The sequence below is a fragment of the Crinia signifera genome, chromosome 9, assembly GCF_055691185.1.
Source record: "Crinia signifera chromosome 9, ASM5569118v1, whole genome shotgun sequence".
In the NCBI taxonomy this organism is placed as follows: Eukaryota; Metazoa; Chordata; class Amphibia; order Anura; family Myobatrachidae; genus Crinia; species Crinia signifera.
The window spans coordinates 72,081,729-72,225,907 of record NC_139225.1 but is presented as its reverse complement, the minus strand read 5'-3'; the positions used below and the strand labels follow the sequence as shown (position 1 = coordinate 72,225,907).

Genomic DNA, 144,179 nt, shown 5'->3' with positions numbered 1-144,179 from the left:
ATTGCCTAATTTGTGGCTTTTTTACTATGCCCATATGAAACACCAGACCCCAAAACGTCATCATCTCTACTGCATCTACAGGGGTCCACCTAGCAAATGATGACGTGGGGTTTTGAGCAATAAACTGCTGGGCATATAAATTAGTTTGGTCCACCATTAAATTTATAAAATCATCAGAGAAAAATAATTTGAAAAAGTCAATTTCTCTGAGACCTGTGGAATCAAATTGGATTCCTGGGATGGCCAAAAACTCAGGAACCTGGGGCTCAAAATTGTCTGGTGGTGGGGTCCATACGAGATCAATTATTGGGGGGGGGGGTCTCAGCTGCTCTACGGGGGCGTCTTTGAGGGGGTCCCTCATCACCAGAGGAGGAAGAGGAGCTTAAGACGAATCCTTCAAATTCCCCGCTTGCCTCACTGGCTGTGTCAGAATCAGAAGCAAGCATGGCATATGCCTCCTCCACTGAATACATTCTTCTGGATGACTGGGATGACATTTGGGATGACATTTTTATTTTTGTGTTACTGGTAGTGAAATGTTTCAACACGTGTATAGTGTAGGGGGGGGGTACAAACTTTATTTCAACCCGGGGGGTATGTAGTGTGTAGTGTGTATGTAGTGCAGAAAAAAAAAATACTTTATACAAAAAAAAAAAAATTGAAGGGGTTAAAAAAAAAAAAAATTGAAGGGGTTAAAAAAAAAAAAATTGAAGGGGTTAAAAAAAACAAAAAAAAAGGTCCTGCGCCAAAAATTGAGCACAGATGTTGGTCAGTAACGTCCGTCACTGAACAGCGCTCAAAGGCAACAGGAATTTGATCAAAAAAAAAAAAAAAAATAGATCAACCCTGTGCCGAAAAAGCTGATCAGTGATGTACGTCACTGATCAGCGCACAGTGGCCACAGGACACCCACAAAATCACAATGTGTGTAAAAAAAAAATTAAAAAAAGACCACACAGCACTGATTACCAGTGAGGGGCAGCAGGTGCACAACCTTTGGTGCAACTGGCAGCAACTGACAGGTATATATATAAAAAAAAAAAACCTCTGCGCCCCCAAAAAGTTGCTGATCACCTCAGATATAGTGATCAGCACAAAAGGCGGGGGTTGCAGACACAAAATATACACTCTCTATCACTCTCTGTCACTATCTCTCTCTATCTCTCACTATCTATCACACTGCAGCAGCAGCACTGACAGTTATATGTATAAAAAAAAACCTGCACCCCCAAAAAGGGGGGGTAGCAGACACAAAATATACACTCTCTATCACTCTATGTCACTATCTCTCTCTATCTATCACTATCTATCACTATGACACTGCAGCAGCAGCACTGACAGTTATATATATAAAAAAAAAACCTGCACCCCCAAAAAGGGGGGGTAGCAGACACAAATCTCTCTATCTCTCACTATCTATCACTATCTCTCACTATCTATCACTATGACACTGCAGCAGCAGCAGTGACAGTTATTTATATATAAAAAAACCCTGCACCCCCAAAAAGGGGGGGTAGCAGACACACAATATAGCTCTCTCTGTCACTATCTCTCTATCTCTCTCTATCACACTGCAGCAGCAGCAGGAAGTCTCAGGAAGTCAGATCCAGGAAGCGTCCAGCACGCTACAAGCAGTGATCAAGTGATCAGGTAAGGTATTTGCAAGGATCAGGTAAGTATTAGCAAGGATCAGGTCAGTATCACGGCAGATAGGCACGGTGACCGCTCTGCACGCTATTCCAGACCGGAATGGCGTCTGCAGCGCAGTCACCGTTAGTTTAAATGTCGCGCCTTGGCTGTGATTGGTCCGTGGGTCCCACGGACCAATCACAGCCTTGGGGGCAGGTGGGGTGAGGTGTCATAGTCACCGATGACCCCCTCATGCCCCCTGACGCCCGGCGGTGATTGACACCTGTGTTACCAAGCGTCTGATTCGCTGGTAACACAGGAAAACGCTGTGAATGGCTGTTCACACTGAACAGCCAATCACAGCGATCGCCGACGGGGGGGCGACATCGCAGCCCCCCCTGGGCATGCAGGGACATGTCTGCTGTCAGGGACAGCAGACATCGTCCCTCTGTCACTGCGTCTCGAGACGCAGTGACAGTTTAAAGTCATGACGTATATATACGTCATGTGTCGGGAAGTACTTCCCAGCCATGACGTATATATACGTCAAATGTCGTGAAGGGGTTAAGGTGTTTGGCATAACAAGTAATGGACATTACGGTGTGTGGCATCATGTATAATGGGCACTACTATGAGGAGGAAAAATGACTTAATGTAACGGGCAGGAAACAAGGTTTTTCTTGTGGTGGCCAATTCTCGGCGTGCAGGTTGCAAAACATATTCTCCACTTTGCTACTGGGGATTGATATGTTACTGGCACTGTTGGGAGGAATTGGGAAGAGCTCTTTCTACATTTTATTACAATACCTGAATAATCTTCCTCCCTCTAGTTTCAGTGCATGTCCTCGTGTTCTATTGCTCCTCTTCCTGTGAAGAATGTCTCCCACCTGTACCTTGTTAAAGCCCTTGACATATTTGAAAGTTTCTATCATGTCCCCCCTTTCCCTTCTCTGCTCCAAAGTATACATATTAAGATCTTTTAGTCTTTCCTGGTACGTTTTGTGACGTAGGCCATGCACCATTTTATTCAGTTTTCTTTTGGTCCCTGCGCACTGATCCACGCTGTGCGGGGTTAGCTGCTTCACTCTCCTGGTGACTGGTCTAGTTTGGGGTTTGAGCAAGTATTTATTTGGTTAAGTGCAGCGCTCTACCTCTTTTTGATTGAGTGCTTGGTGGGTTGTTGAATGAAAGTAAAAGTTTATTTACAATAAAATTTGCCCATTAATTTATTCAACAACCCACCAAGCACACAGACACAGTTTCAATCAAAAAGAGGTAGAGCGCTGCACTCAACCAAATAAATACATGCACCATTTTAGTTGCCCTTCTTTGTACAGTCTAATGTATTTATAGCCTTCTGGAGATATGGCCTCCAGAACTGAACACAGTACTCTAGATGAGGTTGTACCAATGACCTATACAGTGGCATTATTATTTCTTTCTTTCTACTGCTGATCCCTCTCCCTATGCAACCAAGCATCTGACTTGCCTTCTTCATTGCTTTGTTACATTGCCTATCTGCCTTAAGTCCTCTGAAATATTGACACCTGGATTTCGCTCTTCCTCAGTAGTTTCCATTATAGTGCCATTTATACTATATTTAGTCTTTGGATTTCTGAGACCCAAGTGCATGATTTTGCATTTTTTGGCATTAAACTGTAGTTGCCATGCTCTTGACCATTCCTCTAATCTACCTAGATCATCAATCATTTGTTACCCCTCCTGGTGTGTCTATCCTGTTGCATACCTTTGTGTCATCTGCAAAAAGGCACATTTTACCCTCAATTCCATTTGCAATATCACCAATGAAGATATTAAAATGCACTGGCCCAAGTACAGATACCTGGGGTACTCCACTTGTAACCTTTCTCTCCTTTGACTTTAGAGTCATCTTCTTTACAATAAGGCCCATCACAAAGGCTGCTCCATCCTTCTGTCTCTCCTGCAATATTCAGCCCCAGCAAAGCATGTTGAGAAGCTGAACAGTCTTTAACAAATCGAATTAGGTTTATTTCATTTTAGACCCAATGAATATTATACCAATAGGTGAAATAAAATAATGCCAGACGCTAGAGACAGTATCCAAAGTACCATTTATTATGAGTCCTTTAAATAAATATAAATGTTAATTGAATTTAACTAAAAGATATGCATTGAATTAGAAATTTAGTTCTTAGCACAAAAATATACATTCCTGATATTTTGCCAGGCTTAGATAAGCAGAGAAAACACTATCTTTCCACAGTCTTAGAATGTCCTTCAAATTATTAGGATTCCATTTCTTGGAACCATTTTCTCAGTGACACAAAGTGTTTTTTCAAAGCTTCATTTTACAGAGAGTCTGTTTCTTCAGCGGTTACAACTGTCTCTTGTGGCACTACCCCACATTTTTATTTTAGAGAAACAGATAGGGTATTTTTGCGGTTATGATCTACGAAAGGCTTGGGAGACCCGTAGCTGCCCGCTGTTATGGACTTAGGACCTCATGCCAGAGGCTGATAGCGCATGCTGGAACTGCAAGTTCCACAACAGTTAGAGATTAATTTTATTCTAAGGGGTACATTTACTAAAGTGTGAGTATTTAGAAGAGATGATGCCCATCGTATCCAGTGTCTGCTTTTCTAGCACCTTTTAGAGCATACTGTAATAGATAGAATCTCTTACTTCTAAAAATATACACTTTAGTAAATGTATCCCTAACAGGTTTTTTTTTACATTTAAACAGCTTTAAAAGCCAACTGGTATTTGCAGTACAACAGGAGCCTAAGATATTTTTGTTTCTCAAGCAGTAGGTCTAAGATTTACGGGTTGCTCTTTGGTAATAAACAGATGTAACATTTGCAAGTACCATTATTACACAATATAAAAAGAATTTACAGGATACATCATTTTTGTAACATACATAAAAGGATTTCACAGCTGCTTTGCCCGGCTGTATTTATTTAGCTACAAAATTAAACTCACGTACAAAGTTCTCATAACCAATAGGAGAGGCACTTTATATATGATCTAGATCTGCTTCCTTGGTAAGCGATGGTAAAGCTTACAGTGAATGTCTATATAATGCTGTCCCATTACAATCAATCATATACAATGGCTTCATAATTAATAGTAGCCCCACCTGTTTTTGCTAATTATTTCATTGTAATCCTGTGCAGCCTGAGCGCTAGTAAAAGGAAATCTATATTCATATAAGAGAAGTGTGATATATATATTTTGTAGATAAACCTGATCATGAGGAGCACTGACAACCATGTTTTTAATAGAGACAGGAGATTCCCCAACAAGGTCATCGAGGCACCCAAATGGTCCTCAGTCAATTTGATGTAGCCATCTGTGATGAGCCATGGAGATTTTTAAAACAAGGTCCGTCAGGGTGCTTTGAGGACCAGGTTAAGGAACCTCTGGGCTTGGAGAACACAGTTTTGAAATTCACTACAAGTCAGCGATACAGGGTACCCCATGATTAATATTTAATAGAAAAACCAATATAGTTGAAGCATAAGTCCCTAGCGAATAGGCGAGGCTTCATTTTCTGGGAGGTTGGTTAACAAAAATATTGGCACTGAAAGCAATTGTGTATGAGTAGTGTGGTCTAAGTAGGGAAGTGACCAATGTAAATATAAGATTTCTAATTGGCCATGGCATGGATATGGTCTAAACAACATGGATGAGATCGAAGGAGCATGCAGTGGGATAGATGAGACCTAGACAGCAGGGATGAGGTCTAAGCAGAGGATCTCACAAGCAAGACAGGCCTACAATGGAAATAGCTATCCACAATAATATTTGTAGTACAATGTATTCAGTTTGGCTCCTCTATCAACTTGTTCTTAAAAAACAAGGAATATATGGATCTGTGACAAATTCAAAAGCTTTAGAGCTCATTAAATATTAATGGTACAATTCCACCCCCTCCCCCCATAAGCTACTGCCCTATATTAATTTACAATTTGTAAAGATGATTGGAAACTGCACAGTTCATCCAACGAACCGGTGTGAAAACTGTACAGATACTCCCAATCCCGAATTACAGTGACTAGGAACAGTTTTAAAAAACATTGGCAAGCATTAATGCTGGAGTTCTCCCTTAAAGTCAAATCCACAGTTTTAATACTTTAGACCCAATCATTGGCACACTTACAGGCACAGCACTGTCTGCACCGTTCAAGCAAAAAGAACATGCAAAGCTTATAAAATGAACTAAATGCCGACGTGTACTGCTAGTACGATGGGAGATCCCTTGCTATGAAGAAACACATCAATTTGAATACACAAGACGAAGTACACAATGCAGCCATTAATAAAGCAACCCAGAGATAAGAACGCTGTGAGCAAGATAGTGTTTTTCTAATGTTTCAGCACCTGCCTCATTCTGTATTTTCTCTAGCACTAGAACAAACAAGTGGACAACATTACCATAGAACAGCATGTTGTGCTTGAGCGACTGGCCGACATGACAGAACTGCGAATGCACGTTTCTCTTGGAAGCGTATGGACTGCAATCTGCATTATACAGAACTTTGTAAGCCGCTTTACTGGAACACACTTTTCTCATTTTTGCTTATAGATTCCCTTAGACCATTAACAAAGTATTTTGCACATGGATATCAGTTTCGTAACCATTAATAAACCCTGAGTTACATGGAAAGAAAGGAGGGGTTCGTCCTGTGCTACAGAATTATTTGGAACATGTAATAAAATGCCTTCCTTTTGGTGAGGAAGGTTACAGTGTTTTACCAGAATTCAGTGGGGTCTGTCGTTTTGTTCCAGCACACAGTACACGGGTTTTCAAGTCCAAATTACTTTTTTAGTCAGATGAAAGCAAACGGCCTTTTAAGTATTGCTCTGCAAGTAAAGGAAATTGCACTGTGAAGCTTTAATAGCGGCAAAGTAAGAAAGTAGTAGAAAATATTTTTTTTTCTTTCAAAAAGCAGAATTTCAGTCTGTGGTAGCAAGACGATGTGTAGAAAACATTTCACCCATGACAGTCCAAAGTGCAAGGCTGGCATGCGAAAGCGCTCAGAGATACGTTCTCCAAGTACATGACATATTGCGTTGCTTTGCATAAACCACTGCCTTGCTTGTGGCATTTTTCATTCACTCAGAAAAGCTATAAAGCGCCATGAATCTACTCTCACAACCCACATAATGAGCTGTTAGTGCAAGCTGAGGATAAAAGGAATATCATACAAGATGATATGCTAAAAACCCATTCATTTTTTTCCCGTAATCAGCATTTGTATGGTTAGCATTCACCCCTATAGTAGGATGCACTTCTTGGGGTTTTTCTTTGTCACAGGATTTAAAACAGCACGAACAGCTTCCGCAAATACATCTCGCACTCCCTCCTGGTGTAAAGCAGAGCATTCGAGGTACTTCACCGCCCCAATCTGCTTAGCAAGTGACGATCCCTGCTGAGGCGTGGTGGGCGAAAGACTTTGCTCCTTTAACTTTTTAATAGTCTCCGCATCATTTCGAAGATCTCTTTTAGTACCAACAAGTAAGATTGGCACGTTAGGACAGTGGTGGGAAACTTCCGGGTGCCACTTATGCCTTACATTGGCATGGGAAGATGGGCTCCCAATTGAGAAGCATATAATAAAAACATTGGTCTGAGGATAAGACAGGGTGCGCAGACGGTCATATTCTTCCTGACCAGCAGTGTCCCACAGGTTAAGGCTAACTGTTCTACCATCCACTGTCATCTGAGCACTGTAATTGTCAAATACTGTGGGGATATACTCTTCCGGAAAGGCATTGGTGGTGTAACTGATAAGAAGGCATGTCTTTCCAACTGCTCCATCACCAACGACTACACACTTTATAGTCTGCATTCTTCATGAAGTCAATCTGTTTCTGATGACAAAATGAGAACAGTAAATTAGTCTGAAGTTTAGTAATTTATGCATATATGTTAAGAACCATATCACTTGTAAAGAATTAGAGCATCTTCACGATTTAACCCCTTAAGTGGTGGGTTTTTCAGGCAGGATATACCTACTGGGGCAGGTTTTTCCTGCCCCAGAAATACCCACCACAGATGGGGCAGACCACTCCCCCCCCCTCCCCCCGCCCATCGTATGCCGGAGTTCCCCTGCCGTCATTTACAGCAGTAACCAGGCGGCAGGCTTGGGGATGTTCAGGGCGGCTCTGAGTGACTATGGCGCCTAAACTCTTGAACAAGGCCTGCCGCTGGCGCATGGTTGATGCAGCGAATGGTGGCGGAGGCAGCAGCAGGGGACTTCCAGCATTTGATCGCTGGAGCGGAGGGATGCGACAGGAGGGGAGAGCGACATACCCCGAGAGGTGATGTGCCAGTGGTACACAGCTGCATATTGGTAGAATGCCTGGAATTTTTTTTTCGGGACAGCCCGCTGCGGAAGCAGAGCTGACCCCGGAAAATTTCCGGCCATACCCCTGAATAGGTTAAACTACTTAGTAAATATGCCCCTACATCAGGTATATGGCATGTAAATAAAAAAGGCAAGTAGATGAAGGTGCATGTTACACTTAAAATAATTTTTTTAAAGATAAATGATTAGAACCTAAAAATTGTACATAGCACATTTATCCACAAAACAGACTACCAACATATAAGATAACATTGTTACTATAACTACATCCTTTATAAGTTGTGTTCACACAGCACGATTTTGCTTGCAATTCCATTGGAATCAATTCGGGAAGCAAAACACATTCGATTTGGAGTATATAGTCTAGACTGCAGTCTACCGTTTGATTTACACTTAATGGGAATGCACATCCGTACAATGTCCATTTGATTTTGACTATATAAATCTCACTGGGCCTACAAAGAAAAACAATTAAATTGTCAGACAATTGATACACAATACCTTCATCCACTTGCCTAGTCAAATGACAATGAGAGGGTGCAACAATCCCACTAGGCGTAAGGCAGTGGTTCCCAAATTTTCATGAATTACGGTGCCCTAAAGTATCAACATTTTTTACACGGCAACCCTAGGCCAAAAGATTCCAATTGAGAAATTTAGAAACCAGTATTAAATTAAGGTTATATGTCATGCTTAGGGGCCATTATGTGGTTTGGGATTCACTTCTGTTTGTCCATATAGCTTAAGCCACAAGCACTGGTTTTGCCTAATACATTGCCATTAGATAATTTTGAATTTGTCCTGGAACACTAACCAAGGGCACCCCTACTAGGGTGCCACGGCACACAGTTTGGGAACCACTGGCATAAGGCAAAGCACAAGAAAAAATTAATACCTGCTGAGTGAACCACAGCATAAACTAGAATCTTCCTTATTACGTTTGAACGGTATATAGATAAGCAATACCCACTAAACTTGTATCCCAAACTGAGCTAGCCGAATGCCTAACCAATTGAATTGATGAATATTTCTGGTATGCATTTACTGCAACAATCTTCCTGTATCAAGGACATAACATCACCTACTGCATGAAGGTTAATGTCCCTGTGTTATGCAGAAATGTCCTCATAAAAGCCATCACATGCGTGGACAGGTCACTACCTCCCACAAGATCACCGCAATGTTATTTATTTCAGGGAACATTCCTATGATCTTAGTAGCTACAGGTTGTTTTTCCCTGCCCACTAACACAAAGGACATTAAGCACAGGTAACAGCTGAAGACTGTACTGTAAAATACACACTATTGCATATACTGTACAACAGTGGGAAAAGTTAGAGATGTATATAGGCACCATGCATAATTAGTTGAAATGTAATTACAAAGTTGCAAAATTATGAACAGTTCGTAAACTAGCACAGGAAATACCATAGTGCTTTACAAATGGAAACATTGATACAGCAAACTAGGAGGGCCCTGCGTGCAATCGTTTTTAATTCAATAAATAAAACAATTGCGGGTATCAGCAACAGCAATAACAATATACTGTATGTGCGGATATCAGAACTTCCTTGTTACATGACATTTAAACTTCTGTGAAACCTTTCTTATAAAAAAAAAAAAAAAAAGGAAGTATGATAACGTAATAGGAGATGCTGCCAGGACACAACAACCTTGAAGTGAACAAAAACTGATAATGAAAAAAAAATAAAAAAGTTTCACCCGACAGTGTCACGGAACACACAGGCACTAGTGTGTAATGTATATTACCCGGTAAACGGATTACTGCCCCGTGGTGGGGGGATTGCAGCGCCCCCTGCAGAGGACAGAGTAGAGTAGCCGCCGCCCTTCGGCCAGGTGCTCGGAGAAGCTATCGGCATCACCCACCTGACACCACGGGCCCCCAACACCTACCCGATGCCGGTCCGCCCCCCGGACACTCCCACCATGGCACTGGGTGCTCCCGGCGTACCCGCGCCCGGTATACGTCCCAGTAACTCACCCAGCGTCTACCACCCGCCCTGCTCTTTGTCAGCTAGTATGTGCCAACCGCAGCAGCCCAGATCCGCCCAATTCGGGGCCTCTCACCGTCTCTCCCGGCCACTTCCTGGTCTTTCACCCGCGCCACTTCGCTTCCTGCACCGGCCCTGGGCGGCTACTATGCCCTTACATCCGGGTCCTGCGGTCCGGACACACCCTCCGCCTTGTGTTCTGGGAAATGTAGTTCTGTGCTGCTTGCGGTGCATGCTGGGAAGAAGCATGTGAGGTGTGAACGCAAGGTGGCGCTGTGTACACACGTATGCCTGTGTAGGTTAGGTTAGGGACAAGCTGCACCACAGTTATGCCCCTTTCCCACTGCAGGTCTTAAACGGTATATTGCCGTTTTTTCCCCTTCCTAAACGTTTAAGGCTGCAGTGGGAAAGTGCCAGAGTTGATTTACCGGTTAAAGTTAACCGGTATTTCAACACGTTTAAAAAGCAGAGTCCTACACGTTTCAGAGCCGTTTTTTAGGCAGTGGGAAGTAAAACAAAAAAATCGGCGTGGGGTCCCCCCCACTGCCGTAACCAGCACCAGGCTGAAAGAGCCGGGGCTGGTATTAAAAAATCAGGAAACCAAATAGGGCTTCGCTGATTTTTTAAAACCAGGCTCAAGGGCCGGGGCTGGTTCCCAAAAAACGGGGGACAAAATGAGTAGGGGTCCCCCATATTTTGAGAACCAGCCCCAGGCACAACCAGCCAGCAGGGTAATGCCACAGCCGGGGGACACTTATTATATAAGGTCCCGCGGCCAAAGCATTAACCCTACCGACCAGTCAGCCTGGCCAGGGGTCCTGGGGGAGTGGGGACCCCCCCAATAAAGGGGTCCCCCCCTCCAGAACTTACCTGACCAGGCTGAAGCCTGGTGCTGTCCTCGATGCCCCTGGGCATCGAGCTGATCTTTGTGTAAAAAAATAGATTAAAAACTATTGTCTTATACTGTGGAACTATGAGTCCCAGAAAGCCTCCCCCGCATGCTGGGACTTGGAGAACCACAAGTCCCAGCATGCGGGGCATTAAAGGGCCCGCTGGGTCTTGTAGTTCCACAGTACAAGAAATAGCTAAATAAACACACTGACAAGCCAGAAAAATAAAATTTTAATACATACATTACACAAACACACTGATACTTACCTATCTTGAGCCCATCGGTAGGTCCCTGGGTCCGGTCCGGTGGCTTGGTTCCAGGGCCTTGGTTCCGGGTCTGGTCCGGGTCCGGGGCTCCAGGGCTGAAGAGTCCGGGGTCCAGGATCTGTAGTAATCCAAAGGAGTACCTGTGGAAGGAAATCCTACCCACCTGGTCCTCTGTGGCGACCATCCCTGCATCTTCTCTTCAAGTCGCGCTTCTCCCAGCTGCTGGTACCCGCTCCGCTCGGACACTGGAGAGATGCAGAGATATTCATCTTTCTCTGCCTCTACTCATAATGATTTCTATTGGCCGCCTAGCGGCCAATCAGGAGCCGACTTTCTCCTATAGAGGGGGAATAGAATAGGTGGCTCGCGTAGCGAGACACCGTACCCGCAGCGAGCATGCAAGGGGCTTAGTTACGCTCACCATGCTGTCTGGGTCCGGCCGGTCGGGATCCCGACGTCAGGATAATGACTGTCGGGATCCCGACTGTTGGACCCCTATACCACACCTCCTGCCACAGAGGCGGCTGTGGGGCTATAGTTACGCCACTGACTATAGGAGATGCCAACTGCAGTGGTCATTGGGTAACCACCAAGTGGGTCGACAAGCATTAGGTTGACAACCACTAGGTTGACATGCAGGTAGGTCAACATGACTTTAACTTTAGGGTTTATGTTGACTGTGTCGACATTGGGGTGAAATTTTTTAAAACAAAACCATGTTGGCTGTCGACCTTACCCATGTTGACCAATGACCCTGTTGACCTAATGACCCTGTCGACCTTACCCATGTTGACCTATGACCCTGTCAACCTAATGACCCTGTCGACCTTATGACCCTGGTGGCCTAACCCATGTTGACCTTTCTGCATGTCGACCTTAAGCCATGTCGACCTAGTAGTGTCAACCTAATATTTGTCGACCTACTTGCTGGTGACCTAATGATCCATACCCGCTGCAGAACGGGCAGTACGGATGGTGTAATGGTTAGCATTACTGCCTCACAGCACTGAGGTCATGGGATTGATTCCCACCATGGCACGAACCATGCAGAGTTTGTATATTTGCCCCGAACTTGCGTGGGTTTCCTCCGGTTACTCCAGTTTCCTCCCACAATCCGAAAATATGCTGGTAGGCTAATTGGCTCCCAACAAAATTAACCTTAGAATGTCAGTTTGCCTGTACATGTGGCAGGGAATATAGATATTAAGCTCCCCTGGGGCAGGGACTGATGTGAATGGTCAACTATTCTCTAAAGCGCTGCAGAATATGTGTGCGCTATATAAGAAACTGTTAATAATAAAGAAAAGTGGCTTTTGACACCCCAATGACTGTGAGTTCACAGACTGAGTGGAGCCTGTGGCAAAGAAGTGGAGGGCATACATTAATTATTGCAGCCCAGACACCGCATAGTTGGCAGCCCCAAATTGTTCCACATCATTTCTCACCTGCTCATTGCAGTTCTGCCAAAACATCCCCATCACCTGTTGATCAGAAGGGGAGTCCAGGTACACCCTAGCACTATACCTACGTGAAGCACTAAGTATGTGAAGCAGATGACCTGGATCTGGTGCGCAGCTTGCTCCCTCCTCCTGCACAGCTCCTCCAAACAGGCAGATTGCAGCTGTTTAGCACGGGGGTGTGGGCGCCGCAGGCGGGCTCCGGGGAGGGTGTGTGTGTGTGTGTGTGCGGCATTGCTACGGCTCACCTGTTGCTGCTGGTAGTTGAAGTTGGCAGCTGTTTCTTCTCTCCTCAGGCGGGAGCGCTGCTGCTGCTACTGTACAGCTCAGTACCGCCCTCCTAAGCAAATGCATGAAGCTGAAGGTGGATACTGCGCTCACTGAATGTGACCTAGTACTTTTCATACCATTTTTGCTCCTACGCTATTATTAACCTGAATATCATTAATTTCCACTAATTTCCAGTCTATTCTGAACACCTCACAATATTGTTTTTAGGGCAAAAGGTTGCACTGAGGTAGCTGGATAACTATGCTAAGCCACAAAAGTGTGCGGCTTTTTCTGAGCGTCTCTCCTTCTCCAAAAAGCACTGCACCCACTCCATTGTAAAGACATGGAGCAGTTTATCTTTGAATAATTGTAAAGTCGGGGGTTTCGCATCAATCCATGCCTGTAATATAGTCTTTCTGGCCACAGCACTGACTATTAGAAGCAGTTTTTTACAACCTTTGTCCACCCTTTGACCTTCTGGAAGCATGCCGAAAATTGCCCAAGTTCCCCAAATGGGACATAGTTTACTAAATGATTTAAAGTGAATGTTCTAACCTTCAGCCAAAATGTCCTAATCAAGGGACAACCAAAGAAATAATGATAGAGGTCAGCAACCGCTGCTTCACATCTAGGGCATGTGGCTGAATCTATCATCCCTGCCAGGTATTGGGGCAGATGTACTAATCTGCCTATAACGTTTTGAGAATAACGAGTCCCGCTTCTCCAGCATAATGTGGAGAAGCGGGCAAACGTTATAGGCAGATGTATTAACCCCCCCAAAGCCGATAAGGAGAGCCGTTATCCCCAGCGTTAACGGCTCTCCTTATCGGCTCCCTCGCCGCCCCGCACATGCGCAGTCGCCGTCGCCCCCCCTGCCCGGCTTACTGGGCATGCGCAACATCTCGCTAAAACCGCGAGATCTCCAGCGCAACCCAAGCCAGACGCAGGGCTAGCGTTGTCCCCATAGTGGGGGATAGGACAACGCTAGCCCTGAGCTGGCGAAGCGGCCAGGGTGAATTAACGCCTTGAAGGCTGTTAATACATCACCCCGGCCGTTAATCCCTGGGGGGGATTGCAGGGACAGCCCCGCCGAGCGTAACTCGGCGGGCTGTCACTAGCGCACGTTAGGTGCGCTAGTAATACATTAGGACAGACGTAATCCCCCCCAGTTAACCAGCGTTAAGTGCATTTTTGCACTTAACGCTGGTTAATACATCTGCCCCATTGTCGCTTGGGAGAAAAGTAAGCCTTATGATATATATTTAAAAACATTTCTTGATACTGCATAGCCGGCATTAGTTTCCTAGAAGTCTGTAGGGAGCGTAATATCTTGTCATGTGTTAAAGTAGGCATGGCCTTGATCGAGGCACCCAGACCTGTCTGTTGTTGTTCATGTTTAAGTGCAGGTCTCAAAAATAAATAATGGGTAGAAATGGCTTTTTTCTCCGTTTGTTTTGATAAAAGCATATTGTCCAAGTCGTTACGCCAATCCCTCTCCGTGAACCCCCAGATTATAGAACTGACATAGTGTTTGGCCTGGATATACACAATAGGGAATCGGCCCAATGTAGGAAAATTCTGAGATGCTTGTGTGTATGATAATGGCAATTTGGAGTTCATGTCCTTAGAGATGAGCGGGTTCGGATTCTAGAGATCCGAACCCCCACGGACTTACCTGATCCGAGGCGGATCCAGGGAGTTCGGTGGTCGCCGCCATTTTCCCGGGTCCAAAACGAGGGTTAAACGTCATCACCCTGCGCCGGATTCGGATCTCTATATAAGATCCAGCTCCGGCGCCATCTTCATTCGGAATGTAGAAGTCAGACAGCACGGATGTGTCCGTGCTGTCTGTGCGCACAGGGAAAAAAAAGCTATGGGGGACATAATGTAATACCATAACATAATACCACTGCGGAGGACATTCTAAGGGGGGAACTAATAGAAGCTATAAATTTATGGGGGCTGCATAAGGGGGACAAATATATATCGGGAAGCAACAAAAGATACATTTACTAAGGGGGAACTACATGTGCAGGAACTGTTGTACATCTACTAAGGGGGAACTACTGAGGGGGAACTACTGAGGGGGAAACATATTCAGGTAACAGCTACTAAGGGGGCATTACTAAGGCTACTACTGTGTTAAATGGGACCACTGTGGGGGACATCTAAAGGGATCTCTGAATTTTTTTTTTTTACTACAGGGCTGCCCCGAATTAGTCCAGCTGTGCTGCCCAGTGTCCCATCCCAGTCCAGGGGAGCTGCCCCCATTTTTTAATTGAAATAAAAAAAGGTGTTTTTTTTTTTAATCTGCAAGGGGTGTTAAGTGTGCCATATCAGTCCAGCTGCTCTGCCCAGTGTCCCGTATCAGTCCAGGGGTGCCCGCATGTGTGCTGTATCCATCCAGGGGTGCCCACATGTGTGCTGTATTTGTCCAGGGGTGCCCACATGTGTGCTGTATCAGTCCAGGGGTGCCCGCATGTGTGCCATATAATTCCATGGGTGCCCCCATGTGTCCTGTATCAGTCCTGGGGTGCCCGCATGTGTGCTGTATAATTCCAGGGGTGCCCCATGTGTCCCATATCAGACCAGGGGAGCTGCCCTTTTTTTTAATGAAAATAAAATGAAGGTTGTTTTTTTTTTTTTTTTACTGCAAGGGCTGTTAAATGCGCTGTAGTCCAGGGGTGAGCCAAGAGTGCTGTATAATTCATGGGGTGTTGCTAAGTAAGGTGTGCTGCTCTTTTTTATAATTAAAAGAATACAAATCTTTATTTTTACTGCAGGAATTTGTCTGCCGTATAATTCCATGGCTGCCTGCCGCCATGTGTGCCGTAACAGTCCAGGGGTGCCGCCATCTGTGCCGTATAATTCCATGTGTGCTGTATCAGGTCAGGGGTGCCACCATCTGTGCCGTATAATTCCTGGGGTAAGCCAAGTCTGCCGTATAATTCATGGGGTGCTGACAAGTGTGCTGTATTAGTCCAGGGGTGATGCTAAGCGTGCCATATCAGTCCAGGGGTAATATTGTGTTGATTTTGTAAAATTTAGATTGTAATAAATATCCTATATTACCCATATCACTCTATATTCTATACCCACAGTACACACAATCCTTAATAGGGTACAGAAGACTGTATATACTTTGCATACACATTTGTTGTTATGGTTTTGTCGGGAGTGAACCCGTAGCCGGGACTGCTTTTTAGAACAGCCACAGCGAGACCCTACTCTGTCTCTGTTGGCCCCCAAAGTTAGGTAACCGGTTCCTGCTGAACTAGGCTTCGCCTTTAGCCGCCACGTTTGGAAGGGCGAGTTAAGCCCGCCCTAACTCCGGTGCAGCCAGGAGTTATGAGGTGACAAAGAACCGGGACCTCCTGAGGGTACAGCCAAGAGGAGAACTAGCTAAGGGATCTGACTGGATTTTAACAAAGGGCAGCTTGCCCAACTGACTATGCTGCTAAGCGCCAGCGACCTAGTCGCCAACCACCGGCGACAGAGTCGCATACACAGGAAAAATACACCACGCAAAAGCACACCACAAACTGTACAAAGAAATACTAAACACTGAAAGAAGTGCCCAGGGCACGGCCTCTGAACTAGGCAAACAGATAAACAGCGACCGGCCGAAGATACTTGCCAGCAAGCCGCTGGACAAGGTCAGAAAACTATACGAACTCCAGAACGGGTAGTAATACAAGAAACAGAACAGCCCCTAACAGGGGTACTCACAGATACCAGGGAGAAGCTGGACGCAAGAGCCCGCAGAGCACTCCAACAAGATATTCCCTGGAGTCGGGACAGAGAACAGACAGGAACCACTGTCACAGGAACTATCACCGGCGGGGCTGTGAGGGGCAGGAGCCCTTAAATAGGAAGTGGGCGTCCATCCCTACTTCTGTTGTCCAATAAGGGACTGGGCGCAATGGATTCCCCTGCTGCCGGCCTAGTTGCGCCGGCGTCCGTTGCTAAGCAACGGCGACGCCGTACGCAGCTTCCGGGTGCCGAGTCTTGCTGACCTCCGGCCAACCCCGGGCGTGACGCCGTGGAGGGCGAGAGCTGCGCCTGGCCGTGGCGTCCCCTGGCGTCCCTGGTTGCCGAGCAACCGGACGGCGTGACGTCGGGACGCGCGGCCGGGATGCGCCGCAGACCCCTTCCATACGCCGCCGGCGCTCGGCGCCTAACATTTGTAAGAAATGCAATTTCCTCTTGCATACAAGGGATCTTAAATTTAACCTTCTAGAACTCAGTGACCTTTAACCAATCTATTGCAATGTATGTGCACCAATGTCCCACTGTAATGGGCCTATTATATCCTCCTTAACAGCAAAACTGACATTTACTAAAGATATAAATATAGAAAATAATATTTTTTTCATGCAAGTTCTATATTACTATACCTCAAGATAAATTTGACTTGATAAAGTCTAAACCAGAACGAAATGTGTAGGACAGACACTGCCAGTGGCGTAACTATAGCACCGCAGCCCCCGCGGTCATTGGGGGCGCTGTGCATATGGGCGCGCTGGGGGGGCTGCGGTGCTATAGTAATCCCCCCGCCCCCCCATCCCCTGCATGCTTACCTGTCCGCGCGTCCCGGCTCCCCTCCTGGCTTCAATCAATGCTATGGAGACGGACCACGATAAAATGGCCGCCCCACAAAGGAGACTGTTCTCTGAAACTGGCAGAAAAAAGGTTGTTGGTCACAAAAGTGGCCCAGGGGCGCCTGAGTGGAGTTGCTTTGCTGGAGCTGCGGTCTCTGGATTTGGGAAGTCAAGCCCAAAAAAGATACATAGAAGAAAGGGGGATTTGAGACCGCGCTCGCTAAAAGAAGTGTGCAACAGGTATACTTAAAACATTTATTATGAAAATTGGGTACATGTAAATATAAAAATGCAATAAAAAGATTGGGGGGTATCACAAGTAAAATAATAAGAGCAGGGATATTCACCCACAGTCCAGTCGTGGTAATGTCCTGTATCCGTTCCTATAGTACCTCCAGATGAATGTTTTAAAAAATGCCAATTGCAATAGGATAACTGTTGGTCTCCAAACCAGGGAGCTCCCGATGTTGGGGGGTGCTCTACCTGGTGGGCTTGGTGTTGTTGCCACTTGGTTTCCTTGATGGGAGTGATGATAATCTCCTAACCAGGGAGCTCCTGATGGTGGGTGGTGCTCTACCTGGTGGGCCTGATGGTATTGCCGCTTGATTCAAGGATGGAGACAGTTCTGAAGGTTGGTCCGGTTTCAGGATGAAGATGAAGAGAATATCTGTAAATAGGGGTGTCCCTGCTCCCCTTCACCAACGCGTTTCGCTATGAGCTTTAACAAGGTGATCAGGATGAAGATGAAGAGAATATCTGTAAATAGGGGTGTCCCTGCTCCCCTTCACCAACGCGTTTCGCTATGAGCTTTATCATACTTGTGATACCCCCCAATCTTTTTATTGCATTTTTATATTTACATGTACCCAATTTTCATAATAAATGTTTTAAGTATACCTGTTGCACACTTCTTTTAGCGAGCGCGGTGTCAAATCCCCCTTTCTTCTATGTTCTCTGAAACTGTCTGCGGTATGGGGGCGGCCATTTTATCGTGGTCTGTCTGCATAGAATTTATTGAAGCCAGGAGGGGAGCCGGGACGCGCGGACAGGTAAGCATGCGGCAATGGGGGGAGGGGGGCCGACCGGGCGGGGGGGGGGGGGCACCCCCCCATTAATGGCGGGGGGGCACCCCAAACAAAGCTACGCCGCTGGACACTGCGACTGTTCTCCATGCAGGGCCGGCGCCACCACTAGGCAAGGTTAGGCATTTGCCTAGGGCGCCGGCCACTGGAGGGTGGTAGTGAGCTGCAGCCTGCAGGAGGAAGAAGCAGCAGCAGGAAGCTACACTACTGCAGAGGAGAACCCGGCCGGAGGAACTTTGAAAAAGAAGCTGCAGCCAGCGTAGCAGCTATTAGGTGAGTTGATTCGGATCCTCCTCCTCCCTCCTCCCCCCCCCCCCCCCAACCTCCGCTCCAGGCAGTGTGATATTGCGCTCTGCTCTGGAACGCCGGGTTCCTTAATGATGGACAGCCTGAGCCACCAGCGCCTAGGATAGGACAGCTGAGGCGAAGGTCCTGGTCCCCTCCCCTCCTCCTCCCTACCGGGCAGCAGCATGAGCTCTCACACTGTCAGTGTGTTACAGCGTGAGAGCTCATGCTCTGCCTGTCAGCGGCACAGCACAATCAAACTAGAGTGTGCTGTCACTCACCCCTGAGCTGTTTTAAAAGATTTTAAAATTGTTCCCGGTAAGGGGGCGTGGCCACGTTGCCCGCGATTTAGCCACGCCCCCAACACTTCAACAGTGTGCCTGTCCATGTCCAGTGTCCGCCTGATAGCTCCTCCTGCCCTCTGATCAGGTACTGTTTAATCACCTTAGCCCCTGCCCTGCTCCCTTACTATGCACTGTATAGGCATCCCCATTTTTCTCCTTGTCCTCAGTGTGACTGTCTCCACAGTACTGGGCACACAGCTAGTCCCCCAGGTGGGTGCATGATTATACTGTATAATCATGCACCCACCTGGGGGACTAGCTGTGTGCCCACTGCCCAGTACAGTATAATCATGCACCCACCTGGGGGACTAGCTGTGTGCCCACTGCCCAGTACAGTATAATCATGCACCCACCTGGGGGACTAGCTGTGTGCCCAGTACAATATATATAAAATATATAAATATACAATATAGCTAATAAAAATGATAAAAGTCAATTGTGTATGTGAGAAGTTGGGGGGGGGGGGGGGGGGGCGGTATCCTGTAGGTTTGCCTAGATGCCTTGCACCGGCCCTGTCTCCATGGTGCTAGCAAAACACTATATTTTGGATTACATAGGCATTTTTTAATCTTCAGCATGTACTTTCACTTGAACTTGTATTATGTAATATAAGCACCTTCCTCATAATGGAATAATCAGTGCAGGTTTGCATTGTGAACAAGCCTTTAGTGAAACGGACGTCTGTAACTATGGCAGTGCACAGCCTGGACCACATTCCCTACTTTCTGTACATTGGAACTCTAAATGGAGTCCAGATATATGACCTCAACACTAGTTCCCATTTTTATCAGGGGATCGATTTTACATGTCCTCCCAAAACCCATTCCAGTTCTATTGCTTCCTTCTGTTTGGACATATATAATTAGTAACTAGTGCGGTCAACCACATTCCCAATTCCCCTTTCCCATTTACTGCATATATAATTAGTAGACAGGAAGTTTTTCAGAATATTGTGACTCAATATGCTATAGAATTATGGGTACTTATGTATTATCTGGGCTCCCATGTTAAATGCACCCCATTTTTTCATACCCCTACTATCCAACTTCGCATGGAGTTGATTTTATATAGTGTGGCGAGCGCAGCGAGCCACCGTGCCCGAAGCATGGCAAGCGCAGCGAGCCCCGCGAGGGGACGCGGTCTCATAAGAAAAACGGGAGCCCAGATATTGCATAAGTACCGAATTATGATTGGAGATGTATAAACTATTTATAGGATTATTGGCTATTTTATGGGATTGTGAATAGAGGTTGTTATCCTACACTGTCAATTTAATACAAATATTGTCATATTTTTTATCTGTAATCCAGTGTTACACAGTATATTTATATATAGAAACTGGTAACCCATTGTCCTTTAAAAGGGTTATAATCACACTGATTAAGAGAGTAGTTTGCTACTCATTAAGCTTGTGAGTCATTCTGGAATGATAGTGAGTTAAACACCATAATTTTGCTGTGATATGTTTTTATATTTACATCCTATAGCTTAGCCTAGATGTGGACGTGCTGTAACATATTTTTAACCTGAGTAATAAAAGTTAAATTTTAAATGTTAATGTAATATACGTAAGAAGAGTGCTCCAGCACAAAATCTTTCTTTTTCTTCTATTTGTAAGGTGCCGGGTTACCTCCAGTCGGGATTCCAACGGTCAGTACACTGACATCAGAATCCAAACTTTAAAATGACAGGGGCTATTCTCCCTTGTGGGGGTCCACAACCCCCATAGAGGGAGAATAGAACCTGTGGCAAGTGCAGCGAGCTGAGCCCACAGCATGGTGAGCGCAGCGAGCCCACAAGGGGCTTTGATGCGCTCCCCCCCCCCCTGTTGGAATGCCAACAGTCAGGATTCCAATGTTGGTATAATGACCATTGGAATCCCAACTGTCGGAGCCACATACCACACCCCTCTTTGTATTATCCTTACTACTTTCCCTACTTTGGAAACACGACAACAAATTAATTGACAAAGAATTATGTGGTTATGTTGTATTTTATTGATGGTCCATGATAATGATCTAAATAGATGAACATTAACATTTTAATCCTGTGTGGACCAAAACTTATTTTTCTGTTACCGGTTAAAAAACACAGATAGGCCTTTTTCTTAAAGTGTCTCAAACCACTGGACCATGAGAGGCTCCTCTTTAGCCTTCTGCAGTGTTCTCCAAACCATGGCCCACTCTTACTGGGCCTGGGAGCAGCAGCTAGCTAAATATTTCATGCTCCAACACCACAGCATTCCTTGGGCAGCCTATTAAAGCCGGTCCTGAACATTTCCTTTTTGCATCAATAGTTTTTATTGAGAGTTTTGTTCCGTTAACCACGGAAGGGGAAGGGTACAGAAAATAAAATTGGAGGTGGTGGGGGTGAGGGGTGGGGGGAGAGTCCAAACATAGTCAACAAAATAATAGTATGTAATTTATACAATTTTGCCAAATATACGCATATACATCTCAAGTGGGTGATCCTGTCGTACCACAATATTATTTATATCTATGATCAAGAAAGCTAACTCCCTCTGTCATCAATATTCGACTGTTCTAGAGCATACTGTCAAGGCCTTCGCCGGAGTTTGAGTATTGATGCCAGCTGGTCCATTTAGATGTGGGTGATCTAAGGCTGGTAGGGGGAGGTACACCTACTGCTTCCATCTGGTATGCAAAGTGGACTTTTCGGATAATCTTTTCAATGGGAGGGGGATCTGGGCATTTCCAGTTTTGCGCTATCGCTGCTCTAGTAGCTATTAGTATATGTCCAAGGACATAGTGGGCCAAGGTAGGGATGGCCTCCGGATAGACGTGGAGTAGGGCTAGTGATGGCGACATTGGAATAGATATCTGTAGGACCTTAGAGGCTAATGCGAATACGTCCTGAACATTTCCTGATTGCCTTCATCTCTCCAGGGTTGCTGCTGGCAGCTCTTGGTGGTAGTTCTGCTGCTCTCTGAAGATGTTCCTGGCATTCTTCCTACAATTTTCTGTATTATAGCCTGCCCTAAAAGAGTCTCTCTAGTATGTGGCATTATACACTGCCTGAGCAGTACTGTATCTCTTCAACAAGCAACATACACTTCCCAGCGATATATCATGTGGTACCTCTTATGTACTTCCTGGGAATGCTAACATCTTGCTTGGGATTCCCAATATTTTGGACATATTATACTATTAAGTGCATTTTTATCCATTAGGAGAGGTGTACCAGAGGTTCTGCACTGTGGGCCTTATTCTAGTTCAGTCTTTCTGACAAAATCCTTCTTAGATGGACAAAACCATGTGCACTGCAGGGGGTCAGATATAACATGTGCAGAGAGAATTAGATTTGGGTGAGTTATTTTGTTTCTGTGCAGGGTAAATACTGGCTGCTTTATTTTTACACTGCAATATAAATCTCACTTTGAAGTAAAACCCCACCCAAATCTAATTCTCTCTGCACATTTTACATCTGCCCCCTGCAGTGCACATGGTTTTGTCCATCTAAGAAGGATTTTGGCAGAAAGAGTGAACTAGAATAACCCCCTGTGTCTCAATCTTTTTACCTTAAATATAGATATTAATACATTTTCACCTGCTCAGGGTTGGTGCAAACAAGTATATATTATAAAATATAACTCATATGTTGTGTTTTGAGATTGAATTAAAAATAACATTTTCAGTACTCATTTGCTGTAAACATGGCAGCTTGCAGGACAACTATGTTGAACCTTATAACCTTATTGAATTGACCCTTTAGAATCATATTTTGGAATATACTTGTATGATATACTGCATAATGTTTTACATGGTCTCTCTGCAATAAATCAATACAAGGTAAGGGGAGAGGGGAGGTTAAGGGTCCGCACACACTGAATAATAATGGATAGGTATTCCTATTATAGAGTTCGTCGCCTTGGTTTTGTGTTCAGGCGATGGGTGCTATCCGGGCAATATAATGTACATGGAGAATAAAGAAAGGAAAAGAATTGCGCTATGGATGCACACCAAAGAATAGTCTGTGTCTGGAGACAGGCAATGGCCCCAAATACAGGAGAGGGGGTTGTTATTAAAATATAACTTTTATTAGTATTATCATTTAAGAAGAAGAGAGACCCACAGCCTGTGATGGTTTTTTAATATATAGAACTTCACAGGATGGTCTCCTTCTGAGACTTGTGAAAATTTTAAGGGGTTAAAATGGACTTATAACGTACATACATATAACATACATGTGACGTGCTGGTTGCACGAAAGATAGGAAATTGTGATTTGGATAGGGATAAAAGGTTTCCCTTTGGCTGGCTACAAGTTTGCTGCAATTGGGTACTGTAGTGAATCTTTATACGGATGTTTGAATTCAATTCTCCGTCTGAGAGGTGTTATGTCTTGTCCGCCTCTGTGGTAATTAATTCCCACTCTGGAGAGATTTATAGTATATACATATATATCCGGGTTTTAATTCCCAGTTCTGAGTGTGATCTATCTCTCAGGGTCCCTTTATTTTGGGGGGTTTTAAATTCCCACTTTGACAGGGTTTGGTGTCTCAAGATATTCAGCACTTGTTATCAAATTGTGGGTTTTAATTCCCACTTTCCATATAACAATAGTGGGTATATCTCAGTATTTGAGGTTTTTAGATCTCATTTCATGGGGACAGTGCGAATAAATATCGGTACCTCGTATCCTTCTTAGGGTTTTAATTCCCAGTCTAGAAGGATTTCATCTGTATAGATGTCAGCATTTTTGTGTTATCTTAGTCCGATTGAGTGGAGTCTATTGTGTGAGTCTTTTAACTCTCTCTCATAGAGTTAAAGATATTAATATTGATAGGATACTTTAGTCTTTGTTCCTATAAAATATACAGGCCGCCTCGTATCTTTGACCTTTTCAGTTCCCTCTCACGGAACTGTAAGACATTACTGGCAGAGTGTTTTTCCAGGTTTAATTATTTTTGCCACCTTATATGTTCGTACCGTTTGACAGGAGATTTCTTAAGAGTGTAGTTTTAATTAGGATAACTCTGTCACCCAGTAACTCATATGGTCACTTCTGAATAGATATGCTCCGTTAGGGCAGGGTTAATCCTTATAAACAGTAAATAATTCACATTTGTTTCAAACTTTGAACTTGGTATAATTCAGGTGCTAGTTTACCTGTGTAATATTAATTATACATTGATGTCTTATCAGTCGAGATGAATTTGCTTTTGCTCTCTCTCACAGAGCTACAAAGCCTTATTCGTGGGATATTTCCCCAATTTTTATATATTCAGTACAGGGGCCGTCTGAGTATTTTGGTTCTCTCACACAGATCTACAACACATTATTGGCTGAGTACAGATGTCACCTCTAAATACCTGTGCCGTCTGGCAGATAATTTACCAATCACCCTGTTATTCCATAACCCATATAATTTCTTTTAAATAAATGTTGGCGTATTGCCTAGATAAGGACACGGTTAGGACAGGGTTAATTTATTATGGGTGGCAGACGGTTAGGATTTATATCAGAGTTGAATTTATTAAATGGGTGTACTAAATTCCCTGTAAAAATTGGCTGGATTATTGCCAGCTGAGATAGGGTTAAATAGTATCACACTGTCACAGAGTTAATGAGATAAAATGCTGATAGGTTACAAGTGATATTTCCCTGCATAGGGCTTGAGACCCATAGATCATATTCACTGACTCAATTCTCTACAAGTACGTTTTTACAGCAACATTGTTTCATTATATCAACATTCAAATATGCTTGGAAACATTTGTAGCCAGCCAAGGCTAACACGCGTTTCACAAGCTTTTGCTTCCTCAGAGCTCTGAGGAAGCAAAAGCTTGTGAAACGCGTGTTAGCCTTGGCTGGCTACAAATGTTTCCAAGCATATTTGAATGTTGATATAATGAAACAATGTTGCTGTAAAAACGTACTTGTAGAGAATTGAGTCAGTGAATATGATCTATGGGTCTCAAGCCCTATGCAGGGAAATATCACTTGTAACCTATCAGCATTTTATCTCATTAACTCTGTGACAGTGTGATACTATTTAACCCTATCTCAGCTGGCAATAATCCAGCCAATTTTTACAGGGAATTTAGTACACCCATTTAATAAATTCAACTCTGATATAAATCCTAACCGTCTGCCACCCATAATAAATTAACCCTGTCCTAACCGTGTCCTTATCTAGGCAATACGCCAACATTTATTTAAAAGGAATTATATGGGTTATGGAATAACAGGGTGATTGGTAAATTATCTGCCAGACGGCACAGGTATTTAGAGGTGACATCTGTACTCAGCCAATAATGTGTTGTAGATCTGTGTGAGAGAACCAAAATACTCAGACGGCCCCTGTACTGAATATATAAAAATTGGGGAAATATCCCACGAATAAGGCTTTGTAGCTCTGTGAGAGAGAGCAAAAGCAAATTCATCTCGACTGATAAGACATCAATGTATAATTAATATTACACAGGTAAACTAGCACCTGAATTATACCAAGTTCAAAGTTTGAAACAAATGTGAATTATTTACTGTTTATAAGGATTAACCCTGCCCTAACGGAGCATATCTATTCAGAAGTGACCATATGAGTTACTGGGTGACAGAGTTATCCTAATTAAAACTACACTCTTAAGAAATCTCCTGTCAAACGGTACGAACATATAAGGTGGCAAAAATAATTAAACCTGGAAAAACACTCTGCCAGTAATGTCTTACAGTTCCGTGAGAGGGAACTGAAAAGGTCAAAGATACGAGGCGGCCTGTATATTTTATAGGAACAAAGACTAAAGTATCCTATCAATATTAATATCTTTAACTCTATGAGAGAGAGTTAAAAGACTCACACAATAGACTCCACTCAATCGGACTAAGATAACACAAAAATGCTGACATCTATACAGATGAAATCCTTCTAGACTGGGAATTAAAACCCTAAGAAGGATACGAGGTACCGATATTTATTCGCACTGTCCCCATGAAATGAGATCTAAAAACCTCAAATACTGAGATATACCCACTATTGTTATATGGAAAGTGGGAATTAAAACCCACAATTTGATAACAAGTGCTGAATATCTTGAGACACCAAACCCTGTCAAAGTGGGAATTTAAAACCCCCCAAAATAAAGGGACCCTGAGAGATAGATCACACTCAGAACTGGGAATTAAAACCCGGATATATATGTATATACTATAAATCTCTCCAGAGTGGGAATTAATTACCACAGAGGCGGACAAGACATAACACCTCTCAGACGGAGAATTGAATTCAAACATCCGTATAAAGATTCACTACAGTACCCAATTGCAGCAAACTTGTAGCCAGCCAAAGGGAAACCTTTTATCCCTATCCAAATCACAATTTCCTATCTTTCGTGCAACCAGCACGTCACATGTATGTTATATGTATGTACGTTATAAGTCCATTTTAACCCCTTAAAATTTTCACAAGTCTCAGAAGGAGACCATCCTGTGAAGTTCTATATATTAAAAAACCATCACAGGCTGTGGGTCTCTCTTCTTCTTAAATGATAATACTAATAAAAGTTATATTTTAATAACAACCCCCTCTCCTGTATTTGGGGCCATTGCCTGTCTCCAGACACAGACTATTCTTTGGTGTGCATCCATAGCGCAATTCTTTTCCTTTCTTTATTCTCTCTCTGCAATAAACAATTGTAATGGTTTCAAAGTATTTGTAACACATTCAGGGTTACATTCAAAAGTGATTGGACTGGGCCAAATTCGTCCCTGTTCCGATTTGGGGGGGGGGGGGGGGGGGTTGTTCATGTGCGTATTTCGCATGTGCAGACCCCTTGTGGGAACTTCTTCGCCGATGCCTTTGCATGGGTAGGGGAGGGTGGGGGCTTGGTGGGGTGGACAGTGGCCCGGAGCAGGGGAATGCCCTGCATCAATGGGTGTCCGAATGAAAAAGCTGGGCATTCCCCTGGGTGCGCAGGAGGGGTTGATGCCTGCTTGAGGTGGGCAGCTGATGTCACATGATGCCAGTGCCCGCCCCGTCTTTGGTGATCTGCAGAGTTTAGAATGACTTTATTTCTTAAGGCAGCCGTTCTACCATTGCTTAGCGACCCAACCTGTATTAGGCCCTCAATGCAATCCTGTAATTAATGTATGTGTTTTTTCTATTTTCAATGACCAAGTAATTTGTGGTAAAAATTATTAATTACTTCATGAGAAGTTTTGGCATTGTAAGATACATAGCTTTTACATAGACTTTAGGAGGCATTCCCCTTAAAGCACAGCACACACTGTGCAATTTTGGCTTAATTTTCCTTCCGAGTTTGACTGTATAGTAAAAATTGTCATGCAAGTTAGCCAAAATCGCACAGTGTTTCCCCTGCTTGCAATATTGATGCATGGCCCAGTGTATTTGGTATTGCAAGGGAAAATAATCTGTGCAGGCAAGCCAATTTTGACTGTGCGGCCATAGTCAGAATCGGCCATGGCCATAGTCAAAATCAGCATAGTCAAAATCGACCCCGTCTGGAGTATCTTTCTTCTGGGGTGTGCAATTTGCAAATTTAGCAAAAATGAATGGTCAATCATATTAGCAAAACTCTAAAGATTTCATCTTCAAGTTTATTGCACAAAGATACGTTCGAACAAAGAATGCCAGTGTTCTTAAAAAATTATGCATATGATTGAAATGTCACATGACTACCTTCTCAATCCAAGATGGCCAAATTCAAGATGGACCCCATATCCTAAAAATGTTACCACATTCCCATATAATATATGTAGACACTGGATTTGTATTTACTTACTTGTTTCATTTTTATAAGGTGTTTCCACACTTATGTTTTAAATATTATTTGTAATCAGTGTCTATTGCAATACTATTTCAATCTATGTTTGTGCCCATTTGATCAAATGCACCTGGAATTTAAATTTTGATACATTGAGCAGGACTTAAATCAGTATTTTAAGTTGTGCTCCTAATACGGCCTACACACATGCCGATATTAAAGCATTTTCTAAGCGACTTTGCTTAGTTTGGCAAAGTCGCTTAGAAAATGCCCCCACATCGGTGTGTGTGTGGGGGCTATATTGACAGCAATGCGCGTCGCTGGCGCTGGCGCTGGCTGAGATTGATGAACAGTGTCCATCAATATCGGCATCGGCAGGGTTCTCCACCGGCTGTCCGCTCGCTTAGCACACAGAGCTGACAGCTCGCTCTGTGTGTGGGCTGTCAGCTCTGTGTGCTGAGCGACTCGGAGCAGAACGGCCCGATATAGCACAGCTAGGTCGCCCTACACACATCGGCATGTGTGTAGGGCCCATTACTCTAAAAGCATACCTGTGTTTTGAGTGCACTTTTAGATTTTTGTGTATTCTGCAGAACTCCATCATAACTAATCAAGAATTGGTAACAGTTAAAATAAGTATCAGAAAACACTTTGGGCCTTATTCAGGTTATAAGTTAAAGGGTGGTTATTGCGCTCAACCTATGGTTTGAGGCGCTGCCAAATGAAGGGGGATTCCCCAGCCCCCTGGATATACTGAAATACTGTGCAATTTGGCGCTGCCTGCCTGGAAGGTAATGCTAGTCAATATACAAATGATCGTAGGTGGGTTGCCTAGCGCTCACCTCTTATATAACACATTGATGCGTAAGGTAGATGTATGGAAAGAAAGTATATAGAAACGTGTTAATCCTTTAAGAGGTTTATTGGTATACAAGGTAAAAATGTGCAGTATAACACCGTTTGTCAACCAAGGAGCTGCTGCAAGCAGATAATGTTTAGCAGACTGGATGGCAAGGGGGGATGAGATGTTACTGCGGGGGTGGTGGGGGGTATAGCTCCTGTGATACTGTCTCACAGGGAACTGGGAGGGTGAGGGGTAGAAGGCAGTATGTAAGCCGTACAAGTAAACAAAGTACTTGGATGGTAAGTTCAGGCTATAACTATCCGTGGGAAGATGTAAGCATAAGTCAATGAAAACAATGTTCCGTGAAAGCAGTCAGTTGGTGAGGTCAAGGTGAGAGGGTGAGTGTCGCCGGGTGTTGGCGTCCCAAACCACCCGGTGATACACTTATTCAGGTTAGCTCTAATGGGCAAAAGCATGTGCAGGAGGGGCAGATGTAACATGTGCAGAGAGAGTTACATTTGGGTGGGGTGAGTTCAAATTAAAATCTAAATTGCAGTGTAAAAATAAAGCAGCCAGTATTTACCCTGCACAAAAACAAAAAAACTCACCAAAATGTAACACTCTCTGCCCATGTTACATTAGCCCCACCTGCAGTGCACATGGGCACTTATTCTAGTTGAATTGGACAGATGCGTTTTTCAGACAGGAACCCAGTGTTCTTAGCCCCACCTACGTACGGTTTGCTCACACCATCCAAATGCGGTAAAACACCGACCGAATGGAGAGCGAGTGGATGTTTCATGTGGGCACCTCTTCATTTCGGGGTCTCCACTCCCCTAGGTACCGGGTCCATGTCTAACCATGGTCATCATGTTTCGTCTGGGGGACCTTGTGTAAAAAGTGTCCCACGGCTGTGGCATGACACAGCTGGCTGTTGGAGCCTGGTGCTAGTTCCAAAATATGGGGGACCCCCAAGTTTTTTGGCCCCTGTATTTCTGGAATTAGAACCGGTTCAAGAGCCCAGTGCTGGTTCTTAAATACGAGGAAACCACGCAACCCCCCCCCCCCTCCACCAGGACTGTCTCAATGAGCCTGGGGTTGGTTATGCTCGGGAGGTGGGGGGGGGGGGGTGTTGCAATTTTTTATTGTTACAGAAATCTGCACGCTTCCATTACAAAAAAAAACGCACTTGTCTAAACAAAACCGCACATTTTCATTACTAAAAATTCACCAGGTTTACAATCAAATTCTGACTTTGTCAAAAAAAAATACAAAATCTGGTCTCTGGATTCATGCCTATGACAGGTTGCATTTGTCACTGATTTATTATAGTCAATTTGTTTTTATTAAAAAGAAGGTTAATTTCCATTAATTATACCAACTTCATTAACTCTGTAGATTACTGCTATGTTGTCATGTTCCACATTCCAAAATATTTTAAGGTGTCCCCATGTGGAATCTACTAAATTTACATGACTTTAGAGTTCCAGTCGCCCGCAAATTACTGTCTGGGTTTATATAAAACTTTGTAATATGAGCATACTATAGTATGTAGTTATGTTTTTAATGAAAGTGCATTTTATATTATATATTTTCCTACTTAACCCCTTCCCGACATTTGACGTATATATACGTCATGGCCGGGATGTACTTCATATATACGTCATAGACGCGGTGACAGTTTAAACATGTCTGCTGTCCCTGACAGCAGACATGTCCCTGCATGCCCAGGGGGGGCGGCGATGCCTCCCCCCCGTCGGCGATCGCTGTGATTGGCTGTTCAATGTGAACAGCCAGTCGCAGCGTTTTCCTGTGTTACCGGCGAATCAGACGCTCGGTAACACAGGTGTCAATCACCGTCGGGTGTGAGGGGGCATGAGGGGGTCACCGGTGATGACCACACCTCACCCCACCTCACCCCACCTGCCCCCAAGGCTGTGATTGGTCCGTCGGACCGACGGACCAATCACAGCCAAGGCGCGTCATTTAAACTAACGGTGACTGCGCTGCAGATGCCATTCCGGTCTGGAATTGCGTGCAGAGCGGTCACCGGCCAATCTGTCGTAATATACTGACCTGATCCTTGCCTGATACTTACCTGATCACCGCTGGTAGCGTGCTGCCAGCAGCTGGATGCTTCCTGGATCTTGTGACTTCCTGTGTGCTGCTGCTGCAGTGTCATAGAGTCACAGATCGTGAGAGATAGTGAGAGATAGTGACAGAGAGTGACAGAGAGTGATAGAGAGTGATAGAGAGTGCTATATTTTGTGTCTGCTGCACCCCTTTTGTGTATATCTGTGCTGATCAGCAACTTTTTTTTTTTTTTTATATATATACCTGTCAGTTGCACCAAAGGTTGTGCTGCCTGTGCAACTGACTGCTGCCCCCCCTTTTGTGCTGATCAGTTTAAATTAATTTAGATCAGCAACTTTTTGGGGGTCCAGGGTTTTTTTTTTTATATATATACCCTGTCAGGTTGCACCCACAGTTGTGTGCCTGCTGCCCCTCACTGCTAATCAGTGTTGCATCACTGCATCACTGATCTGCAGTTTTTTTAAATTGTTTTGTTTTTTGGAGAGTGCTGTGGTTTATTACACCCACGTTGCTTTTGTGGGTGTCCTGTGGCCGCTGATCAGTGACGTACATCACTGAACAGAATTTTAGGCACAGGGTTGATATAATTTTTTTTCTGCAGTTTTTTTTAATTGTTTTTTTTTTTGGAGAGTGCTGTGGGTTTTTTTTTTTTAAATTGTTTTTACACCCACGTTGCTTTTGTGGGTGTCCTGTTGCCTTTGAGCGCTGTTCAGTGACGGACGTTACTGACCAACATCTGTGCTCAATTTTTGGCGCAGGACCTTTTTTTTTTTTTTTAACCCCTTCAATTTTTTATTTTTTTTTATTGGGATCAAATTCCTGTATAAAGTATTTTTTTTTCTGCACTACATACACACTACACACTACATACCCCCCGTGTTGAAATAAAGTTTGTACCCCCCCTACACTATACACGTGTTGAAACATTACACTTACTGAAACACAAAAATAAAAATGGCACCCCAAATGTCATCCCAAATGTCATCCCAGTCATCCAGAAGAATGTATTCAGCGGAGGAGGCATATGCCATGCTTGCCTCTGACTCTGACACAGCCAGTGATGCAAGCGGGGAATTTGAAGGATTCGTCTTAAGCTCCTCTTCCTCCTCTAGTGATGAGGGACCCCCTCAAAGACGCCCCCGTAGAGCAGCTGAGACCCCCCCCCAAATGATTGATCCCGTATGGACCCCACCACCAGACAATTTTGAGCCCCAGGTTCCTGAGTTTTTGGCCATCCCAGGAATCCAATTTGATTCAACAGGTCTCAGAGAAATTGACTTTTTCAAATTATTTTTCTCTGATGATTTTATAAATTTAATGGTGGACCAAAGTAATTTATATGCCCAGCAGTTTATTGCTCAAAACCCCACGTCATCATTTGCTAGGTGGACCCCTGTAGATGCAGTAGAGATGATGACGTTTTGGGGTCTGGTGTTACATATGGGCATAGTAAAAAAGCCAGAAATTAGGCAATATTGGAGTACAGATGTTCTGTACAGCACCCCATTTTACCGTATGGCCATGACTCGGACTCGTTTTGAGACAATCCTTAAATTTTTACATTACACCGATAATGCACAGTGCCCACCCAGAGATGATCCCACCTTTGACCGGCTATTCAAAGGGGGGTATTCAATGTTCGGGTCACGGCAGACGAGCTTGCTCGCCTGCCGTGACCCAGTCCCGTTCTCGGTCAGCTCGACCGAGAACATGCAGGCGGGATTCAATGTCCCGCCTGCAGCGGGGCGAGAAGGGGGCGTGGCCGCGAGTTGCGGCCGGGAAGTGACGAGCTGCAGCCGGCAGCTTGTCACTTCCCGGCTGTTCTCGGCAGAACGAGCCCGACAGCTAGAGATGTCGGGCTCGTTCTGACAGGAAACCCTGTTCAATGCTGTCGGGCAAGACAGCATTGAATAGGGCCCGTCGAGCATCTCCCCCACGGGAGATGCTCGACGGCGATTGAATCTCCCCCAAAGTCAGGCCGGTCATTGATCATTTCAGTGCCAAATTTGCAGAGATGTACATCCCTGAAAAATTTATTTGTATCGACGAGTCCCTTATACATTTTAAAGGAAGGGTTAAATTCCGCCAGTACCTTCCCAGTAAGAGGGCAAGGTATGGCATAAAAATGTATAAACTGTGTGAAAGCACCTCAGGGTACACCCACAGGTTTAGGGTATATGAAGGGAAGGATTCAAGAATTGAACCGCCAGAATGCCCCCCCTCCCTCGTAGGTGTTAGTGGAAAAATTGTCTGGGATTTAGTGCACCCCTTCCTGGATAAAGGTTATCACCTCTATGTGGATAACTTTTACACTAGCATCCCCCTGTTTAAGGCCCTTGGTTCAAGAGGTACAGCAGCTTGCGGTACTGTGCGCAAGAACCAAAGAGGCCTCCCAAAAACGCACATTGCCCAAGTACTGAGAAGGGGTGAAAGCAGGGCACAATCCACCGAAAATATGTTGTTGGTCAAATATAAGGACAAGAGGGATGTCCTTATACTGACAACAATTCATGGAGACAGTACCACCTCCATCCCTGTACGAGGTACCAGTACCCACACCTCAAAACCTAATTGTATCCTAGATTACAATAAGTACATGGGCGGAGTGGATCTTTCAGATCAGGTACTGAAGCCGTACAGTCCCCTGCGGAAAACAAAAATCTGGTACAAGAAGCTGGCCGTGTATATCATCCAGATGGCACTGTATAACGCTTACGTGCTATTCCGTTCTACCAGCCAGAGGGGGACATTTATGCACTTTCAAGAGGAAGTCATAAAGGGCCTAATATTTGGGAACCAGCAGGCAGAGGGCCCCAGTACTTCTAGTACTGGCCCCCATATTGTACCAGGGCAGCATTTTCCTAACGAAATCCCCTCCACTGCAAAAAAGGGCAGGACACAAAAAAGGTGCAAAGTTTGCTATAAAAAGGGAATAAGAAAGGATACTATTTTCCACTGTGAAACTTGCCCCGACAAACCCGGCCTATGTATAAAGGAGTGTTTTAAAATATACCACACATCTATGGATTATTAGGTTCATCATTTCACCGTGCTTCGGGGGTCTTGCTAATGCCACATAGCACCCACCATTCATTCCACCAGAATCTGAGCTGCAAAATCCAAAAATCACTCCTTCCCTTCTGAGTCCTGCCATGCACCCAACTGGTATTTTTTGGTCACATATGAGGCATTGCCATACTCGGGAGAAATTGGGGCACAGATTTTGGGGTGCTTTTTCTCCTTCATACCTTATGAAAATGAAAAATTTTGAGCCAGAACTGCATTTTTGTGTAAAAAAATGTAATTTTTCATTTGCACAGCCCAGTTGTATCAAAATTGGTGAAACCCCTGGGGGTTTGAAATGTACACTATACCCCTAGATGAATTCCCTGAGGGGTGTAGTTTGCAAAATGGGGTCACTTGTGGGGGGGTTCCACTGTATTGGTGCTTTGGGGGTCTTGCTAATGCGACATAGCACCCACCAACATTCCACCAGAATCTGTGCTGCAAAATCCAAATATCACTCCTTCCCTTCTGAGTCCTGCCATTTTTTGGTCACACATGAGGCATTGCCGTACTCGGGAGAAATTGGAGCACAGATTTTGGGGTGCTTTGTCTCCTTCATTCCTTGTGAAAATGAAAAATTTTGAGCCAGAACTGCATTTTTGTGTAAAAAATTTAATTTTTCATTTTCACTGCCCAGTTGTACCACAATTGGTGAAACCCCTGGGGGTTTGAAATGTACACTATACCCCTAGATGAATTCCCTGAGGGGTGTAGTTTGCAAAATGGGGTCACTTGTGGGGGGGTTCCACTGTATTGGTGCTTCGGGGGTCTTGCTAATGCGACATAGCACCCACCAACATTCCACCAGAATCTGAGCTGCAAAATCCAAAAATCACTCCTTCCCTTCTGAGTCCTGCCATGCACCCAAATGGTATTTTTTGGTCACATGTGAGGCATTGCTGTACTCGGGAGAAATTGGGGCACAGATTTTGGGGTGCTTTGTCTCCTTCATTCCTTGTGAAAATGAAAAATTTTGAGCCAGAACTGCATTTTTGTGTAAAAAATTTAATTTTTCATTTTCACTGCCCAGTTGTACCACAATTGGTGAAACCCCTGGGGGTTTGAAATGTACACTATACCCCTAGATGAATTCCCTGAGGGGTGTAGTTTGCAAAATGGGGTCACTTGTGGGGGGGTTCCACTGTATTGGTGCTTCGGGGGTCTTGCTAATGCGACATAGCACCCACCAACATTCCACCAGAATCTGAGCTGCAAAATCCAAAAATCACTCCTTCCCTTCTGAGTCCTGCCATGCACCCAAATGGTATTTTTTGGTCACATGTGAGGCATTGCCGTACTCGGGAGAAATTGGGGCACAGATTTTGGGGTGCTTTGTCTCCTTCATTCCTTGTGAAAATGAAAAATTTTGAGCCAGAACTGCATTTTTGTGTAAAAAATTTAATTTTTAATTTTCACAGCCCAGTTGTACCACAATTGGTGAAACCCCTGGGGGTTTGAAATGTACACTATACCCCTAGATGAATTCCCTGAGGGGTGTAGTTTGCAAAATGGGGTCACTTGTGGGGGGGTTCCACTGTATTGGTGCTTCGGGGGTCTTGCTAATGCGACATAGCACCCACCAACATTCCACCAGAATCTGAGCTGCAAAATCCAAAAATCACTCCTTCCCTTCTGAGTCCTGCCATGCACCCAACTGGTATATTTTGGTCACATGTGAGGCATTGCCGTACTCGGGAGAAATTGGGGCACAGATGTTGGGGTGCTTTTTCTCCTTCATACCTTAGGAAAATGAAAAATTTTGAGCCAGAACTGCATTTTTGTGTAAAAAAATGTAATTTTTCATTTGCACAGCCCAGTTGTATCAAAATTGGTGAAACCCCTGGGGGTTTGAAATGTACACTATACCCCTAGATGAATTCCCTGAGGGGTGTAGTTTGCAAAATGGGATCACTTATGGGGGGGTTCCACTGTATTGGTGCTTCGGGGGTCTTGCTAATGCGACATAGCACCCACCAACATTCCACCAGAATCTGAGCTGCAAAATCTAAAAATCACTCCTTCCCTTCTGAGTCCTGCCATGCACCCAAATTGTATTTTTTGGTCACATGTGAGGCATTGCCGTACTCGGGAGAAATTGGGGCACAGATTTTGGGGTGCTTTGTCTCCTTCATTCCTTGTGAAAATGAAAAATGTTGAGCCAGAACTGCATTTGTGTGTAAAAAATTTAATTTTTCATTTTCACTGCCCAGTTGTACCACAATTGGTGAAACCCTTTGGGGTTTGAAATGTACACTATACCCCTAGATGAATTCCCTGAGGGGTGTAGTTTGCAAAATGGGGTCACTTGTGGGGGGGTTCCACTGTATTGGTGCTTCGGGGGTCTTGCTAATGCGACATAGCACCCACCAACATTCCACCAGAATCTGAGCTGCAAAATCCAAAAATCACTCCTTCCCTTCTGAGTCCTGCCATGCACCCAAATGGTATTTTTTGGTCACATGTGAGGCATTGCCGTACTCGGGAGAAATTGGGGCACAGATTTTGGGGTGCTTTGTCTCCTTCATTCCTTGTGAAAATGAAAAATTTTGAGCCAGAACTGCATTTTTGTGTAAAAAATTTAATTTTTAATTTTCACAGCCCAGTTGTACCACAATTGGTGAAACCCCTGGGGGTTTGAAATGTACACTATACCCCTAGATGAATTCCCTGAGGGGTGTAGTTTGCAAAATGGGGTCACTTGTGGGGGGGTTCCACTGTATTGGTGCTTCGGGGGTCTTGCTAATGCGACATAGCACCCACCAACATTCCACCAGAATCTGAGCTGCAAAATCCAAAAATCACTCCTTCCCTTCTGAGTCCTGCCATGCACCCAACTGGTATATTTTGGTCACATGTGAGGCATTGCCGTACTCGGGAGAAATTGGGGCACAGATGTTGGGGTGCTTTTTCTCCTTCATACCTTAGGAAAATGAAAAATTTTGAGCCAGAACTGCATTTTTGTGTAAAAAAATGTAATTTTTCATTTGCACAGCCCAGTTGTATCAAAATTGGTGAAACCCCTGGGGGTTTGAAATGTACACTATACCCCTAGATGAATTCCCTGAGGGGTGTAGTTTGCAAAATGGGATCACTTATGGGGGGGTTCCACTGTATTGGTGCTTCGGGGGTCTTGCTAATGCGACATAGCACCCACCAACATTCCACCAGAATCTGAGCTGCAAAATCTAAAAATCACTCCTTCCCTTCTGAGTCCTGCCATGCACCCAAATTGTATTTTTTGGTCACATGTGAGGCATTGCCGTACTCGGGAGAAATTGGGGCACAGATTTTGGGGTGCTTTGTCTCCTTCATTCCTTGTGAAAATGAAAAATTTTGAGCCAGAACTGCATTTGTGTGTAAAAAATTTAATTTTTCATTTTCACTGCCCAGTTGTACCACAATTGGTGAAACCCTTTGGGGTTTGAAATGTACACTATACCCCTAGATGAATTCCCTGAGGGGTGTAGTTTGCAAAATGGGGTCACTTGTGGGGGGGTTCCACTGTATTGGTGCTTCGGGGGTCTTGCTAATGCGACATAGCACCCACCAACATTCCACCAGAATCTGAGCTGCAAAATCCAAAAATCACTCCTTCCCTTCTGAGTCCTGCCATGCACCCAAATGGTATTTTTTGGTCACATGTGAGGCATTGCCGTACTCGGGAGAAATAGGGGCACAGATTTTGGGGTGTTTTGTCTCCATCATTCCTTGTGAAAATGAAAAATTTCGAGCCAGAACTGCATTTTTGTGTAAAAAAATTTAATTTTTCATTTTCACGGCCCAGTTGTACCACAATTGGTGAAACCCCTGGGGGTTTGAAATGTACACTATACCCCTAGATGAATTCCCTGAGGGGTGTAGTTTGCAAAATGGGGTCACTTGTGGGGGGTTCCTAACTTTTAGCATCTCATGGTGCCTAGAAACCTACATGGTGCCTAAAAAATAATCTCATAAAAAGGAGGCTCCAAAATCAAGTAGGTGCTCCTTCTATTATGAAGCCTGTGGTTTGGTCAACGTGCACACTAGGGCCACATATAGGATATTTATGAAAACAAAAGAATTGGGGGAATCAATTTTTAGTCACATTTCTCTAGTAAAATCTACTGTGTTCCTTAGAAAAATTTATTAAAATTGAAAATCTGCAAAAAAAATGAAATTTTGAAATTTCACCTACACTTTGTTTTAATTCCTGTGAAACACCTAAAGGGTTAACAAACTTCCAAAATGCTGTTTTGAATACTGTGAGGGGTGCAGTTTTTGAAATGGCATCATTTATGGGGGTGTCTCACATACAAGTCCCTCAAAGTCACATCAGAACTGAACTGGTCCCTAAAAAAATCAGTGTTTGAAATTTTCTTGAAAATTTGAGAATTTGCTATTCATATTTTAAGCCTCCTAGTGTCCAAAAAAATTAAAAGGAGGTTGAAATAGTGATGGAAACATAAAGTAGACATATGGTCTATGTTAGTTATTAACTATTTTGAGTGGTATGATTATTTGTCTCACAAGCAGAAAATTTAACATTTTGAAAATTGCTAAATTTTCCATTTTTTTACGACATTTTGGTATTTTTCACAAAAAAACACAGACTGTATCGACCCAAATTTACCACTAATTTGAAGTACAATGTGTCACGAGAAAACAATCTCAAAATCACTGGGATAAGTAAAAGCAAAAAAAAGTTATCCCCACTTAAGTGATACATGTCAGATTTGAAAAAAAGGGCTCTGTCAGGAAGGCAAAAACATGCTGTGTCAGGAAGGGGTTCAAATGTATAGTACTTTGAATGTTTTTCCATCAATGAAGCTACTTAAAAGAACTAGGTATACTGGGAGTTTAGGACCCTAACAGCTACTTAAACCTTTGAGTGCCAACATCTCTGTGAGAAATATTCGCTAAAAATGCCAGCGTCGCTCACATTTGTTATATAAGTTCAAATAAAAAATGTTGTGTAAAAGGTAAACATTACAGGTCATTATGATGAATAAAAATGTTTGCTTGGCATTTTTTACACCTATTTTGACAATTTCACTTTGCACTCAAAAGGTTAAGCACCTATAATACTATGCTAATAGAACTGAAGAGGAAAAGTGACTGAGTTACTAAATTTTCCAGAGTTTGGGGCAAGTAATGTAGACAGGGCTACCACTAGAAATTTTGGGCCCCGGGACTAAATTTCCAGTGCCCTCCGCCCCCCCCCCCCCATCTCCCCCCCTCCCTTCACTTAGCGCCTGACTCCTTCGACAGGTCCCGAAGCAAAGTCATCTTCAATGACGGTGGCCAATTAAAATGCAGCACTGGCTGGTGAGCCAATCAGAGCTTGTGTACTGGCAGCCACTTTGATTGGCTAACGGTACACTTGCAGAAGCAGGCAGGACAACGGAGGCAGTTGGGGGGGTTTGCAGTGGCCAAAATGAGCTGCCCGGGCCCTTCCAGAGGCCGGGGCCTGGGACAGCTGTACCCATAGCACCCCCGTTGGCGGCCCTGAATGTAGAATATATACTATATATTTTTAAGCAATCTCCAGCACCCATACAAGAGCAATAAGAAAGTATAATTATCGATCCTCTGCCCAGATAATAAATGATTATTCCCCCCTCTGATTATGCCTGAACACTGTGTAAATTTGACAGGTGCACTGCGCATTCATTCACTAAAAGAGAAGACCAACAGACTTTCTTTTACTGCAAGACAACAAAGGCAGATTGAAAAACAAATATTGGACACAACATAAAGATGCTGGTCTCAGGTCATTTTAGTCGTGGATGGAATTTTGTTCTTTCACACTAACATTCCCAAACCTCTCTGCCTCAGTACACAGTTGTTTGTGGTCATATAAAGGATTAGGCTCCTGTTATTGGGACAGGTTAAAGATGTGTGTGCTGGGCGATGAGGAGTGAGATAAGGGAGTAATGCAGGATGTGTGATGCTTGAAGGGTATACAATTATTCTGTGTTTTCTTGTTTTATGCACCTGGGCTATTTCATGTGTTTATTTCCAGACAAGTATGTGCCCTGCTTCAGAAAGAAACAATTGATCCTGGATCTCTGTTAATACGGACAGAAAGACTCAAGGCATAGTTTAATGGTGGATCTGTAATTTTGCATACAAATCCCTTAACCAAGGTAAACATATAAGGTGAGGTCGCAAACAAAACTTTAAATAGTTATTCTTACGCAGGCAATTAAGGCTTTTTGAAAGAATAAAATAGAGGTCTGTCACCAAGAGACAGGAATAAAGACTTGTAAGTAACACAGGACTGTTTACGTAAAAGGGAGACATCGCAGTTTGCACAGTGAGCTTTTCATATAAAGAAAAAAATATTTTTCTCAAGATGTGTTTTTTCCCTCTTTGTGCTAAACAGACAGAAACATCCCCAGATGGCTGCATATAAACAATGTCCGCGATCGCACCTTCCTTTGCACATTCACTCTCCAACAACTTTACGATAGATGAAACATGTCATTGTTAAAGATTATTGAGTACTTGGTATTATGGGCCTAATTCAGTATGGATCGCTAACCAGAGGAAATGCAGTTGACTGCGGGCCAAAATCCGCCACCCATAAAGAAAGAATATACACCCATTGCAAATGTTGGTGCATTCACAGATCGATTTGCAAATCCTGGAACATTGAAGAGGTCTTTCCCAAAAGAGAATGGCTGGAAGAGGTCAGTGCTGCCATCACAGACCCACCATAAAAATGCCTTGGCACGCCTGCTTTTTTTCAAACACTTTTAAGCTCATAAACACTGGCTTCCTGTCAGTCAAACTGCGACTACTATGGGATTGCTAACCACTCACATATTCATTTGTACAGACGGACAATAATCTATTTATGTTTTCTCTAGTGATCCATGCTGAATAGGGCCCTATATGTGCAGTCTAACTGTTCTGTGATTATTTAGAATAATCAGTTAGAATAGTAATGTTTAATATCTAAAACAACAGATTAAAGTAATTCATTCTACAATGTTATAATTGTTTGAAACTGTATGTTTGTCTACATCAAGGCTGAGATGATGAGAAGAGAACTGTAACCTATGGAATCTTTCCCATTAAAGTTCATAACAATATTTGGAGAAATTAGGCCACATTACTGATCCCGCCAAATAAAGCCAGTCTGTTCATGTCAGGCCATTTGAAGAGAGGACACAACCTACAAGGCCATACTCCCTTGCAGATCCTGATGCTGCTAGGAAAGTTTTGCATTACAATAAATACAGCCTCTGGCACTTGCCAACAAGGGTAGAGGGTAAACTGCACTTAAAATGACAATTGATCATATCCACGGGAAGGCTCCTGGGGGGTGGGTGCGGGCGCACACGAGCAGTAGGGTGGGGGGCAGTGGGTGCCACCAGCGGATTATTGCTGATCCACGGGCGGGCTCCAGGGGGGTGGTGGCGGGAGTACGCTCACCTGCTCCCTGTGGAGATTAATAGCTGCGGGCCCGATACTTGGCAGCTGCTATCTTCCTGCTCTTCCCGGGCAGTAGCTTTCCAGATGCTCCTCAAAAACGTCATATTGCATATTTGTAGATTTCTACAAAGAATGATCTGGGGAACATCCTAACAAGAAGGACAAATTTACCAGTGCGGTGAAACATTGCTGAAGCTTCTGCACCTCGTACACTACTGTCTCAAATAGGACAAATACCAAAATATTTTAATACACAAAGTTTATATTTAACAAAACCAATTAAATGAGGCCCAGAAGTATCTTATATTCCTGAGATAAACTACAGTAAATATAGTGAAAAGCAATATGTTAGATAAAATGGGAACAAGAAAATGAAGGAGGAGACTGCTCTTATGGTGTGTACACACAGTGAGATTCCCTTGATATTCGACTTAAGATTCGAGTGCTATGCAATCTTTACGATCTCTGTACTATTTACATACAATTCATACAATCTGCATTAGATTTGCAATATATAGTCATTGCTGCCCTATCTATCTGGTGTCTATTTGTGCTGTCACAGGAGCGCGCAAGGTAAACAAGCTGTGCGATCTGCATGCGATTTTGACTATATAGTCAAAATCTAATGTCAAATCTCACCGTGTGTACATAGCATTAGAGCGATATCTAGGGATTCTGGTACTAGGATCTATGGTCTCTGTTATCTTTGATCCCCGATAAATAATATATATAAAACAATAAACATTAAATCCCAGGTATTATGGGACTCAAAACATAAGTGGGGCCTGGGAATCCAGTTGGAGGGTGGTTGAAATGTCTCCTGGGCTGAGCCAGATTAAGGTGATCAGGCACTACAGTTCATTGGCCTGTCCAAGAGTACTAGAAGAGCTGAAGACCAGGAGGACTATGTGATTTGGCAGCTCTCAGTCGCTGACAGGCTGGGAGTGAGCTGAGTGATCATGTGATCCAGCCCTTCTACTGCAAATACATGTGGGAGAGGACCAAACAATGCACCCACCAACGATGATGGGATAGATTCGGGGAAGCTTCAGGAATAGGATTTCTTCTGACCACCGCTCTCACTACATAATTAAGGGGTTTATTCTAGTTCATTCTTTCTGACAAAATCCTTCTTAGATAGACAAAACCATGTGCACTGCAGGGGGGCAGATGTAACATGTGCAGATAGAATTAGATTTGGGTGAGTTATTTTGTTTCTGTGCAGGGAAAATACTGACTGCTTTATTTTTACACTGCAATATAGATGTCACTTTGAAGAAAAACCCCACCCAAATCTAATTCTCTCTGCACATGTCACATCTGCCCCACCCGCAGTGCACATGGTTTTGTCCATCTAAGAAGGATTTTGTCAGAAAGAATGAACTAGAATAACCCCCTAAGTCAATAGGGAAAAGAGGTAGGGCTATTGGAATGAGATGTGGTAAATTGTACTTGGAAAAAGAGTAAAAGCATATAACCAACTTATTATAGAATTGCACTACTATTTTGTTATGAACAATTAAATATATATTTGCAAATCTAATGCTTTCTTAAAATCCCTTCCTTTGCAAACAATCATGGAATCATGAGATTAAATTCTCATGATTAATCCGAGAATCTGAAGATTTTCAAAATGATTCTGGAATTGGAGACCCTAGTGACAGCAGACAATACTGGAGAATGACTCCTATACAAGATCCTGTTTTATTGGATCATTTCTTATCACACTTTTCAGGCACTATTCTCAGAGTTGAATCTTTATTGAAGAAAATTTCACAAACTTCATATTTATATTCCACAAACTGAACGAAAATATCCACTTTCATAAATAAATCCCTTGACACATGACAGAGTACCGTACAATACAGATATCTTCCAAACACCAGGAAGTATTGCAATTATGATTTTGAAGACTAGACACATACATTGGTGAAAGGTAAACTCTGGTGCAACTCTAGAAAAATATTCAGTACTTTGTTAAAATCTTCCATTAATATTGAGGAACACATTTGTCCCAAAGATACAGGTGAAAATTTACCCAAATTTGTATAAAACAGAATCAACATGTCTGGTTAATCCAGAAAATTGTACATTGGATAATAAAGGTACACAAAAAAAATTTGTAGCTTGTTCTATTTGCAGTAATTACAGGTACAAATGTAGAAAAGTATTTCAGGCATTTTACAGAGTACCTTTGACCACAGTCTTGTCCAGGAGTTCATATTGCTTTGCAGTGCTACATTGCTTAGGAATAATAGAAAATCATTATCTCTTCCTTGTAGTAAGTTCCTCTTATGCTGTAGTATAGAGCACACTGGAAATGTGCACTACTACATGTAGCCTGTCATTATCTGCTACACCACATTTTACACTACTTCCTCAAAAGGTGATGCTTCACTCCCTGGAGCTTTGCACATACAGTAACTTATGTTGAGCGGCTTTCTCTCTGCTTCTGCTAGGTGCTCTAACACCACAACAAGCTGTGCGCTTTGTTGTGTACCGTAATACATATTTCAGATGTTTATTTCTCAATCTGCTTCTCACCTCCATATTGGGTGAGTGTCTAAGTATGGGCTTCTTGACCCCCGAGTAAGAGTTGAGTTGACCTCACAATGTTTAATAACATGAATGGCCACTCTAGCTACAGTACTGGATTTCTTATTTGACATCTTTGACGTCCAGACTGGCTCTTTTGTGTGCTCTTTACTATGCCTGGTGCTATCTGGAGAGGCAATACAATGTTTAGAAGTGATCAAGGGGCTACATTTGCTTTCAGATTTACTCAATTCACTACTATTAGAATTGGAACTCTCCCTTTTCTCCTTGAAACCCCCTACTGCTTTGCTTGAGGATGGTTTACTTGACCCAGCACTGTGCGCACTTCCTTTCTGAGGGATCTTGGTGTCTCGGATATCTTTTTGTATCTGTCTGCTGGTGGAAATAGGTTGTTTTATAACAGATGGACTTGTGGATCTGGGGCCTATATCTTTGGATAGCGAGACTCTCCTATTTCCCATTTCATTATTTTTTGGTTTCTTTGGGATGCTGCTTCCATTTCTACCAATCATAGCATTCTTCTGTTCTCCACTCTTGTGCTCAGTACTGTTCCTATCATTTCTGACACTGCTATTTTCTATCTTTGCCTCTAACCTACCACTTTCTCCTCTCTCTGAAGTGTTTTCTAACTCCCTCTTCCACTTAGAGCAAGGATTAAGAGTTTCCCTTTGTACCACAGCATGCACATCTCTAGGGCTCTTTACAGATAAATTGTATGTCGCATTTCGTGGTTGTAACCCTCTTGATGTTTCGATCAATGGGTCTACACACTTCTCTTGTGCTGGTGGACTCAGACCATTTATTTCTTTAACTGTAATTTGTTGTTTGACGGCAATAGGTTCCACAAATTTTATCCTAGACATAAAACATCCAGACTGGGAAGGTGAAAGCCTAGGAGTTTCAGATCTAGAAAGACTTTGATTTTGGTTAGATGTATCAGACCTTGACTGGATTAATGATGGACTAGGCATCTGACCCCCGGACAAAGCTAGTGACTGTCTGTTGTTCTTCACCATAGGTTTTATAAGTGTTTGCTTAAATGTCTTAGTGGTAGAATGGGAGAATGAGTGTTTAGGATTCTTAGCAGTGGACTGGGAAAAGGATTGTCCAGACTGTCTGAGAGTTTCAGGATGAGGGTGGATCAATGGATTTGACACAGTCTCAGGTTCTGTTGGAGCTAATTTCTGGGAGAAAGATATAGGTTCAGTTGGGACTAATGACTGCTGAGAGTTTTCTAGTTCCTCTGGCTGTATATTCTCTATGGATATTTCAGGTCTATGCTGGTCTACAGAAAGGAGTGCAGGCTGCGCTAGAATCTCTGGTTCAGTTTGTGCTAATAACTGTGTAGAATTTTCAGATCCAGAGAGTGTCTGCTTATTAGTCTTATGTAAATGAGTCTCAGATCCAGTAGGTTGTTCTTTTATATTATCATCTTTGAGATTTCTAGATAATTGTTTAGAAGCCTGATCTTTAGAATGTTCTAACGGCTTAGTTAATATCGTTGTTTCTGCCTGGCATTGTGATTCATGTTGTGATGTAAGTGACGACTGAGGATCGGATTGAGTTAGTTCCTCAGAATCAGAATGTGCTGGTATTGGTTTATCAGTCACTGATCCAGGTTGATACAGTGAATTCTGAGTAAACTTAGACTGAGCCTCTGGTACTTGGCTCCGAGTTTCAAGTCCATATTTGGCTGTTAAGTCTTGTGAGTTTACATAGCTTGATTCAGAAGGGATCTGTCTAAACATATTATGTCTAGGCCCTGTTAGCAATAAATGTTTGACTGGTATCGCAGCAGATGGTAATGGCATAATAAAAGGTATTTCAGCTTCAGTTTGATATATTAACTGACTAATAGCTTTTGGTCCAGGCTGAGATAGTGATTTCTTGGGAAACTGACATGTACATTGAGGAGCTGACTCTCCATGGATCTCGCCTCCATCTAATGATTTTAACGTCTCAGGCATTAGATAGTCTAGTGCATGACTGGACATTGATCGTCTGGGCATTTCTTTAACGTACAATACTTTGGAATGTCCTAAAGTTTCCGTTTCTAGTTGGTCTAATAACTGATTCAATAAGAGAGGAGGTTCACTTGCTTGAGAGGGTGTATCTACTTTAGTCTTGGTGAATGGGTCTGTACAACACTTTGCATCAGACTCTTGTAATGAACGATCATGTAACTCAGGTATATATTGCCACTGGTCTTCTAAATACACAGGTTGAGTTAGTACTTGTTCAGATACATAAGATCCAGGTATTCCAAGTGACAATGGGGCAATCTGCCTCCCATTCATGGGTGTTTGAGACGGTGCTTGAAAATTGGCTTTGGATACTGGCTGACAAGGGGTACTTGTGTGTGTTACAGACACTGGATAAAGGCTACTTTTATAACCAGTGTAAATGTTACAATTTTTATATTCCATCTGCTGCCTTAGAACACGCTCGGACACCTCTCTCATCTCGTCAGCATTTTTCTGGTCACAATATTCTTGGATTTTCTTCCTCTGGACTCTGCAAGGTATTGAGGAGGTGGTATTATTTGTCCCCAAAGATCTCATCCTACACAGACGGACACCAAATGGCCTGCGTGTATTACGTAGGTTCTTCTCCAAAGTCATTTCAAGTTCATCCTTTGTCTGGTAAGCTTCTAGAGCACCGCATGTGGCCATAGAATGTCTCTTCTGTAAACGTCTCTTCTCAAATTCTTGTCGTCGCTGCTCTTCCACTTCCCTATCTTTATTCTCCTGGAGGAAGATTGAGACACCATTATGCAATATTGTATTACATTCTGGTTTCTAACAATAACCTAACTCATTTTAACAGTTAATGTTAGGATGATTTTATTAGGGTTAGGCTGCAATAGGTTTTAGGATTAGCAATACTCACCACTGATGCGTGCCGCCTGTCAAAATTCACAATGTCAACATGATGTTAATGTTGACACTGTGGATAGCAACATGTGGCATGTCAACCTCTCTTACCAATAATTCCTATGCTTGCACATTAATAGGTAACTGAGTGCGATATTGCATGTTGTTTATGGGTTACTGGGCCTGATTCAGAGAAGGACACAGTTGTCTTTGGACACAGCTGCTTTATGAAAATATGCTAAAGCAGCCAGAGACATCTTGAGTAAACAGACACTTCCCTGCAAGCTTGTGTGATCTGCTGCTGTGCCCAAAGATGCAGCATTGGATCCCTTTTGTGAACATGAGCTATCTGGGAAGTTCTCAGGCTGAGCAGTGTGGCAAGCTGTTTGTGCTGCTGGGGAAGGATGTCTGCGAGCAAAGATACAGACCCAGGTCTCACCTATCCCATGAAAAAAATAACGACCCCTCATACATTTTCGGAAAGGATACTCAGCCCCACCCTCACATCCTGTCATTGATTGGATATGAAAGTAAACCATTGGGGTTACTTACATCTCTGTATTTTTATTTATTATCAGTTATTTATATAGCGCCAAAATATTCTGCAGCGCTTTACTGAGAATATTTGAACATTCACATCCCTGCCCCAGTGGAGGTAACAATCTATATTCCCTACCACATGTACACGCACACACACATACATTCTAGGGTTAATTATGTTGGGAGCCAATTAACCTACCAGTATACAGTATTTTGGATTGAGGGAGAAAACCGCACAGTTAGGGCCATGTTGGGTATCGAACCCATGACTTCAGTGCTGTAAGGCAGTAATGCTAACCATTACACAGTGCGTGCTGCCCCATTTCAGTCCCATTGATAGGTACTTATAGTAGGGGACAAGCCATCTTTGTGAAGAGCATACTCCTGTGACTCACCTTTATAGCCAGCTGAAATTTCTGACAAAAGCAGCTGAATATTTTACAGCATTCCTCTAAGCGAAAAGTATCTTCATCTTCACACAGAAATTCAAGCAGGTGTTGCCTGGAACTTTGCAAAGCATCAATCTCTTTCTGTACTTCTTGTAGTTTTACATTGGCATACTGTAGGGAAAATAACTTTATTTTAATATTTTCTACATTTTATGTACAGATTCTTATTATACATGGAAAAGAGCCAGTGACAGAGATTTCAGTTCATGGGTCCATTCAAGATGCCAGGCAGGTACTGTGTAACATTTAATCTGATTCACCACCCGAGTGAATTTAATTTCCAGGCAGACAGGACCTTGTATTACTGTAAAAGCTCTGAGGAACTATTTAATTTTTCATTTATATGTGGTATAGGAAAATATTTTTAAGGCCCCCATACATTAGGCCGACTTGTCCTAAGGACAAGTCGGACCCAATTCTCCTCCGAGCCGCCTGGCAGCTCCCCGGGAGGCTCAAATACAATTGAGGACTTGATGTGCCATTTTTTACATGTGATAAATCGCATGCGATTTATCACATGTAAAAAAATAAAAATAAATGGGGAGCTGCAGGGCGGTGCGGAGCAGTGGTGGCGGGCGGCAGCAGCTCTCAAACGAGTGGTCGTCGGGGGTGCCGGTGAAGAAGCAGTGCCAGTGGTAAAACAGTGGGGCGGGCTGTCACTGTGCAGCGGGCGGGCAGCGGTAATAAGTGTCCACAGCACCGCAGCGGGCGGGCAGCAGCGGCAATTACAACGTAAAAAAAAAAATTACAATGTCAAATGACTCTCCGGCTCTTGATTGGCTGAGATAGAGCACTCTCAGCCAATCAGCAGCCACGGAAGGAGACCGCTGATTGGCTGAGAGTGCTCTATCTCAGCCAATCAATAGCCGGGCAGTCATTTGACACTTTATTTTAAAGTTATAATTGCCGCTGTTGTCCGCCCGCTGCGGTGCTGTGGACAATGATCACCGCTGCCCGCCCGCTGCACAGTGACAGCCCGCTGATGATCCCCACCGCGGCTGCACTGCTTCCTCACAAGTACTTGGGGTACCCCCTTCACTCATTCAAGAGCCGCAGTTGCCCGCCCGCTGCAGGAGGTCGGACGTGATCGTACATGCTGCACATCCAACCTCCTGATCCGGTTCAATGCACACCGTCTAGTGCCTCGGATCTGATCAAATGTCAAACACATGCGATTTTGGTCCGCTTTCACGCCATTTATCGGCCCAAGTGCCGAAATCGCGTGGAATCGATCCAAAATCGCATAGTGTATGGGGGCCTTTACTTTAGCAATAGCAATGTTAACGTTTTATATTATAAAAGCAGAGGCGTTTTAATAGTGGAGTTGGACCGTGTGCAGCCTCCTCATTTTGGGCCCCTTCCTCTCTGCCGGCTGCAGCATTATGCTGCACAGCACAGTAGAGCCTATGCACTACGTGGCCTTCATCGCATTTCTGTATTTGTGTATGCACCAATGTTTGATCCTTGTCCTGTTTTTGATCTCCTCCCTGTATTGTCAGTGTGGCTTATACATAGCCTCAAATGTACCAGATCTCAGCTTGTTGAATAGTCTTTGTGTTTATTGCTTAACTTAGAGACCAGTGTAGGTGTAAAGTAAGAATCCTCTATTCTGCTGCTGATTTTTGAAAGGTGCATAGTTAAAATGCCTATGGCCCCCCATGCAAAGCAAACAACAGGTACGAATATAGAATTTCCCCATTAACCTTGAAAACTGAATAGGAGTGAATTTGATTCCAATTAATAAGGCATGTTGTTACCATAGAATACCAAGTGATTTTCCTGCTACCACAACACATCAAATAGATAGGTTATAGGGCGTACACACAATTCGATTTTGTCTATGCTTCTATTCGATTTTGCTTATATATGCAAAATCAAATTGAATGGAAAATGAACGCATTTCATCCCGATGCGCAACCCTGCTGGACTTTTTTTTTTATAGCAGCTGGGTCACAGCTCATTTTAATTGTTTCATTTACTTATTTTTCCATATTCCTTATGACAGGCCACACATAATGAGATCACTGGGTGAGACAATGGGTTGTGCAGTGTGTATAAATTCTGGACTAAAGGTGAATCATTTTCCAAGTATCCCAGGGGAAAATTTTAGGAAAAATGATTAAAGGTAGTGGACAAATGGAATAGCCTCCCATCAGAGGTAGAGCAATTTAAACATTCTTTGGATAGACAGGACAGCATGCTGGTGTTCACCAGGGGCAGAATCCCAGCACTTATCAGAACAATTGTGCTGGAATCCAGACACCACTCAGAATCCCGACCACAGAATTCCAACAGCCGCAATGCCAAATGTAAGTATGCCGGGGAAGGTTAGGGTTAGGCTGCAGAAAGGGAGGGTTAGGCAGAGGGTGAGAAGGGATACCATACATACATTGGTAAGCGTGAAATAACAGCTCAGTAGACCTTACCATGGTCAGCATAAATACACTGCCGATGTGTTTTTTTCGGTGACTTAACAATACTATCAGACCACTGTTGCTGACCTTACTAAGTTTTGCAATGTTATTATTAAAAACAATGGGGAAGATGTATTAATCTGCCTATAACGTTTGGCGAATAATGAGTCCCGCTTCTCCAGCATAACGTGGAGAAGCGGGCAAACGTTATAGGCAGATGTATTAAGCAGATAAGGAGAGCCGTTATCCCCAGCGTGAACGGCTCTCCTGATTCGCTCCTTCGCCGCCCCACACATGCGCACTCGCAGTCCCCCCCCCCGGCCGGCTTTCTGGGCATGCGCAAGATCTCGCTAAAACCGCAAGTTCTCCAGCGCAGCCCAAGCCAGATGCAGGGTTAGCGTTGTCCCCACAGTGGGGGATAGGACAACGCTAGCCCTGAGCTGGCGAAGCGGCCGGGGTGAATTAATGCCTTGAAGACTGTTAATACATCGCCCTGGGGGGATTGCAGGGGACAGCCCCGCCGAGCGTAACTCGGCGGGCTGTCACTAGCGCATATTAGGTGAAATCGTAATCCCCCCCCAGTTAACCAGCGTTAAGTGCATTTTTGCACTTAACGCTGGTTCATACATCTGCCCCAATATGTGAAAATTACTATATGTGGCCATTTTTCCATGTGGACCTCTTTCCATTTTGGCATCTTCCTTGTGGTTTATTTTCCATGTCAACATTTATGAAATTGAAGTTTTGTGTGCAATTTTCCTGTGGGTTTTTATTTCATGTGGGCTTTTTTCTGGTCACCATCACTGCTGTTTCAAAGGAAGCAGCAATGACCATAACTCCAACCACATCTGATTAAGGCCCAATATCTGCACAAATGTAATAAGGTAAAAACACAGGGCTGTAACTAGGGTGGTGCAACATGTGCCACTGCACAGGATATCACAAGGCAGTAGTGCTGCAGCATCTGTCAATTTTTGGCTTTTCTGATTCACTTGCAACTTCCTCCTCTTTAAACCATGGAATCACCTGGATGCTCTCATCTTCCTTTCCCATCCCTAAGCACCTCCTCATACACTCCTATATTTAAGGAGTACATTTCAAAATACTCTCTTGCTGTGCTTTCATTCAGGAGCAAATTGCTCCATGAGTATGGTGTCTGAATGCAATATTGAAGGACACTGGTTTGAATCCTGGGTATAACAGTATTTTGAAATATATATACAAATGAGGAAGTGACTGAAAGTCCTGGGCATGACTGCTAAGAAATATGTGATTTAAAATGATGGATAATGTGACTAAATGATTAATAGCTCTAAGTAAATGTATAAAATGATGGTATAACAGGATTAGTGTCCAAATCCACTGCGTATATGTAGGATGTGGGAATAGCCATCACAGCAAGTGCTCTTTCACTCAGCACCAGTTTGAAAAATATGGGTGTGTGTGTTAATGCCAGGGCACCAAAATACTTAGTTATGGCTCTGTAAGAATGTACCACTGTGTGACAGGAAGAAAATGAAGAATAGGTACCATAAACAGAGATCTGTGTCCAAGTGGCATTATTAGACATTTTGCGCCCCCTTGTCAAAAAAAGCTTCTGCCACCTCCATAAATTTATTAAATATTTTTTTATCTACATGCTCATTGTCTGTGGTTTCTTGCTTATTGCTTATTGGTGCTTCGATGATTGCAGACGCACAAGAGTTCCCAGAATCGTAACACTTTATGCACTGTGCTCCCCTGACAGACACTAGAAGTGCCATTAGGACCGCTAGCATCAGTCTCCTTCAAGGCAGCGGCCATTTTTGGAGGGCCATTTTCAGTAAATTCCATACTGATGGCCATAGTGCATGGAATCAGCAGAGCCCCTGTACCCCTGCAGTGACGGCTCCCCAAAGCCATCACTTACACTGCAGTAGTCTCTCCTAATGGTGAAGTATATGTACATCTAGTTTAATCTTTACAACAAATTATATATGAAATCATATGAATAATACACAGGCACAATTTTGATTTTTATAGAAATCTCTTAGCACTAAGTGTATGTTTACCTCCAGAAATTCATCCATGTGTTGCCTAAGCTTTTGCTGCTGTGGTGCAGCCAGAGTTTGATGCATTGCTGTTACCCGAGACTGTAGCCTGTATAACTCCTCCACCAAGCCATCTTCAGACAGTCTAGAAGGAAATAAGTGATCTAATCAGACACATAAATAATGTGTTATCCATGGGAAAGCTTGTGCGTCTGATGCCAATTTTAGCAGAGGAATAAATTTGCTGTGGTCAAGCTCTATCAAACTCGATAAGGGTGCAAAGGGATCTAAGTATCAACATGAAGCTTTTGTTTTGCAGACTAGATATGCAACAACAGTGTGTGACTCGTTTCAGTATATCATGGACAAAGCAGACATGGAAATTCCCTTGGAATTGTTCCTAATCTGCAGTTAAGTTTTCTGGTTATTGTCCATAATGCCTGAATAAATTATCCAGCTAGTGGAGTTAAGTGCTAATAAATTTAGGAAATGTATTTACATTACTTTGGAGGGAGTTAAATTCATTTGGGAATTTCTTTTCCAAATAGTAAATGGAAAGAAACCCATTGGTTTTGCAATATTTGGACCATGACATTGAGGGATAACTAGATACTTGTATGGTAAATGCTAAACAATTTGAAGTAAAGTTTTAAAATTCATCAAGGGTTAATATGAAGAACCAATGGTTGATATGTATTTAAATGGCATAAAATTCATTTATTGGCCTCATATCAGTCTGTAATGTTTATGAGTGCATTTAAATGTTAATTATCTTTAATTGTAGGAAAGTAATAAGTGTATTCCCTGCACATCACTGCTACATTTGTGACCCAATATAAATAACCATTGCTAATGATATGGGATCAAGGAGGATATTCCATCCAATGGGATTACCCCCACGGACAGCACTGTTCTGTTTTTTTGTACAATCAAGCACCATACCCATAAAATGGCTACAGTATGTTCTTCGTACCTGAATTATGTATTTCATGAACTCACACTTACCTGCTGGCGCTGTGCACGTGCTGTAATCTGTCAGAGAATAGGAGAAATCTTGGATCCTTTTTTTCCACTTCCTTTAAAAACAGAGAACATTGAGGTAAAAATATCATCTGATAACGCAACCTGGTGCACTGCTGTTAGACATATTATAAGTGGTGTGATGTGTGATCACCCCCACTTGGCCTATACCCTCCTCACCTCATCTTCCTTGGAAGCCTTTTATGCAAAACAGGCAACTCATCTTATATCTGATCCTTAACAGAGAGGCTCTTGGGATCCTATCATTTACAATGTTCTACTTAATTCAAAGTTTGAATAATCAACCCCCATATGTTCTCGGTCATCCATTAATAGGTGCACAATGGTTCTGTAGTGCCATACAAGGGACTTAAGGTGAAACGGTTCCTAACTCTGTAGTGCATACTGCAGTACTGAAGAAAGTATTCAGTCCCTCCACCTCTTATTATGGGGTACATACGGATGATGGTCGGCCAGGATGCCGGCGGTCAGAATACTGAGCGGCATCCTGAAGGAGGAAGTTCAGACAGGGGTCAGGTAAGTACAGTATACTTACCCCCCTTAGCACTCCCAACCATAACCCTCCCTTCTAGCTGACTAAACCCACCCTGCCCCACCCCACTGCCTAACCCTAATTGCCTAAATCCTAATTCCAGTACGCCACTGCCCTAAATCTATATCCCCCTATCCACAGCCTAACCCTAACTACCCCCTTCCCCACTGCCTAACTGCAATACTGCCTTTCCACCAAAATCCTGTGTCATACATGCGAATTTGTAACCTGGGATTTTGGCTGGTCTCCACTGACATGTCCCTATTTCCACTTATGTTTTCCCAGGTATTTTGTGGATTGATACAGTGTCCACCAGCTGGTGGTTAGTGGTGGGCAGGCAGTCGTCGATGGGTTGGCAGTGGTGGGCAGGCAGGTAAACGGTGAATAGGCAGCAGGAGGTGGCTGCGCAATGGCCAGCATGTCCTGCCCGGGTCAAAAATCCTGGGTAAGAGCTATTTCCAAAAGAACGGAGCAGACACTATATTATAGTGTCACAATTGGGGCGCTTGTAAACAATTGAAGTAAAATAATTGTATTTAATAAAATTGTACTGTTTATATAGATTTCATCTGCAGCTTTCAAAGTGTAAAAGTGTGTGTACAAAACAACTGACCTCCCTCTGGACACACAAATTGTATGTCCAGATGAGGGACAGAAGAATTGTAAGACCAAAGAAAAGAGAAGATTGGAAGGCTGCGCTATTTTTCTATTTCAGGCACCATGGATAAACACACTTTCACAAAGAAATTGTTTTTGTAATGATCAATTATGTATCATCGGATTTATGAAATAAACTTAGTAAAAAAGTTTTTAGGTGGCCACTTACTCACAATAAGCAAGATTACAATATAAATAATATACACAATAAAAAGTTTTTCATACAATATACCGTGGTGTATTTCACTTTAAAATAGTAAATGTGCACCTTGGATAATAAATTTCCTTAAAGCTATTGGCATTCAGATTAAATAAAGTCTTTGCTGACTGAATCGCAAAACCCCTTTTGCAGCCAATATACTGGCTGTAGTGCTGCTTTTGAAGAGTAAGATTTAAATGAGTGTAAGCGGACGCGTGGTGGCCGCGCCTGTTCCTAGTACACCCAGGGCCAGTGCTACCACTAGGCAGCTGCCTAGGGCGCCGGTCACTGGAGGGCGCCTCTTCAGCCCAACAATTAAATCAAATATAATTGTGGCAGGTGCTGGGAATAGCTATCTCTATTTTCCCAGAACCATTCTAAAAACCGTCCCTGCTGCTGGCGATGGCTGCCTAGCGCTGCTACCGCTGGTGGTGAGACACTGGTCCCAGAAGATGCCACCCGCCCCTCACCATTGGCGTCAGTGGGGAACAGTGCCTCCGTAGCAGCAGCGCTAGGCAGTCAGCGGCTGCAGCAGGGACTAGGGACGGGTCTCCCCACCAGCTGAGCTGCAGAAGAAGGAACCGTGAGCACCAGCGAGGTGAGTGTCACCAGCGTCCTCCGATAACCCTCGCCAACCCCGGGAAATGACACGGCAGCCTGCCACCGCTTCACACCGGGCATCACCCCCCTCGCCCCGGAACGCCGCGGAGGGCTGCCGGTGCAATCACCAGGACACCCCCTGTACAGCAGCCGGGGGAGGGTGAGCATCTCAGCCTCCCCCCCAGCGTCGCGGCGGCCTGCCACCGCATTCACCAGCACCCCCCCTCCTGTACAGCGGCCTGGGGGCGGGTGAGCACCGGAGCGCCCCCCCCCCCCCCCCCCCGCCTGAGGCGCTCCAGTGCCTCCCACCAGCACTGAGTACACCTCACCACATGCCGCAACTGTACTTGTGCTTTTAAGATGTGGCATCTCTTTGAAGTGGCTTTTTGGAGGGGTGATCTATCCTCCTACTGGTTATAGCCAATGTGCTGGAAAAAGGGTCCACTGGGGAAGGTGTATGATCCTGGATTCACTTTGAAAAAGCTGTGTACACAGCGAAACGCTTTGATGGCTTCTGAAAGTGGCATATTACAGCCTGCATTCTGCAAGATTTCATCTTTCCAACTGAGTGACTGGACCAGCCTCTGAAAACCTTTGCCGTCAAACCGGGATCATGCACCTTTCCCAGTGGGCCCTCTTTCCAGCACATTGGCTATAACCAGCAGGAGGATAGCACCCTCCATAAAGCCTCTGCAGAGAGACGCCACATCTCAAAAGCACAAGTACAGTTGCAGCATACCATCTGGTGAGGTGTACAAGGAACGGACACGGACTGTAAATATTGTCCAATTGGCCACACAAACTAAAATACGGTACCGACTGCATCCCCTCATTACAAGCCTATGATAGAACCAGTCTGTCATTCAACATAAGATGAGAAATACTGTACCAATCATCTCTTTATCACTCAGTGAAGTCAGAACTTTAACAGATTGGAGTGTAAGATATCACTGTGGCTCTCCTAAACACCGATTTCATCACTGCTGCAGGTACAGCAGCTTTATCTCACTGCAAAGTTGGCTCAAATGAACCCTCTCCCACTTTCCAATGCTAATCCATGCAATTAAGGATTTAGCAAAGGTTTTAGGGGAGATCTAATTAGAGCCACAAAAGGGGCAGCAGTGTCTGGGGAGCTGGGCTGCATCCATGGCTTCTGGACTCTAAAAGTAAGAGAGACCCATGACATTGCCTTGGCATGTCTTAGTACTTTGTGCCCAGTTCTGTACCATGTGACTGAGGCAGTGCAGAGAGCTGCTTTCCCTACAGCACTGACCAACGCGTAACCAATGTTTTTGTTAGTTTGTTGTTGTTTTGTTTTTATATTTTTTTTATTTTAGGGGGGGGGGGGGGGAGGCGGGTGCATCTGCCCCTTGCTCCCAATCATCACCTATTTCTGAGTACCGATGAGTTACTGTACATACAATAGCAACTTAAAGGTCACAGAATGAATCATCTGCATGTTGCACTGGAGCCTCTGTCCTACTCACAGCTTTTCTCCATGTTGCTGCGTTATTATGCATACTGTGTCCTGCTCTATTGCATAGTGATATGCTCCGATAACATACAGGCCCATTGTCAGCAATAAGAGGACTCAACTAAATTACTGTCGAATAGACAATATCTATATATTTTACAGAAAAACCTAACAGATAGACATCTTTGTAAGAATAGGTTACACTACAGTATATGTCTCCTCTAAATATGCAAATAACTTTAACAACTCTTCATATCTATCTGGCCATCACTTTTCTGTATATCTCATTACCATACCAAGTTTTAGTTTAGGGGGTTATTCAGACCTGATCGCACAACTATGAATTTGCAGGCCAGGAAATAATCAAATGAGTGCGCATGCATACAGCTTATAGTACGCATGCACGGGGCCATCCTGCAATAAAATCATGCTACTTTTTTTATTACTGCCTTTTGCACATTGATTGACAGAAAGCCGCCATTTGTGGGCGGTAATGACTTTTTCTGGGAGTGTCAGGGAAAACACAGGCGTGCACAGGCGTTTAAAGGGAAGTTGTGTAACATGGGCTCTGGCCCCGATCAGCCTGTTGGTATCACAGTGGGTTATGCACAGATTGCGCACACTGGAAAAATCATTTGATGGTGAGTGAGTTTATGGCAGGGCTGTGATATTTCTGCAAGCCATTCACATCAAATTGCATGCTTGTACAATATTTCACTGGACGGCAATTATCTGATCGCAGAGCTCTGAAAATTAGCAGCCCAGCGATCAGGTCTGAATAACCCCCTTAGTTAGGTGCACATGTAGTAAGATGTTCTACAAATCTGTTGCAGTACTCAGACTTTCTTGTCTTCATTCATTCATTCAATTACACACCATCACGACAAAGTGTAAGAGATTCATCCCAGGTTTGTTGGCTTTTGTGTCAGCAAGTTTGTTTAGAGATGACATACGAAAACCAGCTGCATTCCCAGCATAGCCGCCCTGCAAAAACAAAACATAACACACAATGAAGAAAGGGAACATAAACGGCAGAGAGATGCTTTATGGGTGGCAATATTGCAGGGTAAGAAGCTCATGTATACAAATAAGGAAGTTTCTAGATGCTCGGTGGCAGTCTGCTGACACTTGTGCTGTTGTAGGGAGATGGTAAATGAGTATAAGAGGAACTTTTCTCTTATCCACCAAAGCACAGGCTGCTAGAAATACATAAGAAACCCATGGCGTGAATAGGTAAGATCTCCTTGATATACAGTGCATCCGGAAAGTATTCACAGCGCTTCACTTTTCCCACATTTTGTTATGTTACAGCCTTATTCCAAGAAGAAATATATTAATTTTCCCCTCAAAATTCTACACACAATACCCCATAATGACAACGTGAAAAAAAATTGGGATATTTTTGCAAATGTATGAAAAAAAAAATGTAAAAAAACCCCAAGAAATCACATGTATATAAGTATTCACAGCCTTTCCTATGAAGCCCAAACGTGAGCTCAGGTGCATCCTGTTTTCACTGATCAACCTTGAGATGTTCCTACAGCTTAATTGGGGTCCCCCTGTGGTAAATTTAGTTGATTGGACATGTTTTGGATCGGCACACACCTGCCTACATAACGACCTACAATTGACGGGATCAGTATGAAACCCCGGCGGTCGGAATCCTGATGGTCGATATACCAACGCCGAAATCCCAACTGACGCAATGCTGACAAGGGAAAGCTGTGGATCACCCCCGCTTGCAGGCTCGCTGCGCTCGCCACGCAGCAGGCCCGGTGCCTCTCTACACTATTTTATTCTCCCTCTATGGGTGTCGTGGACACCTATAGAGAGACAAAGTGCCGGCATTGTGGTGGTCGGGATTCCGGCGTCGGTATTTTCGACCATCGGGATTATGACCGCCGGGAATTCAACCGCATCCCCAATTGACAGTGCATGTCAGAGCACAAAGCAAGCATGATGTCAAAGGAATGGTCTGTAGACCTCAGAGACAGGATTGGCTACAGACTATCTTCTGCTTTGACGGTCCCAATGAGCAAAGTGGCCTCCATTATCTGTAAATGGAAGAAGTTCAGAACCACCAGGATTCTTCCTAGAGTTGTCCGGCCATTTAAACTGAGCGACTGGCGGAGAAGAGCCCAAGTCAGGGTGGTGACCAAGAACCAGATGGTCACTCTGTCAGAGCTACAGCATTCCTCTGTGGAGAGAGAGAAGACCTTTCAGAACATCTATGCAGCAATCCACCAATCAGGCCTGATTAGTAGAGTGGCCAGATGGAAGCCATTAAAAAAGCATATGGCAGCCTGGAGTTTGCCAAATTGCACCTGGAGGACTCTCAGACCATGAGAAACAAAATTCTCTGGTCGGATGAAACAAAGTTTGAACTCTTTGGTGTGAATGTCAGACATCATGTTTGGAGGAAACCAGGCACCGCTCATCACCAGGCCAATACCATCCCTACAGTGAAGAATGGTGGTGGCAGCATCATGTTTAGTTGTATGTGGTATGTTCAGAAATAATTTTAATGCATACCTCCCAACTATCAGAGGAAGAGTCCTGATTTCAGCGGACAATTATCAAACTTTGAAAAGATTGTGTCATATGGAGAAATAGGCTAAGCTTCACCAGTGGTAGTGGTTGGAATGTGGCTGTAATTGGGCAGGTCGGAGTTAGGGACACAGCTTCTATATTTTGGTGGTGGGGTTTATTTGAGTTAACATTTGTTTGAGTAAATACGTTGGGAGTTATTTTAAAGTGTGGTTGTCTGTAGATTATAGGTCATTTTTCACCATATATTTTATTTTAAAGAAGGAAATACAGAAGTAGCCACTTGCAGGTAGGCCTAGAATTACTATGCAGGTGTATCGTTAGTCTTGGACATGCAAGGCCAAGTAGCATTAGGAAACTAGTTAGGATATCTACCCTTTTGTTCCTATCCCCTATCCCAGAGTTATTTAGGGTATAGCTTCTAGTTACCCTGATGGAACAGATTTTTCACTTCTATTTACACTGCTTCTCCATCTCTAGTCTCAAAGTTCAGGTGATTAAGAGTGTATACAAGTGAAAACAAGAGTATTGGCTGACATGGCGAATAGTCGGAAAAAATAAAAATAAGATAAGATAAACATCAATATAGATTTTATAAGATATCCAATGTCAACATTTAACAATGGGAAATACCAAAGCAATTTACAACTAGGAAGGATGTAAAAACAGAAGTCAATACTTCATAATCTGTTCATTTTTTTGACTGTCGTTATTATGGACTGCATGTTATTTTGTCCAAACTAATCCAATTCCTTTGCTTTAACATCCACTGATGCAATGGAGACCAGATTACCAAATAGGAGGTCATCGCTAAGAAATAATTTTTGGAGTTACTTGTACTATCCAACTTCTACCTGTTGTTAGGAAGATACTTGGCCTCCCTTGGATCAGTTTGAGCAGCCTCTTTGTGGTTCTGACTTGCTCAGGCACTCCAATATATATTTTGACCCACATAGTCATATTTAATAAATGGCATTTCTCATCCTGCTCCTTCATGTGATCACTTGATTGAAATCTGCTACAGGCGTCAGGCAGAATGACACAAAGTGATTTACGGGTCCTCATAGTCTTCGGTGTTGCATATGGTATCTTCGGCCAAACTAGTACAAAAACTATTACATCTGCTCTGCCCAAGCAGATTATCCCAAATACTGAAAAACACGAGTTAATAAAAAAAGAACACAAAGACCAGTCAAAAGTTTCCCTTCTGGGCTAATGGTCTACACCATTTGGCCCCATGCAAGGCATCTTTCAAAAACATATTTTTAGTTTGGTGGCTTGAGGACCCATCTGTCCACAGTCTTCTGAAAGCTCTCATGACTTCTCATTTGCACCTGTTGAGGGTATTTTGGGGTTAAAAAATCTGGCTGATGATGGAATCTTGCTGGCACATTGACTGCTGTCAGTGAGAGTAAATTATTCTCTGGCCACACAAGAGTTAGTTTTACCTCCAGAGGAAGCTAACAGCTCCTGCTGCCCTTGTTTGTTTCAGTTGACCATTGGCAAAATGTTACTCTCTCACTCGTAGATTAGCTTACTGTAACTGCTGAGCGAAGACCACAAGTAACATAAGAACAGCTTGTAATACCAATATATTACATGTGTTGTCTGTCAGACTTTTGGGAGATTTATCAAAGCTGGAAAGAGTGAAAGCGGAATGCGATAAACTACCAACGGGATGCAGTCAGCATCCTGGTGGTCAGGATGCCCATGTTCAGTATACCGATGCTGGTATCCCAACTGCCTTCCCATCACCGGCACCAGAACTCCAAATACATCAAGATCCTGATTCCGGAATACCAAACAGCCGGGGCTAGCTATCTGGTGGCTGGGGAAGGGGGTAGTGGGTGGGTTAGGGTGCCAAGGAGTAATAGGGGGTAGAGGAGAGGGTTAGAATGCCATTAGAGACCATGTCGGTATTTCCATTATCGAGATGCCTGAGGCAAGTGGAAACCGTGAGTGTGGCTATTAAAACAGTAAGGCTATCCTCACAATGTGCCTTTTAGTGGAATCCTTGCTGTCCTCTGATTGTGAGCATTTCCCTGCAACCTGGAATATGGCGAGTAGCCGGCAAGGGGGCTGGATGGCTAGGATGGCTTTTCCTAAAAAAAGCCATCCTCGCTGTACCATACAGTATATACCCATTTATTTTCACGAAGATCTGATAAATCTCTGACACGCATCGGGGTTCCTTGTATGCACAATATGCATCTCCAAGCTTGTCCTGAGGTAGTTATGGTCATCATTTCATAGAAGTCTATTCTAAACTATATTGGGGAAATTTAAGAGGATGAGAGATTTAGAAAATGAGAGATTTTGTAAGAAATATCCATTTTTTTTTTTGAAGCGGCAATCATTTACACTGCAAAACCAGTTTGACCTGTGGAGAATAAGCAATCCCCTGGCTGGCATAGAGACATTTTTCTTGCTATGTTCTCATAGTAACACAGTAGTTGAGGTTGAAAAAAATGTCCATCAAGTTCAACCGTTTACCTAGATTTGTCATCATCTATTTGAAATATATACTCTGTTATAACACTGACTAAATAGTGTTTATAGGTTGTATTCCTGAATGTTTTTTTTCCAATAAATGCTTGTCCAACCTTTTTTTAAATGTGATCAATGTGTCTGCCTTCACCACCTCTTCTGGAAGAGAGTTCCAAAGCCCTACTGCCCTAACCATTAAAGAAAATAAAATAAAATTTGTGTATATATATATATATATATATATATATATATATAATTTCCTTTTAAGCGTACAGAATCTTCTCTTCTCTAGACTAAACGCATGTCCACGTGTCCCAGTCTCTGACCTCAAAGCAAAGAGGTTGCCCCAAAGAGGTTGCCCGATATATTTGTACATATTAAGCATGTCTCATCTTTTTTTTTAAAGACAATGTTTATTGGAGACATGTGCAAAAACATAAATAAAGAAAGTGATTTACACAGAGGTAACATTATCAAAAGAGTCAATATAGTTCTGTATATCAAAATAATAATGCAATAATCAGTGTTTGTTAACGAAGTCAACACAATAAAATAAATAATGCATAATAATCTAATTTTCTTTACATTACTTCTAAAAATATAACCAAGTTAAAAGAAGTATGAGAGAAAGGGTGTGGATCATTTGGTCTACAACAACTAGGCCGACAAGCATTGGGTCGATGGGATTTTTCACAGTTTTTTTACCCGAATGTTGACAAAGTCGACCTGGACACAGGTTAAAGTGCACCGCGTCCCCTCGCTGCATTGTAGGGTGAAGCCAAGAATTGCAAATTCCAAATGCGATCAAACCAGTGCCCTGTTGAGTGGCATAATTACATTTTCATTCCTAGTTTCCATTCCCCTATTAATACATGAAAGTATTGGGTACTCTTTACCTAGAAGGGCGCCCACGATTTTGATCTTGGGCATCGCAAGGTAAAAAATCACGTCGGTCGCATCGCATGCAACCAAAAAATCGCATGCGATGCGACCAACGCGATTACCGCGATTTCCCATAGGGAACAATGTTAAATGTCCCAATTGACCCGATTTTACATAGGGAACAATGTTAAATGGCCCACAGAGGCCAAATAGGCACCCTATAGTGTGAAATGGCCCCCCCAATTGTTAACGCCACCCCGCGATCAACGTGAACCCGAAGCGTGGCGAGCTGCAGCGGTACGCGTCCTACGACCTTTTCATACCCCCACTATCCACGTCGGCGTGGAGTTGAGAATAGAAAGTGGCGAGCGTGGCGAGCCCCGCGAGGGGACGCGGACACCTGTGAAGCATGCGAGGGGACGCGGATACCTGTGAAGGTATCCGCGTCCCCTCGCGGGGCTCGCTGCGCTCGCCACATTTTCTATTCTCAACTCCACGCCGACGTGGATAGTGGGGGTATGAAAAGGTCATAGGACGCGTACCGCCACCCCTCGCGGGCTCGCTGCGCTCGCCACGCTTCGGGTTCACGTTGATTGTGGGGTGGCGTTAACAATTGGGGGGGCCATTTCACACTTCAGGGTGCCTATTTGGCCTCTGTGGGCCATTTAACATTGTTCCCTATGTAAAATCGGGTCAATTGGGACATTTAACATTGTTCCCTACGGTCGCATCGCATGCCATTTTTTGGTCGCATGCGATGCGACCGACGTGATTTACATTTTAACATGTATTTCTATGTAAAATCGCGGGCATCGCATCGGTCGCATCGCATGCCATTATAATGGCATGCGATGTACATGCGATGCCCGCGATGGGCGCCCATCTAGGTAAAGAGTACCAAGTATTGTGTTGGCCTTCCTTGCTGATCCATTACACTGTGTACTGCACCCCTACTACATTATAATGTTAAAACTCCTGTTTTGTGGAAAATAATTAAAGCACATCTGATTCCTAATTCCAGATGAACTGGAGATAAAATCATCAAATTGATTAATATGGAGAGCCATGTAGCTCCTAATATAATATGGAGAGCCATGGTATAGTACACATTCTGTAGCACAGCATCTGCTCCCAGATGCTGTAGCCGGAAGGCTCTATGTTGAAGACACTAACTATGTTTCCTACCTGCAGCCATATCATGTCCAATGCCGACAACTTTGGTGCATCAGACAGGCAAATTAGTTCCACCATTACCCATTTACTATCACTTTCTCCTAACACCCAAAGGGAACTCCTCATTAGCAATTCATATGCAAAACCGCACTGAAAGACAACTGAGACAACATATAGACAACATATAGAAAAATAATCATTAGTTCTGTCTCCTGTTTGGAACAAAATAGACTTTTCCTCTGTCACCCTCCTCTTCATCTTTTAGGATTTCAGCTAAGTCCTGCTGTCCTTCATCTAAACTGACAGGAGACTCGAGAGCCAAATTCAGCTCTCTGTGCCTGTCCCGCTGTTTACAGACTGATACTGTCTGGATACCTTGACACCCTTCCTCCTTCATCCAAAGCAAAACATTAGAGGAAAATAGTGACTCACTGGTTGCTGCTTCTCCGACGCACTATTAACCAAGCTTTTTAAGGGGTATTGTAGGATTATCACATGCATGGCATAACTCCCTATGTTTCCTTTTATGCCGATGTTTTCTCTGTCCTGTTTCAACAGACATAGGTAGGCTAAGAAAAGAACAGTAAATGCCACACACTAAACACAGAAATAGTTATTACTAAGATGTGGAAAAAATGCATAACTGCAAGATTAAAAGGATGAGAACAAATTAATTTCCTATCTAACCTGGGGTGGTTTTCTCTGTACAGTACATTGTATAATAGAGATACATAAGAAAAAAAGGCTAAACCTAACTATCACTATGGTGTAACCATATAACATCTACAGCAGTGGTCTCCAACCTTTGTCGGGGTAGGAGCAACTTTTGAAAAATGAAAACTCTGGAAGTGCTACTAAAATCTTTAAACAATAAAAACAGCCTAATAACCTAATAAGAATCGAATAACTGCTGACACAATACCTTTTTCAAATCACCATATCAGGATTCTAATAGTAGTAGAAATAGAACCAATGAAATAAAAAGCCTTTTATGTGTATTATGTCAACATTTCAAAGAAAGGCGAGAGATAACGTGATGCCATGGCATTACACAGAATACATACTATGCATACATTTATTAACAGTTACTTATATAGCATGGCATATTCCGTTGCACTTCATAGTTGGAAACAACAGTGATGAAACAAAATGGATAATAACAGATACATATGCCCAGTGATAGGTCTGCAATACACAAATGCCCAGTTACATACCTCCCAACATTTCACTCTAGTGAGGAGGGACAGTTCGCGCACCGAAGGTGAGCGCAGAAATTCTTGGCTGCATGGCCCAGCATTCTCGTGAAACACTGGGCGTTCCCATTGGATGGGAGGGGGCACTATCGGCCCCCTCCCATCCAAGCGCATGCACAGAAATGCGCAAAGACAAAACATTGGCTGTGTGCGAACTGACCTGAATAAGGTCCCATATGTAACACAGGAAAATAGTGGTGTGCTGTAGTCACTCAATCTGGGTATACGAAGGACTGCCGCATAGCTAAGGTAGTAGCAATATGGAAGAAAGGTAGCAAAACTAATGCTGAAAATTATAGACCAGTCAGCCTTACATCCATTGTGGGGAAAATATTAGAAGGAATAATAAGAGATAGTATCCAAAATTTCTTAGAGAAAGAGAAAGTGATAAGGCTCAGCATGGGTTCGTCAAAAATAGATCATGTCAGACTAATTTAATTAGCTTATATGTAGAAGTCAGTAGGGGGCTGGACTTAGGGAAATCTGTTGAGGCAATACTGCTTGATTTTGCTAAAGCTTTTCACACGGTGCCTCATAAAAAGGTTATTAATGAAACTGGGTAATTTAGGGTTAGGAGATAACATTTGTAATTGGATTAAAAACTGGTTGGAACAGAGAGTGGTGGTAAATGGCATACATTCCAGCTGGGTTAAGGTCCAATGTGGAGTCACGCAAGGTTCAATATTGGGACCCACCTTGTTTAATATATTCATTAATGATATTGGAAGTGACATAGTGAGTAAAATTGCAATATTTGCGGATGACATAAAGTTGAGTAAGGAAATTAACCCAGGAGAGGATGTGGAAACACTACAAAGTGACTTAAACTGGAAAGGTAGGAGGAAAGGTGGAAAATACAGTTTAACGTTGAAAAATGTAAAGTAATTATGGGAACAAGATGAACAAGCTACTTCTAGGCTAAATTGAGTTCTTATGGGAATTCTGCTGTACAGAAGGACTTGGGGTCATTATAGATTAAAAATTGGAAAATAGTGCATACTGCTCAAGTGCAGCAGCAAAAGCAAACTGGACACTGGCATGCATTAAAGGGGGTATGGATTCAAGGGATGCAAATGTGATAGTGCCTCTATACAAGGCATTGGTGAGACCACACTTGGAATATTGTGTTCAGTTCTGGGCACCGCACCTTAAAAAGGACATGAATGAATTGGAACAGGTACAGAGAAGGGTGACTAAGCTAGTAAAAGGTCTCAAATCTCTAGAATACAATGATAGTTTAACCAGGCGGAGTATGTTTTCACTGGACAAATGAAGGTTGAGAGGTGATATGATTAGTATGTTCAAATACAGGATTGGGAATCATATGGAACTGGGAGATGATTGGTTCACTAACAGGCCTATACTTAGGACACGTGGGCATGTACTGAGGCTCGAGGAAAAGAAATTCTGAACTGAATTAAGAAGAGGATTCTTCACCATTAGAGCAGTGAAATTCTGGAACTCATTGTCGGTGGGGGTGGTTACAGCAACTACTGTTAATGAATTTAAATCAACACTGGATACATTTTTGGCCACTAAGGGAATCCTATAGATATGACTTACTCAAGTCAGTAGTTACAAGTAAGATAGGCTGAACTCTATGGACTAACGTCTTTTTTCAGCCTTAATTACTATGTTACTATGTTACATGCACACACACACACATTATATGCCCTTAAACAGGATAAAAAGAAAATTTAAAAAGAAAAATGTATTAAAAAAAAACAACACACACACATTTGTGGTAGCCAGCATTTCAAAGGCAGCTTTTAACCTGATGGACAGGATCCCTGGAGGCTTAATTCTCCCTATGAATGGGTCTTGCTGCATGGGCGCCAGTGCTTGTGACAGCTGCGTGGTCTAATACCACTTCCTGTGACGTCAGCGCTGTAAGTCTCAGGAAAGGGTAGGAGGCCTTGGGAGCCGGCCCCCTGAGGCAGTGGGTACAGCAGAGTGAAGCGGCAGGTGCTGGGAGCAAGTGCATACACTGTCCAGCGCTATTAACAGCCGCGGCCGCATGTGCTGTGTGATTGCCGCGAAGTGACTTCCCGCAGCAAGACGAGCTACCGCAATTACGACGGCGAGCTACCAGTCGCTCGCAAGCAATGGGTTGGCGATCGCTGATCTACAGTATAGTGGCAGAACAATGCAGCAGTGTAAGTCTTAGGGACCCGTTTACTATTGGATCACATATGCAATGCAATCTGGGACTCGGACCCCCCTCCTGGATCCCATTCACATGTGAAAGAAGCGCATGCTATATATAGCATGCAATCTTGCTGACCAGGAAGGTGATGGGAAAGTATAATAGTCTGATAGCCTAAAGTGGAATAACAATGCAGCAGTGTCTAATAGTCTAGTAAGAGCGCTTAGAAAATGCACTAAAATCGCCCTGTGTATAGGCCCCATAATACACAGATGGACGTAAGCTGTGACTGGGGAATTATCCCACTTTCTTTTCCTAGTACTGGCAGCTCTACCCCTTTTAGGCAACTGCCAAGGATGCTGGGATCTTGGGGGGGGAGACAGGCAGACCACTGACTCTGCCTATCACAAAATGAAGTACTTGTATGGCGAAGACATCCTAGCGTGTACTTAATGCAGCTGGCAGCTGTGGTACTTATAAGATGCCTCCTCCACAGTTTAACTTGAGGATCTGGAAAGTTGGTATTGGTGGCAATGTGGGGTTGGTCAGGGGGCAGTAGGTTGAGGTTTTGCTTTGCATTGGCCATGCTGGCACTGAAAGATTACGTGTTACGTTGGGCAAGTAAAGTATCTGGCAGTTGTTTCAGGCAGGGAGATGTTTCTCTTCCATATATGGTGGTCAAAAATGATTAATCCTTGAACAATACTGTACATGTCTTGTGATAATAACATTTTTGCAAGAGAACATAGGGAGAATGTTCAGGCGTGCCTGGCTTGATGTGGTGCTAGAGCCTCAGGATCCATATCCTCACTTTATTTGATTACACCAGGAATGTCCTAATCTGGAGCCAATACAGTACAGGAGGTGGTAGAATAATGTACAGTGACTGTACAGAAAATAGATCCCAGATCTTGTCTTGAATAAAGACAAACATCTTCATTCAACCTTACTTACTATGTTACTACCATCTGGACATTCATGCTCTATAATGTGTGTTCGAATACAAAGTGTTATGCAGAGTGTACAGAGGGAGGGTTGTGTGTTACTCACAGCATTCATAAAGTTGCCAGCTTCCAGCACCAGCTTCAGGATGAAATGTAGTTCTGAGCACTGCAGCAGCTCTGTGAGGAAAGAAGAAACAAGTGAGCCCATCATTTGCGGTCAGTTCTATGCAGTATACACATACTCTCTGTTGCTATATTAGGGTTGAAAAGCAGCCAATATTGTTGTTTGCAACTGAGACAAAGCAGAGCTAAAACCAATATAACCAAATTGGATCATTCTATTGAGCCATAATTACTGTAGGATGGCATACACACAGGGCGATTTTTTCTCTCTAAGCAATCTCTACAGACAGCTTAGAAATGAAGCAGGCATCGTCCCACGTGAATGCCCCATAGCAATGGCAATGTGTGGTGCCTCCCTTCGCCATCACCTGCTTTGCCTGGGCTAGATCCCTTTCCCAAAGATCGCTAAGCACACGATCGCCTCGTGTGTATGCGGCTTAAGAAATTGACAACCAGTTAATTATTTTTTGTTACTTATTAATTGGTTGCGTTTTTTCATCACTGTACTTCATCATACTGTTGCTGAACAGCCTTTACTACAATGTGTTACACTACATGGTTCAGAACGGATATAGAATCTATGTGCAAATAAATATAAACACAGTTCTGTCTTTGGGTGCTAAGGTGTAAATCAAGTGTTAGTTTACATATAGCGTTCTGTGGTGGATTGCTTTCTAAGATGTCAAATAACATGGCTATATGGCCTAATTCCCACCTGATCGCAAGGCCGTGAATTCTCAGTGGCTGGCGTTCAGTTAAGCCACCACCCTGCTAGAGTGAAATTCTGACCTTGTCATCACCGTGCTAATAGATGTGTACAGCAACACATCCATCCGCAGCCGTGCGAATACGTCCAAAACCCATCGGAACAGGCTCACTATCAAATGATTTTACCCTGGACACAACTCATCGCAGACACCGCGTAGCCCTCGACTTACTCGGCGGTGTGATTGACGAAGGCATATACGTGCTGGAGCTGACACCACACAACCTCCCCTAAAACGCTGAGACACAACTTGCATTTTTCAGCACCAGCATTTTCCTAGGCACGCTTGGTTTTTTATTAGCACTCCCACTAAATGGTTGGTTTACACCTCCAGATGCCTACTTCCCGTCACACAGCTTGAGGATAGTGTTCTTATACAAAAAGTTGCAGGACTTCATCGCATATGTATGGACAGTTCATAGAAGTATCACTGGCACAGCTAGGTGGGGGCAGTTGACGAGACTCTGGTCAGAGGCGCTGAGTCTAACACCACGGACGGTTTTCACCAGGGACCCCCAAAAGGAGGTTTGGACTCTGCTGCGTTCAATGGCGAGGTCGCAGCTAACTGGCCAGTCACAGGAGATGGACGGTGATTAGTGGCAGTGAGCTTGGAGCTTGTTGATGACCTGGGAGTCGACACAGGAGATGACGGCCTGGAAGCCGATGTGGGAGTTGACAGGAAACTGGAGAGTTGACGCCTGTGTTGACTTGGGAGTCAAAAGGTGGTATGGCCCTTTAAGAGCAACAGCAAACTCTGCTTGAATATACTGGAGTGCTCTATCCTCTTCCCTTCAGAGCTGGAGATGGAAGACAGCAAGGAAGGTTACCTGGCAGGTGAAGAGAGCCAGGGAGCTTTAATATCAGCAGCAGATGACAGCAGCAGTTTGCACAGGGTAACCACAGGGACTCTGGACAGGATCCTAGAGCGTTGGACCGCTGAGGACTGGATACACACAGGGATCAGACTAGTTGTTCAAGGCAGGGGTAATGAGCCAGAGGCCTTACCTATATCCCCCCAGCTGGTCTGTGATTGGCTGCAAGCTGCAGCAGCAATTAAGTCCAGGAAGTACCTGTGCACACCTTTGGTCACATGAGTCAGTGCACAGGTCAGAGCAACAAGGTCACAGGGAAATCATTGGACAACAGAGTCATGTGATTGCAGGTGTCATGGCAGCGCCCATATGGCATAGGTCCAGCCCGGAACCAGCGTGGGACACCGGCAATAGTTAAGGGCAATGCCACTTAACTATATCCTGCCATGGAGAGTACTCAGGAACAGCACAGGACAGGGGAATGCGCCGCAAGACAACAGCGAGCGGGTAAGGAATGCAGACGTGTGCACGTGTGCGAACGTGCACCGTGGTTTCTGACAGTACACCACCCCCTTTAAGGGTGGGCACCGAACACCCCTCAGACTTGCTGGGATTCTCCTGGTGGATCTGAGCAGATGAGGAGCATGTACATCACCATCATTGACCCAGCTTCTCTCCTCAGGACCATATCCTTTCCATCAATGAGATACTGAATGCAACCATACCTCCGACGAGCATCCAAAACTTTGTTGACCTTGAATTCCACCCAATGATGGGTTCGTATTTTAGGAAGCACAGGTGAGGACATCTGGAATCGGTTCAGTATGAGAGGCCGAAGTAAGGAAATATGGAACGAGTTGGGTATCTTCAGATAGTGAGGTAATTTGATCTTGTAAGCAACAGGGTTCATTTTCTAAATGACCGAATACGGGCCAATGAATCTTGGGGCAAACTTCATGGAGAATATGTGCAATCTATAGTTGCAGATGGACAGCCAGACTTTGTCACCTGGTTTGAACTCGGGTACCATTCTCCTCTTACGATCTGCGAAGAATTTGTACATCTTGGATGCTTTCTTGAGAGAAAGATGTACATTCTTTCAGGTCTGAGAGAAATGGGTATAAGCAGAATTGGAAGCAGGAACGTCCATTGGAGGCAATTCTTCAAAGATTGGAGGACGAGGATGTTGTCCATACACTGTGAAGAATGGAGTGTGACCTGTGAAAGTGTGATACCTGTAGTTGTGAGCAAATTCTACTCAGGGCAGCAGAGTGACCCAGTTATCTTGGGAGGATGAGACATATAAGCGGAGGAAGTTCTCGAGGTCTTGAGAACCCTCTCTGTTTGTCCGTTTGACTGTGGGTGGTAAGCTGACGAGAATTTGAGCTCTATCTTGATCACCTTACACAGTGCTCTCCAGAATCTGGCAACGAATTGAATGCCCAGATCAGACACTATCTCCTTGGGAAGGCCATGTAGCCTAAAGATGTGCTGGATGAACAATTGTGCCAATTGTGGTGCTGAAGGTAGACCTTTCAATGGGATGAAAGGATCTTTGAAAACCGATCCACCATGACCCATATTGTATTGAACTTCTGGGACTTGGGTAGTTCAGAGATGTAGTCCATTGATATATGGGTCCATGGACAATTAGGTTTATGTTGCGCACATATCGTACAGGAAGCAACAAAGTCTTTAACGTCTTTACGAAGTTGTGGTCACCAATAGGACCGATGGATGACCTCCCAGGTTTTTTGGAGGACACCCGGATGCCCAAAGGATTGGGATGAGTGACCCCAGGAAATCAGCTTGGGACATAGCTCAGGAGGCACGAAGAATATTTCTCAGGGTGGCACAGGGGACAAGACAGTCGTGGCAAAGGCAGTGGGACTAATGATCAGATTAGACTCAGGGAGGCTGGTGTCCTCATCCATGGAATGAGATAAGGTGTCCGTTTTGGCATTCTGGGAACCAGGGCGAAACAGAACCTTGAAGTTAAAACATGGATCAACGGGACTGGCGATTATTAAGACACTGTGCAGTTTGAATGTACAGGAGATTTTTGTGATCAGTGTAGATCGTAACAGGATGCTTGGCTCCTTCCAGAAGGTAATGCCACTCTTCAGAAGCCAACTTAATTGCTAGAAGTTCTTGATCTCCAATTGCATAATTCTTCTCTGCCGGTAGGAACATGCGAGAGAAGAATCCACAGAGATGCATATTTCCATCTTCAGCTGCCTGTGAAAGAACTACTCCTACGCCGACATGGGAGGCGTCGACCTCCAGAATGATTGGTCTATTAAGGTCAGGCTGCTGGATGACTGGAGCAGTCACAAAGGCCTGTTTAGAAGCTGGAAGAGTCGGGAAGCTTCTTCAGGTCAGTGAGCCGGATAAGCACCTTTCCAGGTTAGCGCTGTGATGGGAGCAATGAGCATAGAGAACCCTTTGATAAACTTCCGATAATAGTTTGCAAACCCAATGAAATGTTGGATGGATCTGAGAGTGGAAGGCTGATTCCAACCAGTGACGGCTTCCAACTTTTTGGGGTCCATTCGGAGTTCTGTACTGGAGACTATATACCCCAGGAAAGGGATAGATGGAACTTCGAAGGTACACTTGGAGATCTTGGCGAGATACAGTAGGATCTCCTTCACATCATCACGATGGGACTGGAGACTCTGGGAGAATATGAGGATATCATCCAGGTAGACTACTAGGTATTCATATAAGAAATCATGGAAAATCTCATTAACAAAGTTCTGGAACACCGCAGGAGCTTTGCTGAGACCTAAGGGCATTACCAAATACTCATAATGCCCCTCCCTGGTGTCTTCCACTCTTCTCAATTCAGGATCCTGATGAGATTGTAGGTTCCTCTGAGATCCAGCTTGGTGAAGGTAATCAGATGTGCAAAAGCACAGGCTGAGGAGAAAATGGCCCAGTCAGTGGGTAAAGAGGGGACAACTATTTAGGTATATAAGTGAAAGGAGAAAAACAAAAAGTGGAATAAAAAGACTAAAGACAGAGAGTGGACATCTTCTTGAGGGGGACAATGTAATAGCAGATCATATTAATAATTATTTCTGCTCAGTATTCAATGCTGAAAGAAAGGGGAAGGGGCCACAGTTAAGTTGCAAATATAGTCAGAAAACTGAGGGAGAAACAAGTACATTTACAGAGGAGAAATTCCTCACAGAACTCTCAAAACTGAAAGTGGATAAATCAATGAGGCCAGATGGGATACATCCAAGGATACTAAAAGAGCTTAAAGGGGAGCTGGTAAAACCAATAAAATAATTATTCAACCAGTCAATAGCTACTGGAGTAATCCCAGAGGACTGGAAAACCACGAATGTAGTCCCACTGCACAAAAGTGGAAGCAAGGAAGAGGTAAGCAACTATCGTCCAGTGAGCTTTACATCAGTAATAGGTAAATTGATGGAAACACCCTTAAAACAAAGAGTTGTAGAATATCTCAAAACCAGCAATTTATAGGATCCAAAAAACCATCGGTTTACTGGGTGAAGATCATGTCAAACAAATCTTATTGACTTTTTTGACTGGGTGACTAAAGTAATAGATCAAGGTGGGGCTGTAGATGTATCTTATCTAGACTTTAGTAAGGCTTTTGACACTGTCCCACATCGCAGACTGTTAAATAAACTTGAAAGCTTGGGATTGGATTCTAAGATAGTTGAATGGATAAGATCTTGGTTGCAGGACAAAAAACAGAGAGTTGTAGTAAACAGAGTACAGTCAAAGGAAGGAAAGGTTACAAGTGGAGTACCCCAGGGATCTGTACTTGGACCAGTGCTTTTTAATATCTTTATTGGTGATATTGCAATGGAACTGAGGGTAAAATGTGCCTTTTTGCAGATGACACAAGGGTATGCAACAGGGTAAACACACCAGGAGGGGTAAAACAAATGATTGATGATCTAGGTAGATTAGAGGAATGGTCAAGAGCATGGCAACTACAGGTTAATGCCAAAAAAGGGAGGACATGATAGAAACTTTCAAATATATCAAGGGCTTTAACAAGGTACAGGTGGAAGACATTCTGCACAGCAAGAAGAGCAGCAGAACAAGAGGACATGCACTGAAACTAGAGGGAGGAAGATTCAGGGGAAATTTGAGGAATAATTACTTCACAGAAAGAGTAGTAGATAAGTGGAATAGCCTCCCATCAGAGGTGGTAGAGGCAAATACAGTAGTACAATTTAAACATTCTTGGGATAGGCATATTGATATCCTTACAAAAAAATAAGGATCAAGTATGGATTGAGGTAACATGTTTAAAAAAAGGGGCAGTTTCTATGAAGACTCTGGCACCTCTGACCCGGTCAAAGAGTTCTGTTATGAGTGGAAGCGGGTAACTGTTTTTTACCGTGATCTCGTTTAACCCTCTGTAGTCTATGCAAGGGCACAGCCCGGCATCCTTCTTTTTGACAAAGAAGAATCCAGCGCCTGCTGAGGACGTAGAGGGGCATATGAACCCCTTCTTGAGGTTATCCTGGATGTCCTTGGGAACAGACAGTGGATATGTACGGCCCCTGGGAGGGGTCTTAAAGGAACGTAAGTCTATGGTACAGTCCCACTCACGATGAGGGGGTAAATGATCGGCAGCTTTCTCACTGAAGACATCCTGAAAGTCTTTATATTGCTGGGGTAACCCTGGAAGGGTTGGCACTTCAGAAGAACGGAGTGGAACCACCTTGGTCACACAATGGTCTTGGCAATAGTTACTCCATTCCTCAATCTGGAGAGTCACCCAGTTGATCCTTGGATTGTGCACACGGAGCCAATGCATACCTAACACAATGCTGTAGGAAGTCTTGGGCACAACCAGGAAGTACAAAAATTCTTGTGTGAATAACCCCATCATGAAGTGACAGGGGACAGGTATGGTGAGTCACATCACTGCTGATAATTTTACTTCCATCCACCGCCTTTAAGTAGAAATGAGAGTCCAGGTGAACCATGGGTAACTTGAATTTCTTTATCACCTCCAGGGCGATAAAGTTACCGGCTGCTCCTGAGTCTATCAGGGCAGTGAAGACCTGGGGACCGGACTGGGACTGGATGGTCACGGACAGAACCAAATCATGTACTGGAGAAGCTTTGGCAATCTGACCTAACTTGACTCTTCCTGGACAGGTTAGGCTTTGGCGTTTCCAAGCCTCTTGAGACAGGACTGATGGTAATGGCCGGGAGCGGCACAGTAGAGACTGCTTTGTTGTCTCCTGGCACATTCTTCGGGTGCCAGTCAGGATCTACCTATCTGCATAGGTTCTTCCAGGGCAGTTGACACCAGATATGGCAGAGACTGGAACTTGGAAGGCGAAGAGACCACGGGAGTCCCTTTTTTAATCTTTTCTAGGTTATGTTCTTGGAGACGCAGATCCATTTTGACACACCGAGAAATCAAGTCTTCCAGCTTGTCAGGTAAGTCACGAGTTGCTAGGGCATCCTTTATGGAATCTGAAACACCCAACCAGAAGGCTGCTGATAACGCTTCTTTGTTCCACTGGAGTTCAGATGCCAGGGTCTGGAACTGAATGACATAGTGACCCATTGTCCTGGATCCCTGCTTCATGCGGAAGATCTCCGTAGTGGCAGAAGCAGGATGACCTGGCTCGTCAAATTTTTCGGAAGTAGGCAATGAAGAGATGATAATCAGCCAAGAGTGGGTCAGACCTCTCCCACAAGGGAGAAACCCACTCTAGGGCAGGACCGGTCAGCAAAGAGATGATGTATGCCACCTTGGTTCGGGAGTAGGAAAGTTCTGAGACAGCAACTCAAACTGAAATTCACACTGGTTGATGAAACCCCGGAAATACTTGGGGTTCCCATCATACTTCTGGGGAGTAGACAGAAGACAGGAGTAGACAGGTGGCAGAGTGGGAGGTACTGCCACTGCCGGAGCAGGTTGGATGAGAGACTGCTGTAGACTGTCCAGGAGGGTTGACACTTCCTGGAGATAAGTAATAACCCCCTGCTGTGTAGCCTCTTGGGTCTCCATCCGGGATGTGACATGTTGTAAAGCCACTGGCCCCACATTCTGATCACGTGCCGGGTCCAAGGGCCTTGAACAAACTGTCAGGGCTTGGGTCTCTGGTGTTCCCGGCTGTGGCAGAAGTTGCCCAGTGGTGGATGCTGGGAACTGGAACACAGGAGGAACAGTTCATAGAAGTATTACTGACACTGCGGGCACAGCTAGGTGGGGGGAGTTGACGAGACTCTGGTCAGAGGTGCGGAGTCTAACACCACCTACAGTTTTCACCAGGGACCCCCGCAAGGACGTTTAGACTCCGCTGCTTCCGGTTGCAAGATTGCGGCCCTCTGACCTGAGTTCCCCGCAGCTAACTGGCCAGTCACAGGAGATGGACGGTGACTAGTGTCAGTAAGCTTGGAGCTTGGAACTGAGAAACTTGGTACTTGATATTTGGTCTGCGCTGGCCTGGAATCCGACACGGTACTGTAGACGGCCTGGGAGCCAGAGGGTAGCCGATGGCCTGGGAGCCAAAGGGATCTTGACGACCTGGGAGTCGATAGGAGCTTGTTGACGACCTGGGAGTCAACACGGAATTGACGGCCTGAGAGCAGACATGGCGGTTGATTACCTGGGAGTCGACAGGAGCTTATTGACGACCTGGGATCAAAACGGGAGATGACAGCCTGGGATCCTATGTGGGAGTTGACAGGAAACTGGGGAGTTGACAGGAAACTGGAGAGTTGACAGCTGTGTTGACTTGGTAGTCAAAAGGTGGTATGGCCTTTAAGGGCAACAGCAAACTCTGCTTGAATATACTGGAGTGCTCTTTTCTCTTCCCTTGGGAGCTGGAGATGGAAGACAGCGAGGAAGGTTACCTGGCAGGTGAAGAGAGCCAGGGAGCTTTAATATCAGCAGCAGATGACAGCAGCAGTTTGCACAGGGTAACCACAGGGACTCTGGACAGGATCTGGAGCCTTGGAACACTGAAGACCGGATACACACAGGGATCAGACTAGTTGTTCAAGGCAGGGGTAATGGGCCAGAGGCCAATATCCTCCCCGCTGGTCTGTGATTGCCTGCAAGCTGCAGCATCAATTAAGTCCAGGAAGTACCTGTGCACACCTTTGGTCACATGAGTCAGTGCACAGGTCAGAGCAACAAGGTCACAGGGAAATCATTGGACAAAAGAGTCATGTGATTGCAGGTGTCATGGCGGCACCCATGTGGTGTGGATCCGGCCTGGGACCAGCTTGGGACGGCGGCAATAGTTCAGGGCAATGCCACTCAGATCCTGCCATGGAGACTACCCAGGGACAGCACAGGACAGGGGCCTGCGCCGCAAGACACACCAGTGAGCGGGTAAGGAACGCGGACGCGTGCGCCAATGCGAACGTGCACTGCGGTTTCTGACAGGACCATTAATGCACCACCTCCCGGGACCCACACGCGGACACCATGTACTTTTTATAGACAATTCAATACTGCGTGTCTTAGCTGAGCCCCGTGTGTGTATAGACAGCGTAACGCAGGCAGTGTACATATTTATAGGGACTGTTGCACACGCGCAGTAACAAATAATCACTTACCTCCCTGAACATCAGCATTGCATGCAACCTGAATTAGGCCCTTTGTTTTAATAAGAATCTAAGCACAGTGCAACAAGCAATTATTCCAAAGTTCATCCTTCATGAAATATGTTCTGGAAAATGTTTCCCATGTAGACACATTATAAATATGTGATTGGCTTATTTACCACGGAGACATTTTACATGCTGTCTGGCACATGTACAATGGTATCCACTGTTTTAAAGACACTTTTCTTACGCAGCGACCATTGTGTGTCAGACAATGCACTGTTACTGTATGTGCATTGTGCTGGCATTTCCTTCTCTGCTAAACTACATCTTGCAAATCTTTACAGTAGTAAATGATTGTTACCATAAGCACAGGTTTGTACAAACACAATGATAGAAATAGAGCTATTGCTGCTCTGCTGTGTTGATGGTGCTGTAAACACGATGGGAGCGATCACAGAGCACTTTCCACCTGTCACTTTACTGTCAGCCATGTACTGTATGCGCACAGTAACAGTCTGCACTGAAGCCATTGTACAGGCCAGGGGGGCATATGGTAACTTGCTCCCACCCCCAGTAAAGCCTGCTTTTGTGTGACATGATGAACAGTAAGCAGAGTTATGCAGAGAGCTTATGGTCTGTCCATCTCCGACTCTCCCCTCTCCAGATTTGGTCAGAATGATCTGATCAGAAGCTGTAGGAAGGGAGGTAAGGCCCTGAGCTCCCTGCATCATGGATCGGAACCATCATCCACTACCCATCCCCAAAATAGCTAATTACAAGTCCAGCTTCAGTCATGCCGTGTGCCTAGATGGTGTCCAATGCATCTGTACTGCATTTGCCGGCTCTGCACCAGGTGTGTACAAGGTGCACGTACTTTGTCATTTTAATTGTACAATCAGTATAAAAAAAAATATAGTAAATTATAAACTATGAAAAAACATATGGCGTGGGTTTTTGTTGCAATGGCTCCAATTATACTGTCCATATAGCCTACACTTAGGGGCAACTCTGCCATAAGAAAAAGCATAAGTTAACATAGAGTAAGGAACATAAAACAAAGCAAGTGAAGCTTAATGTGAACAAGAGAGGAAATCAATGATCAAAAACAGCTCATGTCACAATGGGAGCTTATCTGTCTGTGGCATCTATGTTATGTATTTATCTATACAGGCACCATATGTTCTAGTCCTACCATGGTATAATAAAGTTTGTGTATTAAAAGACAACAAAAGGTAAGCATATATAAAGTTCTTATATACAGTACCCACTTATACACAATATTACACAATAGCCGTCATTACAGGGTTGCTATGAGACCCATCCCATGCCTGCCATATGTGGCTGCACTGATTGGTCATAGGTATTCCTTATATTGGTGATAACAGATGGTCAGCAACTTTTAGCTTTCTTGGTATTGCTTATTACGTCAATAGCAGCATGGCTCTGTCTGTCTGCAGAAAGAGAATGGACATGACAAGCTACCCATAATGAAATTATGGGAGACCAAGAACCAGATGTAATAACCTGTAAATTGTGACCAGTGCTGACATTTTGGTGATTTAAAGGCCCATTTACTACTGAATTGCATATGCAATGCAATCTGGGTGGGAATTAGCCACAGATATTCAATAGTAAACAGGCCCCTTAGACTCAAGATATACATTTTTTTTATTTATAAAAGGCAAAAACCAACGTGGTTTTAATGTAAAATAATTTCAGCATTAAATTTCAAGGCTTCTAGCCTAATCTTGGTACTAGTCATGACTCGCAGGCTATTACATTAGGTGCCAAATGTCATTATTCCTTCCATGCTATGCCACCTGGCCTCAATCTATGTACAGTGGAGGTGATACTTACAAACCCCTTTCAGTTGGTGTACACCCGACAGGGACGGATTTGCCACTAGGCCCATGAGGCATGGGCCTAGGGGCGGCACATGTTAAGGTTGGCAGCCACCAGGGATGTTTTTATGGGGGGATGAGCTGTGCAGCTGCAAAGGAGCGCTGCATGGCTCATCATCCCACAGCTCCCGGGGTCTCAGTGCTGCCAGGATCTCCGAGCTATGCAGAGCTCCCCGAGTGTCCGCCTTAGCGCATTATGGGTTGCAGCACCCTCCCCCAGCCCTGTTAGGGTGTGTTACCCGGCTCCTAGCTCCCATCACCGCTGCTATTGCGGCCACTGCTGCTGCCACCACCCGGATGTCTCAGCCCTCCCCATGCCCGCCGATGACTGCTGCGGAGGAGGAGCGCAGTGTCCGGGCTGCCAGTGCCCACCACCACCCGAAAGTTTAAGCCCTCTCCCTGCCCGCTGGTGACTGCTGCAGGGGAGCGCAGTGTCTGGGCTACCGGTGCCCGTCACCACTGTTATTGCCGCTGCTGCCACCACCCAGGTGTGTCAGCCCTCTCCCTGCCTGCCGATGACTGCTGCTGTTGTGGAGGAGGAGTGCGGTGTCCTGAACAAGTGGATGAGGTAACTCCGGGAAACAGCCCTCTTGAGCTTCCTCCACTCTATTTAAATTTTTTAAAAAGGGTCCTCCCTCCCTCCGGGTCCAGGAGGCGGCCAAAAATGTTGTGCCTAGGGGTGTCCTGACCCCTAAATCTGGCCCTGACACCTGATGATGGTGCGAATCAGTGACTGTACAACAGGGCAATGTATTCGTGCATGCTGCATATAACATCGCCTCGTCGGCCATGGAATCGTCAAACTGGACATAACAAATTTCCAGTGGGATGATGCAACCACACAATTCATTAAACTCAAAACATCAAGAATTGGATGGTGCACACTAAACAGTGGGTGTTGCAATCTGTACACAATGCTTATATTTACGTTGAGTGATTATCGTTCAATTGCACGTGTCACGGTCGCACAACAACCACACCAAGGTAACTTGGCGATGTTGCTCGCTGTGTGGGATTGGCATAAAATGCTGCATTTTTAGGACCGTCTTTGGGGAGTGTACAGCATCTCATATCTTGCGGCCATAGGGTTACTCAGGGATTTCATTATTGATGGATCTGCGACCACTCCACAGGTCTGCAAAGCCTCCAGTTAGACAGCCAATATGTCAACATGCATTAGGTTGGTAGGTACAAAAGTTCAACAATGCTTAAGGTTGACAGGTTCAAAAGGACGACATGGCTATGGTCGACAAATTTTGGGGGAAATTTTTTATTTTTTTTGCTGGATTTTCTATCCATGTGAACCACAACCAATAACCTGACCTAAAGCCACATTTGTGACCCACAGCCACAATTGGGGGACATTTACCAAAATGGATTCGTAGAAAAAAGGTGTATTCGTAGGGAGAAATACACCTTTTTTTTACGAATTTGTATTTTCGGGATTTACAATCCCAAAAATACAACAATTCGTAGTCCTAAAGATGGAACATTCGTATTTGTATTTACAAATACGAATGTCTACACCATCGATAGAATACGACAGAAATCACCATTCAAAAGAATGGTGGTTTCTGATTTACTAAGCAGCCGTACTGATAATACGGCTGCTTAGTGGTGTAAAACACCCACGCAAATACGACAGGAAAATAGAACACCATTTTCATGTCGTATTTGCGTTTTAGCCTGCACGGATCAGTCAGATCCGTGCAGGCTTCAGTGTAAAAAAATAGAAAAAATAAATAAATAAAAAAAAAACCGGCGTGGGGTCCCCCCCACAGCCGAAACCAGCACCAGGCTGACAGAGCCTGGAGCCGGTAATTAAAAATCAGGGAACCCGACAAATAGGGGTTCCCCGATTTTTAACAACCAGCCCCAGGCTCCTGCTCTGGGGCTGGTTCCCAAAATACGGGGGACAAAATGACTAGGGGTCCCCCGTATTTTAAGAACCAGCCCCAGGCAAAACCAGCCAGCAGGCTAATGCCACAGCCGGGGGGAGACTTTTTATGCAAGTCCCCCCGGCCAAAGCATTAACACTACCGACCAGTCAGCCTGGCCAGGGGCCCTGGGGGAGTGGGGACCCCCCCAATAAAGGGGTCCCCCCCCTCCAGGACTTACCTGACCAGGCTGAAGCCTGGTGCTGTCCTCGATGCCCCTGGGCGGTGGGCATCGAGCTGATAGTTGTGTAAAAAATAGAAGAAACCATTGTTTTTTACTGTGGCACTACAAGTGCCAGCAAGCCTCCCCAGCAAGCTGGGACTTGGAGAACCACAAGTCCCAGCCTGCTGGGCATTAAAGGGCCCGCTGGGTCTTGTAGTGCCACAGTAAAAAAAATAGTTAAATAAAACACACTGACACACATTTTAAATAAAAGTTTAATACATACAAAACACACATACTGATACTTACCTAGCTTGATCCCGTTGGTAGGTCGCTGGCTCCGGTGTCGGCGGCTCCGTGTCGGCGGCTCCGTTGTCGGCGGCTCCGTGTCGGCGGCTCCGGGGTCGTCGGCGTCCTGTCCGAAGATAATCCATGTTGGACCTGTGGAAGGAAATCCTACTCACCCAGGTCCTGCATGGATGGTCTTCGTTCTTCATCCGTCGACATCCCGGTCTTCTGACAGCTGCTGGCGACTTCCAGCAGCTGTCGGCATCTTCCGCGACGCTCCCCGGCTTTCAGAGCCGGAGAGAGAACCTTCCTGGTCGGCGTCTGGGCTCAGAATGAATTCTGGCCAATCAGGAGCCGCCTAGCCGCCTAGCGGCCAATCAGGAAAGGTCTTTCCTGATTGGCCGCTAGGCGGCTAGGCGGCTCCTGATTGGCCAGAATTCATTCTGAGCCCAGACGCCGACCAGGAAGGTTCTCTCTCCGGCTCTGAAAGCCGGGGAGCGTCGCGGAAGATGCCGACAGCTGCTGGAAGTCGCCAGCAGCTGTCAGAAGACCGGGATGTCGACGGATGAAGAACGAAGACCATCCATGCAGGACCTGGGTGAGTAGGATTTCCTTCCACAGGTCCAACATGGATTATCTTCGGACAGGACGCCGACGACCCCGGAGCCGCCGACACGGAGCCGCCGACAACGGAGCCGCCGACACGGAGCCGCCGACACCGGAGCCAGCGACCTACCAACGGGATCAAGCTAGGTAAGTATCAGTATGTGTGTTTTGTATGTATTAAACTTTTATTTAAAATGTGTGTCAGTGTGTTTTATTTAACTATTTTTTTTACTGTGGCACTACAAGACCCAGCGGGCCCTTTAATGCCCAGCAGGCTGGGACTTGTGGTTCTCCAAGTCCCAGCTTGCTGGGGAGGCTTGCTGGCACTTGTAGTGCCACAGTAAAAAACAATGGTTTCTTCTATTTTTTACACAACTATCAGCTCGATGCCCACCGCCCAGGGGCATCGAGGACAGCACCAGGCTTCAGCCTGGTCAGGTAAGTCCTGGAGGGGGGGGACCCCTTTATTGGGGGGGTCCCCACTCCCCCAGGGCCCCTGGCCAGGCTGACTGGTCGGTAGTGTTAATGCTTTGGCCGGGGGGACTTGCATAAAAAGTCTCCCCCCGGCTGTGGCATTAGCCTGCTGGCTGGTTTTGCCTGGGGCTGGTTCTTAAAATACGGGGGACCCCTAGTCATTTTGTCCCCCGTATTTTGGGAACCAGCCCCAGAGCAGGAGCCTGGGGCTGGTTGTTAAAAATCGGGGAACCCCTATTTGTCGGGTTCCCTGATTTTTAATTACCGGCTCCAGGCTCTGTCAGCCTGGTGCTGGTTTCGGCTGTGGGGGGGACCCCACGCCGGTTTTTTTTTTATTTATTTATTTTTCTATTTTTTTTTACACATTGCAGCCTGCACGGATCTGACTGATCCGTGCAGACTGCTAGAAATAATTCGTATTAGCGGCCGTATATACGGCCGCTAATACGAATTCCTACGACATCGGTGGGTTACAAAGCAGTCGTATATGACTGCTTTGTAAATCCCCCTCCGGAACACGACTTTGCATACGACTTAAACAGTCGTATGCAGTCGTAGGGAAAATACCAATACGAAAAACTAGGTTTTTCATATTGGTAAATTTCCCCCAAAATGTCAAACAATTTTGTGTTGACCTTTTGACCCTGTAGACCTTAACAACTGCCAATCTTTTGAATCTGTCGACCTAATGCATTTCCGCCTACCACACCTGTAAAGGGCCCTACACTTGTGAGATTTTGTGAGATTTGATCCAATTTGAGTCAATTTATCGGACAAGATCTGCTGTGCCGTCTGACAAAATCTTATGTGCCTGATGTGTAGGACACAATCCACAATCCTGTGCCATTGGGTATAACCAAGAGATTGGAAGAGATTGAACCTCCTGCACATAGGATAAATCTCGAGTCAATCAGGTTCAATTTGTTGAGACAATAAGTTGACAAGTGTAAGGGGGCCTTAAATGCATTCACGCACAGCTTTACATAGAGCAATGTTGAGCAGTAAGGATTAGTTTTATTGTAATTTTTTGTTTTCTTTATTCAGAACAGCATAATAATGACATTATTAGGGGTAACAGCATGAGAGAGCTCACCTTCTGCCGCTGTTTTTAGTTCTCTCGCTGCTGAGAGCTGGGATAGGACAGCCGGATGGAAATCCTTCTTGAGAATCAGTGCTTCCAGGTGCAAGCAGTAGCTACAAAGGGGATGTATCAAAGACACCAGTTATATTTCTTTCCTTGCTAGGTATACAGTACATGTTACATACATACACACATTTTATATATCATGTTACAACCCATGAACTAATCAGTTAGTCACACCAGAGGAGAAAGATCACAGCATGCAGCAATATGGAACATCTGGTTAGCAGACAATATTTTTGTAATGATTTTGAGACGTAATGGGGGAAATTTACTAAAGGAAATTTGTAAAAAATAGGTGTATTTGTATCCAGAAATACACTTATTTTTGACATTTACTATTCCGAAAATACGGCAATTCGTATTCGTATTGATAGCACGTCAATACGACTACGAATTGCCATATTTTGGGGATAGTAAATGTAAAAAATGAGTGTATTTCTGGATACAAATACACTGATACCCAGCTTGAAAAAGAAGACATTATTCAAGTCTTCGAAACGCGTTGCTGATGACCACAAGCCACTGCACTTTCTAATCGAAGCACCTTGGCACCAGACACTTTGGGGGAAATTTACTAAAGGAAATTTGTAAAAAATAGGTGTATTTGTATTTAGAAATACACTTATTTTTGACATTTACTATCCCGAAAATACGACAATTCGTATTCGTATTGATAGCACATCAACACGACTATGAATTGGCGTATTTTCGGGATAGTAAATGTCTAAAATAAGTGTTTTTCTGGATACAAATACACCTATTTTTTTTAAAAATTTCCTTTAGTAAATTTCCCCCTTTACTGCAACTGCACTTTATTGGAGACGCACAAAGCACTTTATTTGGACTCTGGAGGCAATTGGACGTAAGCTCACTGCTGTGGTGCCGCAGACTTGTTCCATCCTAAGTATAGCCCACCGCAGTGCATCCACATGGTGAGATACCCATTCATTGCCAGACTGTTTTGTAACATCTGAGACCAGAGTGACTTCACGTTTCCATAGGAGCATTGCATCATTGTTGTATTTTTCCTTTTCTTTTCCCCCATACTTTTAATGCTTTTATGTGTATATTGTATCACAATAAATCCTGTTGAAAAATTGGATTTGTGTTTAGCAACATCTTTCAGGTTCAGTGCGACATACTCCATATAACCTAGCTGTTCGGAATACATCGCAGAAGTGTAAGGCCACCTTTAGTTTGGATTCAATACTAAGGTATATTTTCTGAAGCTTCTAAAAATTAAAAGAGGTGATGTTGCCCATAGCAACCTATCGCATTCTGTCTATCGTTTTCTAGGATGCAACAGAGAAATGATAGACAGAATATGATTGGTTGCTATGGGCATTTATAAATAGCATTTATCCATAAATATTTAGTGGTTGCATACTTTTCCGCAACCCCTCATCTTCTAACATGTCCTTCTAAAGGCCATTATTATATTGCAGGATTGTAACATTCATGTACATATGGGTGCTGGCCCACATACGTGCATTTCATGGCACTGGCCCACATACACACATTTCTGGGTGCTGGCCCACATACACACATTTCTGGGTGCTGGCCCACATACGCGCATTTCAGGGCACTGGCCCACATATGCGCATTTCAGGGTGCTGGCCCACATACGCGCATTTCAGGGTGCTGGCCCACATACGCGCATTTCAGGGTGCAGGCCCACATACGCGCATTTCAGGGTGCAGGCCAACTTCTGAATGTCTGAGATAAGTTTGATGTTTCATTTATTTTCTTTTACATTAATGAGTGCTTTCTTCATCCATTAACCACTTTTTAATAATGTGTCACTTTGTACAGTTGAAGATTTTTTTTAAACACCAAGGTAGAAAGAGAACAGTGCCGGGCACATGTCCAGTATCCCCTGCTGATTAGGAGAAAAGGATTTACTGATAGGTACTAAAATCCCATTTTCTCCTTCATCTAGCAGGGGATACTGGAATGCAGTTACAGTAAGGACATCCCAGAGCTCCCAAACTGGGTGGGAGTGTGCTGAGAACTTTGCAAAACAACTCGCCCTAAAAGGTCTTGTGGTTGGACCACGCTGCCACTCTACACAATTGTTCCATGGAGACTCCTCGAGCAGCCGTCCACCAGGGTCCCACAGTGGAATGAGCCGTGACTTCTGGAGGAACCCTAGTTGTGGCTAGATAAGCTTGACAAATTGTAAACCTAATCCACCTACAGTAGCTATAGTCTGTTTTGAGGCCAGCAAATCTGGACGCATGGCAACATACCTAATGAAATGAGATTCAGAGTTCCTGAAGGAAGCTGTTCTAGCAACATAAATTGGAAGACAGAAGAGACTGTACAAACTTAGCTGAGTATTTAGCGTAAGGAACTTGGCAGCTTTTCCCTTTCCAGCCATGGTGTAACAAACAATGCAGTACCATACCTCCCAACTTTGGAGGTTGGTGAAGAGGGACATCTGCGCATGCCACAGGCACATGTCTGTTTTTTTAAACAGACACACTATCTATCTCTCAAGTCCTTCCTCTCTCTCTCAAATCCTCACCAATGATGTCACTCCAGACTTAAGGCCCCCATACATTAGGCCGACTTGTCCTAAGGACAAGTCGGACCTAATTCTCCTGTGAGCCACCCGGCAGCTCCCTGGGAGGCTCACAAACGATTTGTACTGTCTGCACTGTCACTCGCATCACGTCTGAAAAGGGTGTGTGGCCTGTTTCAGAGGGGCATGGACTCACGGGAGCCCGATTTTGGCACTCCAGGGGCGAGGCTTGCATCCCCAGAAATGCGGCGTCCCTAGCTGTCTACAGTGGTGGCACTTTAGCACTCGCATCAGGGTAGTGACTCCACTGGTCTTGAGGACTGCGTTTGAGAACCACTTTGGCCTGTGTTGTCAGTGGCAGAACTTCCTCTATGCGGTCCAGAGGCACAGTTTCTAGGCAACTAGTGGTGGACATCAGAAACCAATGGTTGGTAACCATCCATGTTATCTATTTTATGGAAATGTTAGGCCACAAACAGTACCAGGATGTTTAGTAAACAGGACTGTTGTAAAATGGTGGATAACACCTTAAAATATCCTATATTTTCTAGCATGTTGCATAAAGAGTAGTAGCAAGCTAAGGTGGCATTAAATAAGGAATTTGGTACTTACCGATAATTCCCTTTCACCGAATCAGCAGGAGACACTGCAGTCATTACATGTGGGGATAGAGTAGGTGTACTGGAGGAGTGGCACTTTAAGAAAACTTTACTGCTGCAGGCTCCTCCCTCCTCTATCCCCACCCAGACCCCAGTCTTAGAAAAACTGTGTCCGAGAGGAGAAGAGAGACCAGGGCCTGCCCGGTAGGGAACGGAGCTAAAACATAAACAGAGTTAGTAGACAATGCACATAACGTGAACATACTAACAAAACATAACACATAGGATTTTTGAAAAGATCCCTATGTACTAATAATAACTATGCAACAAACATTGCAACAATAGAAAGAACGTATCTTTCACACACACAAACCACACTAACATCATGGCAGGAGAACCAGTGCTGGGTGGGCGTGCAGTGTCTCCTGCTGATTCGGTGAAAGGGAATTATCGGTAAGTACCAAATTCCTTATTTCACCTACATGCAGCAGGAGCCACTGCAGTCATTACATGTGGGGATACATACCCAAGCTTTTAAGTCCGGGCGGGAGAGCTCTGGGGCTCCTGTAACACTGCCCTACTAAAAGCCGTAGCCGAGCTGGCGAAGGTATCAAACCGATAAAACTTTGCAAACGTGCTAGATCCCGACCAGGTAGCCGCTTTGCACACTTGTGTCAAGGAGACACCTCTCGCCATGGCCCAAGAAGTACTTACTGACCTCGTGGAGTGCGCTGACACTCCCGATGGTACCTTCTTTTGTGTATACAAGTAGGCTTCCCTAATTGTACAGCAAATCCATCTTGCCAAAGTCCTTTTTGTCGCAGGCCAACCTCTCTTAAGTGCATCGTAGAGCACAAAAAGGCTGTCAGATTTCCTTAGATGTTGGGTTCGCCTAACATAAACCTGTAAGGCTCTGACTACATCCAGAGAAGCATCTTCACCCTGAAGAACTGGTACAACAATAGGCTGGTTTACATGAAATGCAGAAACCACCTTAGGAAGGAAATTCCTGCTAGTACGTAGTTCAGCCCTGTCCCTGTAAAAGGTAAGGAAAGGAGACTTACACGATAGGGCTCCTAATTCAGAAACCCTACGTGCTGAGGCCAAAGCCAGCAGCATCACCGTCTTCCAAGTCAGAAATTTGAGATCCGAGGTGTCCAGTGGCTCAAAAACATCTGACTTCAAAAACTCTAGAACCACCACTAAATTCCATGGTTCCGTAGGAGCAGTGAACGGTGGTTGAAGTCGAAGTACTCCTTTAAAAAAGGTTTGTACCTCAGGAATCAGCGCTATCCTGCGATGGAAGAATACTGAGAGGGCTGAAACCTGGACCTTGAGAGAAGCAAGCTTCAAACCTGATGCAAGTCCCGCCTGCAGGAATTCAAGAAGTCTAGCCAGAGAAAAGATTGCCTTAGGCACCTTTCTAGCCTCGCACCAGCGGATGTATGACTTCCATATTCTATGGTAGTGAGACGCTGTTACATCCTTCCTTGCCTTAAGCATTGTAGGAATGACCGTTCCTGGTATACCTCTTCTCTTCAAAAGTTCGGCCTCAACCGCCACGCCGTCAAACGTAGACGAGGCAAGTTTTGGTAGACGAATGGACCTTGCTGCAGCAGGTCTTCTCGCAGCGGCAGGCGCCAAGGTTCCTCCACCATCAGGTCCCTGAGGTCGGAGTACCACGGACGCCTGGGCCAATCTGGAGCGATTAAGATGACTTCTGCTGCTCCCCTCTTTATCCGTTTGAGTACCTTTTGAAGTAACGGAATAGGAGGGAAGAGATATACCAGGTCGAAGTCCCAGGGAATGGAGAGGGCATCCACTGCCGCAGCCGCTGGATCCTGAGCCCTTGCACAATACTGGGGAAGTTTGTGATTCAGTCTGGATGCCATGAGATCTATCTGTGGCATCCCCCATTTCTGAACCAGCTGTTGGAAAACCTCCGGATGAAGACCCCACTCTCCCGGGTGGAGGTCCTGCCTGCTGAGGTAATCCGCCTCCCAATTTTCCACTCCTGGAATAAAGACTGCGGAGAAACCGGTGGTGTATGTTTCTGCCCAGGACAGAATTGGGCGGACTTCCCGCATGGCTGTCCTGCTCCTGGTGCCCCCTTGTCGGTTGATATAGGATACTGCCGTGATGTTGTCCGACTGTATCCTTACCGGCAAACCGACAAGAAGGGGGTGGGCCTGTGCCAGTGCCAACCTGATAGCCCGTAACTCCAAGATGTTTATGGGTAAGCGGGCTTCCTGGCTGGTCCAAAGACCCTAGAAGGTGCGACCCAGCGTGACCGCACCCCAACCCCGAAGGCTGGCATCTGTGGTCACCATAGTCCAGACCTGAGACTGGAAGGAGCGACCCTTGGTAAGGTTGGATGTATTCAGCCACCACTGAAGAGAGAGTCGAGCTTCCTTGGACAGAACAATGGTCTTGTGGATTTGAAGATGGGATCCCGACCATTGAGCTAGAAGATTGCCTTGAAAGGTCCTGGAATGAAACCTTCCGTAAGATAGGGCCTCGAAGGCTGCCACCATCAGGCCTAACAGCTTGGTGCACAAATGCACCGATACTCTGCGAGGCGTCAGGACCTGACGAACCCTCTGCTGGATGACTGTGACCTTGGATAATGGCAGAAAAACCCTTTCCTGGACAGTGTCGAACAACAGACCCAGAAACAATATCTTCTGTGTTGGTTCCAGTTGAGACTTTTTGAAATTCAGGATCCAACCATTCTGAACCAGGAAGTCGCAGGTAGTCCGGGCATCCTGTTGTAGTTTTTGTGGAGAGGATGCTTTCAGGAGAAGATCGTCCAGATAGGGCACAATCGTTATCCCCTGAATCCGAAGGGCTGATATCATGCAAGCCATAACCTTTGTGAAGGTTCTTGGAGCTGATGAAAGACCGAAAGGGAGTGCTCTGAACTGGTAATGCTGATTGCGAATCGCAAACCTGAGGAACCGATGGTGTGGTTCCCAGATCGGAATATGCAAATAGGCATCCTTTATGTCCAGTGATAAGAGAAACTCCCTTGGCTCTAGGCTTGCAATGACTGACCTTATAGATTCCATCTTGAACCTGTGGTACACGATGTAATCGTTGAGGTGCTTCAGATTGAGAATGGGCCTTACCGAACCGTCCGGCTTCGGTACTAGAAAAAGACTTGAGTAATAACCCAGCTTTTCCTGAGCTTTGGGGACAGGTATAATGACCCCTGCTTGTAAAAAACTTTGAATGGAGTTGACCAAAGCTGCTTGTGTTGTTACTAAAGCAGGTAGGCCTGTTGTAAAAAACCTGTTCGGCGGAGCCTGAACAAACTCCAGTTTGTACCCGTGTTCCACAATCTGAAGCACCCAACTGTCTCGACAGTGAGACCTCCAGACGTTCTCGAAGAGGGATAACCTTGCGCCCACCTTGGGATCCCCCAAATGGGCGGGAAGCCCGTCATGCCACAGGTTTGTCTGCAACCTTGGTTTCTGCACGACGGGTAGAGGTAACTGCGGTTGTGGCTCCTCTGCCACCTCTGCCTCTGCGTCCTCGAAAGGACGAAAAACCTCCCCTGGCACGTCCTCTGAATGAGGCGCCCCCTCTAAAAGCCCGAAAGGACGGTGTAAATTGTCTCTTCGGTGGGGGAGTGGCCGAAGGGAGGAAGGTAGACTTACCTCCGGTAGCTTGAGCAATGAGCTTGTCAAGCTCAGGCCCAAACAACATATCTCCCGCATAAGGCAAAGCTTCTACTGCCTTTTTTATGTCGGCCTCCGCCTGCCAAGATCTTAACCAGATAGTACGTCTGGCCAATACCGCTGAAGCTGAGATTTTAGCACCCAACTCAGCTACATCTGAAGCAGCTTCACCTGTATAGACAGCTGCATCTTTAACATACAGAGCCAGCTGTAGCAGTTCGTCACGGGGCCTACCGCTCTGTAAACCCAACGCAAGCTCTTCAGACCATTTCTCCATGGCCTTACTGACCCAGGCTGAAGCTAAGGCTGGTCTGAGTAAGACCCCTGCCGTGGTATAAATAGTTTTTACCGTTGTCTCAAGACGGCGGTCAGGGGCCTCCTTTAGAGCCACTGCCGCCGGAACTGGAAGCGTGGTCCGCTTGGAGAGCCTGGACAGCGAGACATCAGCTGGAGGCGGAGTCTCCCATTTTTCTCTAGATTCTTGAGAAAAAGGGTAAAGTAACTTCATGCGCCTAGACAATTGGAATTTTCTGTCTGGCGTTTTCCATACATTTAGGAGAGGTCTGTCTAATTCAGCCGAATCAGGGAAAGTAACCTGCTGTTTTTGTGTCCGCCCAAATAAGGACAAAGGAACCGGAGTATCGTCCTCAACCAAATTAAGTGTGCTGCGAACAGCCTGAATCAGGCCCTCTACCCCCTGAGGATCATCACGCTGTAGCGCCTCATCCTGAATGAATTCAGGTTCATCTACCTGAAGCAAATCAACATCGTCCTCCCCATCAGTATCATTATCATCCTGTAATAGACCTATGGGAGATCTGGTACGCTTTTGTGAAGGCCGTGAAGGCCCAGCTACAGGGTTGGACCCAGAGGCCACAGATTGCATAAGCGTCTTAACCCAGGCTGGTTCAGTAGAACCCATAATGGACAGGTGAGCATGAAACCGCTCCCTGTCCTTCCTGGAAGCAGCTAATTCTGCAGCCAATCCAGCCAACACATTCTGTAGTAAAGGCTCAGAAGAATCTGACTGAGAAGTCTGTGTCTGAGGCTCCACTTCCTGTGTGTGCTCTGCCTTATAGCAAGATTCACACAATGAAACACCCTTTATATGCTGGGTGAACTGCTCCTTACAGGTTTTACATGTAAAAACCCTAAGGGCAGCCTTGGAGGCAGCTTTTCCTGCCATACTGTCAGTGTATGAGATTAGTTATAAAATCACACACACACACACAGACACAATATACAAGAGTGCACAGACTTGTAAAGCAACAGATACTATTCCTAAAACAGCGGAGCTGAGCTAGGATAGGGAGGGGGAGCCTTCCGCCCTTGTATCAGAGATTATGCACAATCTCTGTAAACTGTGCACAAAAAATAATCCCCCAGTAATTTACAGACCTGCTCTGTAGTGGGTAAGGGGGGCGCTGGACTGCAGTGCGTGCGCTGGAGCGCTGTACACGATGTCCTCAGATCAGCCTTGCGGAGGTACAGCAATGGCGCCGGCAGCAGGGAGAGAGGAGAGAAAGAAAGGGCGTCTCTTGCTGACGTCACCTAAGCCCTCCCTCTCCCTCCGGCGCGTAGTTTTACTAGAGCGGAGCGCTGTGTACAGCCTCCGCTCTGATGCTGTCCCCACTGACGCTCCCCAAAATGGCGGCCGTCAGACTACAGGCTGCTGAATCATTGAGAACGGGTGCGCCCGCCCGTCTCAGGCCACATTTCGGCGCACAGCGCCGCTTACCTGCAGCGATGCTGCCTTCATCCCTGGAGCAGTGGCCAGGCCTTGGACCCGTAACGCGAGCCGCGTGCAGCTGCGGCGGGTCCCCGATGCGGTGGCACCGGTGGCCGGGTGCATAGAAGGCGCACTGCGGGCAGTGGCGACCAGCACCCCTCCAGGTCCCTCGGAGCAGGCAGACCCTGCGGAGGGGTCTGCCTGTGATCAGCAGTCAAAATAAAAATATTTTCAAAAGAAAAAGTAAAAATAAAAGTAAAAAAGACCTAACTCCCTGAGGAGAATAGGCCCAGAGAACCTACTCCTCCGGGCACTTTTTCTAAGACTGGGGTCTGGGTGGGGATAGAGGAGGGAGGAGCCTGCAGCAGTAAAGTTTTCTTAAAGTGCCACTCCTCCAGTACACCTACTCTATCCCCACATGTAATGACTGCAGTGGCTCCTGCTGCATGTAGGTGAAATGAGGTTGAAGCAGAGTTGTAAATAAATGAGGGGGAAGCAGAGGTGGGAGTAGAGCAGAAGTTGGAGTAATTGATCATTGTCAGTGCAAGGTCTCCCTAAGCAAAACTTGGTGCCAACGCCCACCCTCCACTATAAAGTGTTTTGTTGTGCCAGCACAGTGCAAGCGACATGGTGTTCTGCCGCTAGAGCATAGGGGAACCAAGCCATCTAGGAGCAATAACCTCAGCAGGTGCCAAGAGTAGCATTGGCTGGGCAGGGGATGGAGGTGGCACAGTGGGGATGGAGCTGACTACACAGGGCTGGGCAGACACAGAGGAATAATGGGGATAAGAGATGTGAAGTGGAGGATAAGGTTGAGAGGCATGCGAGGGCAAGAAGCTTAGAGACACAGGGAAGATAAGTGGATGGCTGAAGATGGAGAGATACAGTAAGCTTTACATTTGTGGTGGGAAATCTTTTAAAATAGTTGCTTATGAGAAATTATTCTTGATAGACTAGCTGCAATTTATGAATACTACAGTATTTTGCTTCCAAGAGATGTTGTCGTAAAATAGTGAACAAGGAGGTTTATGCTGATTTGTGCCATGTCTTTAACCGCCTTTATTATCTAAAACAGTGGTTCCCAAACTTTTGTGAATCACGGCACCCTAGAGTATCAGAATTTTTTTTACAACAAAGCTAGGTCAAAAGCTTATTTACTGATAAATATAAAAATATATTAAATTAAGTTGATTGTTTATTCTTACATTTAATTATGTGGTGAGGGGCAAGATTGCTTCTGATTTGACACATATTTTATGACTGGTAGCCACCAGCACTGGTTTTGCCTATTATTTTGACCAAAATGAATTTTAATTGGTTCTGGACCACCAACCCAAGGCACCCCTGCAAGCGTAGTAAGGTACCCCAGGGTGCCTAGACAAACAATTTGTGAACCATTGACCTACAGTAAGAGCTCTCTAGAAGCACTTGCTGCTGTTTCCAGAGTCAGGAATATGTCGCCCTAATTCAGGAGTTTCATTTGTTACTTAAAATAAAATGTACATTTTCATGACTGCTATTAAAATTGTAATAAATAAAGGTGCTTTTACTTTGTACACATTTACTTATTACAAATTAATAGTGTGTATAAGGTAGCACCTTCATTAAACATACCTAGAATAATCACTAAGGACTAAAACACAAATTATAAAGGAAAAAATAAGGCAAGAAGAGAAAAGCTAAACATACTTTGATTTTGTGTCTAGTACAGTGTCTAGTGCAGTGTGTGAAGGGAGGAAAGTGGCTGAGTAGCAATTGCCACTCACACCCCTGCTTCCTCCCTTCCTATCTCAGCAGAAGACAGACACAGCAGGGAAATTGGAAGGAAAGGCATTGCTAATTGGGCAGCAGAAAGAGATTGTCACTAGAAATAGTCTTTGGCATGGAATGTTATTCCCAAATAATAATCTCTTGCTGTTTCATTAATTCAACCTTCACAATTTTATAGTGTTTTTGACAACGTTTCTTGAACTTCCCGATTGACTCCCCTTCCTTCCTCCAATTATACTCAGGGGGATTTCTGGCCAGCTAAAAGGGAAAGTCTATTGTATCTCTACTGAGTTTGGCTCTTCTTTCACTCTTCACTTTGCCTGCTTCTGATTTTTCTCACCTTACACTCCAGTCTCCAGCCATCTAAAATGCCTACCCCTGTCTATCCAAGTCAGTAATGCCCCTTTCAGACCGCACAAAAAAACCCCGGTATTTTGCAGATTTTTAACCGTTTTAAAACGGTAATATGTGCGGTCTGAAAGGTGCAGAGTGATTTTACTGTTTCCCAAAAAAAAAAGTTTTTTGGAAACTGCAAAAAAACAGGGTCCTACCCGTTTCAAACCCCGTTTTTTTTGCTGTCTGAACGGGTCTAAAACAGTACCCAGGCAGCAGTGAGCACTATTGGTCCCCAGCGCAGTGCATATTTAATCAACCTGCCGCTCATTACATATGCGCATATGTAACGAGTTGCTCATTACATACTGTATGTGCATATGTAATGATCGGCCACCTCATTAAATATGCCCTGCGCTGGCTCAGAGGGGACCAGCTAATGCTCAGTGTCAGACCCCCTACCCTTACCCTTCCAGCGTCCTGCAGCTCTCCTCCCTGCCTGCAGTGCGGGAGCTCCTGCTGGCAGTCTAGGTGCGGGCTCTGGTGCCTTTTCCCCTCTCTCTATACCTCCAAGAGGTCACTGCCTGGGATGTCTCAGCTGCATTCACACCGCAAACCTGCTTTAGACCTGGTATTTACATGCGATGTGAAAGGGGTTAAACTTGCTCTGACCCATTAAAAAAAAAATAAACACCTTTTAAATACCTGGTCTAAGCAGGTTTTACGGTGTGAAAGCCGCATAAATTTAGAGGGAATGTCAGTAATGGAAAAAAACACACACTTGTTTTGGAACTGTTATTGTGATCATAGTAATGATATGTTGCTAGTGGAAAGAAATGGGATTGGGAACCTCTGGTGTAAGGCATTTTGCCCATTCCAAAAGGGAGGACAAGTATGGTGTAAGGCAGCCTTTTCCTGCAAGGCCATGTCTATTACAATGAGATCATGCACCTTTTTTGGTCACATGCATGCAAATATTAAATTTAAAATTGCAATAATGTAATCCTATGAGGGTGCTGGTGCATTTTTTTTTAGTTTTCACACTAGGAGACAAATTATCTAGAAATGACCCCAAGCAGTGGCTCCTCACACCCACTGCTTCTGCTGTATCATCAGCTGAGTCCCAGACAGCCACACAAGTCCCTCAATACCAGCAGCCTGGCAGCTACTATGTGAGTAGTGACCGCCCCATTATAATCCAGCCCTGTGGTCCATAAATTTGACAGGCTTTTAACTAGTAGCATTTCCCCAGCTATTAACAAATTTGTAGCTGCAGCAGATATGTAGCAAGTGTCAAGCTATGTGCCTCCATCCATCAGGGCTGATGTATGAGGAGCAGGAGCAGAGGTATCACCAAATAACTGATAATGATCTTACTCATTACCATGTGGACTGTATTAAACATCCCTCCAGCTCTCTGGGGGCAGGATACATTAAACTTCGGATTATGCTAGTGATGCACCCTGCCCAGGGCCAGTTTTTGGTCTGGGTTTGAAAGTATTCAAGGACCTACTGTATTTAAGCATAGGAGCTGTCATCAGTGCTGTGCAGGAGTGGTCAGTGTCATGTGGGCATGTACACCCCATATACTATCAACTCCAATGTATGTAAAAGTATACAAAATTACGACATTGTGTGAGAAAAATAGAAATACAATTTTAATTCATATGTTGTACAATCGCTCATGTGTCCTGCTGGCTGCTGGTAAACATCATGTTGTCATGATAATGAGCATAAGTTTATATGAAGGACTGGAACTCTATCTGCCCCATTGTAAATCTTGCCCAGATCCCACCACACTTTGCCACTTTGCAAGCATAATGGCATATATTAAAGCCACTTGCTTAAAGAAAATCCCAAAAGACAGCTCTTGTGCTCCTTGCAATGATAGGACTTCATGGGCTGTGACCCAGGAATCCCTCTGCACATGCATCTAATGGCATGCATGCTGCTGGGGAGCTGGGAGGGATCTGACTGGATCCCTCTTAGTTGGGAATTGTTAAGGGAAGCCCACACAGGTGGATGGGGAGGGTGAGACACACAGGGAGATGAAAGGGACTGAGAGACACAGGGAAGGATGAGGCTGAGAGACACAGAGGGAGGCACAGGAAGGGAGAGGCTGAAAGACACAAGGGAGGTTTAGCGATGGTGAGACACATGGGGGACGAGACTAAAGACACAGATGGTACTGCAGAGATGAGGATGACGTTGGAACAATACAGGAGAGGAGTGATGCTGAAGATAGAATGGGGGTAAGGTTGGAGAGACACAGGATGAGACAATGGACAAATGGCTTGCATCTACCAGGGAGGGATAGGATTTCTGTTGCCGGCTCTGGACATTGTAAGTCAGTAGTTGCCAAAGCATTTTCAAAGATCACAGTCATATCATATGATTAGTCATGGAGCACTCTTAACAAAAACATTTTCACATTTCTTTGGGAAAGGCCTTAATCGATCTCACAACTTAAAGTTCTATAGTGCAGATATATTCTGGTATACAGTGGTGTAATGTGTCTGTAAGATCAGCGAACAGCATTCTCATGCCGAAAACTGGAAATACGAGTCTCAATCTGAGCAGTCGTAACCTTTCTTAACTGAGCTATAAAATGTACATTTCAAGTACAGCAGTTTCGGCACTGCTGGGTGTAGGAGAGATATTTTGATGTTTCAAATATATGGTACAGGGGACCTCCCTACCAGCTACACACTGTAATGTGGTTTACATACACATTATTGATAAATATATTTGATTTCTTACATCACCAGGGAAGTAATTACAAAAAATAAATCTATTTCAGTACATTGCTTAAATATAATTTTTCAGTATAGCGTAGAAGCAGCAAGGTATCACATCAGTCTAGCATTACGCACAGGAGGTTATAAGAGGTGACAGTATATCAGGCAGGAAAGAAAAAGGGCAGCATAGTCTACCTTGGAAGATCCAGTAGTAGTAACATGAACAGATCTACTTCACTCAACCTCTCTTTGTCGCCCTGAAAAGATTTCAGACGTTGTACCTGGTGTAAAACAAAGTTTTAGTGATGAAATACATATCCAACCACATTGTCCAGGTTCTGATAAATCTAATGCCAAATGTTTACGTACCTCTTCTCTGTCTGGTAGGTGCTTCAACAGTTCATGTAATCTCTCTGAGCTGTACGTATCTCCATTTCCCAATTTTATATCTTCCACAATCTGTTCAGCTGATCTGAAATAAAGTGCACAACTGCTATTTTATATGCTCCAATCACACCAGGCTAGCAATCCTTTCCCATACCAAATACACAATGGCCCTTATTCTGATTGACGCGGACTTTACCGCATACTTTCGGATCGCGTCTTTACGGCGTCTGCACATGCGTGGAGAACGCAACGCGCATGTGCCACGCATTGACTCGGTACCAGTTCGGCCAAATCCCGTCCAGAACTGTTCACCGCTATCATTCGGGAAATAGGGGCGTATTATGGGCGTCATGCGGAATGACACATGGGCGTAGTTTCAAAGTGGGCAAAACGGGGCGGAAACATGGGCGGACACGGGGGAGTACACTTATGTTGGGGGGCGTACATTCGGAAACCACTCCGAATGCACGCGATCAAAAAGGGCAGAAATGTGCGGTGTCCACAAGTGTACTATTGCTTTGCGGACACCACTCGTTCATGCGGTAGGCGAACGTACGCCTAATGACTACAACCATTAACACCTGAACCCAATAGAATCTACTCCTTTACTCATTACTCACTAATAGGCCGCTTGTCAGTGCTTTAATTGAAACCATTGCTGCTTCAAGGAAACCTTACTAGTCCCCCACATATGCTGTACTTGTCAGACCTTTCAAACTGCTAACAATGGACATGACAGAATATTAATACTATCAATACACATGTGTATTCGACATGTACTCATGAAACCACACATTTTGGGTAAAGTAAACACATTTATTTATATTCATGTCACACTCAATGCCAGTGTGATGCAAAGACCATAAAATAATACATACAAACAATAAACAACATGGCAGGAATGCTGCAAAATAAATAATAATACAAAACATATATAATTGCACACAGATGGACTCCAGCACCTCCTATGTGCCACTGCACATGCAGCCAGTGGGAAATGAGGAGGCTGCTGGCCCTTCTACAGCAGGGCAAGCTGCACCTGACCATTCAACAGCAGGGCACCCTACACCTGGCCCTTCTGCAGCAGGCCAACCTGCAGCTGGCTCATATGCACCATCAGCAGAATCATTTGGAACACAACCGGGGACTTCACAAGATAGTACCATGGCCATCACTTCAAGTACAGCTGACAGTAATGGCAGGCAAAAGAGGGCAACAGGGGAACCACTAAGGACATATGAAGCAAGGGCTCATCTGGTTACCCTGAGCACGTGATTGGACACAAGAAGCTGACACACACAGCACAATGGAAGATTTGGGAACACATAACGGCGGAGATTAATGCAGCCACAAGTTCATTTCCGACCACGTTTGGCCTTGGTAGGCTCCTTGGCCTGTGCAGCAGCTCTTCGGGGACGGCCAGATGCTGGGGCAGGTGGAGCAGATGATGTGGAGGGGTTGGCTGGTCTACCCCTCCTGCCAGCAGGGAGTGTTTCCGGTGGTAATGCACCAGAAACGGATGACATTAGGACCCTGTTGCTGGTAATCAGCTCCACCATAAGCTCATTATGGTGGAGGAGGAGATCATTTTGGCGGGTGGCTTGCTCGGCCAGCACCTGAGCACTTGCAGCCATGGCCTGATGTGACTCAGCCATGGCCTGCATGCTCGCAGCCATGGACTGCTGGGTGCTGACCAAGCTCGCCAGGATCTCCTCGGTCCTACGCACCCGTTCTGATGCCAAGTCTCCCTGCTGGTTGATGTCCCCAAGCACCTCGGCCAAGGCGGCCAAATCGGCTTGGGCCGATGCCTGCTGCTGCACAGGCCTACCTCTGGGGCCAGGTGGCGCGGACTCCTCCACCTCCTGAACAGAGTCGTCACCAAGCGGTGGGGTGTCTGTGGGAAAAGATAAACACAATTAGGAGACATTCTACGATAATTACTTGCACAAGTTTATGGCATGACCAATATTTACCTTCCAGAAAAGACGCAAACACTTCAGCTGGGGCCTCGCTATCCATCGTGCTCACCCCCCTGATCTCCTCAACTGATATACAGCTCTCGGCCATCACCTCCAGGGGGGTGAGCTCTAGCCCTGATGGCATGGGGCCGGCCCCAGATGTCTGGCTGTGGTCCCACCGCTTGGTCATCTTCCTCTTCAGGTTGGTTTTGAAGTCCTGCCACCTGCAATGTAAGTTGACATATTAATACATGTCACTCCCAATGTTAGCTGTTGCAGCCATTGCTCTGTGCTACATATTACAACATGTGATTAATGTCCCATATATAATATTACATGCAACTATGATATCAACCGTTACAATACACATTCACAATCACCCTACTCTAACTCTCAACGAAATAACATGGCAATAATGTATGTGTATCGTAACAACCTCACGGCCCATTTGCTAAATGCATCTAAGCATCAATTCAATCATTACTTGGCTATTACTGCCCACATGTATCACAAAACAACTTGCCTCTTCTTCACATGGTCCGTCTCACGAACTTGTGGCGCTACTTCATTAATCTCTGCCGTTATCTGTTCCCAAATCTTCCATCTGCGTGTGTGTGTCAGCTTCTCGGATGGACACTCTATCCAATCACGTGCTCGGGGAACCAGGATGGCCAGCTCCTGTGCTTCATATGCCTTATTTTTTTTGGGTGGTTCCGCTGTTGCACTGGCTCGCCCCTTGCCACGTCCCTGGCCACGCCCCCTGGCACCAGTCGCTGCACTTGAAGTGCTGGCCATGGTACTACCTTGTGAAGTCCCCTGTTGTGTTCCAAACAATTCTGCTGATGGTGGATATGAGCCAGCTGCAGGTTGGCCTGCTGCAGAAGGGCCAGGTGTAGGTTGCCCTGCTGTAGAATGGTCAGGTGCAGGTTCCCCTGCTGTAGAAGGGGCAGCAGCCTCCTCATTACCCACTGCCCGCATGTGCAGTGGCACATAGGTGGTGCTGGAGTCCATCTGGTCAAATAGTTGCTGCAGCACTGGGTCCACCTCTGGTTGGGATCCAGACATGTTAGCAACAACATTGTCACCTTCTAATACACCTTTATATACTGTTTGTGTAATCTGTTTGGCGGACATCAGCGGCAGCTGCGTTCCGTGCGTGAGCGTACGTCGCTGTATTTTCGCGCCGCATACGGTGGCGGAAATTACATTGTGTAAAACCTGGCGAAAGTTCTACATGAAATACTGCTCACCAATGCTAACATTGCATAGAATCTTCTGATACACCTGTGACTATTGCACAATACACATGCTATTTGCTAGCATGACATGACATTTCATTCATGACTACTGTGGTATTGTGGCGTTTTAGTGCAAGCTAAAAGTAGCCCAATCCCTTAGAGAATCCAGCCCACAAGTCATGCAATACTCATCTCTACTGTTATAGACCACACATGTGAGAGCCCTATAAATAGTGACTTCCTGCTAGAATCATTTGTCTCCAGATCTGGACTTGTCAGGGTCTAAGGTAAGCTCTTCCATGCTCCTTGTAGATATGATATCCATTAACAATGTAAGTGTATGAATGTATGCACCATTGCCTCACTGACTACAGATTGTTGGGCCAGCAAAGTGGTGTATCATTATTGCAACATGTCACATGTTCACTATTTCACTCACAGGTCTTCAACCTGTGTGGGTTCATCTATTGCAGGACAACATGTCCCAGCAATAGATGAAATGTGTCATAGTACATGATGTCGGCAAAAAATGCTGACACCTTTATCTGTGTGTTTTGGACGGTGTGTATTGAGTTCATATTATTGTGTCATCATTAGAGAGTCAAATGGATCTGCGGGATTTTACGGGGCGGCCATCTATTGTACGTATTGAAGGCTACAAATCTATTTGTAGTGGGATATGGCCATTATGTGCATAGGTGCATCAGTATTTATGTTCATTTCTTTATAGGTTGCTGAAGCTATTATGCGCTACATGGAGAGGAGGCTAAGGGCACTTGCGGCTCTCCCCACTCGTCGGCCAAGGAGGCCAGGACGTGCTAGAATCTATCGCACACGGGTGACTCTGTTTGCTATGCCCGATGATGAGGTACTTACTAGGTACCGGTTACCGCCACATGTAATTCTGGATCTGCTCACCTTAATTCAGAGCGATCTGGAACCTCTACACGGGATCACGACAGCAATTCCGCCTCACACACAGCTGCTGGCGGTGTTGCATTTCTGCGCCTCAGGATCATTCCAACAAGTAGTGGCAGTACTTGCTGGAATATCTCAGCCGGCCTTCTGCCGAATCCTGAGGCGTGTGACGTCGGCCATGTTCAGGCGCAAGGGGCACTTCATGGCCATGACATTTGCCACCGAGACCCTGCGCAGAAGCCAGCAGGCCTTCCATCAAATTGCTGGCTTCCCTAATGTGATAGGGGCTGTGGATGGCACCCATGTACCATTTGTGCCTCCATCTCGAAGTGAGAAGATATATAGGAACCGCAAATTGTTCCACTCACTGAACGTGATGGTGGTATGTGGCCCATCCATGGAGATTCTCGCCTTCAACTCGAAGTTTCCCGGAAGTGCCCATGACTCTCATGTCATCCGACAAACCGGGATATGGCAAAGACTACAAGAGCTGGAAGGCCGTGATGCGTGGGTTCTGGGTGACTCCGGTTACCCATGTACGCCCTGGCTACTTACGCCGTACAGCTACCCAGCACCGGGCCCACAGGAGGCATTCAATCGGGCGCATGTTGCCACCAGGCAAGTGGTGGAGCGCTCAATTGGCCTTTTAAAAGGTCGATTTAGAGTGCTCCACCGCACTGGTGGTGACTTACAATATGCGCCTGAAATGGTGTCGAGGATCGTGGGCCTGTGTATATTTTTCCACAACATTGCTGTGCTGCGTGAGATACCCTTTGATGAGTGGGAGGTACCATCTGAGCCGCAAGATCCGCCCATGCGCCCATCCCGCGCCCCTGAATGCCGGAGGGGATACCAGCTGCGGGACTCTGTGGCGCAAAGATACTTCAGGTACATGTTATCGAGTTGACAGAACACACCAATTATTGTAAAAATCACTCCTTCAAATAAGTACAGTGTGTTAGTTGTCAGTGTTACAACACGAAAATTAGCCAGCCTGCCCTCCTAATGGCAAAGAAATAGGAGATATTTATCATATGTGCTTAGTTTTGGGGGAAGTTAAATATAGGTGCTAATTATTATACCTTGTTCAAGGGATCTTATGTGTTTGTTATATCTTCATTATTGTAGTTGATACTATCCCTGATGACTGGTGAGTACATTGATTTATTCTGTAATGTGTTTGGGATTTTTTCATGTGTTGATGTCTGATTTGTTTGCAGATATATATATATATATATATATATATATATATATATATATATATGCTATTCGAATTTATTCACATGTTTCAACATTTCAAGGAGCAGGCAGCCAGGCAGGCAGGCAGGCAGCCAGGCAGGCAGGCAGGCAGGCAGGGCTGGTGTATAATGCTGGTCTCAGGATACCTGCAAGTGTGTGTATGTGTCTTTTACACATAAATGTACGCATACACATAGATGCATAGAGTAAATAATGCTAAGTACAGCTAGGCGTTGCTAAGCTATAGCACGCGTTGCTTGGCGGAGCGAGGCGTCATTGGATTTGCTAAGTGCATACACACTGTGTTTTATATATATCAGATTTGTTCATTGCCATACATCAACACTACTGTTTTGAAGGCATGCGAATTTGTCACCATTTGTGTTTGCGCAGACACGCTGTTCATGTAAAGATGAACAATAAAGTTATTAACACAAATAAATGTGATCAACCAATGCCACCACCTGATTGGTTGATAGATGCCATTGTCAACATGGCGGAGACACGAAGGGCAGAACCCTTCACACATGCGGAGCTGAGGGTTCTTGTCTCCGTCATGGAGACAAGGCTGGGTCGTGCAGGGCCCTTTATCACGAACCGGCATAAGCGGAGGGCCTATGCTGCGGCAGGGCGCCGAATTTACGCCCGCACTCGGGTGCGTAGGTCCCTCGGCCAGCTGGAGAGGCGGTGGTCGGACCTCCGCAGGCGCCAGCCCCAGCTGCTCCAGCAACTCAGGGGCGAAATTGCTGATTGTGAGTATTTTAGCTATGAAATTTCGCACTTACAACATAGCATATATAAACAATAAAATGTGTCTCATGATAAGTGGGTGTCCATGGGTTTAAAAGTCCATAGACTGTTATGTGTGCTTCTTCCTGGTTAACATGCAGTCATGTGGCTTTTATATGTAATGCCATAGCATTGAGGATTATGATGCATACAATGTGCCAGATCTAATATGTGTTACACATTGATAAATGCCTGGGTTGTAATGTGTGAACAAATTACTACCAATCACATACTAATTTAAATGTCACAATTTGGAATCCATTAACAGTAAGGAGCTACTTTCTTGCATCGTTTGCCATCATTATCACCCTTCCATGTATGTCTTGTTATGGATTAATACATGTGCCCCAATGACCCCACATTGACCATGATGTTTTTTTCTACCACACAGCACGAGCCCAAGCACGACAGGCCCGTGAAGAGGCGGAGGCAGCCCTGGGCCAGGAGGAGGCCCAAGACCCGGAGGAGGAGGTGGCGGCAAGGGTGGAGGAGGAGGAAGTGGAGGAGGAGGAGATGGTGGTGGAGGAGGAGGAAGTGGAGGAGGAGGAGATGGTGGTGGAGGAGGAGGAGGTGCGTGAGGAGGTGGTGGAGGAGGATGTGGAAGCGGAGTTGGTTGCGGAGGAGGAGGTGTTGGTGGCGGAGGAGGAGGTGGAGGAGGAGGTGGTGGTGGTGGAGGAGGAGGAGGAGGAGGAGGAGGAGGTGGAGGAGGAGGAGTTGGAGGAGGAGGTTGTTGGTGCAGAGGAGCTGGCGGAGGAGGGGTCTGAGGAGGCCACGGTTGCCCCGGAGGAGTCGGATGACGATGGGGAGGAGGCGTGCCAGGCCCCGGAATATCAGCAGATCGGTATGTTAACATAATGCATCATTCATGAAGTAGTTGTACTGGTATTTGTTATGTAGCACTGTTGATAAAAAATTTTTTTCCCATACTATTCATATAGACCCCAAAGTGGGTAGCTACAGATACAGGTACGGGTTAGATGGGGTGTCCAAGGCATCCCTTTCATCCAGGACACCTCTCAATTACACCGGTTTGTGGGATGGGTTGGAGCTCCATTTTGACTGCCACATAACCGTTGTAGTTAAACAGGATCCTGGAGTAAAGGGATGAGTGGATCATTTGTGGATTAAATTCACCTGCTGCAAGCGTTGATTATGACCCATCAAATAGTGGAATCTATATTGTTGGTGAATGTTATTTATAAACTCTAGGATGTATGCTATAAATGGAGTATGGCCCGGCCTACCTTGGAATGGAGTCAGAAGTTGCCAGTGTCCCAGGAGCCTCCTCTACCTAAACACCCCCTGTACTTCAGATTTTTTTTTTGCCCTCACAGAATTGTAGGTTGGTTTAGACAGAATTATGATTTTGAGGATGTGTACTGTGCATTCCTGACATTTGCATAACTCCCATGCCACGAACCATCACTGAACTTAGACTGAGCAGATTGTGACAAGTTCTTATTGACGGAGGCCATGACCTGCTTGTCATTGGTTAGTCATGGGTGGGTTGTGACTGAGAAGAAACAATATGACTGTTATGTCTTCTGCAGAGTAAAGGGTATAGGCCAAAAAATACAGTATGTAGTAAATAAGTTAGCATGTATGTATATATGTATGTGTCATATCTATTTATCTATGTGTGTCTCTATCTCTCTACATCATGGGTCCTCAAACTGCGGCCCTCCAGATGTTGTGAAACTACAAATCCCGCCATGCCTTGCCACAGTTTTAACACTTCCTTATAGCAACACTGTGGCAAGGCATGCTGGGATTTGTAGTTTCACAACATCTGGAGGGCCGCAGTTTGAGGACCCATGCTCTACATAGATATATATATATATATATATACACACATGTCACCTAGCATTTGTGCAATTTATGTCGCAGTATGTGAAATGTATGCAAGAATAACATGACTAATTGTTGCCCCTTTGACATGCCCACAGATGACACCACACCGGCAGATGAGGGGGTGCGTGGGGCCCTCCGGCGACTGGAGCACCATCTGCGGCTCGCTCAAGCAGACCTGCAGGACCTTAAAGACCTGCTTATTTAATTTATAATTTTATATTTTTTTATTTATGTTAATTGTCGGGTTCAATAAATTCTTTATGCAAGTTCACAGTTGTTGGTTTTATTTGCACTTTAAATAGTATATGTGTAGATTGGTTATAATCTTTTACACAGGGTGTAATACAAACCATTGCACTTCAATTGCTGTAAGGGTTAATGTGTGCAATGCATGTGTTAGGCATGCTTGTAAGGATATATTGGAATCTAATTGATTCCAAGTCCAAATAAGCAGTTTTTTATGAGGATAGGTAATTGAATAAGTGGGTCATGTGATGTATTGCAGAAGATACTTCATAGTGGGTTGTTTGGCGTAAATACTCCGCTTACGTGCGGTAGCACCGCTTGGCTCCCGTTCGGATGCGGTATTCCCGAGCATACTCTGTAATACTCTGTAATACCGTGCCGAATCGGAGTGTTTCTCCCGCACACGCATGCTTTGTATGTCGTCCGTAAACACGCCCTGTTCTTAAAGAGTGAGTCCGTCCGAATGCGGAGGACACGTGGGCGTTTCTACGGACGATGGCCGCATGCGGCAAAACACCGTGGCGTGCTGACCGCTCCGTAAGAATGCGGGAATTTCCGCACAGATCAGAATAAAGGCCAATATTAGCCTCTACTTGAATGGGTTACAACTGAAATATTCCTGATGTATTGCAATGATAGTACAGTGGATGCTTATAAGGTACATACTTATTTTCATTTAAGTGGTTTTATATATCAAGTGGTATGGGGTGGGTATAATGTGAGTGTCAGTGGAACATGGAAGGACGGGGATGCTGTAATCACCCATATCTTTGTCACTAGACACATTATTTTGTATTTTTTTTTTTAAGAGAACACTGAGTACTTAGTGAACAAAATTGGTAAGTGAAAGGACTGAAGCTGTCTGGACTTTGCAATCTACTTGAGAGATTTGCCTACACTCGCCTCATACACTTTACCCTGCACAGTTTATTGGACCCCCTTCAGTCAGGCTCTCCTTCCCAACACTCCAAAGAGATAGCACTGATGAAGGTTTGTTGAATAATTTGAAAGTTACTAAGTCTAAAGGCAATTACTCTTTCCTTATTTTTCTAGATCTCTCTGCTGCTTTTGACCACTCTCTTCGCATACAAACACTTCAGGAAACAGCGCTATCCTGGTTCTCATCCTACCTGCTTTGATGTGAGCTTCTGCGATTCCTCTGCTATTTTCGATCAATACCACATATCTTGACAAACTAATCAGCTCTTTCAGATTTCAGTATCACCCAGTGGTCGAAGTGGAAATTTTGTAGTGGGGGGTATGTAAAAGTTAGTAATGTTTTTCTGTGCGCGCTCCAGAAAAGGGGTGCGTGATCACACAAAAGAGGGCATGGCTTTAAGTGTGATGTACCATATACCACACAGTAGTAGGATCCCTTATACTACTGATACTTGTACTACTGGGCACACTGGTGACTGGGGGAAGGGGCACATGGAGACAGTCACATTGAGGCCTGGTGGGACATACATACGGGTTCGGAAGGGTGTCAGACAGAGCAAGAGACAGCACCAGAGCGAGACAGAATGAAAAAGGGAGTTAAGAGATCCATCGGACCATTAACCTGCTCATGGCTAAGCCTAAGTACCTTTTCTTCATTATTATCCTTTCTAATCTGTTCTTCTCTAAACCTTTCACTACTTAAGCGTTAGTTCAGTAAAGTATCTCCACAAGGGCCACATCTCTTCCCCATTCCCTCTTTCTGATGGGGATCCACACAGCTCTATTCTGAAGATCCTGTTCTTTGCTCTCTCTTATGTAATCCTATTGGCAATATGCATTATCCAGTACCCACAGGGGCAAGGGCTCTGAAAGAAGCCCTTTCCTGCGATGTGCTGTGACAGCTGCTGGGGGAGCTGGGCATGCACAGTCAGCCAGATCACTATGCACAGGTGCCACTTCAGGCAGAGGGTCCTGGGAAACCCTACCAGCAGGGTCATCTAAAGAGCATTGTAGGCCATGAGCGAAACAATGCACATGGGGCTCTCCACAAGAAAAAAATGTAAACAAGAAAAAAATCATAACACGACCCTCCTGTGGTCCTGCTCTATCTCTCCAGTTCCAGCCCTACAGTGAATGGCTATCAGCACTCTGATTGGTGGATAGCTTCAGCCATCCGCCAATCAGCATGCTGACAGCTATTTACTCTATGTCTGCAGGCTGGGAGGTAGGTGAAGAAAGCTGTACTTTGACTGGTGGATAGCTCTAGCCAACCACCAATCAGAATGCTGACAGCCATTCGCTGTCTGGCTGCAGGCTGAGAGGCAGGTAGAGAAAGCTGCCGTTCTCAATGAGAGTACCAGGCAGCATTTTATACTGTGATTGACTTGTGTGCCTTAAGATCCAGTGATTTCTTACCCCTTTATATCCTTCACAGTTTATCTCCATACTCCAAATGTTTGTTCATATTTTTATGTACAGGTATTTGTTCGTATTCTATTTTGCGTGCGGCAGATGTTACTTGCCTTCGCACTTGTACATGTATTATTAAAACTTTAAATAAATAACATTGAATAATGCGGTACTTGTGTATTATAGCGGCACCCTTCGCATCGCATACCAAAAGGCATACGATGGTATGCGATGCGATATCGTGCGATGTTGTACAATGTCATACAATTTAAAAATTGTATAGACATTGTATATGGCATTGGCATACAATGCCATAAAATGCGATGCGATTAAAAATTGTATAAGCACCCTAATGGGTGCTTACAATGTTAAATGCACCCCCCCGCCACCCCTCCACTATAAATGTGAACCCGAAGCGTGGCGAGCGCAGCGTGCCCGCGAGGGGCGGCGGTACGCGTCCTACGACCTTCTCATACCCCCACTATCCTCGTCGGCGTGGAGCTGAGAATATAAAGTGTGGCGAGCGCAGCGAGCCACCGAGCCCGAAGCGTGGCGAGGGGACGTGGATACCTGTGAAGCCCGCAAGGGGACGCGGATACCTGTGAAGGTATCCGCGTCCCCTCGCCATGCTTCGGGTTCGGTGGCTTGCTGCGCTCGCCACACTTTATATTCTCAACTCCACGCCGACGTGGATAGTGGGGGTATGAAAAGGTCGTAGGACGCATACCGCCGCCCCTCGCGGGCTCGCCACGCTTCGGGTTCACGTTTATAGTGGGGGGGGGAGGGGTGGCATGGAGGTGCATTTAACATTGTAAGCACCCATTTGGGTGCTTATACAATTTTCCATCGTATAGGGGGCAAAATCGCGTTGCATCGCATGCCATCGGGTGTATGGCATGCGATGCGATGCGATTCGATAAAAAAATTGCCGCTATAATACACAAGTACCAATAATGCTTATAAGAAGACATTTTGGAATGTTTTATTCTTACCTCTTACACTGTTTGAGGAAGATGCCAATATTCATGTTTTTCCTTGAATCAAGCAAAAAGACCTGCAAAACATAAAAGAGATATTCCAATACAAAGATGTCACACCTGCACAACCTGTCTGTAGCATCCATCCTGCTTTTCATGTACCAGCGTGTCTGCAAACTCTTCATGTACTGGCCTGTTCTCTAATAACTCCCTTTTCATAATATCTTCTCATGCCAAGAACAACATTGTGAATGATTGTTCCGCAAACCTGTGCTTCCTATACCAGCATCAAAACCCTGCTCATTTAGAGACAAATGTCAGTACTGTCCTGAACAATAGAGCAAATGAGGAACACTATACATCTGTGCCTGAGATTACACACCACCCGCACAGGTCACACAGCCGTGCATCCCTAAAGAAAACGACAGATATAGAGGGCGATTCAGACCCACTCGATGTGGGCTGGATTCGCTCCCCTGGCTGATGGTTGGGGTTTGCGCATGTGCAAACCGCAGGAGTTTTACAGTCGCCGGGCCATTTGCTCTATGGTAGGCGGGATGGGGGCAGACATGAAGCGGAAGCAGAGGAATGCCAAGCATTTTATAGGCTTCCCCATAAAAACGCTGGGCGTACCCCTGTGCATTGATGCCTGTGTGGGGCATATGGCTGACATCACATGACGTCAGCACCCGCCCCCTTTTCGGCCATCTCCATCCAGGATAAATTTGGTGGGGTGGTGTTTACTCAGTGGCGCTCGCATGGGGGGTTCTGAGTACCCAGAACCCCCCTTCCTGAAAGAGCACATTTTTTTTCAGGCCATTTAGATTAAGCCTCGCCCCCTTGAGTATTGGCTCCGCCCCCTCCAACACCCACGAATCGCAGGTTAGGAAAAGATCAGATACCTACTTGCTAATGTAGACACAGCTGCTGCTGCTGCTGCTGCTGCTGCTGTGATTTCTGCCTGCCTGGCTCTTTTCTTCCTCCACCCTCCAAACATTTGACGCTGATGCTGCCAACTTCCTTTTTTATCATTTTATTCTTAAACATTATACATATATATATATATATATATATATATATTGTACTGTATGTACAGTATATATGTATTAAACATATTATGTACACTGTATATACAGTATATATATACAGTATGTACGTGCGTGTGCCAACCACTGCCGTCTGGGAGTGCAGTGGTTGGCAAGTGGGATGGCAGAAGTCAGCGCCCGGCTGTCAGGTGCCAGGGAATGACATAATGTTCTGAGGAACTCTGCTATCAGCAGTCCAGCTTGTTTGTTAGACACGGCATTTGCCAGGACATGGACACGCGAGTGTCTCACACACTCGCACGTCTATTGCCGCGAATGGGCACATGAGCGTCACACGCATGCCCCATTCACAGAAACATCAGGCCATTCACCGGCAGCCGCTCAGATGAGTGGCTACATCTGTATATAAAAATATATATATATTACCAGGTATATAACGGTTCACCTCAGTCTCAATTCTCCACCCCTCTCTAGAACCCCCCCCCCCCCCTGCAAATCCTGCATTTGCCCCTGTCACCAGCTCGCTAGGTTGCAAATATACGCAGGTCTGAATCACCCCCATAATAAGTCACATGTGAACATCTTGTTACCAAATTTGTGCTACTTCTTCAAGAATATTTAAACCAGCCGAAGGTCGGATCCAATTTTAATATAATTTTCGGTACTTGTTTCCTAGCACGGCGCCCACGATTTTCAATCGTATGTCATCTTATGCATTGTATCGCATCGCATGCCATATAGCCGCATGCGATGCAATTTTGGCCAACCTATACAATTTTTTATTGTATAAGCACCCTAATGGATGCTTACAATGTTAAATGCACCCCCACGTCACCCCCACTATGACGGTACACGTCCTCCGACCTTTTCATACCCCCACTATACACATCGGCTCGTAGTTGATTCTAGATAGTGTGGCGAGCGCAGCAAGCCACCGAGCCGGAAGTGTGGTGAGCGGACGCGTATTACTTTACATGTATTCCGCGTCCCCACACTGCGCTCGCCACGCTTCGGGCTCGGTGGCTCGCTGCGCTCACCGCAATATCTGAAGTCAACTCCACGCCGACGTGGATAGTGGGGGTATGAAAAGGTCGAAGGACGGCTTCAGGTTGGCATTACACTGGGGGTGGCGTGGGGGTGTTTTTAACATTGTAAGCACCCATTACAGGGCTTATACAATAATCTTATAGGGGGGCCATTTAACATTAAAAACACACATTAGGGTGCTTATACAATTTTAAATTGTATACCATTGTATATGGCATACAATGGCATACAATGCGATGGAATACGATTTTAAATTGTATAATATCGGGTGCCATCGCGCAACATACCATTGTAAGGCTTATGATACGCGATGCGATGGGTGCCGTGCTAAGAAACAAGTACCCAATTTTCTTTTTACTTTTATGTTTCATTGAAAAATAAATTGAATCATGTAGTAGAAACCTTGATCAACCACGTGGTAACACTATTTAACATTTATAGTTATTTGGATTTCATTTGATTTTTTTTACCATCTTTTAATTAAACCAATCTTTTGTATCTTATTATTTCTCTATGTAGATAGACTAAACTTTAATTCATACAGTGTAGATGACATTGAAAATAAAACAGGGTGCTGTTAAGCATTAGTCCTACTTACTACTTATTATAACTATTATAAATCTGAATAGTAATACAAAATGGAAAATACAAAAGCACTTTTCAGAGAAACACACACTTACTGTAAGTGCAAATTTACTAAAGATTCTAAAAACTGAAAAGTGGTGATGTTGCCCATAGCAACCAATCAGATTCTATAATTTCACTATTGCATCCTAGAACATAATCTGATTGGTTGCTATGGGCAACATCACCTCTTTTCTTTTTTAGAAGCTTTAGTAAATGTATCCCATACACAGAAAACAGGAGACGTTAAGCATTAGCACTTTTAACCTGCCCCACCTGCAGTGCACATGGTTTTGCCCATTTTCCAAACAAATGTGTACTGAGCTCAGATCTGAATAAGGCCCAATGTACCATTTCTTTCCTGAAGATTTTTGGATAAAATGGTGGCCAAGGTGACTGATGCAAAACAATGACTTGCCTAGGGTGCAAGGCCACAGCCCCCTGCCACTGTTCTCGCTCCCCTCTCGGAGTGTCCTATCCCACTATCATACAGGGAAAAACTAAGGAAGCAAGAGCCTGGTGGTCGGATTGAGAGAGACCTATGGGAGAAAGGCTTGGGTGGTCATGGCAACCTTTCTCTGACTGGCCAGAAGGAGAGAGATGGGAAGGAGGATACGCTCGGGCGGGCGTTCGACTGATCTGGGAATTGTGTGAAGAAGGAACAGCTGTGGGGCTGGAGGAGATATTATTATTATTATTATTACATCTTATTTATAAGGCGCCACACGTGTTTTGCAGCGCATTACAAAGGGTATACAGTAGAACACTACAGGGAGACAGAATTTAATATTACAGTAAATAAATAACCAAAATTGAGCACCACAATTCTATATACACTAAGGGGCCAGGTTTATTCATCCGGCCGGGGCTTCGCTCACCAAGAATGGGACTTGCGGGCATGTGATTCGTGTAAATTGTTAGATTGTAGCGCTCAGCGTCTGTCTCCATACACTGTCTAGTGTAAGGCTCACAGTCTGCATTGTCCCCTTGCAGCCAACGTAGCTAGGCGTCACCATGAGTGACAGCTCGCTTAAGCGTATAGCAGGGCAGAGACCCCTGACCCTGCTGGCAGCGTTTCCCTTTCCTGTTAGGAAGTCCCCGCGTAGTGTGTGCCTCAGAACGTGTGTGACTCCATCCATGCTGTTTGTAGCTCCACGTACACCGGAGCGCGTAAGAGCAAGCCCCGCTGTAATCCCGTTACAAGCGTGACCTTTGCACAGGGAGATCCATCATCACTGGCAGCAGCGACGACTGGGAGAGATACCGCCAGCGTAAACCAGTTGATAGCCATTAACCCTGCACAAGCCAAACGCTACAGCTAAGTAACAATCAGACACTGTGATTCCCAATGTACCAGTTGTATTACTGCCTGAAGTTAACTGCAAAAGTACTGTTGTATCCTACAAGCCTGCCACTTGAATAAATCCTTCAGTTGGTTATATCTTCAGAGTGTGTCGTCTAACAACCACACTGCACGTACTTATAGACACTCTGCCAATAGGTTATGGGCCCAGCACGTCACGTGCGCGAAGATTAACCCCCTAAAGACAAAGTGCTAGCGCAGTACATAAAAGAACACAAAGGAATTATTTCTGAATTACCATTTGTGGAAGAGTTAACGAGAATGCACAGTACAGGGCATAGCATGAACTTTCCAAAGCTCAAAGGCTCAGAGAATTATACTACATGGAAGTTCGCTATGGAAATGCAGCTTAAGAGGGAGAAGCTATGGAAAGTCACAATAGCCCCAGGAGATAGTCCAAACCCAGAAGAGGTAGACAAGGCCATTGGCACAATAGGCCTGGCTGTGGAGCAGCATGTTTATTCTACTATCTGTGGGAAGGAGTCCGCTAAGGACATGTGGACAACTCTACAAGGTGCTTATGAGAATAAAGGCTTAATGAGAAGGATAAGTCTGAGACGCACACTGTATGGAACAAAGCTGAATGCATGCAAGGACATGAACGATTATATTGATAAGATACTATCGATAGGTCAGCAATTGGCATGTGTAGGAGCAAAAGTGGATGAGGAAGAAGTGGCGATGGTAATGCTGCAGAACTTGACAGAAGAATTTGACTTCCTAGTTGTCGCACTGGAGTCAAATGAAACCAAGCTTACAACTGAAGTTGTGAGAGCCAAGCTACTACAGTTCCAAGAGAGAATCCACAAGGATGCCATGGCTGAGGGTTCTGCCTTAGTAGCAAAGGGTGGGAAACCCAAGAAATGCACGTTCAAATGCTATGTGTGCCACAAAGTAGGGCACAAGGCTTCAGAATGCAGGATGAAGAACACTAGTGGCATGCACAAGCGGCATGACAAGAAGAACGAGTCAGCACTGAATGTAGCAGACAAGCCAAGGAGGGATCTCTGGTACATGGACTCGGGAGCCTCTAGACACTTCAGCTGCAACAAGGAGTGGTTCAATTCTTTAACACAGTGTACACCCACAACAGTTACCGGGATTGGTGAAAAGGTCCTTACTGCATCAAATGTTGGGACAATCACAGTGAGACTAAGAATTGAGGGACAGACAGTAGTCACAGATATTCAAGACGTCCTGTATGTACCAGAATTGGGAAGTAACCTCATCGCTATCAGCGTACTCGAGGCAAAAGGCTACAGAGTCCAGTTTGCAAAGGGCAGGTGTATGGTGCATAATGAAAGAGGGACTGTAATTGCTTCAGCAACCCGATGCAACCAACTATATGTCCTAGACACAGATGAATGTGTAGCTTTGGCAGCCTCTGCTGAGAATGAGTCAATGGAGCTCTGGCACAGACGTTTGGGACACTTAGGATATGATAATGTCCAGAAACTAGCTGATGGGATGGCAACAGGAATCACAGTGAAAGACTCCGGAAGACCTGTGTGCGAGAGTTGCATAAAAGGCAAGCAGACCCGCAACCCATTTCCCAAGTCAGCAGGCAGAGCAGAATCACGATTAGCTCTGGTGCACACAGATGTGTGCGGACCAATGGAAGAGGAGTCAACCAGTGGTTACAAGTACTTCATGACTCTCATCGATGACGCCACAAGAATGACACACGTATACTTCATAAGGAAGAAAAGTGAGGTGATCAAGAAAATTGTGGAGTACAAGAACCTTGTGGAAACTCAGACGGGCCTAAAGCTAAAGGTCCTGAGATCCGACAATGGGGGAGAGTACGAAAATGGAGAAGTAACCGACTTTCTAAAAAGGCATGGCATAAAGCATCAGCTGACGATGGCCTATACGCCTGAACAGAATGGCGTAAGTGAAAGGGCGAATCGAACAATCGTTGAAAGAGCACGAGCGATGGTGAACGATGCTGGCCTGGAGAAGAGTTTTTGGGCAGAAGCTGTATCTACTGCAGTATACCTGAAAAACAGAACACCTACAGTGGCCGTGAAAGGGAAAACCCCCTTAGAGGCCTGGTCTGGGAAGAAGCCAGACATCAGTCATCTCCGTGTCTTTGGGAGCAGAGCTTATGCGCATATACCAAAGGAGAAAAGGAAGAAACTTGACCCAAAATCAAGACAGTGCATATTGCTAGGCTATTGTGAGGAGAGCAAAGGGTACAGGCTCTGGGATGCAGAGAACAGACGTCTTCTGAAATCAAGAGATGTGATATTTCAAGAAACAGCATCACCCACAAAAGCAAAAGAACAAGAAAAGCAAGCACTAGTAGAGGTGTGTGAAATAGAAAGCATACCTGAAACAGAAAATACTGAAGAGGGAAGCAAACCAACAAACAGAGCTTCTGTAAGAAGAAACAAGGGCATACCAGCCAGGAGATATGAGGAAGAATATGCGAATATAGTTTTCAGTGAACCTCAGAGTATTCAAGAAGCGAAAGCGTGCAGTGATTGGGCGAAATGGAAATCTGCAATAGACACAGAGCTATCAGCACTGAGAGAGAACGATACTTGGACCCTAGTAGATAGGCCAAGCGACCGCAAGACAGTCAAGAACAAGTGGGTCTTCTGCAAGAAGTTAAATTCAGACGGAGAAGTTGCCCGTTACAAAGCCCGTCTTGTTGCTAAGGGATACACACAGAAATCCGGAATTGACTATGGGGAGATATACTCACCTGTTGCGAGGTATAATACTCTCAGGTTAGTAATTGCAGTCGCCACCTTACAAGACTTACTGCTATACCAACTAGACTTCGACTCAGCATTCCTAAATGGAGAGTTACTCGAAGAAATCTATATGGAAACACCAGATCATTATAATGAGGATGAACTTCAGACAGAAAAGGTGTGTCTTCTGAAGAAATCCATATACGGCCTGAAGCAGAGTGGTCGTTGCTGGTACATAAAATTGGACACAGTACTACTTGAAATGAATTTTATTAGATCAGAGACTGACCACTGCCTTTATCACAAAACTCTGGGAGAAAAGTTGTTCATCATAGCAGTCTATGTGGATGATATACTTATAGCAGGTCACGAAGATCACATCACAAGTGTGAGAGATCAACTAAAAAGAGATTCAAGTTGAAAGACTTAGGTCCAGCCAATCATTTGTTGGGAATGAGAATTGTTCAAAACCTGAAAAAAGGAACAGTCACAGTCGATCAACAAATGTACATCGAGGCAACAATCTTGAAGTATGGGATGGCAGACTCCAAGTCAGTAAATACACCAATTGACAAAAGCATCAAGATTACAAAAGGTATGTCACCAACCACACAAGAAGAAGCAGAGGAAATGCAAGATGTTCCTTACAAGAGCGTGGTTGGAAGTCTTATGTATGCAAGTATTGGAACCCGCCCAGACATCACTCATGCAGTCAGTCGGGTGAGCCAATTTGCAATAAATCCTGGAAGGCAACACTGGATCGCAGTGAAGAGGATCCTGAGATACCTAAAAGGTACAAGTTCCTTGAAATTAAAATTCGCCAAGACAAGCAATTCAAATTTGAAAGTCTTCTGCGATGCCGACTGGGGAGCAGATGAAGATGATCGTCGTTCCCACACCGGTTACCTGTTCACACTGGCCGGAGCTGCAGTTAGTTGGGCGAGTAGAAAACAACCAACAGTTGCTCTCTCGACAACTGAGGCCGAATACATGGCTCTTACAGAGACATCAAAGGAAGCACTCTGGATCAAAGAGACTTTGTGTGAGTTAGGTCTACTTTATGAAGAAGAGACTATCAGTATCGCATGTGACAACAGGGGAGCAATAGATCTTTCCTGTACTACCAAGCATCATGGAAGATCGAAACACATCGCGATAAGACACCACTTCATCAGAGAACTAGTGGAGAACAAGTCCATCGATGTTGAATACATTGCAAGTGAACAGAATGTCGCTGACATGCTCACTAAAGGACTGTCGTCAAACTTGCTTATTAAGTTCGTGAAGGACTGTGGACTTGTCTAAGTTCAAAATGTTGATTTGAAGTTTTAATGTTCTGAATGTCTTTTCTCTCTAACCATATTTTCGGTTACAGGTATCACAAAAGGACAAAGCATTGTATTAAGTTCTTTTATGTAGCCGAAGACAGCCTTAAGCGAGGGGGAGTGTTAGATTGTAGCGCTCAGCGTCTGTCTCCATACACTGTCTAGTGTAAGGCTCACAGTCTGCCTTGTCCCCTTGCAGCCAACGTAGCTAGGCGTCACCCTGAGTGACAGCTCGCTTAAGCGTATAGCAGGGCAGAGACCCCTGACCCTGCTGGCAGCGTTTCCCTTTCCTGTTAGGAAGTCCCCGCGTAGTGTGTGCCTCAGAACGTGTGTGACTCCATCCATGCTGTTTGTAGCTCCACGTGCACCGGAGCGCGTAAGAGCAAGCCCCGCTGTAATCCCGTTACAAGCGTGACCTTTGCACAGGGAGATCCATCATCACTGGCAGCAGCGACGACTGGGAGAGATACCGCCAGCGTAAACCAGTTGATAGCCATTAACCCTGCACAAGCCAAACGCTACAGCTAAGTAACAATCAGACACTGTGATTCCCAATGTACCAGTTGTATTACTGCCTGAAGTTAACTGCAAAAGTACTGTTGTATCCTACAAGCCTGCCACTTGAATAAATCCTTCAGTTGGTTATATCTTCGGAGTGTGTCGTCTAACAACCACACTGCACGTACTTATAGACACTCTGCCAATATAAATGGGGTGCGTGAGCATGTGACCCGCTTGATTGTGACCTGCTTCTTGGCAAACGGCGTAGAGATGGAAAGCTCTTGTGCGCCCATCAGATGAACAACCACAGCTGCATCCTGCAAACACGCATGCCGGGGAATTATCGATAGACTGTACATGCGTATGGCCCGTAGTATGAATGCGCTAGGCCACGGGTGTCAAACACACGGCCCACGGGCCAAATCCGGCCCGCCAGACCTCGTCATGTGGCCCGCGTGAGGAGATAGCACACAGGGCAGTGTGTCCCAGCTCCTGCCTAGGCCACCTCCTCTCACCCACCCCACCGCGGCCGCCTTACCTGTTCCTCCACTGTCGGCGGCCATGGTACTGTAGGCACATATGTATGCGGCTACAGAAACATGGCCACCGGCCTCCACGGCTACGTGGAGGAGGGCCCGGCTGCCTGTTCCCTCTGATGCCCGGCAGTGACAGACACTGGGTGGGGATGTCATGACGATGACGCCGCCCGCCCATGCGTCTGTAGAGAAGTAGGAGCAGGCAGGGAAGCTGGACCGGGAGTCGGGGATAGTGTGGCCGCAGCAAGCAGTGAAGAAAAGCTGGAAGCCGCAGCAGCTGCAGGACAGACGGAGAAAAGAAGTGAGGATGAGGATCACACTCACAAAAAAAAATATATATATATCTGCTGTTTCCTGAGGTCTCCCCGTGTATAATAATAATGCCATGACACCACAGGCTGCTCCTCCTGTATAATCATTTGTGTCATGGCATTACTTTTATTATATTATACAGGGGGAGCAGCCTGTGGTCGTCATGGCATTATAATTATACAGGGGGACCTACAGATACAACCGGCCCTTTGAGGGTGACCAAACTGCTGATGCGGCCCCCGATGAATTTGAGTTTGACACCCCTGCGCTAGGCCATCCTGCAAACACGCAGGCCGGGGCATTATCGATAGACTGCACATGCGTACGGCCTGTAGTATGAATGCGCTAGGCCATCCTGCAAACACGCAGGCCGGGGCATTATCGATAGACTGCACATGCGTACGGCCCGTAGTATGAATGCGCTAGGCCATCCTGCAAACACGCAGGCCGGGGCATTATCGATAGACTGCACATGCGTACGGCCTGTAGTATGAATGCGCTAGGCCATCCTGCAAACATGCAGGCCAGGGCATTATCGATAGACTGCACATGCGTACGGTCCATAGTATGAATGCGCTAGGCCATCCTGCAAACATGCAGGCCAGGGCATTATCGATAGACTGCACATGCGTACGGCCCGTAGTATGAATGCGCTAGGACATCCTGCCATAACATAGGCCCTTATTCTGATCGGTGCGGCCCGATCAGAATATGCGGCCGCAACCGTGCAGGCGAATCCCCGCCTTCCATACGGATCGCCACCTGCCGTCCGTATGCGGATATGTGGCGATCCGCATGAAATTGGACGGGGATACGCCTCCTCCATGGTGGGAGCAGCCCCTGCATTCGATGGTCGCCGAACATCGAATGCAGGGCCGCACGCTCCACCAGGTTCCGCAACACAAGACCACACGGACACTTGTCCGTGTGAAATCATGTATAGGGGCGGGCAGCTGACATCCGGCGATGTCAGATGCCCGCCCCGTACCCACGCGTCACGGCCTCATTACCATGCATACGCCCCGCGTTTGCATGGGAACGCCCATGAAACGCGGGGCGTATGCATAGGGTAATGAGGCTAAGTAGCCCCTCACGCCCCTCTACGCCCCCTGTGCGGCGTATAAAGAATCCGTGCGGCGAAATCGCCTGCACATGCGCAGAGTGACCTCTGCACATGTGCAGACGATCAACATCGGCGGTCCGTCCGCATGCGGGAATTTCCGCACCGATCAGAATAAGGGCCATAATTTTTTTTATCGCTGACCTATGCAAAGTGATTGACAGAAAGGTGGCATTTGGGGGTGGTAATTACCCATTTTCTGGGAGTGTAGGGAAAATGCAGGCGTGCTTGGCCATTTGTGGAGAAGACGTGTGACGTCAGCTCCGGCCCCGATCAGCCTGTTTCTATTGCTGCCACCAAGTCCTGGACTACCCACAGACTGTACACAGGAAAAATCATTCAATGGTGAAAAGATTTTTCGAATGGATTTGCAGCTATTCAACGATCAAGCTAATTTTTGCAAGCTGTGCTAAGCAAATCGCGGGCTTGCATGGAGCGGGGCAGCGTATACCTGATCACAGGAATCGGGACATCTGTCAGAATGAACTTAGGTCTACAGTCATTAGGTCGACCCCACTAGGTCGACTGGCAGGAAGGTCGACCTGACTTAAGGTCGACATGGGCCAAGGTCGACATGACTTAAGGTCGAATTTGCATAAAGGTCGACATGAGGAAGGTCGACTGGTCATAAGGTCGACATGGGTTTTTCACTGTTTTTTTATCCGAATGTCGACACAGTCGACATGGACACAGTTGGCAATGAGAATCGGACCCTCGCATCGCTCGCTGCGCTCGCCATGCTTCGGGCACGGTGCCTCGCTGCGCTCGGCACACTATTTTATTCTCCCACCACGCCCTAGTGGATGGTAGGGCATGAAATACCGCCTGTCGGCACATGTCGGCTCAAAAAACAGTGAAAAACCCATATCGACCTTATGACCAGTCGACCTTCCTCATGTCGACCTTTATGCAAATTCGACCATAAGTCATGTTGACCTTGGCCCATGTCGACCTTAAGTCAGGTCGACCTTCCTGCCAGTCGACCTAGTGGGGTCGACCTAATGACTGTAGACCTAAGTTCATTCTAATAGATGACCGCTTCCCCTGATCACAGGGCTCCAAATATTAGCAGCACCGGACCAGGTGGGAATTAGGCCCTATGTGACCATTGACATTGCATGCAGATTAAATGAGGCCCAGAATCAGGCAGGCTGTCTCACATAATTGTGGTACTGATTTCCTTATTTCATATATAGAGCATTTCTGTAATATATTGATATATTGGCTATGTATTTAATCAACTCTGCTATGTTTTACTGCTTCTTGTTGCACCCATAGCCAAAAAAAGGGTCTCTGGGGGTCAGTACCCCTGCTCCCCCTCTCTGAAAGGGCCCCCTTCAATTGGCACAAATCAGAACTGTGATAGCGATCCATCACCGCAGCCGGCACTGCTCTATCCAATGACAGCCATCACCGCAGCCGGCACTGCTCTATCCAATGACAGCCATCACAGCAGCCGGCACTGCTCTATCCATTGACAGCCATCACCGCAGCCAGCACTGCTCTATCCAATGACAGCCATCACAGCAGCCGGCACTGTGGAGCTGAGCTGGGCTGTGACGGCTGACTGTGGAGCTGCAGCCTGCATTGGGAGTGGCTGATGCACAGGCTGCACAGACAGAGACAGGACCCAACCGCAGCAGATAACGTGGAAGAGGGAGCAAGAGGGGTATCCTACCTCCACCGCCTTCCGACTCCACTGCCCACTCGCACCACATGACTGCCACCCACGCCATCTGCCTGCACCGCGTTTTTTTAACCTTAGGGCCCACCTGTTTTAAGTCTGGGCCCTCCACAGCCTTAATTTGGTTGCACCTATATGAAATGTAATAATAAAGAATGTGTTTGAAAAAGAAGACAAATCACGCCTCTGTACTTTCCGTTAATAACTTGGTTAACAGCATAGAATGATATTACTTCAGCAAGAAAGAATGTGGCAAATATGGGCAGAGTATGTGGCACATGTACCATAATGAAACGTTTCATTTAGTGCACTGCAGAGAGCATTTATGGGATTAAAGGGTTTATTCACTACAATCTTTTGCAACCTGCTATAATTACCTTGGTAATACCTGTGGTGTACTTAGACTTGGTTTGGAGCATGCTTAGGCCACTTGTGGCTCACTATTAAATGATGTGCATGTCCCCGCATTGATGAAATATTCAAACGAGTCAGGCATTTGTTCATTAGGCACTATGGGGCCGATTCTAATCCAGTACGGACACGCCGGGGACCCATGTTTCTGCCCTGCTCATATTCCCATATGCACATGTGCAGGGCTTCTGTGCGGCCATCTTCACCGACCTGCATAGTTGACGTGGCTCTCACACAGGGGGGCAGGGGATGGGATGGGGAGGCAGGGGGCCATGGAAAAGTCCAGCGTTTCATGGGCATCCCCATGCATACTCTGGACATTCCCATGTAAATGCGGCCGTGATTGAGTGTGTCGACGTCTGCCGCCCGCCCTGTCTTTGTCCTCGCATACGCAAATTTAGTCTCCACTGACTTATAATTGCGAGTCCAGGAGACATCATTCCATAGTCGGCGACCATCGAATGATTCCTCCTGCTGCGGGCAAATGCGTGGGGATATGTTTCCAGGGAATCATTATGAAATCCCGGAGGTCGGAAATCCGGCGGTCAAAATCCCGACGCCGGAATCCAGACAAGGGGGAGGCGTGGATCGCCCCCCCCCCCCCTTGCAGGCTCGATGTGCTCGCCACACAGCAGGCCCGGTGCCTCGCTATGCTTGGCACACTAATTTATTCTCCACGACACCCATAGAGGGACAAAGTGCCGGGATTTCGGCGTCGGGATTTCAACCACCGGGATTCTGACCACCGGGATACTAACTGCATTCCGTTTTCAGAACACATCCCCCGCAGGGTTGCGAGGGGATATCATAAGGGGATGCGGTCATTTGGTCTACAGCATGATGGTCGACAGTCATTAGGTCGACACCATTAGGTTGACATGGGAAAAGGTCGACATGGGTCTAGGTCGACATGGGAAAAGGTCAACATGGTTCTAGGTCAAAAGGTCATTAGTTCGACAGGTCATTAGTTTGACAGTGTCTAGGGTGACAGTCAAAAGGTCGTCATGGGGTTTTTCACTGTTCTTTGGGCCAAATTGTGCCAACAGGCGGTATTTCATGCCCTACCATCCACTAGGGCGTGGTGGGAGAATAAAATAGCGTGCCCAATGCACCTCGAGCGTAGCGAGCGATGCGAGGGTATGCGGTGCACTTTAAACTGTGTCCATATCGACTGTGTTGACATTCAGGTAAAAAAAAACCTGTGAAAACCCCATGTCGACCTTTTGACTGTCGACCTAGACATGGTCGAACTAATGACCTGTCGAACTAACGACATGTCGAACTAATGACCTTTTGACCGATAACCAAGTCGACCTTTTCTCATGTCGACCTAGGCCCATATCGACCTTCTCCCATGTCGACCTATTGACTGTCGACCATCATGCTGTAGACCAAATGATCCCAAATCATCATAGGGGGGGGGCTGTGTTTTCACCGGGGTGGCCTCTCCAGGAGTCGGTAAGCTGCAAGCATCACAGCTTACCAAATCAACCAGATTGAGGGCCTATATCTGTGGGTGGCAGAATTTTATCTAAATTGGCCAAAATAGCTATGTTTGTGCTAGCTTTACTTTTTACAATGCATATGAATATTTGACATTAGAATCCTGTTTGTGGCTACTGAAAAGTTGAGCAAACACCCAAGGTCATAACTAAGAAGGATCTACAGTAGATATGGTACCATCGCTGTCCCAAGGCCCTGACCTCTAGCTACCAGATTGCCAGGAATGGATACATCCTGAAATCTTTCGAGCTACCCAGAGCATCCTCAAGACTGCATTTCCCAGTGCAGGTTGCCTGGCCCACCTGCCCGGCATCATGATAATATGCGCACAGGGGCGAGACCAACACAGGTCACACTACATATGCAGATCTGATCCCATCTGACATAAGTGCCTTCCTTCCCTTGGGCAGGTGAAATGGGGAGGGAAGCGGGGGTGGGGTCAACACAATATGAGTTCAATTGCTGGGTTGATGCAGAGCTGTAGGAGTTTCTATTCTCTACCTTCCTGATATGCTGCACACCTAGATAGCCTGACCGGGCCCGGTACATTTCAGGGTACCGTGGCCATGTACCCTTAGAGAAAATAGTAATTAAGCACCTCCCTGGCCACACTGCAGCAGAGCACTTAGAACAGGGCTGGGCAACACCGGCCCTCCAGATGTTGATGAACTACATATCCCAGCATGCCTTGCATCAGTTTCAGCATGGCCACATAGCAAAACTAATGCAAAGCATCTTGGGATGTGTAGTTCATTAACATCTGGAGGGCCGGTGTTGCCCAGCCCTGACTTAGAAGCATGTGCTGGGTTGAAAAGAGCTGCTGCTGCTGCCGCCAAGTAACAAGGGACGCACTGGCCCCTCCATCAGACCTGGGCCCAGGTAATTAGTACCCCCCCCCCCATCCTATCGGCACCACTGATAGTGAGTCACTAATGTTATCAACCACCCCTGATACATATTGAGGATGATGGCAGTTGCCAGCATTATCTAGCACATACTTGCCTACCCTCCCGGAATGGCCGGGAGGGTCCCGCAAATCGGGTCCCCCTCCCGGTCCCCCGGGAAGGGGGGCAAGTCTCCCGCATTTCCCAACAGCCCCGGCTCCCCCTCTCCCCGCGGTCTAAAAACTATTACTTTCGCGGGTCCGCGGGGAGGGGGCGGGGCTAAATGACGCAATTCGCGGCATTTCGCGGCATTTTTAGCCCCTCCCCCCACCCACGGACCGCAAATTGAGGCTTCAGCCCGTCATGGGGGCGGGGCTTGATGACATCACCCGTGCCCCGCCCCCAAAACGAAGCCTCTACCCGCCCCCGCCCTTTCACTCCGTCCTCTCCGGGCTTCTCCCGGAAAGGAGTGTGCCAAAGTCGGCATGTATGATCTAGCAGCTTGTAATGGAGTTTCTGCTGAAGCTTACTACTTCCATTGATCGTGCCTATTATACGATTTTGTGGGAATATTTTAGAATCTTATTTTTCTGCTTATATTCCCACAGGAGAAGAAAGATCATTATTGCTGTTTTACGGCGTGACATGATAATGCACTCTTATTCCACCCAGCAAGAGCCTACTTTTAGTAATACTGATATTAATTAGTACTATTATTATTACTACTATTATTATGTATTCTATACCATAGACAGTGCACCGATGTTGCCAACAATGGGGGTTATTCAGACCTCTCTGCTAATTTGCACTCCTGCACTCCACCATCCAAGGCTTAGGATATAGCGCATATTGGCGAATAGCTGAAAATCCATTCTCAACTCGCTCACCATCAAATGATTTTTCAAGTGTGTGCAATCTGTGCATAACCCAGGACCTACTCGGCCAGTGCAATAGAAACAGGCTGTACGGGGCCAGAGCTGATGTCACACGCCTTCCCTGAAAACGCTTGGGCACGCCTGCATTTTCCGGAAAAGGTCGACATGGGTCTAGGTCGACATGGGAAAAGGTCAACATGGTTCTAGGTCAAAAGGTCATTAGTTCGACAGGTCATTAGTTTGACAGTGTCTAGGGTGACAGTCAAAAGGTCGTCATGGGGTTTTTCACTGTTCTTTGGGCCAAATTGTGCCAACAGGCGGTATTTCATGCCCTACCATCCACTAGGGCGTGGTGGGAGAATAAAATAGCGTGCCCAATGCACCTCGAGCGTAGCGAGCGATGCGAGGGTATGCGGTGCACTTTAAACTGTGTCCATATCGACTGTGTTGACATTCAGGTAAAAAAAAACCTGTGAAAACCCCATGTCGACCTTTTGACTGTCGACCTAGACATGGTCGAACTAATGACCTGTCGAACTAACGACATGTCGAACTAATGACCTTTTGACCGATAACCAAGTCGACCTTTTCTCGTGTCGACCTAGGCCCATATCGACCTTCTCCCATGTCGACCTATTGACTGTCGACCATCATGCTGTAGACCAAATGATCCCAAATCATCATAGGGGGGGGGCTGTGTTTTCACCGGGGTGGCCTCTCCAGGAGTCGGTAAGCTGCAAGCATCACAGCTTACCAAATCAACCAGATTGAGGGCCTATATCTGTGGGTGGCAGAATTTTATCTAAATTGGCCAAAATAGCTATGTTTGTGCTAGCTTTACTTTTTACAATGCATATGAATATTTGACATTAGAATCCTGTTTGTGGCTACTGAAAAGTTGAGCAAACACCCAAGGTCATAACTAAGAAGGATCTACAGTAGATATGGTACCATCGCTGTCCCAAGGCCCTGACCTCTAGCTACCAGATTGCCAGGAATGGATACATCCTGAAATCTTTCGAGCTACCCAGAGCATCCTCAAGACTGCATTTCCCAGTGCAGGTTGCCTGGCCCACCTGCCCGGCATCATGATAATATGCGCACAGGGGCGAGACCAACACAGGTCACACTACATATGCAGATCTGATCCCATCTGACATAAGTGCCTTCCTTCCCTTGGGCAGGTGAAATGGGGAGGGAAGCGGGGGTGGGGTCAACACAATATGAGTTCAATTGCTGGGTTGATGCAGAGCTGTAGGAGTTTCTATTCTCTACCTTCCTGATATGCTGCACACCTAGATAGCCTGACCGGGCCCGGTACATTTCAGGGTACCGTGGCCATGTACCCTTAGAGAAAATAGTAATTAAGCACCTCCCTGGCCACACTGCAGCAGAGCACTTAGAACAGGGCTGGGCAACACCGGCCCTCCAGATGTTGATGAACTACATATCCCAGCATGCCTTGCATCAGTTTCAGCATGGCCACATAGCAAAACTAATGCAAAGCATCTTGGGATGTGTAGTTCATTAACATCTGGAGGGCCGGTGTTGCCCAGCCCTGACTTAGAAGCATGTGCTGGGTTGAAAAGAGCTGCTGCTGCTGCCGCCAAGTAACAAGGGACGCACTGGCCCCTCCATCAGACCTGGGCCCAGGTAATTAGTACCCCCCCCCCCATCCTATCGGCACCACTGATAGTGAGTCACTAATGTTATCAACCACCCCTGATACATATTGAGGATGATGGCAGTTGCCAGCATTATCTAGCACATACTTGCCTACCCTCCCGGAATGGCCGGGAGGGTCCCGCAAATCGGGTCCCCCTCCCGGTCCCCCGGGAAGGGGGGCAAGTCTCCCGCATTTCCCAACAGCCCCGGCTCCCCCTCTCCCCGCGGTCTAAAAACTATTACTTTCGCGGGTCCGCGGGGAGGGGGCGGGGCTAAATGACGCAATTCGCGGCATTTCGCGGCATTTTTAGCCCCTCCCCCCACCCACGGACCGCAAATTGAGGCTTCAGCCCGTCATGGGGGCGGGGCTTGATGACATCACCCGTGCCCCGCCCCCAAAACGAAGCCTCTACCCGCCCCCGCCCTTTCACTCCGTCCTCTCCGGGCTTCTCCCGGAAAGGAGTGTGCCAAAGTCGGCATGTATGATCTAGCAGCTTGTAATGGAGTTTCTGCTGAAGCTTACTACTTCCATTGATCGTGCCTATTATACGATTTTGTGGGAATATTTTAGAATCTTATTTTTCTGCTTATATTCCCACAGGAGAAGAAAGATCATTATTGCTGTTTTACGGCGTGACATGATAATGCACTCTTATTCCACCCAGCAAGAGCCTACTTTTAGTAATACTGATATTAATTAGTACTATTATTATTACTAATATTATTATGTATTCTATACCATAGACAGTGCACCGATGTTGCCAACAATGGGGGTTATTCAGACCTCTCTGCTAATTTGCACTCCTGCACTCCACCATCCAAGGCTTAGGATATAGCGCATATTGGCGAATAGCTGAAAATCCATTCTCAACTCGCTCACCATCAAATGATTTTTCAAGTGTGTGCAATCTGTGCATAACCCAGGACCTACTCGGCCAGTGCAATAGAAACAGGCTGTACGGGGCCAGAGCTGATGTCACACGCCTTCCCTGAAAACGCTTGGGCACGCCTGCATTTTCCGGAAACTCCTAGAAAACAGACCCACCCCCAAATGCCAGCCGGAATAAGTACATCTGTCAGAATGAACTTAGGTCTACAGTCATTAGGTCGACCCCATTAGGTCGACTGGCTGGAAGGTCGACCTGATTTAAGGTCGACATGGGCCAAGGTCGACATGACTTAAGGTCGAATTTGCATAAAGGTCGACATGAGGAAGGTCGACTGGTCATACGGTCGACATGGGGTTTTCACTGTTTTTTATCCGAATGTCGACACAGTCGACATGGACACAGTTGGCAATGAGAATCGGACCCTCGCAATGCTCGCTTCGCTCGCGATGCATCGGGCACGGTGGCTCGCTTCGCTCGCCACAGCTTTAATAACCTCCTCCACGCCCTAGTGGATGGTAGGGCATGAAATACCGCCTGTCGGCACATGTCGGCTCAAAAAACAGTGAAAAACCCCATGTCGACATTATGACCAGTCGACCTTCCTCATGTCGACCTTTATGCAAATTCGACCTTAATTCATGTCGACCTTGGCCCATGTCGACCTTAAGTCAGGTCAACCTTCCTGCCAGTCGACCTAGTGGGGTCGACCTAATGACTGTAGACCTAAGTTCATTCTAATAGATGACCGCTTCCCATGCCAGCCGCAGGTGTTGTTGCCCCATTTACATGCACTTTAGTGTCTGCGGCGGCTTGTGGGCTGCACAAAAGATCTTCTGAGGTTTGCAAGATCCTACAGATGCCCAGTGGAGCCAGCCGGGAGGAGAGACAATATGCTAATTATTAACAGTTATTTACACACATATTCCGCAGCGCGTTACAGAGAATAGTTGCACATCAGTCCCTGCCCCAGTGGAGCTTACAATCTATATTCCCTTCCACATGTACATGTACACACAGACATTCTAGGGTTAATTTTGTTGGGAACCAATTAACCTACCAGTACATGTTTGGATTGTGGGAGGAAACCGGTGCAACCGGAGCCACACAAGCACTGGGAGAATATACAAACTCCACACAGGTTGCATGTAATGCAATGTGGGCTCAGACAGGGATCGCTGGAGGGCAGTTTTCACTCCCCCACAAACAGGCAAAGCAGGAAGAGCTATAGCGGCTCAGCACATGATGCTATAACACTGCACATCTCCCCCTTAGTATCTACTGTGTGAGAGAAGATCCTACCTCCTAACATCCCTGCTGTGGAGTGAGTCAGAATGGGGAACTTAGTTAAGTATAAGCAAAACAGTTATATTATTCGGCTTAGTAATAAACAGCCTTGCTCATTGCAATATAGTAAACACTTTGGTGGTATGCCCGGAAATGTTCCAGGCTGAGCTGTGCTGCAGGAGTGGGCTCTCCTGGGTTTGAAAAAAGACAGGTAGGAGCTGATTGGCTGGTTGTTTATCACTATCCAATTTATCACTTTTAGCAGCCTAACCCTAATCCTCCCACCCCTACAGCCTAACCCCCCCCCCTGCTATCCCTCCCCGCTAGAGCCTAAACCTAAGCTCCAACCACGCAGCCTGACCCTTACCCCCCTCTTCTACATGTGTAAACCTACCCCCACCCTCCCCTTAGCCTATCCCTAACCACCTCCTCTTCACAGCCTAACCCTAAGTCCCCCCATTAGTGCCTAAACTTACCCTTCCTTCCCCAGCCACACGCTACTACTCACCACATATTCACTGATCGGGATGCTTGAGGCACATACACGCTGGGCGAATTTGAGCTAAAAGTCGCTCAAAACAGCAGGTTTGAGCAGCTTTCAGCTCAAAGCCACCAAGTGTGTATGCCCCAGCGATGAGCGGTCAGTGCTGCTGCGAACTCCGCATCATCGCCGGAAAAGCCGCTCATGTGCTGGTTATACCAGCACATGAGCGGCTGTAAGGATGGCTTTGCATAGCACTGCGCTATGCAAAGCCATCTGCCCCCGCGCTGTCGGCACCGGGCAGGGGGAAAGCTGCTCAGTGTGTATGCACTGAGCGGTTCCCCCCCCCCCCCCAGCGATGAATGCGATCATCCCTGTCCATACATGCTGGGCATAGTCGCCCAGTGTGTATGGACCTTTACAGATGGTTTGTCCTCACACACAGTTGCTCAAGTCACCCCAAATAGCCCCTCTCGATGTGCCAGGTGCAGGGTGTCTCTGCATACTGTACGTCTCATACATTTAAAAAAAATAACGGAGGGACAAAACAACATATACATTGCTGGCTTGCACTGGCTAATTTGATGTGTGACATTTATATATCTATGTGCTATTGAGTCTTATGTTTATTTTTCTAACACCAAGTTTGGTTGTGCTTTGAATATGTTTAAAACTAATTCCTGTTCTGTTAAAGTTGCAGCCCAACATTTCTAGTGCACTTATTATACAACAGTATTTTCTGCTGCACCTGTGATGCCAATAGGATGCAAAATGTAAACAGCAATATATTATGCTTCTCCTCTTAGAGCATCACAACATGCTGGGCATCACCTGCCATATGACATATAGGTGCTAGGTGTATAGAGACACATCTGTAAGTAAAGAGTGACTGACAGCAGAGGACTGGAATTCAGTGATGCTGCTTTCCCACTGCAGACCCGTTTTAAGTTACAGGTAATCTTAAACGGTATTTAGCATTCCCACTGCAGCAGATTACAGTTTTAAATGCCATTTAAGTACCATTCCCATTGCAGGTAAAACGTTTTAGCTCTTCAAAACGTTTTTACAACACAAATGAGTGCCTGTGACTTTAATGGGCTTTTCAGGGATAAAAAGGTGCACACCCACAGTTGTTTTCACATAATAAAAGGTGGGGGAGGGGCCAGTGGTGCGTACAAATCCCGCAGCCATCGACATTTGTGCTATATGTCGGCTCAATTTAACCCATGGTGGACAGTAATATGTACATTGCTGGCCAGTGCCAGCTATGTATATATTACTGCCTAATAACTAAATCATTGGTGCCCAGTGGTTCCAGAAATATATAGATTGCTGGCATGTGCCAGCAATCTATATATTACTGGCTTATGATTGTCGTTGGTGCCCAGTGGTTCCAGAAATATATAGATTGCTGGCATGTGCCAGCAATCTATATATTACTGGCTTAGATTTATCATTGGTGCCCAGTGGTTCCAGAAATATATAGATTGCTGGCATGTGCCAGCAATCTATATATTACTGGCTTACGTTTTACATTGGTGCCCAGTGGTTCCAGAAATATATAGATTGCTGGCATGTGCCAGCAATCTATATATTACTGGCTTAGGTTTATCATTGGTGCCCAGTGGTTCCAGAAATATATAGATTGCTGGCATGTGCCAGCAATCTATATATTACTGGCTTAGATTTATCATTGGTGCCCAGTGGTTCCAGAAATATATAGATTGCTGGCATGTGCCAGCAATCTATATATTACTGGCTTACGTTTTACATTGGTGCCCAGTGGTTCCAGAAATATATAGATTGCTGGCATGTGCCAGCAATCTATATATTACTGGCTTAGGTTTATCATTGGTGCCCAGTGGTTCCAGAAATATATAGATTGCTGGCATGTGCCAGCAATCTATATATTACTGGCTTAGATTTATCATTGGTGCCCAGTGGTTCCAGAAATATATAGATTGCTGGCATGTGCCAGCAATCTATATATTACTGGCTTACGTTTTACATTGGTGCCCAGTGGTTCCAGAAATATATAGATTGCTGGCATGTGCCAGCAATCTATATATTACTGGCTTACGTTTTACATTGGTGCCCAGTGGTTCCAGAAATATATAGATTGCTGGCATGTGCCAGCAATCTATATATTACTGGCTTACAAAAAAAAAACATTGGTGGCCAGTGCTGCTCCGTGTGGAGCAGGACGGAGGGAGGCGGGGCATGTGGCCGGACCAGCGTCGCTAACGGCATCCAGCCGCAGCAGCAGCCAGCCGGACACAGCGGGGCAGCGTGGACAAGTGAGTATAAACGCCGGGGGGGGGGGCGGCGGCAGCGGGGCGTACCGCCGGGCTGAAAGTGGTTAATCTTTCAGCCCGGCAGCGTACACACACGGAGATGATGGCTGAAAAAATCAGCCATCATCTCTACCGTTTAAGATGCATTCCCATTGCCTCTTAAACGGTAGATTACCGTGTAAAACTCTGCTTTGAAAACGGGTTGAAATACCGTTTAACTTTAAACGGTAATTCAACTCTGGCGCTTTCCCACTGCAGCCTTAAACGGTATTTTGCCCTCAAAAATCGGCAAAATACCGTTTTAAGGCTGCAGTGGGAAAGGGGCATGAGACAGGTGAAATGTTTAGGTTAAACATATCTTGTTTGTTATTATTGCCTCACTAATTTTTCCAAACTACCCCACTGTAATGCTTTCCACAAACTAAAGTTATATAAACACCCCCACCCAATAGAGTGAGACACGCCCCTCCCACACACACTGGGCAAAATCTACTAAGAATACAACTATGTCTCAGTCGTATTCGGATTTTGTATTTCATTTACACATTCGTATTCCGGAGCATAATTTACAATGGTGTCCTATTTTTGAGATTCGTATTTGAAATCCGACTTTATAGTAAATTTCTAAATTAGATTGGAGTAATGTAAAATTCAAGGCGTATTCTAACGATGGCGTATTCATTTGTATTTTTGTAAAAATACGGATACGACAGGTTGTTACGGTCGTAAAATACAAAATACTAACGTTATTTCGCATTAGTAAATTACAAATATAAAAATATGTGCCCGAAATATTCCCCAAGCAATTCTGATATGGAAAATTATTTATATCAAAATATGAGGGTCTTTCCAGGGTAACAAACGTTACATTTTTGACTAAACAGATCATGTGAAATATATTTTTTTGAGCATAACTTTTGAGTATTTTGTGCAAAGTAAATGTTGTTTGTGTGGCAGATGATACTGCATTCTTTAATCTTTATGCAAAGCCGGTCATGGAAACTGTTAACAACCGTTACACGAAAAGGACATTTTCATGAAATGACCCAGGATCATTGTTATGTTGGGTATGTTAATAAATGTGACCAAATTATGTCAAATATTGCCTATGTGTGCGATATTGGCCTTGGTGATTATACTCTAACTCAGTGTTTTTCAATCATTGGGGCAGATGTATTAAGTCTTAACAAGAGATAAATGATAGGGTGATAAAGAGAGATAAACGTCCAGCCAATCACCTGCTAACTGCCATGTTACAGGCTGTGTTTGAAAAAAGTCAGTAAGGAGCTGATTGGCTGGACGTTTATCTCTCCTTATCACACTTGCATTTATCTCTTGTTAAGGCTTAATACATCTGCCCCACTGTGCCATGGCACACTAGTGTGCCTTGAGCTGTTCTCAAGTGTGCCCCCAGATCTAGAGATGCCCAAACCAGTTTACAACCACCACCAGTTCAACTGTTATTTACTGGTCTCTTCATTTCATGTAAAGGGCCAATGTATTTTATTTTTGTTAACTGTGGGGACTAGTGGGATTGTTTTTCATATGGGGTCCAATAGTTTTTTTTTTCCTGTGGGGGCCAATGTGTTTTGCCCTCTGGGGATCTCATGGTGTGCCTTGACATTTTAAAATCATACTTAGTGTGCCGCAAGGTAAAAAGGTTGAAAATAACTGCTCTAACTAAAACCTTACTATATATTAGTGAGTGTTGTACAGTATATTGTAACTTTTAGGCAGGTGGAAATTGCTGAACATGATCCCAACTTTCAACAGCTGTCAAAATGCACACTGTCTAGCCACAAACCCCTTAAAATCTTTAAATAGTGCCATCAAAGTAGTAATGAAATGTATGATACATCATGAGAACACTAGAGTATGGGCTTAGAATTGTTGAGGGAGTGGAAATATCTTAACTAACCAAAGACTAATACACACATGTTAATATCTACAGTATATGCCATAATTATTTATTATTAGGTGATAATAGATAGATAAATAGATAGATTAGTTATATAGATAGATAGATGTATTAGGTTTTGTTCACTATTACTGTACCTTATTCATATGGGCATCTCCTAATGAAATGGACCTACGTGGACTACAATGTCTTTGCTGGACTTCTTCCCGCTTTCCAAATAGCTCCTCCATCGTTCTAGTATCGATATTCAGTTCTCCGTGCGATGTTTCTAGACTCCACAGACTACATCGGCCCTTAACTTTCTCTGGAGGTATAGCCTCCCAGTTAAAGTTCCTTAAGCGTGACCGTTGCTTTGGGGTGCATTTCTGAAGCAGACCACTAGGCGGTTCAGGCAGTGATATCACTGGAGGTGGTGGCGGAGGGGGTGCTGGAATTTCAGTAGAACGGCATTTCTCTGAAGTGGCAAAGTTATTGTACTGGACAGGAAACTGGTCACAAACACTGTTGCTGTCTTTTGATCCCATGTTCATGTTGATAAGCATTTCATGGAGGATCCTGGAAGTCCCCTTTTATCCTCAGAATTGGAACCTACAGTATGGAAATAACCAACAGAGTCTCAGTGGAGATTTCACATGGCTCATTGAGCATAGGTACGCGTGAGATCCCTGTGAACAGCTGTCAGAACAAGAGACAAACCACAGGAATTCCAGAATTGACAAAAGAAAATGCATTTAGTTGAAATATAAATGATTTACTGAATGTCTACACCTGAGAGGCTAATTGGGTATTGAATGATATTGTAACTTGAGTACTATCAAAAAACACCCAACAGCAATGGATGTCCACATCTTCACCATATATCTGACTCTAGAACTTCCCACCTCTACTATCTCTATTACTTTGTACCTTCATTTATTAAGTCAAAGAAACCATCACATAAATGGAATAGGAGTGCGTATTCTGAATGCTTTATGATACTATTATGATAGTTTGTGGGATAAAGTTTACACATACTCTTATTTCATGGAAAACTATTTTTATTGTGCTTAGCCAGTAGCTATATATCTATAGCTTAGCGGCAATCATTTACACTGCAAAACCAGTTTTATTTTGAAGTGTAAATGATTGCCGCTTTTTAATTTTTTTTTAGATTTCTTACCAAATATCTCACTTTCTGAATTTCTCACCCAGTTACATTTCACCCTGCGGGTCATTATGATGAATTTTCGCATGTATTTTTACACATTCCCTTGGCACTCAAAGGATTAATATAAAGGAGCCCATACACGGTCCGTTGTGTATGGCTCCATTCTGTACTATGCGTTGCGCGCTCCCGCGCATCACATAGTACGGTACAAAAAGTATGTGCTGCACATACTTTTTGTACTAGCTATACATCGGATCGGATCGCAGTGCATGCACACTGCATGCACTAGGGATGCGATCCGATCCGATGTGTGCTGTTTAAGCACACAACGGATCCGATTAACGGACCGTGTATGGGGGGCTTTAGTTTGATTCACTTTTTGTACAGTGAGTATGTGCCTTTGCAAGTAGTCTCTCCTTTAAAATGTAATCTCTCACTAGCAGGGCCCTCCCTCCTGTTGTTTCACCCTTCTTCCCATCAGCTCAGCCAATCTAAATAATACACTTGTAATTATGGATATATAAATAAGCTGATTACCCTGTAATTCTGTAACTGCATCTACCCTATTTGTATCTCTTGCTCTGTACTTTGCTGCAGAACTTTGTGGCACCCTATAATAAAAGCTTATAATAATAATAATAATATTGATTCATTAATATATATTTTCTTATCTATGCCCAGGAGATACGCTTGGCTCTATATTTAGTAATGTCTCTTTTGTGGGAAGGTTTAGTAACTTACTAATGAGCTGCAGCGCTGGGCTTTTGTATAACCTCTATTAGTAATTCCACAGCTGGTAACTTACATTACATTGCCTGTTATACATTTCCTTTTTTTCTCATGGTGAAATTCTAAATGTGCAGACAGATATTAGAGTTGGGAGAAAGGGGATTCCAAGCACAGTGCATAAATGAAGCTGCCATGTATTTGCGTGCTACATGCAAAATAAAGCAATATTCTCCATGCATGAAAAAAATGTGCATTGCAACCCCTACAATTATTTTTCCAGGTGTACATTTGCATATTTAAGATGAGTTTATTCCTATCTAAATGATGGCCAATAACATACTATTTATTTATGTTGCAGAATGTTCTATCATTCTATTGGGTATGGATCATTAGGTCACCACAATATTGGTCGACAGTCATTAGGTCGACACCAGTCTAGGTCAACATGCAGGAAGGTCGACGTGAGTCTATGTCAACATGGGTTAGGTTGACAGGGTCATTAGGTCGACATTGGTTAGGTCGACAGTGAAAATGTCGACAGAGTTTTTACACTTTTTTTTGTCCCAATTGTCAACACAGAAACGTAGCACCGCGTCCTCTGGCATGGCTCGCTGCGCTCGTCATGCTTCGGACACACTATTTTATTCTCCCACCACGCCCTAGTGGATGGTAGGGCATGAAATACTGCCTGTCTGGACATGTCGGCTCAATTTTCTTTTTTAAAAACTCCATGTCGACCTAATGACCCTGTCGACATAGACTCATGTCGAACTTCCTGAATGTTGACCTAGACTCATGTCGACCTAAATGCATGTTGAGCTAATGGTGTCGACCTAATGACTGTCGACCATTCTGCTGGTGACCCAATGGCAGTATCCAATTCTATTGTACCTTTACATTCTGGACATAACAAAAATCTAAAATGAGACAATGCAGTTGGAAATAACATGACTGTATACCCAAATATTTATAGTGTCATTGTATTACACACTGCCATGACCCTTTGCAGGATACTTCTAAGAGAAACAGGACTTTCAGGATTTAAATATACAGTACCTATAACATCACCTATCTGTGTACTTGTAATTGTCTGGCTGGCATCAGACAGTTAATTTCACACTTTTGCATATTAATAATATTTTTTTTCTCTAATAAACATTTGTAACAGGTACCATATCTGCTACTGCATGCTGAGAAGTTCTTCCTGCAATGCTATGAGGTAAATCTCAGCAACCTGCAGTTCCATATCATTTCTTAAGGTGGCCATACACATGCAGATTTATCTTCAGATCTGGCTGGTTGGAACAAAAACATGGTTATGGATGAGAGCAAATGACAGTTGACCATTTGCTTGGAAATGCTGGAAACCTGACAAACTGTCACTCATCCATAACCATGTTTTTGTTCCAACCAGTCAGATCTGAAGATAAATCTTACTAGTGTATGGGCACCTTTACTTTAACTTATGACTCTGTACTGGACAGTCCTAGATGAAAGACTGTAGAACCAGAAATAGCCTATGCTTGTTAACCAAGTTCCCTCAACCTCTGTTGCTCTTCTGGCATGCAGCCGTGTGGTTTGTGATCACTGAAGCCACCTGCAATAATCACAAGTACCTTTGTTAAATGCCTATAAACATTTATAAGTAGTGGCTAAACCTCATAATAAATAAATTAACTAATTTCCATAACCTGAGCTGTATATAAGGGTTTGCATGTAGTTAGGATTTTATTATGTTTTTCTGGGCACGTACACACACACACACACACACACATACACATGTGCACACACACACACACACACACACACACACTTTATACATAATCTTTAATCTAATCACAGTATCATCAAGGCTTAATCCATCCATTCATTTTGAAAATTACAGAAAAATATTGTTTTTATTAAAAAGAGAAATGTATGGTGTGTGGGAAGTAGCATCTCTCCTGTTTTATTACAGGTCTGTCCATCATTTTACATTTCTAACAACATTGGTGGTACAGTATAATCATGGCACCAAGTGACTGCAGCTACAGTACATGTAAACAATTTATACCAGAGATGCCTCAGAGTATAACTTGGATGGGGACAGGGATTCCGGGAGAAGGAAGGAACATATTATACTTCAAACAAAGCCTTCTTTTTTTTTTGGTCATAAAACCTTCTTTTATAATTTAAAACAAAAAATTCACACAAGGATGAAAAGATCACATGCATAGTATTACTATTATTCATCATAATAATGATATATATATATATATATATATATATATATATATATATATATATATATATATATATATGAGGCTTGTTGATCAGGCACTCTCCTTACTTTGCTGTATTTTGCCCAGGTGCCCCCAACAGAATAGTTACAAGTTGCAGAAGAGTTGCGGCACTCAAAGGGTCTTGTAAACAATCTTTTTCTTTGTATTTGTTGTTATCAATAAAGGCATTTATTGATAACAACATGGGCCCTTGATAAAAATGCCTACATCGGCATTGAAACGTCGGGGCACTAACCCATGCTTTTGAAGTAATTGGCATATATTCAATGCCGTGGGCGAGCGGTGACTGCGAGCAGGACTTTTTGCTCGCAGTCACCGCTCACCCTGTCAGTATTCAACTGACCCCCCCTCATTCGCAAATTCCCCCTCGCTCCGTTTTTTGAGCGAGGGGGAATTTGCGAATGTGCCTCCAAAAGCTGCGAGAGCCGAGGCTAATTACAGCGAGTTTGCTGCACTAGCCGCGGCTCTCGCAGTTTAGGGGAATCCTCGCAGTTCTGTGACTGCGAGGATTCCCCCGGAACGTTGCATAGTGCGAGCGGCCGGCGCGGGGGTTAAACTGCGAGGATCACTGGTTTTCTGTGATCCTCGCAGTTTAACCCCCTCGCCGGCCGCTCGCACCGGCATTGAATACTGCACATTGACTTGTATGATGTCTGCATTACTTGCTTCAAATACAAAGAAAAAGATTGTTTACAAGACCCTTTGAGTGCAGCAATTCTTCCGCAACATATATATATATATCAACATATATATATATATATATATATATGGTACTTGTGTATTTTCCGGACACCCGATTTTTTCATTGCACTTTAAAAAATCGCGTTGCATCGCATTGCATACAATCATATCGCATGCGATGCGACGCGATTGGACCCGATTTTTAATCGCACAGGCACCCAGATGCCTGATTCTTATGTTAAATGCCCCCCAGACTGATTTTCATTGCACGTTAAAAAATTGCGTTACATCGCATTGCATACAATCATATCGCATGCGATGCAACGCGATTGGACCCGATTTTTGATTGTACACCTCCCCTGATGGGTGATTACTATGTTAAATGGCCCCCCATTGTTAATGCCACCCCAGTATCAACGCAAAGCCGAAGCACGGCGAGCGCCGCGAGCCTGCGAGGGGCGGCGGTACGTGTCCTCCGACCGTTTCATACCCCCTCTATCCACGTCGGCGTGGAGTTGATATTATATAGTGTGGCGAGCGCAGCGAGCCCCCGAGCCCGAAGCGTGGCGAGCGCAACGAGCCCCGCGCGGGGACGCGTAATACCTTTGAAGTAATGCGCGTCCGCTCGCCACCCTAGGGCTCGGTGGCTCGCTACGCTCGCCACACTATATAAAATCAACTCCACGCCGACGTGGATAGTGGGGGTCAGAGAACGCGTACCGCCGCCCCTCGCTGCGCTCGCCACGCTTCGGTTTGGCGTCGATACTGGGGTAGCGTTAACAAGGGGGGGGGGGCATTTTACATAGTAATCACCCATCAGGGTGGGTGTACAATTAAAAATCGGGTATGGGGGTCCATTTAACATTGTAATCAGGCATCAGGGTGTCTGTACAATGTATTATCGGGTATAATCGCATCGCATGCCACTAGTTAAGGCATGCAATGCGATATTAACATTTTACACTCCTCCCAGGAAAGGCTCAAAATCGGTTACAATCGCATCGCATGCCTTAAGTAGTGCCATGCGATGCAATAAGGCACCTGAAAGGGAGCTGCAAGTTATAGGGTGCAGTTAGTGATAGGGTAAAGCCAAATATAGGGTGGATGTACACATTTACTGGACACGTGAGTACCGTCTAAACTAGCAGGACAAGACGCTGAATACTGCTAATCACGTATCATCAGAAAAAGAATAAATACAGTAGTTAGTGCATGGTCTGTAAATGTACCTGACCACAAGTTATACATGTGTAATTGTTATCCCAAAATGTTAACTTGTACTGTATGCACTACCACAATATCGTTGTACCCCCGCTCCGCTGCACGGGCTCCCGATACCTGTGCCCATAGGACCAGGCAGACTCCAGTCCTCCATCCGCGGTGTCAGTGCAGGTCCCCGGCTGCCCAGTATGTATAAATTATTATTATCATTATTATTGTTATATACCATGACGTGTTTGAGTTGCTCGGTCTCAGAGTCTCCGCTGCTGGTAAAGGCATGCTGCTACTTTTAGTTCTACCACAGCTGTAGAGAAACAGCCCGCAAACTCTCCCAGGTACCACAGACAGCCGCATCCATTCCCTGTTACCTGTCAGCTCGGGTCCCTTCGGAGCCTCCTGAGATGAGCGACCCCCGGAGGGTCCCCAGTGACATCTGAAAGTCCTGCTGCTGTAATGTTGTATCCACCGATCTCCTCTCCCCTGTCCTGCCAGCGTGCACCAGCCGCCGCTCTCCGTCCCCTGCCTCTCTCTCTCTCCTGTCCTTTCCCTGCCTCTCTCTCTCTCTCTCTCTCTCTCTCTCTCTCTCTCTCTGCCTTATATGTCAATGTTCCTCCAGATCTGTGGGTGCCGCATTCCTGGTGTCCTTACCCCCATCAGTGGTGTCGTGATTCCATCTCACTGTCATCCCTCTCTGACACATCCAGATGCCTTCTGCTGTTCCTTATTCACATGGATATACTTATTCACATGGAGTCAGATAGTGTCTGTATAGTAACAGCTATTCCCCGCACTGTCTCCCACTACTCCCAAGTCTTCTGCCTGCAGCCCCTTCTGTCCCCTCTCCCTGGCAGTATATTCCGCACATGCGCACAGCTGCTACAGAGAGTGTGTCCCCACTTAGTGCGCGCTGGAGAAAGGCTGCAGTGACTGTCAGTAGGACGGGCGCTGGGCTGTTTGCGGCTTCATAGAGGAGGCAGAAAATATTCCCGGCATTTACTAAGCTATTCTCATCTATTGGAATATTAATAAATGATAACTTGTTCGGGGGCAAGCACATATTTTAAACAAAGCAACACAATAATGCTGTCACCTCATCACACATTTATTTTATAACACAGGGATGTGAGGGGGCAAGTGGGCAATATTTGACTATGGGTATGGGTCATTGGGTCAAACCTATTTAGGTCGACATGCATTGGGTCGACCAATGATGGTTGGCAGGGCATAGGTCGACACCTGAAATGGGTTGACATGGCTAAGGATCGACAGGGTTGGAAGGTCGACACAAGCATTAGGTCAACAATGGGAAGGTTGACAGTCAAAAGGTCGACATTTTCATGCCATAGTGGCATGAAATACCGCCTGTCGGCACATGTCGGCTCAAAAAGGAAACCGTGAAAAACTCATGTCGACCTTTTGACTGTTGACCTTCAAATTGTGAAGCTAATTATTGTGTCGACCTTCCAACCCTGTCGACCTTAGCCATGTCGACCTATTTCAGATGTCAACCTAAGCCCTGTCAACCTTCAGTGATCGACCTAATGCATGTCGTATACGAATAGGGTCGACCTACTGTAGAGACCGGATCCCATTTTTTTTACCTGGGCAAAATGGTTAGACAAGGATTTGCGCATGTGCACTGGATATTTATTATTTATTTACAGTTTCTTATATAGCGCAGCAGATTCTGTTGCGCTTTACAATTGTAGACAGTGATAAGACAAACTGGGTAACAACAGACAGACTTGGAGGTAGGAGGGCCCTGCTGCAAGCTTACAGGATATGTCCCCGGGTGCTGGATGTTCTTGGGGAATTAGCCGCAAATATTAAATGATAAATAGGCCCCTGTATCTCACTGCAGATTGATCCAAACTAAAGAATACAAACCATGGCGTGCATTGTAGTCCAGGACATTTCCAAGTGATTTGCGCATGTGCACTGGATATGTCCCCGGGTGCTGGGGGCATGTTCCTGGTGACCTGCGCATGCGCACAGGGCCGGTGTAAGGCTCTTTGGCACCCTATGCAAAATGTACTATACAATACAGACAGCATTCTATTGCTTGCTTCACAATATAGTATTTACCAATATATGCAACCGAACACCTGACTTGCCTTCCTCATTGCTTTGTTACATTGCTTACCTGCCTATACGTCACCTGACATAGTGACACCAGGATCCCTCTCCTCCTCATTAGTTTACAATATATGGCCTGATTCAGATTGTTCGCTGCATATACTCGCAGTCTAGCGTGCGGTCAAAGGATGGGCATCAGGATGTGTGGCCTTATGTGTAATGGGTATTTCAGTGTGTGGCCTTATGTGTAATGGGTATTTCAGTGTGTGGCCTTATGTGTAATGGGCATTTCTGTGTGTGTGGCCTTATGTGTAATGGGCATTATGGTGAATGACATAATATGGAGTAGGCATTACAGCTTGAATAAAAGTGTGTAACGGACATTATGGAGTGCAATATAATGTGGATAAAGGGGATTTCGGCATTTGCTATAATGTGTAACGGGCATTACAGCATGCGGAATAATGTTTTACAGGCATTATGAAGTGTGATATTATGTGTAACGGGCATTACGGCATTTGCTCTAATGGGCAGTACGGGGTGTGGTATAATGTGTACTGCCATGCTCCCTTTTGTGAGGCCATGCCCATTTTTCACTACATGATTTAGCCGCACAATGGTCCCTGCATCATTATTAGTTGGATCTAGGACCACCCATTATCATATTTCTAGATTCGCCTATGGACCCAAGAGCATGATTTGGCACTTTTTTGCCATTAAACTGTCATGCTAGCCTACTTAGATCTTCAATCATTTGTTTTAACCCTCCTGGTGTATCTAGCCTGTTTCATTTATCATTTGCAAAAAGGCATACTTTACCTTCAATACCATGTTCAATAACAAAAAAGACAGAGCACCTAGAACCTTTACTTGAACCCTAACTGTAGCTCCCCTTGTTATACTGCTAAACACACGTGTACGGGCGCACAGGGACTTGTCAATAATACTGCCCATGTGCATGTAAAAACAAATATACAACTGGCATATAGGATCTAATGCTTGTGGGGTGTGAATCAGGCTTTGGCTTTAGGCTGCCCAACTGGCACTGTAGCACATTGTACATAAAGTAATGGTTCTATCAGTAAGTTACATTGGGGCACTAGGCTGCAGTCTAATCAGTCTATCAGTCTATTGGTTAATCAGGCACTGAATAAAGATAATAAAATCACGGGTCCAAGTACAGATCCCTTGGCTACTCCACTGTAACATTTCCCTCCGCTCCCTGTTTTCTATCCTGCAACCTAGGCCCTTATTTTGATTCATTCTGTCCTCCGTTCGCACGGAGGTCAGATATTTAGTGTCTTTGCCGAGTGCACATACCCCACACGCCGAGGAGGGGGGGGCTTTGCCGGGAAGCCCATTATCATATGGTAATGCCAAGCATTCCATGGGCGTTCCCTGGCCAATGATGTCACTCTGAACTGCGTGCATGGGAGAAATCATTCGATGGTCGGCGACCAGCACTGCAGGTGAAGGGTGGCGTCTGATGGACTTGCAAGGGTCAACACCATGGTGCGCTCATGCTCAAGCCCTCAGGAAAATGTGACTGCATTCTAAGGGGGATATTCATTGTTGGGCAATATTTTTGACAGGCAGAAATATTGTCCTTTTTTTACACTAATATGAAAAAAATCTGACAGTTGGAAAACACAGGGATTGGGGAATTACCTGCCAATCCCCATGGTTTTTGTCGAAAAGGCAGCTAATTCGACAATTCTGCTCTGACTATAAAAAATGTCAGACCTGGGAGGCGGCAGGCATCTCGGTAGGCCAGCAGCGGCCACTGTATCAGCTGCTGCAGAGTGCTTACAGCTGCTGGAGGGACCTGGGGGATAGTCCAGACAGCTCTGCACAGAGCCCGGGGCATACTTGCCTACCTGACCCTTTCCATGAGGGAGTATGATCCATAATGTATGATTGGCAGCACCTGTGGTCAAACACCTTTCTTATCAATTACCCAGCTCCCCACAGGTGATGGCAATCATACATTACCAGGGAAGCCCAGGAGCAGAGCATTTTCTCCGTCATGGAGAGGGTCAGGTAGGCAACCATGGCCGGGGGAGATCTGCACAGAGCCGGGGGAGATCTGCACATCTCTCTGGGTGACTGATCAGTGTCGGCATAGGTGTGCGCACATTGAGTGTTAAGGGTGCACAGGCACCCCCTAATGCTGTGCACACCCATATGAACACCTTCCTGCCGCCAGCAATACCTTTAACCACACTTTTGCTTTTTAGAACTGTATTCCATTAAAAGAAGCACCTATTAATCAATTATGTGTGTTTTGCATTGATAATTGTACTAGTCAACT

General features: G+C 45.1%; 2 protein-coding genes across 5 annotated transcripts; both read right to left on the bottom strand.

Annotated features, from left to right (window-relative positions):
- Positions 1 to 3,703: 3,703 nt before the first annotated feature.
- On the bottom strand, positions 3,704 to 10,216 carry LOC146035641 (rho-related GTP-binding protein RhoG-like). 3 transcript variants are annotated; one of them, XM_083159216.1, is made up of 2 exons: positions 10,074 to 10,216; positions 3,704 to 7,488 (listed from the first exon to the last, which is right to left on the bottom strand). In XM_083159216.1, the coding sequence occupies exon 2, from the start codon at positions 7,464 to 7,466 to the stop codon at positions 6,891 to 6,893; it is 576 nt and encodes a 191-aa protein (XP_083015342.1). In that variant the 5' UTR covers positions 7,467 to 7,488; positions 10,074 to 10,216; the 3' UTR covers positions 3,704 to 6,890. The 3 variants fall into 3 exon arrangements, with proteins under 3 accessions (XP_083015342.1, XP_083015341.1, XP_083015343.1); XM_083159215.1 differs by having other exon boundaries at positions 9,988 to 10,183; XM_083159217.1 differs by lacking the exon at positions 10,074 to 10,216 and adding an exon at positions 9,756 to 9,904.
- A 32,931-nt stretch (positions 10,217 to 43,147) lies between these two features.
- On the bottom strand, positions 43,148 to 140,624 carry LOC146035640 (uncharacterized). 2 transcript variants are annotated; one of them, XM_083159213.1, is made up of 12 exons: positions 140,161 to 140,624; positions 133,870 to 134,320; positions 109,283 to 109,344; positions 97,685 to 97,787; positions 97,511 to 97,596; positions 83,892 to 83,992; positions 68,263 to 68,333; positions 57,601 to 57,708; positions 53,227 to 53,297; positions 52,243 to 52,366; positions 47,724 to 47,888; positions 43,148 to 46,662 (listed from the first exon to the last, which is right to left on the bottom strand). In XM_083159213.1, exons 2-12 carry the CDS (start codon positions 134,272 to 134,274, stop codon positions 43,900 to 43,902), a joined length of 4,059 nt encoding a protein of 1,352 aa, XP_083015339.1. In that variant the 5' UTR covers positions 134,275 to 134,320; positions 140,161 to 140,624; the 3' UTR covers positions 43,148 to 43,899. The 2 variants fall into 2 exon arrangements, with proteins under 2 accessions (XP_083015339.1, XP_083015340.1); XM_083159214.1 differs by having other exon boundaries at positions 140,441 to 140,624.
- Between the last annotated feature and the right edge of the window lie 3,555 nt (positions 140,625 to 144,179).

Excerpts from the sequence above, each read along its gene's own strand:
- LOC146035641 (XM_083159216.1), bottom strand. The coding sequence starts at position 7,466 with ATGCAGACTATAAAGTGTGTAGTCGTTGGTGATGGAGCAGTTGGAAAG.
- LOC146035640 (XM_083159213.1), bottom strand. The coding sequence starts at position 134,274 with ATGCTTATCAACATGAACATGGGATCAAAAGACAGCAACAGTGTTTGT. Across the intron at positions 57,709-68,262 it reads CTGGCAACTTTATGAATGCT|GGCGGCTATGCTGGGAATGC; the intron begins GTGAGTAACACA and ends TTGTTTTTGCAG. Across the intron at positions 52,367-53,226 it reads CACGTGCACAGCGCCAGCAG|ACTGTCTGAAGATGGCTTGG; the intron begins GTAAGTGTGAGT and ends ATTTCCTTCTAG.